At 39.9% G+C, this 124,595-nt stretch overlaps 1 protein-coding gene across 1 annotated transcript; it reads left to right on the top strand.

The window, feature by feature from the left end:
• The first annotated feature begins 51,258 nt into the window (after positions 1-51,258).
• Positions 51,259-120,279, top strand: LOC120515502 (E3 ubiquitin-protein ligase NRDP1-like). The gene is made up of 5 exons (XM_039736562.1): positions 51,259-51,387; positions 64,072-64,286; positions 64,517-64,656; positions 115,655-115,713; positions 120,262-120,279. Exons 2-5 carry the CDS (start codon positions 64,081-64,083, stop codon positions 120,277-120,279), a joined length of 423 nt encoding a protein of 140 aa, XP_039592496.1. The 5' UTR covers positions 51,259-51,387; positions 64,072-64,080.
• Positions 120,280-124,595: the final 4,316 nt, after the last annotated feature.

Below are 124,595 nucleotides of genomic sequence, written 5' to 3'. Positions count from 1 at the left end.
AATCGCCACACAATCAGCTCTGTAATAGATGTTAAGCCATCTGTAAGCTTACAACGACGATTCTTCAAAACTTTTAAGGAACATTGAAATATCCTCATAGTACATGATTAATTATTCTATCCATCTATTCTTCCAGTGTCGCGCCAGCCTCAGCAAATATACAGCGCGAGGCAGGAAAAATATGTGAACTTGCTAGTGCTGCAGCACCGTGTCCTCACATGTTTAATTATTGACAATACAGATTATTTAAATGTTAAAGTTTTATCTGTATAATATAATCAGCATATTTTGCTGCATTTCATCTTAACAATGATATCACCATCATATGTAAATACGCGCTTTATAATGTGGTGCAGGTTGTGCAATATTATAACTGTAGTGCAAGTTTACAGTGGGGTAATTGCACTTATAAGTACAAACAGTTCTACAAGGAGCAATTGATTGAGGGAGTTTATAGTTATTGGGATGAAACTGTTTCTGAACCGTGAGGTCCGTATAGGAAAGGCTTTGAAACGTTTTGCCATGGCTGAGGCAGCGTGTGCTTGATGCTGTATACCGATAATTCTTTCCGATCAGCTGCTGCTGTGATTCCCCACTCAGATACAGTGATATAAATACTCCGAGTGGTGCAGTGAGAGTAATATGGAAAAAGATGATCCGCTGTGGCAACCCTTAACGGGAGCAGCTGAAAGAAGAAAAAGAAGGTGCAGTGAGAGTAACAACACTAAAGCAGTTATGGTATTTGGAATAACATGGCTATTCCCTGGACCATTATATTGTTACAGGTAATCTACAATCAGATGCATTACACTAATAAACAATATGCAGTTAGTTTCAGTGTGTTTATAAAGCTGCATCAGGAATGTGGATCTAAGAAAGAAAGGGTAACCACACAGGAACAGTAGCACTGCTTTGACGCTGGGTGCCGCCAGTCTGCAAAACTGAGTGGAGAACTTGCGTATGACAGGGTCTGAGGTACCGTGGAAATGTGCGAGGCTTTATGCCAAGTTTAGGCTTTATTCATCGTGATTTGAACGTGGAAACGTTCTTAAGCAACATTTCTGTGCGTACGCACCGTTTATACATGAGGCCCCAGGTGTGGGAGAATAAGGAATGCAGCATCCAGAATCCGAGGTACAAGCACAAGCACGTGTCATTGTCCAACAAGGTGTGGGCTCTGTCCCTCCAGAGTAACAACAATATTGAATCTTATTTTTTAATATTTGAACGTATAGCTAACAGGATTACTGGAAGTGTGAGGAATGGGTTAAAATAATATCGCCGTTCCTAAAGAGGGAAGCACGGAAGACTTACTATGACCTCTTGGAGAAGACAGTCGCCAATTTTGATGCTCTGAAGACTGAAGTCCTCAAAAGGTATAACGTTTCCCCAGACCAGCAGGCAAAGATTTGTCAAGAAGGCGATTTGACCCAGAGAAGCCAACATGCTCACAGGACTTTGATTTGTGAAGCAAGGCAGGAAACTGGCTACGGCTAGTCATAAATGACTTGCAAGAAGTCCTTTAGCAAATTTCTTTTGATCTGCTAATAAATGCCCTTCCCGATTAACTTGCCCAGCCGGTCCTGCAGCAGTCTGTTAAAAAATATAGAGGGTTCTATCTTTACCACAGAACATCACTGGGCAGCTATCTGAGAGAGCAGAATGATCTAAATGCCAAACCAGGACAGGACGTGTTCTGAATGAAGAGACCGTGTGGAAGCCGAAGTACAAGCACGCAAACCCCCGTGCTGTTTTAAATGCGGGGACGTTTGGTACACCATACCCCCACTGCCTGGAATGTAGCTGGATAAAGGGAAAAGAGTTTTATGCACTTGCTAACTCTCTTTCTCTTCCATGCACAGGAGTGGTACTAGTTAATGTGCATAAGGTGACAGCTTCAATAGATTCCACCGTTAACATTTCCATTTTCGCTTGCCGTTTTGTGTTACAGCAATAGTGGTTGGATTGTAAGACCAGTCTGACCTGTATCCACCATGAAATCTGATGGTACAGCTTTCATCAAATAAGAGGGCTCACTTAAAACACTCACAGTAGCAGTCCTCTGGAATCCTCCATATCCGGTGACATTGTAGCGAGACTTGTCTGATATTAAAAGTGATTTTACACAACCCACTCCTAAGAAATTTTTGGGCCTAGTAACAAATGGAGTATGTATATTCATTTCATCACAAGCTGCCTCCATGCCATGTTTACAGCCGGCCTTGAGAAGTCATGTGGCCATTCAATGTAATGTGGTAACTCCTGGAACGTTGCAAGACAAGTCACAGGATGAAACCATGTTGTTTGAGATTGACTCTGATCCTCTCACTACATTACAATTTCAAGTCAGGTAAACTCTAGCCTTCTTAAAAGAGGAGCAATGGAATGATGATTCCATTAAGTTTGCGAAAAATGCAGTCGTTCAGGTTAATTTCCAACACACTCAGCATCCTATTCGACAGGGCCCACACTTTGCCCTAAATTACCGTCTTCTCTATTGTGGAGTCAAGTGTGAGAGGGAGGTACGATCATTGTTAGTGGCGCAGTCTTACTGGTGGCAAGTCTGTGAACTAGCACACACTCATCTTCTATGAGCCCATTTGGGAACTGAAAAAACTCTAGTGCACATTAAGCTCTGATTCAGCGATTAATGAGGAAGTTTGATGCTTTTGCACTTCCTGCCTGGACTGTCAATTGAGTCAAATTCCTAAAATGGACTGAGCTGCACTAGACCCCATTCCGCTTATTCATATTCCCTTTGAGTGAATCTGGGTTGACCTTGTAGGACCCCAAAAGCTCTTGGCTTGAAATAAATATATTTTAGTCCTTTTGAAATATTATATGGGTGATAACCTTATGGCATATTGGACATTCTAAAAAAAGGTTTGGAGATGAGCTTGAGGAGACAAGTGAAGGAATGGATCAGCCAGGACCTTACGACACATTATCTACTACAACTGACAGTGAAAGTTGGAGCAAAGAAGGAAATGAGGTGAGCGGTGAAAATTCAATACTCTTAAGTGGTACCTTCCTGAACCAGGAAGTGCCTCATCAACAAAACAGCCTGTCCTGTATGAAAGGTGCCATATGAAAGAAAAAATTCAGAAAGTAAGAGCGAATGAGAGTAATGGGGAATGATGATGACAAACAAAAGGCGGCAAACTTCACATCTTGTCGCTCTCTTGTGGCTGAAATACAAAGATGCAGTTCATAAATACTGTAAGAAGATGTTCCCATGGTGAAAAAGATCTCTCAAATACTCAGCATATCATTGTGTGCTACAACTGCTATACATTAATGTCCACTTTGAAAGGCACTATATGAAAAAGAATGAAAGTAAAAAAGAATGATAGAAAGGTCATTTAGTGCTATATAATAGCATCCAGTATAAAAGATAAAAGAAAGAAATATTAACAGTTATTAGGAGGTATATGATAGTGTCCAATATAAAAATGAGATAATAAATAACAAAAGGTAAAGGTGACGTCTTGTCGCCCTCTTCTGGTAGCCGTAGAAATTTCCAGTACATAAAAATTATTTTTAGAAGATGTGCTTTTGGTAAAAAAAAAAATGTCTCTTTCTAACTAAGAATAACTGCAAGTGATACAAGTGCCATACATTAGTGTCCACACTAACAGGTAATATTCTGAAAAGAAGAAACTAATGAAGAATGTTGGAACAGTCATTAAGCGCTATATATTGGTACGCAGTGCGAAAGAAACTATATGAACAAATTAAATATTGAAGGTTTTTAGAGCGCAATAAAAGTGTCCAATATGAAAGACGCTATATGAAAGAAAAAGAAGAAAGAACGACTAGACCTTCATTAAGTAGTATGCAATATTGTCATCTATGAAAGGTGTTATATGAAATAAAAAAGACAAAACTATGAAAGAAACAAGAGTACTGGTACATGATGATAAATGACAAAAGTCAAAATTGTCATCTTGCTGCCCAATTGTGGCAGATATACAGTACAACATAGCAGTACATAAAAACTGTTTTTCCTTGTGTTTGTTTTTGAAGATGCACCTGTGGTCAAAGCCTACTGTACGTCTCTCTCATTGACTTGGCGTACCTGTAAGAGATGTTCACTATTTTATGTACATGGAATGGTCGTATAAATGCAATGTATAAAACTGTAATCTTTATTTCTGCTATTATTGTTATTAACACAGTTCAAGTAGGGACTTCAACGGTGTTTAAAAAAAAAAAAGAGGAATAAGATATCCATGAAAAAATACACTTTGAAAGTTTCAGAATGGATAGATTAAGTACAGTCTATATCGGGAGATATCAAAAATAAATCTAAAATAAGAGTTTATGTGTGGGGTGATCTTACTGCTTCCAAAGGATAGCTCAAAAAAAGTCTGGCTGGCTACATCCTTACTGGTGTCTCCAGCCATAACATCTTTGCCAGTTCAAAGTACTGCGATAAAAGACATATAGAGAAGGTGGGAACCTAAGAGAAAAACAGGGACCATCAATCCATCGTCTACACCTGCTTTATCCTGGCCAGAGGAGCTGGTGCCGATTGCAGCAAGCACAGGGAACAGAACCATCACAGGGTAGGAAGGGGGAGCTAAAAGGAAATTTTTTTAAATCTGTGAAACTACCCCATTCGGATGTAGGTCCCGCTTTACATCACGTGATACACTCACCCTCGTCATTAAATTGAAAAGAAATCACCCATCCAAGATCTCATGAAAAAATAATAAATCAACAATAACAACTCACTCACGCTTTTGTCGAAACCCTGAACGGGCCTGTTAAAAGACGGTCCTGGGAGGTCCACGTGAAGTGACACCTCCTGCCAGCTGGCCCAGACAGCATCATCTATAAGGACATCCAAATTCAGCCAACCATGAGCCACGTGAAGTCTTTAAGCGGGTTTAGCTCGGGTATGCTGGCGTAGGGGTTAAGGCTTAACAGAACGACCCCCGATAATGCGCTGGACCTGCAATGGAGCTCGAGTCGAAGGGGGTCCAGAAGAATGGTGGTAAGCATTGTTCTGTGTGGCAGCTCCAGTGTAACAGGGGTCCAAGGAGCAGCTCTGCACCAGACCACCATCCAGGAAGCGGTGGGCTCAAATTTCTCCTCTTACCCTCATCAAAAGAAAAACTGCTTTGCGTCCTTTATTGGAAGAAAGAGCAGACACCAATTGCTTACTTTTAATAATAATAATAATGATAATAAAGAAAACTGACTATTTTGCATTGCTAAAGGGAAGCAAATGCTAAAAATTACACAAATGTAATAATAATTATAATAATAATAATACACTTTATTTATATAGTGCCTTTCCTATGCTCAGAGTGCTTAACAAAATAAACAACAGGAAATATGTAAAATGGGAAACAAAAAAACATCTACATAAAACACTAAATTAACATAAATATAAGAAACACAAAGATGAACAATGGATTAAAAACAGGAGCGCCAGGTTACTGTTCTTTAATCAGCTCATTCTTATTGACTTCATTATTAAAGTCGGCGAGCTAAATTATTAATATTTACTGAACTCTTCACACAAGGCGAGACACAATTGGCTCCTTAGTTGCAGCACAGGCAGTTGAATTCACTCTCTGGAGGTCCCACCGTATTAGTGGGGGGATTTGCGCTCACACAACCACAGGGATGGATGGAATATCAAACTGGGATTCTGTAAGCACAACACCACAATGGCGTATTATTACTTATTATTTGACTGGCCCCTTTAAAGGCGACTTTTACAGTCCCCTTTAAAAAGCAAAACACTAGGATATGAAAAATGTTTACCTCGGTCTGCTGTTGCTATTCGGTTTACATTAACAGATAGTAACGAGCGGATTTTGTCCCCGTGTCCTGAACTGAGCACCCTTTGAGTCGTCCGGTGCTGCACATCACTTGGGAGACATTGAGGTTACCAAAGGCTGGATGGATAGTTCAGGAGGTTAAGCGCTCTTCCCAAAAAGAAAGCCCCAGGTTCAAACTCCCATACCCATCATGTAGGATTTACTTCAAATTATTTCTTAATTGCCAGGTTACATGCAGTGCACTCCAACTTTCAACAATATTAAACACTTTGCAGCAGAGACTGAGCTCCCCCTGATAAACGGGCTAAATCAACCCAACCGCTACAATACCGGCCAGTCCGTGTGCATGTAGTAAAGGACCCCTTTATTTAAGGGGTCTGCTGACCTGTCTGTGGTATAAAGCACAGCATGGTGAGTCAGTTGCCATAGCTCAACTGGGAAGATCACTGATGTAACCCACCTGTGCACAAGTTGTGTGAGTTTGAATCCCAACCTGCATAAAGGGGTATTAATATAGAAAATGGTCTCTTTATTAGAAGGGGTTTGCAATAAAAAATACTTTAGAGTGTATGCCACTAAAGGCAGTGTGACATTGTGAAAACAGAGTGACCTGAACTCAAAAAGACTGAAGAAGGCCCAGAGCTCAAGCCCAGCCTCCTACCCCATAGAATTCACCTGATAAAACATGTAAACTGTCCATTTATTTGCAGCACACTCCATTATGTCAATGATAAAAGAGATTTCTGTTTACTTCCAAACAGAGTATTAGCTCACTGAGATAAATGAGCCGATTGAAAAGCGGAGGTGCAGGGTTCGAGCTCCATCCTCTCCCGCTGTGATATGGGGCCAAGCCATTTATTCAAACGGTCCGTAGACCTGTCGCAAACATTAAATACGTCTGGTCAGAGTACTATCCAGTCAGACTTTGTAGCTCAACTTGTTAGACCACTCATGCAAGGTGGATGAGTGCAGGTTCGAGTCTACCCCCAAATCATAGCAGCATCTAAAATACCCCCCCCTTTATTTGCTGTGGCCACCGATGAGTTAACGGTATAAATAATTTCTATGTCAGTTTTGTAAAGCTGACCCTGTGGTGGTATAGTGAAACAAACAGGCAACGCCATCAGCAAAGATCAAGTTGGCCTCGCGATCGAGATGGCCGAGCAGCAGCTGCATAACTTGAAGTGCTAACGGGGGGATCAGCTGCCGAAAGTGTGAAGTGTTCGTTTATTTGTGGCGCCCTCTATTCTGTCAGTGATATAGAAGATTTCTTGAAGGGTTCAACAAGAGGATTAGCTCACCAAGCTAGACCTGCTGATTCAGTTCACCTGGTAAAAAGAAAAGGCTCAGGGTTCGAGCGCTGTCCTCTCCAGCAGGAATAAGGGGCCAAGCCATTCATTTAAGGGGTCCGCAGACCTGTTGCTAACATTAAATGCATCTGGTCGGCATGCTAGCCAGTCAGACTCGGTAGCTCAACCAGTTGGACCACTCATGCAAGGTAGAAATGTGTGGGGTCGAGTCTGCCCCCAAATCATAGCAGCAACTAAAATAGAAAACAGTGTCTTTATTTGCTGTGGCCACTGAAGAATTAACAGTATAAATGATTTCTATATCCTTTTTCTAAAGGGGAACCCGTGGTGGCATAGCAAAATAAGCATATGAGCAAAGACCAAGTTGGCCCCAGAACAGAGAGTGACCAAAAGGACACCCCAAGACAAGAAGGACCCATAAGAATGAAAGAAAGACTCTCTCTTTTATTTGACATGTGGACAGAGTGATGAGTTGCTAAACATGCTGAAACTCCAAAACACAAAAGGCCCAAAGAGTAGCTCTTTAGGATAAACACCTTCACAGCCACCACCCAAGATAAAACAGGCAGTGAGTTTAAATCCCCCTCCTACCATCATCAGAAGAAAAAATATGACCTACAAAAGAAGGAAAACAGAAACCAAAATTCACTTTTAATAGTCAGTCATAATAAGAAAACTGAACATTAGGCATTTGTAAAGTGAGGCAAATAAAAACTACAAAAATATAATAATTATAATAGTACATTTTAATTATATACCGCCTTTACCATGTTCAAAGAGCGTTTACAGGAATTTAGAAAAAGCATCACAGAATATACAATTTTAGATACAAAATTATATTCACATAAAACACATACGCTTGTCGTTTGTCAAATTTCTTGTTCTCTTCAATATGATTAATTATGATTAATTAGCAAAACAGAACATCCAGCTCACTACTTCTCAATCAGCTCCTCCTTGTATACTTACTTACTTATTATAATATGGTTTTGTAAAACGAATATCAACAGCAGCCCGATTCAAACATTTCTTCAAATCCTAGCGTGTCGCTCTTTTCCGCCTTTTTTATTCCCTCGCTTAAGAGCATGTGGGAGGTGGCATAGTCAGAGTTTTACTGACAGCCAAAAGAGGTGGACAGAAACACCCATTAGTCCAATATCCAATAGAATTTAAAGGCAGACAGAAAGAACCGCCTGTTACTCGAATCTCCAATAGGCTTCGCAGATGGACACGCAGAAAAGCCCTTTTCTGCGCCAATATCCAATTAAACTTTGACATAGAAACGCCCCTCTGTTGAACTAACACTTAGAAGGGGAACAACTGAAGCTGAAGTCAAAGACGAGCTTAGTGCATCAGTGTACCATAATGTTACATTTTCCGGGCCAGTGTCACGCACATACGAGACAGTGTCATGGGACAGTAGCCCGCTCACAGCCCAGTGTCTCAGCTCTACGGTTCAATCCCTCGCCTTGCATTAACAGCTTACTGAGTTCCTTCACTCTGTTGGCACTCCGTAGCACGCCGGGCTGAGGTCCAGTATAGACCCCTAATGGTACAGAACACTCATTAGGCCTACAAGAGATAGGAGCCATTACGTAGGTACAGTTGCCGTTTTAACAATTTTTTTCTTCTGAATTTAAACAGCATCACACCACAATATGTGTTTTGTTTGCAATGTTTGAATAATAAGCAATGCTGAGTGCTGTGTGTTAGTTCTGTATGGCAGGTAATTCAATTGTAATTTTTACCATAAAGCTTTCTTTTTTCCCCAAAGGGGGCACTTTTGCAATAATTTCTCCCTCTTTAAAAGTGTTTTTTGAGCACTGAGCATGCAGTACTGTACTGTTACATTTGACTCTCATGGGACAGTGCCCTTAATATAAAAATAATAGCATATACAAAGTTCATATTGCAGTTTGATAATTTCTTAATATTCTGGTGTCAAGTCTTTTTAACACTAGAATTACCAGAGCCTACGAAAAAACTCGTAATTCTGTCCCACCTTAAATTGCTTCTTAAATCCCTTCACACCTCTCCGCCAGCATCCTTTGTCTTCTAAATGTGCTGATAAAGAGAAGCTAGGAGCAGCCGGCTATTCCATCCCCCCACCGACTTAGAACGTGCACGAACTTCTCTCAGCTCATGCCTTGATTGAGCATCTGGGAGTGAAGTGGAGTTTTAGAGTGGAAATAATAGATCGTTATTTGGAACACACGCATTTCATGTCTGTACCATTCTCTCCTCTGCATGTCCTGGAGTACAAAAGAAACAGCATACAGCAACATGCGGGGACTGGCAGGAACACTCAATAAAACTGAATAAAAAGAAAATCAAGTGACGGTGAGATACGAAGAAGGCAGCTTCGCCCGCGTTTGTGTGTCAGAACCCGGTTGGGTGGGGGGGTGCGTTAGTATGCATCGTGGTGCAACGCAGAGCTATAGCGCGTCTTTAGTGAAAACAGCCGTGTCAGATGGGGTTGTATGGATTGATTCTGAACGCGACTGAGAAAATGAAAAGTGAATTAAAAAAAAAAAAAAGCTAACCTTTACAAGGATCATAAATTGCACTGGCTGTTACAGACTGAAATCAAATGTATGCGTTTATTCTAAAATAGTAAGACTAAGAGCAGTTTACTTCTCAAAAAGGAGTAGTGCAGGATCGAACTCGCAACCTTTTGATTCCCAGGCAAGAACTGATTCTATTACACTACGGAGGCAGTTACAATAAAACAGTGTCAATGTCGCTTGTTAAGGCAGCTTTTTGTTTTTGCAGTTATATTTTTGAATAAAAGTGCAATTGTTGTGTTATATTTGAACCTTTTATGAAAATGTTTCTTTGCTATTTGGACTTAAGGCTTCATACATTATATAGTTTATGCCTACATTTTGTCATCTACTACTAGAATATAAAAAAACGTTTCTGTTTTAACAATGTGTTGACACATTGTGTTGATTACTGTAGAAACGGAACAGACATGAAATGCGTGTGTTCCAAATAATGATCTATTATTTCCACTCTAAAACGCCACTTCACTCCCAGATACTCAATCAAGGCATGAGCTTGGAGAAGTTCGTGCACGTTCTAAGTCGGTGGGGGATGGAATAGCCGGCTGCTCCTAGCTTCTCTTTATCAGCACATTTAGAGGACAAAGGACGCTGGCGGAGAGGTGTGAAGGGATTTAAGAAGAAATTTAAGGTGGGACGGAATTACGAGTTTTTTTGTAGGCTCTGGTAATTCTAGTGTTAATAGGCCAAACAATGTTTTTACGTGAACAAATGAAGATGCTTGAGTTCCCTTTGCAAATGCTTATATTGAGGCCATACAGTATGTGTTGTTAGAAGGGCTCATTTCTAGGCCCAGAAGAAATGAGTGCATTGAGTTAAATAATGCAGCATCCAGGGAAGGAGTAGGTACAGTGTACCCTGTTTAATATGAGAGGTACAGCTATTTGGGGACATATGTTTACTCTCAGTATTTACAGGGAAAAAAGGAAGCCTGGAGTTATTTGATGCGGATGACAGTCACATTTGACATGAAGACAGGGAAGTGGTGGCGTCTTTGTAAATGTTCAAAACAGCTGCATCGCTGCCCTCCCATTTATTTGTCAGTGTGATGGCTTTCCCTGGCCATTAATCCTTGACTACCCTACGCTTATCCTTGATACCCCTTCTGTACAAATGTAAGCCATGACAGCGGGACTGGTGCCGTCTTTTCCAGAAAGAGTCCCAATGTCCCATAAACCTACACTTGTCTATCCTACTCCAAGGTTTTATCTGGATGACTGGGAGGCACAGGAAGACCTTCAGAGAAGTCCACCTTGTCAATTCTACATTTGAATGCAGAACAGATAAACTACCTTCATTCATGTCATTTGTTCCAACATGGACAATGACATCTAGATCTATCCTCACTCTGGCCAAGAGCCTATCCACACTTTAGGGGCATTTCTCCGCCTGTGGACACAGAAGACAATAAACGGTACTACAGTGTCTGCTCCCGGAGGAAACCTTGAAAACGGTTTGACATCTCAAATTCTGGGGCATACAAATTTGTATTTAATTAAAACATAAATCTTGATTTAAATTAAGTATTGCCATTACTTAACACCGGCAATATGATAGATAGATAGATAGATAGATAGATAGATAGATAGATAGATAGATAGATAGATAGATAGATAGATAGATAGATAGATAGATAGATAGATAGATAGATAGATAGATAGATAGATAGAATCTCTGTATTGTACTTTATTTAAAAAAGGATTTCTATGGAGAAGGACTGTTTTCTCTTAGTCCTCTGTGACTCTGCACTCCCCTTTTGTATTTTTTGTTGCTTAGACTTTATCAGAAGGCCTCAAACTCCACAGACTTCCACTGTTTATCAGGTATTGCACTTTAGCATTTCTCCCCTTCCCTTGCCTTTCTGTCCATCCTGAAAAGAGCTGACCAGAAACAATAACTTGACCAAAGACATTTGTGTGTTGCCTGAAACTACACATTTCACATTTATTTATCAGGTCGTATGGTTATGGTTTGCCAACATTCATTTTATACTTTGCTTCCATATTATTTTTATGAATATCTTCTTATATAATCACATGTAGCTCATAAACAGTTTGAACTATTGACCTGAAATGTGGTACACATATACTACATGATGTCTACTATCCGCTTTCGGGGTGATGACTAACCTCAAAGGTTATTCCAATTTTTATTTTTATTTTATTTTATTGCAGAATCAACTCTCGGCAGCGGACAGCAGGGTGGCTGTGCGGTGCATGTGTATGGGCGCCGTTCTCATCCCTACCTCCTTTGCCGTCACTTCCTCTATCTCTTCATATCTTAAATCATTCTTGAGGCAGATTGAAGACTTAAGTGCCAGCTTAAGTGAAAACTTAGTAATTGCAGCAAAAACACTGACTTCAATTTAAACGCGAAAAGATGCTGACAAAGGAAGAAAGAAGTGGGACGCTAGGGTGGAGAAAAGAAGAGCTGCTCAGAAAATAGCAAGTACATCAACCTCTGAGCAAATGAATGCTAAATGTACAGAGAAAGAGGATGAAAACTAGGGATGCTCAAGTCAAGTGTATTCACTGCACATTATCGTGCAGTGCGACGTTACTGGTTATAAATAATACATTATTAAATGTGTAATTTGACTCTTGCTTGTTCTTTTATTGTGTGGAATTGCCTGAGGTTACAAACGTACAAGTAAAGCAAGACGTGCTAAAATACAATACCTGATAAAAGTACTAAAGTGTGTGGAATTTGAGGTCCTCTAATAAAGTCTACACAATAAACATTTTGGGAATGCGTCAAATTAACATCATTGTGGACCAAAACTCTGTGAATGTTTACCAGACAGCACTGGGGGTTCAGTCCTTCCTAACCCATCATCAGCTGTATTTGGAGGACTCAAAGGTGGGCTTACAGAGGAGGGGACCAATGGATCATACCACCCTATACCACACTACTAGCATGTACAATTATCTTGCTTAACTGGAAGACTCCCAACCCACCTTGTATAACTGAGAAACTAATGCTGTATATTATTGGAAATTGGAAAAAATTCTAATTCTTGCCTAGACGGTCTGTCCAAAACAATACAATACAGTTTATTTTTGTATAGCCGAAAATCACACAAGGAGTGCTGCAATGGGCTTTAACAGGCCCTGCCTCTTGACAGCCCCCAGCCTTGACTCTCTGAGAAGACAAGGAACAACTCCCAAAAAAAAAACCCAGTAGGGAAAAAATGGAAGAAACCTCAGGAAAGACCCTTTTCCAGGTAGGTTGGGCATGCAGTGGGTGTCAAAAAGAAGGGGTTCAATACAATACAGTACAATACACAGAACAGATAAAATCTTCAATACAGTATAAAAATAAAAAATTTAGAAGTACGTAGCACAATTTAACAACGGATGACATCACATAATATGATTTGAATTTGTTCATAGTCCTGGAGACCTCATCCATCAAGCTGCTCCCCCATTTGGCCATTCCACAGCTGAAACAGTGCTGGGCCAGACAATCCGATGAAAGGACCTCTCTTTCCCATGATTCCAGCGATCCTCCATTGCAGCAATTCATTTAAATATTGTGTATGGGAACGTATAGGGGGGCTTTCCTCTCCTTCTCTTGGGTGGGAGATGAATTTTTGTTCAACTTTTGTTAGGTTTTGTTTCATTTCTGTCCTTTTTTATAATTAAAATTTTCTGCTTGTTCAGAATTAATTTTGAAATTATTTGGTGTACAAATTGTGCCTGTTTTATTGTACAGTGTTACTTTTTGAAATAAAATCAATTAACAAAAGATATTTAAAAATCTATTCTGTCACGGGGGGATGATATCTAACACTGCAAAGACAATTACACAGTTTTTAACTGACCACAACCTATCAGACCCCTGGAGGTTTCTAAACCCAAACTCAAGAACATATTCCTTCTACTCACCAGTGCATCATTGCTACTCAAGAATTGATTATTTCTTTATAGAGAATAATTTCTTGCTTACAATTAAATCTTGCAAGTACGACGCTATTGTTATTTCCAACCATGCCCCTCTGATCTTGCAGCTAAAATCATTATGCCCCACACACTCATCTCGCAGATGGCCTCTAAACCCACTTCTATTAGCAGAAGAGAACTGTACAGAATTCATATCCAAACAAATCAGTTTCTTCCTAGAGACTAATACATCCTTAGCGGTCTCTACAGGAATACTCTGGGAAACTCTAAAGGCCTTCTTAAGAGGACAAAATATTCCATATCTTTCCCACAGAAATAAATTACAAACTAAGAAGGTATCAGAGCTAACCAGCGAATTTGCTAGAATAGATGAAGAACATGCCAGGTGTCCAAGTGAGGCTATTCATAGGAAAAGGCAGGCTCTACATTCAGAGCTCAACCTCTTAACTACCAAAGAAACTGAACAACTCATTTTTATATCAATACATCATTACTATGAACATGGAGAGAAAGCTAATAAGCTCTTAACTCAACAAATCCACAAGCAATAAGTTTGCAATGCAATTCCAGCAATCACTAACATGAACACAGATAAAATCATTGACCATATAATGCACACATTTAGAGACTACTATAAATCCTTATATTTTACTGAGTTTAAAGAAGAAAACACACAATCTAATGCATTACAGATAACACAAATAGATACTCTTAGTGCAAAGGAATTGGATAAACCTCTGGCACTATCAGAATTACTAGATGCTATAAAGTAATTTCAAAGCAGGAAAGCAGCAGGCCCTGATGGCTACCCTGTAAAAGTTTATAAGAAATTCTCCACTCAGCTAGCTCCCCTCTTATTAGCAACTTTTACAGAAGCTAGAGACAATCAAATTCTACCTCAAACTTTTAGCCAAGCATTAATCACCATCTTTTCTAAACAAAATAAGGACATATTACAATGTGCATCATACAGACCACTTTCACTTCTGAATAATGATGTTAAGATACTCTCCAAAGTCCTAGCTAAAGTAGAAGGATGGAGAAAGTGTTGCCTTTGGTAATATTACAACATCAAACTTGTTTTATTAAAGGCCGACACTTAGCTTCCAATCTTTGAAACCTGTTTAATATAATATATCCATCCATCCATCCATCCATTTTCTAACCCGCTGAATCCGAATACAGGGTCACGGGGGTTTGCTGGAGCCAATCCCAGCCAACACAGGGCACAAGGCGGGCACCAATCCTGGGCAGGGTGCCAACCCACCACAGGACACACACAAACACTCCCACACACCAAGCACACACTAGGGCCAATTAAGAATCGCCAATCCACCTAACCTGCATGTCTTTGGATAGTGGGAGGAAACCGGAGCTCCCGGAGGAAACCCACGCAGACACGGGGAGAACATACAAACTCCACACAGGGAGGACCTGGGAAGCGAACCCGGGTCTCCTAACTGCGAGGCAGCAGCACTACCACTGCGCCACCGTGCCGCCCTAATATAATATATTCACCAGCAAAATCAAATACCCCAGAGATATTATTATCATTGGAGGCAGAAAAAGCATTCGACATGATTGAATGGAATTACCTTTTCACTACATTAGAGAAATTTGGGTTTGGCCCGAACATTTGTGCATGGATCAAACTACTGTATACCGATCCAGAAGCTTCAGTTTGTATTAACATTTGTTCAGACTGCTTTAAACTAGAATGTGGTACCAGAGAAGGATGCCCCTTGTCACCACTGCTATTTGCAATCGCCATTGAACCACTGGCAGTTAACTGTCAAAATGCTTATCAGATAAAGGGGATTATCAGAGAAGGACTTGAACAGAAAATTTCTCTATATGCAGATAATATGGTACTGTATATATCAGACCCACAAAATACTGTGCCTGCAGTCTTAACAGCACTCACAAAATTTAAGAATCTCTGTTCTCAGAATTAATTTGAATAAAAATGTGCTCTTTCCAGTGAATTCTCAAGTATACAGTACAATATCAGATTGGACACCTTCCCTTTGATCATTGCAGATCAGTTTAAATACCTAGGGGTAAATATCACAAGTAAACATAAAGCTCTTTATCAACAGAATATTGACGTCTGTATGGAAAAAATTAAGCAAGGCTTACATAGATGGCCAACCCTTCTTCTCACTCTAGCTGGAAGAATTAACGTTGTTAAGATGAATATCCTTCCTAAGCTTCTCTTTTTATTTCAAAACATTCCAATATACATCAATAAATAATTTTTTAAGCAATTAGATTCAACCATAACCTCATTTATTTGGAACTCAAAACATCCACGTATCCAAAGAGCGACCCTACAAAGACCTTAGGCAGAAAGTGGCATGGCTCTACCTAACTTTCAGTTTTATTACTGGGCAGCAAACATACAAGCTATAAAAGCCTGGACACAAATAGATGAACATACACAGGCTTGGTCAGTAATAGAGATAAAATCCTGCAGTACTTCTTTATATTCCCTGCTTTGTGCCCCAATAAATGCAAGTTATCGCCAATATACTAATAACCCAATTGAGCTTCACTCACTCAGAATATGGAACCAATGTAGAAAAAATTTTAAGATGGAGAATCTTTAATCTGTGGCATCTCTGCATGAAAGCCACCTTTTTCAACCCTTGCAAACATATGAAGTTTTTACTATCTGGAAAACATGTGGGATTAAATTGCTTAGAGATCTTTATATAGACAACATCTTTGCATCATATGGACAATTACATTCCAAATTTAACTTTCCAGCAACACATTTCTTTCACTATCTTCAAATCAGAAACTTTGTTAAACAGAACCTGCCTGATTTCCCTCATCTCGCACCTTCCTCTATGCTGGAAAGAATATTGCTCAGTCTCGAGGACTCAGACAGCATTTCTGCAATATATAAAATTATTTTACAGTCCCTCCCTTTCAAAGATCCAAGAGGACAATGGGAAAAAGACCTATCACTCAACATATCAGAAAAGGAGTGGAAGGTAGCAATGCAGAGAATTCACTTGAGCTCCATATGCGCAAAGCATACAATTATTCAACTAAAAATTATATATCGAACACATCTGTCTCATTTGAAACTGTCCGAAATGTTTCCAGGGCAAGATCCAACCTGCGAATGCTGCAATCAAGTCCCAGCCTCACTGAGTCACATATTTTGGGCCTGCACCAAATTAACATCATCCTGGACAAAAAATTTTAAGTGCCTTTCAGACAGCCTTGGTGTCACAATCCCTCCTAACCCATTAACAGCTGTGTTTGGTGTTCTTCCAGATGGGCTTAAAGTGGAGAAGAACAAACAAACTGTGATTGCCTTCACTATACTATTGGCACTGTGGATGTGGCCCGGACACAGACAGGCGGACATGTTGTTTCACCCACAAACACGTTTATTTACAAATATTTACAAGTCTTCTGTGCACACACAAAACCCCCCAAAGTCCTGGCCAAACAACACATTTCTTCATCTGTATGACAATAAAATCAATGAAATAAAAAAAATCTATTATTTGTACACCCTAATTCTTCCTCTATAACAAAACATGCGTCTTCTTATTAGTCCTTAGCTAAATGGTTATTTTCTTGCTGTCCTGAAGTCTCTTACCGCTTTCGCCCTTCCGCGCCCCAAACATGCTGCAAAATTTGAACCCAATTACCTTTTCATGATACAGGCATAAAAAATAAATAGCAGCAAAAACTTTTTAGATGAACATTGGTCTGGGAAAGGAAACGGTACGGTGGGCTTCTGTAACCCTCTTTATTTTTTTGCTTTTGTCTTAGGTCCGGTTTAATTGCAAACGTTACATATTGTTGTGTAATGCTGTTTACGTTCAGAAGAAAAACAAGAAAAAAGGTTATGTGTTAACAACAGCAACTGCACTGGCGCATTAATACCCCCTGGGTACTGTAATGAGCGGCCGTTGCCATTAGGGGGTCTCTACTGCACCTCAGCCCGGAGTGCTATGGAGTGCGAGAAAGCACCTGGGTGACCGGTAATACAAGGCGAGGCATTGGCTCACAGAACCGACACACCGACGTGTTAGCGCGCGAGACACTGGCCGGGAAAACCTAACCTAACAGCACAAAATCTATACACAAAAAGCAGCTGCAAAATCAGGTAAGTCATATTTAATACACTCTGGTACAGGACAACAAAAGCACTAGAGCATGAAAGGGGCTATAAAATTGTTATTTATGTCAATAATGGTTGATCACGAAGTTGCAGCATTATAAACATTGTTTCCCATCCATGAGACCTATTCAAATAAAATAGTCACATAAACATATTAATATTCTAAGCAGTCGCCCATTATTTAAGGCTCCTAACGCGGCAAAACAACTTGAACAGAAACAAGTCCAGGGCATCTCGAAGGAGGCAGAGCTCATGGGGTCTTGACTCGAACACTCCGTGTGATCCGAGTGCTGTCCGTATGTTCATCCGTAACTTGGTGATGTGCTTCACAATTCTAAAGACGAGTGGTGTGCTCAATTAAGGTGTCCCAGTTCGTGGTCACTGGCCTCCCCTTCGGTGTGGGGCCTCAAAACGGGAGATGTCGCATGTCGATTGAATTATTACCTTGTAACAATACTGTAAATGAACTACAGTTTTTCAGTCAGTAAGTGACCTCGGCCTCTGCCCTCGTATGCCAAATTGGGAACTGTGGGTAGAAACCCAACTTAAGTGTCTAGTACGGCAGAGCAGGGTTACTGAAATCTTGAAAAATCACTTCAAAAACACAACTCGAGATCTAACAGCTCGACCTGTCCACTGACACACCCCTGTCTTCTGGACAGCGCCATCACTTATTATAACTCAAAGTGTATGACTGCTACCACGGCTTAGTTACCAAAAAGAAGCCTTCCTTACTAACATAATGGGTACGCAGATACCTCACTTCAAAACTAAATGGCATGCCTGGCATGCATATCACACACGTCCAATTAACTGAAACAATGCGTGCCAGTCAGAAGACTCGACATTTGTCCACTTGTCCCAATTTTACGTATTTATGCTCAGTTGCAGCTCTGCATGGGCTGTCACCTGTCACCTGATCTTCCGTGCTGACGGCTCATTTGGATGAGCGCCTCCTGTTAGCTTCAACCACCACAGCAGCGTAGGCGATGATGCAGAATTCCATCTGACTCACTTACTGTAATAATACAAAAATACACATAATAATAATAACAACAATGGCCTGTTTCGCGTTGATGACGTGACCCGAATTCTTCTTGCTTCTGGCTTAGGTTTAAAAATTAGGAAAGTAAAGTGGTCCCGGCCCCCTCACCTCAACTAAACTTTAATAATTTTGTAAAACAAGTAAAGTTCATAGCAAAAACATTAAAGTACTCCTAGCGTTACCTAAGACCGGTCATCTTGAAAGGCCAAAGGCGACGCCCACCAATTTTCCACATAGTCTGACTGCACACAATGGGCGAAGAGGGGGCGGGACTATACCGCCCAGTACTAGAACCCGATAGGCTGCTGAACCCGAGAGGCTGCTAAGACTATCCAATAGGATTTAGAGGAGGTGGCGAATGGGATTCGCAGATGGGAAGCCTTTTCAGAGTTGAATCACCTTTCTTGATATCAAAATTCAAATTTCTGATATTGTATGTCTTTGAAATTTGATGATGACAAGTTTTCGGCGTATTAAAAATTGATATTTAGTTACATAATTCTGATATCAGCATTTTAAAATGTGACATCCAGGCTGACAAGACAGCAAGCACACTGGCACAGTGGTTTCACTGCTGCCTCACACTAAGGAATTTGTCTGTTCTTCCCGTGTTTGAGATAGATAGATAGATAGATAGATAGATAGATAGATAGATAGATAGATAGATAGATAGATAGATAGATAGATAGATAGATAGATAGATAGATAGATAGATAGATAGATAGATAGATAGATAGATACTTTATTAATCCCATGGGGAAATTCACATAATCCAGCAACAGTATACTGATACAAAAAACAGTATTAAATTAAATAGTAATAAAAATGCATGTAAAAGCAGACAATAACTTTGAGTAATGTTAGCATTTACTCCCCCGGGTGGAATTGAAGAGTCGCATAGTGTGGGGGAGGAACGATCTCCTCAGTCTGTCAGTGGAGCAGGACAGTGACAAAAGTCAGTCACTGAAGCTACTCCTCTGCCTGGAAATGACACTGTTCAGTGGATGCAGTGGATTCTTCATGATTGACAGGAGTTTGCTTAATGCCCGTCACTCTGCCACAGATGTTAAACTGTCCAACTTTACTCCTACAATAGAGCCTGCCTTCTTAACAAGTTTGTCCAGGCGTGAGGTGTCTTTCATCTTTATGCTGCCTCCCCAGCACACCACCGCATAGAAGAGGGCACTCGCCACAACCGTCTGGTAGAACATCTGCAGCATCTTACTGCAGATGTTGAAGGATGCCAACCTTCTCAGAAAGTATAGTCTGCTCTGACCTTTCTTACATAGAGCATCAGTATTGGCAGTCCAGTCCAATTTGTCATCCAGCTGCACTCCCAGATATTTATAGGTCTGCACCCTCTGCACACAGTCACCTCTGATGATCACAGGGTCCATGAGGGGCCTGGGCCTCCTAAAATCCACCACCAGCTCCTTGGTCTTGCTGGTGTTAAGGTGTAAGTGGTTTGAGTCGCACCATTTAACAAAGTCTTTGATTAGCTTCCTGTACTCCTCCTCCTGCCCACTCCTGATGCAGCCCACAATAGCAGTGTCATCAGCAAACTTTTGCATGTGGCAGGACTCCGAGTCATATTGGAAGTCTGATGTATATAGATTGAACAGGACCGAGAAAGTACAGTCCCCTGGCGCCCTGTATTGCTGACACAATGTCAGACCTGCAGTTCCCAAGACGCATATTGAGGTCTGTCTGTAAGATAGTCCACGATCCATGCCACCAGGTGTGAGTCTACTCCCATCTCAGTCAGCTTGTCTCTAAGGAGCAGAGGTTGGATGGTGTTGAAGGCGCTAGAGAAGTCCAAAAACATAATTCTTACAGCACCACTGCCTCTGTCCAGGTGGGAGAGGGATCGTGTAGCATATAGATGATGGCATCCTCCGCTCCCACCTTCTCCTGGTATGCGAACTGCAGAGGGTCGAGGCCGTGGCGGACCTGTGGCCTCAGGTGGTGAAGCAGCAGCCGCTCCATGGTCTTCATCAGATGTGACGTCAGAGCAACAGGCGGAAGTCATTCAGCTCACTAGGACGTGATACCTTTGGGACAGGGGTGATACAAGATGTTTTCCAAAGCCTTGGGACTCTCCCTGTTCCAGGCTCAGGTTGAAGATGCTGTAGAGGACTCCCCAGTTCCAACGCACAGGCCTTCAGCAGTCGTGGCGATACACCATCTGGACCGCTGCTTTGCTGGCACAAAGTCTTTCAGCTCTCTGCTCACATGGGCTGCTGTAATTGTGGGTGGGGATGTCTCACCTATGCTGGTATCAGCAGAAGGATGGTTGGAGGATGCAGTACTCGAGGTGAGAGTGGGTTAGTGATCAAACCTATTAAAGAAGTTGTTCATTTGGTTTGCTCTCTCCACGTCTGTCTCGATGGTGCACCCGCTTGAGCTGCAGCCAGTGATAATCTTCATCCCATCCCACACTTCCTTCATGCTGTTGTTCTGCAACTTCTGCTCCAGCTTTCTCCTGTACTGCTCTTTCGCCCCCTGAGCTGGACTCGGAGTTCCTTCTGCACGCTTGAGCTCATGCTGATCACCACCTTTAAAAGCCCTTTTCTTCTGGTTCAAAAGGCCCTTGATGTCACTTGTAATCCATGGCTTGTTGTTAGCATAGCAGCGTACTGTTCTTACTGGAACTACAATGTCCATACAGAAGTTGATGTAATCAGTTGTGCATTCAACAGCCTCTTCAATGTTCTCACTATGTGACCCAGCAGTATATCCCAGTCTCTGTAGTTCCAAAGCAGTCTCTCAGAGCCTGCTCTGCCTCAGGGACCACTTCCTGAATGAGCGTGTGTTGTAGGTAGCGCCTCACTCTTGGTTTGTAGTGAGGCTGAAGCAGAACCAGGTTATGATCTGCTTTCCCAAGCGCAGGCAGCGGGGTGGCGCTGTATGCGTTTAACGCTTGCATACATACAGTAGGTCGATAGTCCTGTTTCCCGGTGTTACAATCCACATACTGGGAGAAGGCAGGTAATGTTTTGTCCAGCGTTACATGGTTAAAGTCTCCAGAGATTAGCACAAGTGCCTCAGGTAACTCAAGTAACTTAGCAACTGTGGAATGGATGAGGTCACTCGCTATCTCCGTGTTTGTTTGAGGGGGGATGTAAACAATAACAACAATCACGTGTCCAAACTCTCTGGGCAAGTAATAGGGCGCAGACTTACGGCCAACAGTTCGATGTCTCTGCAGCAAGTGGAGATTTTAACGTTTACATGTCCTGAGTTGCACCACTTTGTATTGACTTATAGAGCGAGTCCTCCTCCTTTCTTCTTCCCAGGTACTTGCGTCTCTGTCCGCTCTAACTGTGCTAAACCCGGGTAGCTCCACGTTAGCATCTGGGATGGTAGTTGTTAGCCACGTTTCACTAAAACACAGCAAGCTGCATTCTCTGTAGGTTCTGACATTTTTCACCAGCACAGCCAGTTCGTCGATCTTATTTGGTAGTGAGTTCACATTTCCCAGGATAACAGAAGGCACCGACGGTTTATAACACCATTTTCTCTCAAGTTGCCTGGCTTTTATCTTATTTTTTATCTTTGCGCCGGCTCGGCTGCCCGATATCGTCTTCTTACCTCGTCAGGTAAATAAGGAACCACACCGGCATGAGCATTTCTTCTCAGTGCTTTAAGTTGACTACTTGAATAGGCGAGTCTCAGAGTGTAAAAATCCATGTCAAGTAGTAAAAATAGTAAAAAGTGTCCAGGGAGCGATTCCACAATGAAAGTGGTAGAAGTGATCAGTGAAAGAGAAAAAAAAAAAAAATAGAAAAAAAGGTAAAAAGATAAAAGTCATACACAGAGCTGCTGGAAAGGCTGCCACTCGGATGCGGCACCGGAAGATCAGCTCCGGGTGCTCCGGTTTCCACCCAATGTCAAAAGACATACAGGTTAGGTGAACTGTCGACTCTGCGTTATCCCCAGTGTGTGTTTGAGGTGTGTGTGTTTGTTAGCCATCAGAGCACAGCAATCCATGTCGTATGTCTGTGGTTACTACACTACTTAGTCTACATCTGATCACTGAAAAAATCCTTAACTTTTTCCGTGATTAAATTATCCACACCCTCTTTGATTTTCTGCAGCAAATCTAGTCTGGGTCATTGGGGCAGCAGACTAAGCAATGACACTAAGAATTCTCTTTTCCTGTCACCTGCTCTAATTTCCCCAGGGAGAAAACTGACTCATTCCCACCCAGCCTTTGTCTTCTACGAGGTTCCCTCCCGGTTGGACATGGCTGAAACATATCCCCAGGCTGGCGTCCTGTAGGCATCCTATCAGAAACATCGTGTCTGCGCTCCTCACCCCATCTCGAAGGCTGAACCCAGACACCCTGAAACTCATTTCCGCCCCTCGTACGTGCGATCTAGTGCTTCGGTCAATACTCACAGTTCATGGCCATAGTTGACGGCTTAGCACATTCTAATAAATAAACTGTTTTTGAATTGTACAAATTGCTCATATTGGGATAATATTTGGAAGTTTTTTTTTTCAGAATTGTGATATATGTAAAAATGAAATGAACATGCCCTCAGTCCGCTATAACCAATTGATATTACATACTAAATTGATCTCCAAGTTAATAAAAAGTAATACATTATAATGAAATCCCATAATAATACATATGTCTTCTTGTTAAACTTTGGGTATACCTTCCTGAAAATAACTAACAGAACATGGACTCCTCTGTAGTGCTGTGCATAAAATCAGCAAAAGGAAATGCAAACAGCAGAGGCTACGATTGGCCTGAAATTAGTTGTGCCAAGAGTTCAACACAATCTTAATGTTTAAAAAGACTGGAAAAGAATTAAAAAAAACATAAGAAAGGTTTTTATTTAAATTGCCTATGAGATCACAAGAGGGCAGCATTTACACATATCCAGTGATGGAGGTTTTTTATTTGCACATTGACTTTTCTTTTTCTTAAGCCAATTCCAGCCAACACAGGGCACAAGGCAGGAACCAATCCCGGGCCGGGTGCCAACCCAACGCAGGACATACACAAACACACCCACACACCAAGCACACACTAGGGCCAATTTAGAGTTGCCAATCCACCTAGCCTGCATGTCTTTGGACTGTGGGAGGAAACCGGAGCGCCCGGGGGAAACCCATGCAGACACGGGGAGAACATGCATACTCCACGCAGGGAGGACCCGGGAAGCGAACTTGCACTGACAGCCCCTTCTAACTGTGCCATATCGTGCGCCTCAGTGGAAGGGTTGATTTCACGTGCGAGTGAACAGCTATAGTTACCGCCCCGGATTAGAGACTGGGGGCTGGTTGGCTGCAAGTTATTGGCGAAAAAGCTTCTCTGGATACCACTTCCAGGCTTGCCATAGGGATAGCAAGAAGGAAGGGCTGAACGGGGACAGGTGGTGTGAGTGTGCCAGTGTTAGGAATAGATAAGGGAATACAATAATTTATTTATTATATGTTAAGACAAGCATGTAAGTGCATTAGTGAATGAGAACACGTCAGTGCGAGTATGTGTGAAGCGCAATCAGAGACACAGTGAGTGAAGCACAAAGGTGCAAAAATTAGTATAGAGCGAGCACGAAGGTGCAAAAAAGTGTCAATGACTATGAATGTGGACTGAGAGTTTTGAGACATAAAATATATATATACCAGTAACGGCGTACTGCACGATAACGTGCAGTGAATACACTTGACGAGCATTCCTAGTTTTCATCCTTTTTCTCTGTCTCTGTTTAGCATTCGTTTGCTCAGAGGTTGATGCGCTTGTTGCTTCCTGAGCAGCTGTTCTTTTCTCCACCCTAGCGGCCCGCTGCTTCTCTTCTTTCATCGGCATCTTTTCGTGTTAAAACTGATTTAGTTTTTGTGTTGCAATTTCTTTAATTTTTTACAAGCAGTTCATTTCAATCTGCCTCAAGAATGATTAGTGAAGTGTGGTAGGGAATGAGAACGGCGCCCACACGCATGCGCCGCACTACCGCCCTGCTGCGCACTGCATAGAGTTGATTCTACAATAAAATAAAATAAAAATAAAAAGAGTAATACAAATCATCACCCCGAAAGCAGATAGTAGGCGTCACGTAGTATATGTGTACCGAATTTCAAGTCAATAGGTGAAACGGTTTGCGAGCTACAGGTGATTTAAAATCCTGGACAAACGAACAGCCACTGTACTTTACTGTATAAAAAAAGAAAGATAAAAATTGTGTATAGCTATTGTATATAAAAATAAAGGGCTGTATTGATATTAAAAGTACAAAGTGACAAGAAGAGAAACATGTGCGCCTAAAAGTTAAAGTGAGTACATTTAACCCTGTAGGAGGAGAAATAGTGCAAAAGTTTTCATTGGGCTCATATAAACGAGGATTGTTGTTTAGATCCATAATTTTTGTCCTGTACACAGTCCGGAGACGCGTGTGGAAAAAATATTGTTACGGAGGATATCGGTTGTGGGGCAGAAAGGATAGAATAGGCTTAAACGTTTTTACAACTAGCATTCGGAGGAGAGTAAAAATAGGGGAAGTGTGGTTGTGGGAAGCAGGCTTTGGTCCAGTCACCCATAAATACACATTGAGTGGGGTGAATTGGAGCTTGCATGTCAGGAAGAGCAAGAAGAGGAATAAAAAGGACAGTGCTGAAAGTGATCAGATATTTGCATGAGAGCGGAATAGAAATAAGAAAATTGCAGATTGTCGAGATCAGCATACAGGAATAGTCCTGTGTGAATACTGGAAGGTTGAGAATCAGGAAAGAAATATAGTGCAGGTTTATTATTGTGGACATAAATTGTGGGAAAGTTAAGCAGAAATATTTAGGGCACAAGAGTACAACGCTGAAAGGACAAATAAGTCATGGTGTGCATATACACTATTGGAAAGAGGATTTTTACATCAATGCACCAGGTCAGCCATGTGAACTAACGAAGGGTGCTAAAGACTCTTTACTTAGAGCTACGTATTACAGAAATACCGAATTTGGGTGAAGTTCGGGAAGAGTGGCCCTATATAGACTGGGAAATTGTGATTGGGAGAAATTGGACGGTGAGAAAGTTGGGAGCTACATTAGAGGAGTTGGTGGAGTCTAACAGACTTCACTTCATTGTAATTCCTTTGAAGGACTTTTAGAGCCATATTTGCAGGAGGGAATAAATTGCGGCTTTGAAAGAGGACAAGGAGTAATCCTGGCATTGAACTCATATAATAGTGAGACGTGTAAACTTGTGTCCGAGAATCGCTGTAGGGAGATACGTGCTGCCAGCGGTCACAGTGAGAAAAGTTCCATGCAAGATTAAACCAAATTTAAGTAGAGATCCCAATTTAAGGTTGGCAGTAGGAAGCCTGAGACTGCAGGGAGTTGAGATGGACGAAAAAGAGTTGCCTGTGGACATATTGGGGTGTAAAGTTTCCCTTCATAAGGAACTCATTGAAAAATTGTCACAAAAATGGCATTAAAGAACAAAGGGTTGTAGGACCTGCTGGCCAAAAACAGGCTCGTTCAATCTGGGACTGTGTGAGGAAATGATAAAACACATAAACAATTATAAGGAAAAAGGTGTCAGTGAAAACAGAGAAATCAAGAGAAAGGCAGAACTGGACATAATGCAGATGTTTGTGGGTGAAGCAGTAAAGAGAGGGACAGCATTAGAGAAAACAAGCCAGTGCTTTAACAATGAGGAGGCAGAAAGAAAAATCCAGAGGATCCCATCGACACCGCCGTTGGAGGTGTCATATGAATTCCCAGTAATAGAAGGAAAAGTGGAGTTTAAAGGACAGTTAGAGTTACGAGATGAGGAGGAAGAATCAGAAGAAGAAGATAGGTAGGAGCCAGGACAGGATGAGCTGGAAGGGAGAGAATGGAGATCGGCTCACGAACTGCGCCAGGCACAAAGTAATAACACAAATGAGAATCTAATGTGCTGGGAGTAAACAGGTGCAGCTTCTCAGAAGAATCGGCAAACTGAGGGTAGAAAGACCACAGGCTATAACAATTTGAGAATGATCCTGCAAGAATATCAGAATACAGGTAAAATACTGAAAGACTATGGACAGACTTATTATAGGACTGTAATGAGGGAACTTGAGAACCCAGGATTAGAACTTGCAGAGGAATGGGACAGAGAGAGAGAGATGCTGCAAAAAGCTAGCGAAAGTGGAAATAAGACACGTGAAGTCAGTTTTTCAACACACCGAGGTCCAGGAACTGACACACGTACTCCTGCTAATATAGCAGGTTCCATTGAAAGATTATGCAGTGATATGACAGCCGTAGGGGGTGAGGCTGAAAGTAAAAATTGCAGTGATTGGAAACAAATGTATAGCAAATTGAGAAATGAGTCTGAAGATGATGAGGATTGGGATGAGGGCATGTCAGATAAAACTGTAAAGAACGAGAAAGGGCGAACTATAAAGGGCGCATGGAGACGGAAGCAGGCCTCAATGGGGAACCTGTCACTGTGGGAAACCCCAAGAGAAAAAGAGCTAAATAACAATGTAAGCCTGGAAAAGTTAGATCAAGTGCTTAGCATCGAGAAGGAAGAATATACAAATAAACTGAGAAACAGGAAAACACTGAAACCGCCTGCTAGACTAGGAGAAGGACAATACCCCATGTTGAGAGAGACAGAGCGTAGTATACGCAATGGATGACACAGGATTTGGAAAGCCTGGTGGAAGCACTTCCCAGCATTTATGAAGGAGGAGGCAAATGAATCAGAGCATATGAGGAAAGAATGACAGGGAAATTGCTGGCTGTGGGGGACATTAAAGCATTACTAGCAAGAATAGGGGCACTGGTACAATGTCAAATTTGCTTCAGCGAGCCAATTTATCAGATGCACTGGGCACTGCTGTGTATGATGCAAATCTCTTTGAACCATAAAGGGCAGTATTGTGGAGGGTCCTGCGAGAAGAGTACACAGCTAAATTGGATCCAAAAATGTTGAAGGGGGACCCCATTGGTAACTCGGAAAATCCTGTTGCTTTTGTGGATAGACAGTTGAGAAAGTGGAGGTTTGAGATGGAGAAGGATATGCTAACGACTGTACTGTTCCGAAGGGCAGTGATTGAGGCCTTGCCTAGGCCGATGAGAGATAGGCTGGAGGACACAATAGGCCTGGAAACAAAGTTATATAGAGAGTTCTGTGATCATGTCTTCTATGCGGTGGGAAAAAATGTGAGCAGGAAAGAAGGCTGAGCGAGCAAGAAAGGGAGATGTTGAGAAAGCTAGCTCAGCTTCAATTGGGAGAACTGACGCAGATAAATAAAAAGATGGTCCAGGCAGTGATCCACACCTCGGAATCGGCTCCAGCCCAGGACGATAAGGTAATGGCACCAGTGGTGTCCCAGCAGACTGCCCCTGTCCAGCCACAAGCAGGACAACCAGTAGTAATGCCAGCTCCTGTACAGGTGTCCCAGCAGCCTGCCTATATCCAGCCACAGGCAGGACAACCCCTCGGAATTCCGCCCCGTGTATATGTATCTCCCTCCATACCAGCAGCCAGGTGGTGGAAGGGGACGACAGAGAACTACCAGGGGTGGAAATTTTAGGGCACCAGTAGGACCCCCTGGAATGTGCTGAGGATGCGGCCAACCAGGTCATATCAAAAGAACCGGCCGAGCTAGACCATGACTACAGGGTGGCAGCCAGCCAGCCCAGAATAATCCAAATTTCCAGTTTAATATGCCCCAGGCTCAAAACCAGCCAAATTACAATGCTCCCCAGCCACAGAGCCAGATGAACTATAATGGACCCCAAGCTCAGAGCCAGTGAAATTAGGGTCAGCAGCAGGCTGTGTCAGTATCCACCAATCCTTGGATGGGATTCGTTCAAGACTTTTAGGGAGGCCCAGAGGATACTACTCGGCAAGGAAAGAACCCAATGCTATCTGGGGGTGCTGACGGTGAAGAAGACACTAATGTAGAAATAGAAGGGAAACACATTTCAGTAATGATAGACACTGGAGCCACATACACCTGTGTTCAAAAGAAAGATGCAACACACCTTCCCATGTCTGGAAAGCATGTTAAGATGGTAGGATTCTTGGGACAAGCTCAGTTTATTCTGCTAACAGTTCCTGTACAGCTTTGTTTACTGGGCAAAGTAGCAAAAATTCCAATACTAGTCTCAGACCAATTGTAAATAAATCTTTTGGGAAGGGATGCACTGTGTAAAATTAATGTTACAATTTTGTGCAACCTGGCTGGAGTGTACCTGAATACAGGTTGCATTTTAACCCAGATGACTGTTCAAATGCTGGTAGCTACTGTCTGTTTACTAGGAGATATGCCCTCAGACTCATTGAATCACCCAGCTATGGGAAAAGTGGGGACAATTTGTGTTTTCTCGACTGCTACGAGCCAGAAAACCCAGGCTAGAATATCACTGCACTATGATTTATGATACTGAAAATGATGAGGAACTTGAGAAAAAATGGCTCTCTGAGACTGGCTTTGAGCCTGTCTTGCTTTACTCTCGATACATTATAATTGGCAAGCAGGGCGCAGCCATGCGAATAGAACACAATCTGCTCACAAACAAATGATTTCAGGTTCCCGACTCTGTTCCACATGTGACGTTACTTGTAGCAGCAGGTTTTGAGAGTAAATATTTGTGTCCCATGGTAAAAAGAGCAGAAAAGGTAGACTAGGAGGAAGTGGCTAATCCATCGCTCCAACGTTCTGCAGACAACTATTTAAAAATCTCACACCTGGCTTGTGTAAAAGGGATTCCTAAAGTAGTGGTGCTGACTGCCTGCATACAGGCAATGAAACTTGACACCACACAAGCTGCATTAAGGCAAGAAATGGAATGCAGTCCCAGCCGAGCTGTGGTCGGCCCATGACATTGATGTAGGATTAGTTAAAACAGCAAATCTGGTGGAATTGATAGTTAAACCTGGACATCACCCACCATGGAGACTACGGTATCCACTCAAGCCAGAAGCAGAGAAGGGCATTCAGGGCTCAATTGCTGGATTACTGGCAGCAGGCGTGTTAGAAGAGATGAGGAGTGTTTGTAACACCCCTCTCTTACTGGTCTTAAAAGCAGATAAATCGAAGTGGAGGCTACTGCACGACTTAAGGGCAGCAAATGCCATAATTGAGGATTGGCCCGCTGAGGTCCCCAATCCACATACACTCTTGACTAACATGCCAGAAGAAGCAGAATATTTCACTGTCACTGATTTGTGTTCAGCCTTTTTCAGTATTCCACTGGCAGGAGCTTGTCAGCCTCTGTTTGCTTTTACATATAAAGGGAAGCAGTGCACCTATACCAGAATGCCACAAGGGTTCAAGCACTCACCTCATGTGTTTAATCAGGCTTTGAGGACAGCTTTAGAAGACTTACTGTTAGAAAGTGTGCTGATGTAATACGTTGACGATATTCTGCTTTGTTCTGTCACCCAAGAACAATGCTATGAGGATTCAATAAAGTTGATGCAGAAGTTAGCACAGGGAGAACATAAAGTCTCAAAAAATAAATTGCAATACTGTCAACCAAGTGTGGAGTATTTGGGTCGAATCATTTCTTGAGGTTGGTGAGCCATCGCCCCCTCACAATTAGAAGGAGTCAGCAAGGATGCTAAACCAATCACCGTAGGACAAATGATGACCTTTTTAGGTATGACTAGATTCAGTTCTGAGTAGATTCCTGACTACATGTTAAAGACATGTTAAAGATCCTCTGAGGGATCTTATGAAATCTGCAGGACTGCAGAACCTGAAAAATCAACTAGACTGGGCAATAGATGCAAATGCTGCTTTTAATGCTATTAAGCAAGAACATCAGTCCGTGTTGGCACTTGCCTTACCAATTTATAACAAACCCTTCCTGCTTTATGTGGGAAATGCATGTTTAGGATTTGCAACTGCTGTCCTCGTGCAGGACACCTGCACTGGAAGGAGACAACAACCTATTGCCTATTATAGCACCAAACTGGACACTGTGGCTCAGTTTGTGTAAGAGAAATCATCTGATATTACAACGGGCTACCCAGTGACTATACTGGCACCCCATAAGATAGTTAAACTTATTATTCAAGAAAGGTTTGTAATGACACTTGCCAGACTGATTGCTGCATCTTTGTTGCTGACATATCCAGATGTCACCATTCAGAGGTGTGACACATTGAACATTGCTGAGTTTGTTCCAGTAGAAGAAAAGCCACATGATTGCGTTGCAGACTCAATAATTTTCATAAAACTGTGACCTGATTTGGATTCTGTTCCTTTCTATGATCCCGACCATGTGTTTTTTGTTGATGGTTCTTGTTTTAAGGACAATTTAGGTCTTCATGAAGGATTTGGGATTGTGGAGTATGTTGGAGGACAATTCAGAACACTGGTTTCCCAAAAATGCTATCAGCCGTGCTCAGCACAATTGACTGAGCTCAAAGCCCTCACCGAAGCATTCAGGTTTGGGGAACAGAAAAGTGTCACTGTCTTCACAGACTCAGCTTATGCACATGGAGTCTGCCATTTCTTTGGAGCTATATGGAAACAAAGAGGGTTTAAAAAGAGTGATGGATCACCCACCCAACACTGTGATCAGATTATGCAATTAATAATAATAATAATTCTTTGCATTTATAAATAGCAGCAATGTTAATGCAGAAAAAACTTACTATTGTCAAATGCCAAGCCCACAAGAAAGGGAACTACTACTGTATGTGACAAAAGGTAACACCCTTGCAGATTCTGTGGCCCGTCAGGCTGCCAACTCTGCGGTGGCTGTGCTAGCACCACTGCTCATTATTGAGACAAATACCATGGAAAAAGACATAATTGATATGCAAGACAGAGCAGGAAAAGCAGTGAAAATACTTTGGAACCTCTAAGGAGCACACAGATCAGCTCCAGGACTATGGCGTACCCCAGATGGTTTGCTTGAGGCCCCTGCCTCACTCTTACAAATGCTAATCAGGGATGTGCATGGTTCTGACCATTGTGCTTTGGGGAGTGCTGAATAAGATTAAAAGTTATGGGTTTTGGTCACCTTATTTACAAGTGGCAGTGGGAAAATACTTGTCAGACTGTAAGATTTGTGCAAAAAACAATGTCAGAAATGGAATCACTGCCTCCATAGGGCACATTCCAGTACCTGAAGGTCCACTCAAACACCTTTTGATGGATTACGGAGACATGAATGTTAAAATATCTGGAAAAATGACCTGGTAGTGATAATAGACAGATTCAGCAGATGGACAGAAGCAATCCCCTCACCTAATCAAAGTGCCAAAACAGTGATCCAGTTTTTGACAAGGGAAGTCATTCCGAGGTTTGGCATCCCGTCAATGATCAGCTCAGATAATGGGTCAGCCTTTATTGAAAAGACAAAGGTACTGCAAGCACTGAGAATAAAACAGAGACTTGGCTGTGTGTACCATCCCCAATCACAGGGAATGGTGGAAAGAGCAAATGGGATCCTAAAGAATAAAATAGCTAAGATCTGCACAGACACTGGTCTTAATTGGGTAAATGCTTTGCCAATTGCTTTAATGTTTTATCATTTGCAGACTAACAGAGTGACTCATCTAACACCGCATGCTTACTGGCCGGCCAATGCCTACACCTGTTTGGAGGGAACCCCATAAGGGTTCCCCATTAGAGCAGCTAGAGCTTGAAATGCAGCGCTATGTAAGGAAGCTAATTACTATCCACAAAGTTATATATTCACAGGAAAAGAAAAGACTGCCTGTTCCAGAAGAACCCAAACATCCCATCAGGCCTGGGGACCAGGTTTACCTGAGGGTTTTCCGAAGAAGGCGGGACCAAGCCAGATGAGAAGGGCCTTTTGAGGTGACGCGAGCTACAGCCACAGCAGTCCAAGTAAAGGGAAGCACAACTTGGTATCACCTGAATCACTGCACCAGATTCCCAAGGGCACCTCATGGACCACAAAGAGATGACGAGTCTGCTTCTGACGGAGGAGGAGAAGCCACATCTGGAGACACCTTAGATGTCTTGCCAGAGGCCACCCCAGGTGATGCCCAAAATGGAAGATGAAGCCCAGGAGACTAGCCAGGCAATTGAGATGTCAGTTCTCGGGGTACATCCAACCAAAAGACAACGATAATGGAGGATTGGCTGAGGAGTTCTCTGATCCAGATGACACCAGCTAGACGTGTGAAGATCTGCTTGCTATTGACACTTCTAGTATTGCTGGGCCTGAGGAAACAGATGCTAGTAGGCATATCGAAATCCAAACCAGCTCAGGGGAAGGTCTGTCTGACCTCCTCCCCACAATTGAATACTCAGATATTGCCTGGACCCCACAATGACACTGACTTTTATTTGGACAATGGAGCACAGATATTTGAGACAGATGATGATTATCCTCAAAGGACTAAAAGAAGTATAGAGATTGAATGAGACTGTAAAAATGACAGTGATAATTTGGAGTTATGGGAGGAAGCCCAGAATAATGACTGGTACCGATGGGCAGTGTATACAGCCAAAGAACTAGCAAAGAAGGAATATTGCTTTTATGCTAAAGCAAAGCCAGCAGTAATTGTAGTGCCATCTCTGTATCCCTCAGAATCATGCAAACAGTACATTAAGGAGAGTGATGGATTCTATCCATAATGGTGCATATTATTGCAGGGCTCGTCACAATTTATTAATGAGGGGCTCGAGTAATTGAACTGTAAGCATTCAGGGATTTGGCCCACCACAAGACAGACGCCACCTAAATATACTAAGGTGACCTCCTCAGAATATGAATGCTGTTCGAGAAAAGGGACAGTGCCAGTTGGGAGGTTTGAAGGTAACTGTGTTAAGACATGGAATCTAGAGCACTCTTCAGTAGTAACAAGTGCAGTAAACTTACAGGATAGACCCTTGGCAGATATGGTGGTTGTGTGGCACAAGATTCAGACTCCTTGACACCCTGCCAGCAAACTGGTCAGGAAAATGTCCTATGGTGATAGCAGTCCAAGAGGTTACAATTGGATATTTCATTAAAGAGGGAAAGGCTAAGAGAACATATGCACATGACCCTAAAGTGTATATAGAGACGATAGGACAACCAAGAGGGATCCCTGAGGAATACAAGGCATGAAATCAGATCAAAGCAGGGTTTCACTCTATATTTGGCTGGATTACACAGAATAAGAACGTGGAATGGACAAATTATTTTTATTATAATCAGCAAAGATTCATTAATTATACTGATAATGCTTTGACCGCTTTAGGTGAGCAGGTAGATGCCACTAACCGAAAGGCCTGGAAGAATAGACAAGCTTTAGATTGGCTATTAGCAGAAAGAGGTGGAGTATGTCAGATGTTCAGGGATGAGTGCTGCACATTTATTCCAAACAACACAGCCCCTGAGGGATCCTTTACACAGGCAATGACTAAGCTTAAGGCACTTAGGCAGGAGGTTTATTAAAGGGACAAAAATTTCTGGGATATATTTACCTATGGGTTATAGTTCTGGAAGTATTTACTTATTAAGGCAGGAATTCTCTTATTGGCTGTTTTAAAATTGCTCCGCTGTGCCCTGCCCGTGGCCAGATCTTTCATCAATAGGATTGCTGTAAAAGAAATGAAGGTGCAGATTTGTGAACCACATCCCACACCAATGCTGGGCATCACTTTTGTTTTGGATGATATTTTACAAAATGAAGCCCAAAAGAAGAGGCTCTCTGGGTGAAGTGCTGGTAACCGCTCTCCAGGGAGGTGACCCTCAACAGTGTGCAAAGTACCTGAGTTGAAGAAAAATGTAATTTCTGTGGAAAAATACTTTCTCCAAATGAAGGGAAATGACTTATTGTGGACTATTACTTTATTATTCTTTATAAGCCTCATGTATGCATTATTCTCTTGTAACCTTCATGTATTATGTTATATTCCCATGTTATTCAATTTTAAATGCACTCATGATTAATTATGCACATTTTTGACTGTTAGGATAGGGCCAGGAAGTCTTTTACTCCTCTCTGTTGATTGATGGGGGGAGATGTTTGGCTCCTGTGCCACCAGAGGAGGGGTATGGGTGTTGGATGGTTAAGAAGAAATGTAAGAGGCCTGTATTAGGCTCAGAAGAAGATTTAAGCCGACGTCCCCTAAATTTCTTTTGGAATTTCAGGTTAAGTGGTGAGGCTCGATTAAGCCTGAAACGGTAGATTTATGATGTAGATAGTAGATATGAAAATTTATAAGCATTAAACTTAGTGTAAGTGTTAACACAAATCAAGTATGCCAAGCAAATAGTGAAATAAAGGCACATAACACATTTCTTTTTTAATTAAAGCTTTGCTGAAACCACCAATATCTTATCAATCAGCAGGACAGAGATGGGGGAGAATGATAGATAGAGGCAGCCCGAGGGGGGATCACCTGAGAGCTGAATGGTGGCTAGAAAATAAGTGGAGCAAAAGGTGAAGATGAACAGAAAAACACGAGAAATATTGGTGGTTTCCATAGGAACTTGAAAGGGACCAGCTGGAGAAAGGAGACAAAATAAGCAGCAAATGAGCTGTCTTTAGCGAGGTTAGGATGAGAAGAAATGATTATATTAACTACAACTTTTAAATTGTTCTCAGCACAACTCGGTTTGGCTTAATTGAGTTGAGTCTGCGTTATTGTTTATTGCAGTAAAGCTAATTACTCTGTTTGCCTATCCTAAACTCCTAGAACCTTCTTTTGAAATGATAAACTCTTGTGCATTTTCTGCCCCGAAAAATTCTAACTGTGAAGTTGATTACATTAGCAGAACCTTCCTAGAAGTGTTTAAGTGATAAGTGCTGTGAGACTTGAAAAGTGAGTGTAAATTGCTCTTTCACGGATACTAGAATGGCCCACAAAACACTGGGGAAGACGCGTTTGGTTTTATTTTGAAGCCAGTCATGCCTGCTTTAAATGGAACCCAAAGATAGGTTTCTGGCTGTTTCGGTTCACCAGCAGGATGAGACTATATAGGGTTATTTTGTTTTAAACTCCCCTCACATTCCATCCTGTTTTAAGCATTAATGTCCGCGTTTTCTCTGAACAGCCAGAACCCAGAGCTAAACGAACACATTCCTGCTGTTGAGCTACACGTCTACTCTCAATTGAAGTTTACTGTATGTCAGTATTTAATATTTGTCTTTGAATCATTTTTTACCCCTTGTATTATGGCCTTCTAAATCAGATGAATAGCCATGACTGTGGAATTTTCATGTTGATGGTATGACCATTTCATATTGTAACTAACTTTTTTTTGTCTGTATTTAATGTTGTGTCCAGGTTTCCAAATGACCATTTTGTGGTTTCTCTGTATTTCGTCCTTGAGACCCCCTTAAATTGTAATGAGGTGTGTCTCAACTTTAGTCATCTCTTCTTTCATTGTAGTATTTGTAGAGGGAGGATTATATCTGGTTGTTGGTTCCCATTTTTGTCACCTTCTACGATTTGTGTTGGATATTTGTTTAATGTTTAGTTTATTTTATTATATTTGTATTTTTTTAATTGTAGTATACTCTCCCTAGTGGTTTTGATGTTCCCCAAATGCTTACCTTTTAAAAGCCCCTGGTAGGGCCACCCAAGGCAAACTGGTCCTAGGTGAGGGATGAGACAAAGAGCGGTTCAATAAAAACTCCTATGATGAATAAAAAATTTGGACAGTGTTTTCCCTCGCCCGGACGTGGGTCACCGGGACCCCCCTCTGGAGCCAGGCCTGGAGGTGGGGCTAGGCCAGGCACAGCCTGAAGAGGAAACGTGGGTCCCCCCTCCCATAGGCGGTGAGCAAGGAGGTCAGGTGCAATGTGATTTGGATAGTAGCTGAAGGTGGGGACCTTGGTGGTCCAATCCTCGGCTACAGAAGCTAGCTCTTCTGTGAAGGGAAAGGAGCCTGAGGTAGTGCACGACGTTGAGAGGTTCCGGGTAGATATAGTCGGACTCACTATGACGCGCATCTTGGACTCTGGAGCCAATCTCCTTGAGAGGGGCTAGACTCTCTACCACTCTAGAGTTGCCCACGGTGAGAGGCGCTGAGCGGGTGTGGGCATACTTATTGCCCCCCAACTTAGAGCCTGTTCATTGGGGTTTACCCCGGTGGACAAGAGGGTAGCCTCCCTCCACCTTCGGGTGGGGGGACGGGTCCTAACTGTTGTTTGTGCGTGTGCGCTGAACAGCAGTTTGGAGTCCCCACCCTTTTTGGAGTCCCTGGAGGAGGTGCTACAGGGCATACTGTACCTTCTTGGGACTCCCTTGTACTGCTGGGAGACTTCAATGCTTACGTGGGCAATGACAGTGAGACCTGGAAGGGCGTGATTGGGAGGAATGGCCCCCCCGATCTGAACCCGAACTGTATTTTGTTATTGGACCTTTGTGCTCATCACCGATTGTCCATAACGAACACCATGTTCAAGCATAGGGGTGTTCATATGTGCACTTGGTACCAGGACACCCTAGGCCTCAGTTCAATGATCGACTTTGTGGTCGTGTCGTCGGACTTGTGGCCACATATCTTGGACACTCGGGTGAAGAGAGGGGCGGAGCTGTCAACTGATCACCACCTGGTGTGGAGTTGGTTTCGATGGTGGGGGAGGATGCCGGTCAGGCCTGGTAGGCCCAAATGTGTTGTGAGGATCTGCTGGGAACGTCTGGCAGAGTCCCCTATCAGAAGTAGCTTCAGCTCCCACCTCCAGCAGAACTTCTACCATGTCCCGAAGGACGTGGGAAACATTGAGTCCGAATGGGCCATGTTCCATGCCTCTATTGTTGAGGCGGCTGACCGGAGCTGTGGCCGTAAGGTGGTCGGTGCCTGTTGTGGCGGCAATCCCTGAACCCGTTGGTGGACACAGGTGGTGAGGGATGCCATTGAGCTGAAGAAGGAATCCTATGGAACCTTTTTGTCCTGTGGGACTCTGGAGGCAAAAACTCAGGCGTGGGAGAAGTTTGGAGAGGCCATGGAGAACAACTTTCGGACAGTTTTGAGGAGATTCTGGTCCACCATCCAACAGCTCAGGAGTGGGAAGCAGTGCAGTGTCAACACTGTATATGATTGGGGTGGTGCGCTGCTGTCCTCGACTCGGGATGTTGTGGGTCGGTGGGGGGAGTACTTCAAAGACCTCTTCAATCCCACTAACATGCCTTCCAATGAGGAAGCAGTGCCTGGGAACTTGGAGGTGGGCTCCCCCATCTCTGGGACTGAGGTCACCGGGGTGGTCAAAAATCTCCTTGGTGGTAGGGCCTCAGGGGTGGATGAGATATGCCCGGAGTTCCTCAAGGCTCTGAATGTTTTAGGATTGTCTTGGTTGACACATCTCTGCAACGTTGCATGGACATCGGGGACAGTACCTCTGGATTGGCAGACCGGGGTGGTGGTCCCCCTCTTTAAAAAGGGGGACCGGAGGGTGTGTTCCAACTACAGAGGGATCACACTCCCGAGCCTCCCTGGAAAAGTCTATTCGGGGGTTCTGGAGAGGAGGGTCCGTCAGATAGTCGAACCTCAGATTCAGGAGGAACAGTGTGGTTTTTGTCCTGGTCGCGGAACCGTGGACCAGCACTGCACCCTTAGCAGGGTTCTGCACAGTGCATGGCAGTTTTCCCAACCAGTCTACATGTGTTTTGTGGACTTAGAAAAGGCGTTCGACCGTGTCGTTCGGAGAATCCTGTGTGGGGGTGTGCTCAGGCAGTATGGTGTACCGGACCACCTGATAAGGGCTGTTCGGTCCCTAAACAACCGGTGTCAGAGCGTGGTCCGCATTGCCGGAAGTAAGTAGAACCCATTTCCAGTGAGAGTTGGACTCCACCAGGGCTGCCCTTTGTCATCAATTCTGTTCATAACTTTTATGGACAGAATTTCTAGGCGCAACCAGGGTGTTGAGGGGGTCCGGTTTGGTGGGCTCAGGATTGGGTCACTGCTTTTTGCAGATGATGTTGTCCTGTTAGCTTCATCAGGCCGTGATCTTCAGCTCTCTCTGGATCAGTTCCCAGCTGAGTGAGAAGCGGCTGCAATGGGAATAAGCACCTCCAAATCCGAGACCATGGTCCTCAGCCGGAAAAAGGTGGTGTGCCCTCTTAGGGTTGGGAGCGAGATCCTGCTCCAAGTGGAGGAGTTCAAGTATCTCGGGGTCTTGTTCACGAGTGAGGGAAGAATGGAGCGTGAGAGCGACAAGGCGGATCAGTGCGGCGTCTGCAGTAATGCCGGCTCTGCATCGGTCTGTCGTGGTGAAAAAGGAGCTGAGCCGTAAGGCAAAGCTCTCAATTTACCAGTCGATCCTATGTTCCTGCCCTCACCTATGGTCATGAGCTGTGGGTAGTGACCAAAAGAACAAGATCGCGAATACAAGCGGCAGATATTTTAAATGTATATTTATAATGGTTTGCATAAATATTTTTATAACATTAAACTCCTTTTAACACTTCACTCTGCTCAGTCCTCTTTAGAATGACATGCCGGCTTTAAGGAAGCTCTGCTGTAGAATGTCGCTTGAGAACTCCAGCCCCAAGAGGTAAATGAAATTTAAATTTCCTTTAATAACTTTCATTCAGTTATGCAGTAATATGGCAAATATACTTAGCCATATTGTAAATCTAAGACAAATAGTCAAAATGTTTCCCATTATAAACTTAGGGCTTTTTTTTTAAATCACTGAAGTAACTGCTCACATTAGACTGAGCGAGCAAACACCCTTCTAAATGAAGGCCAAAAACCAAACCAAAAAATTAGAAGGTACAGAAATAATGGCCAGCCAGGACAGGGTCATTTTTGTGCTTATTCTTTTGGTTCTTTTTTAACATTTCCTTGGGTAAATATTATTTTTTCTGTTTTCAGGTTTAGACTTTATTGAGCCATTAATGAGAAGACAGAGTAAAGACTTGCACTATATCTGAAATGAAAAAAAAAAGTCTTGCTATTCTGTTCCATAGCACTGTGTTCATGCAGGTTTCAGATCTTTACTTTTAGAAGAAACATCAGCTTCCCTTCTCCAACATCCAGCACAGAGCACTGATGAGCAGGTACAGACACATCATTCTATAAACTTCCATAAGAAAGATGAATTACATTTTGTTGATGCTGGCTTACAATGCCTATGGTATAGTAAATAAAATGTATAAAAAGACTTTTAATGCTTGTCTCAGATGCATACTGTTAGTCGTTAAGCAGTAGGAGTCAAAGCCTGTTCTACATCTTCTGACAAACTGTAGTGCTAGTACAACTCTTAAAGGCCTTAAAACTTTTGAAATGCATTGTGTACTTTGTTAATAATAGTGCATGCTAAGAAACATTGAAGACTTTTAGAATCTGTGATCGAAAGCAGTAATGTTAATAATGTATAACAAATTCAGAATATACAGTACATTTTTTTTCTTTCCTTTTCTTACATTCCTTGTAAATGTGGAGGAAAAGGCTATAAGCTTTATAATGACCATTTAAAGAATTTTCTTTTTTTTTTTAATAAAACATACTACAGCAACATGGAATCCTTCAGCATCTTTCCTAGGCAAAGAAGTGGTGTGCTGATAATAAACCTGTGTTCAGGGGGCACATCTCACTCCCTGAATTACTGTCAATGGACAAAGATGACATTGAGGAGGCCCTTCAGAAATTTGATTTGCTATCTGAATTTCCAGAAGAAGAGGAGACGGAATATGTCTTTAGACCCTTCATCATGCTTTTTATCACATATGGAAGACATGCATCTGTTTTTAGATAACGTGTGAGGAAACAGGAAAATGACTGTTTTGTGAGAAAATGTAACAAACATACATGTCCCTCATTGTTCAGTTACAACCTACAATTCTTGTTCTATATTATATATATTCTTTAACTTTTTTGTAATAAATGTTGCACACCAACTTCATCTTTACAGTCCATTGTCTCAGATCTGCACTTCTTAGTATTATGTATTAAAATAATGTTTTATAAAGCAGGGCAAGGAAATTTTTATTTTTAAAGCACATTTACAACAGCCAGAACTGAACCAAAGTGCTATACAAGAAAGGTCAAAAGAAGCAGCTCAAATTTACGGTATGCACACATCACAAACTGCAAGCATAACCAACCATTACATAAAAGATAATCTCAAAATACCCATACATACATAATTTATAATCATGAATGTACATAAGTTATACAAACAATGTCAACCTCTTGCAGGGTCAAATGGCAGCAAGAAGAAATAAGACTGTAATGGTGACTTAAAAATGGTCGGTGTTGGAGCAGACCTAATATAATAAGGTGAGCCATTCCAGATAAAAGGAGCAGCCACAGCAAACGCCTGATTCCTCCTTTGCTTCAGCCTCAACCTCGGTACACCTAAGAGCATCTAGCTAGTAGACCTCAGGGCTCTTGTTGGCACATACAAGTGAAGAGGTTCTGAGAGGCAAGATGCGGCTGATTCATTCAAACATTTGAAAACAAAAACAGAATTTTAAAATCAATTCTGAAACGGACCAGAAGCTAAAGAATGAAGCAAGGTCAGTATTGGTAAAATATGGCCACACTTACCAGAGCCATTCAATAAGAACAGCAAAGTTGTGGAATAGTTGTAGGTGTCGTAACAGGGCCCGACCAACACCTACATACAAAGAACTGCAATAGTCCAAATGAGATGTTGCAAAAGCTTAGATGTCCTTTTCAACATCACTGAAAGAAGGAAAAGCCTTAATTTTAAAAAGTCTCAGCTGGAAAACGCTTCATTTAACCTCACAGTTTATCTGTTTGTTGAGTTTGAATGAGCTGTCAAAGATCACACCTGGGCTCCTAACTGAAGCTTTATGATACGTATATGGCAAGGGGTCCAAGAGCAACATCAGACCTTCTGAACTTTTGGACACCACAATCACATTTTTATTATCATTTAGTTTAAGAAAATTAATTGCCATCCAGAGTTTAATATGATTCAAGCACACGTGCAGGGTCTGTATTTTCTCGCTTTGATTTTAGTGGCAAATAGATTTGAGTATCATCAGCACAGAAGTGAAAGGAGAAGCCATACTTGTTAACAATGGAGCCTAAAGGTGACATGCATATCAAAAAGAGAACTGGTCCAAGGATGGAACCCTGTGGAACCCCACAAGTAAGAGGAGCTACAGAGGATGAGAACTCACCCAAATTAAGAGAAAAGCTCCTATTGCTTAGATAAGATTTAAACCATTTAAAGCATTACACCTTGGATGCCTACTACTGTTCAAGGTGGGATATAAGAATCATAAGATCCACGACATCAAAAGCAGAGGTAAGATCTAGCATTACAAGAATGGCAGAATCTCTAGCATTAGTAGTTGGGAAGAGGTCATCCTAAACTTTTAACAAGGATGTTTCACTGCTGTAAGAACATCTGTATCTGGATTGGAAGTTTTCCAGAATGCTGTTTTCATCCAGAAATGTTTGAGTTGGGACAACATTTTCTAAGATTTTAGAATAAAAAAGGCATTTTAGAAATTTGCCTGAAATTTGACACATTAGAGGGTCGTTATTTTGGTTTTTTAATAGGTTTCTGCACCACAGCGTCTTTCAAGGCAGCAGGAACACAAACAGATCAAGCTAGCATTTATTAAGGTAACAATACTTGGTCTGACATAATAAAAAAAAACCCTTAACTAATAGAAGGGGACACTGTCCAGGGGGCAATTTGTAGGATTCAGGCGTTGCACGAAATCAGACAACAGAGACGATGATACAGGTTCAGAGTGGCCAAAGACAGCTGAACACACTATGGGCAGAGATGAATCCTTAGCAAGCAGTGAGACAGATGACCTAATAACGGTAATCTTATTTACAAAAAAATTATATCTCCGTTTGGAGAGTAAGTTGGGGTATGCGAGAAATGACAACTTCCTAATACAAGAAATTGTATATGGCAATTAAAGGATTTAAAATCACTAAAACACTGGTTTGTAATTATTGCATCTACCCAAACAAAACATTTTTAAACTTAAGTTTAAAATCTGTAAGTTCAGTTCCAAAATAAATAAAAAAGACGTGCAACTTTCAATAAGGCAAATTTTTACATTTCTTTAGAAAAACAAACGATATAATATCTATTAAGCTATTTAAGAGATTTGCTTCACTTTTTTCATAAGTACATACTTATAAGTTAGGGTCCCAGAGAGAACAATTATGCATTAAAATTTAAAACCAGGAAAACGTTTGACAGTTTAATAACTCCACTTGAAATTTACCAACATTACAGCAGAAGCGTAGAACAAAATTAAGAAAACACAATTCAAGACAGACAATGGAAATGAAGGTACCCATGAACTGTATAGTAAGCTGGATCATTTAAAATATAATAAACAATATAAATAATTTTAAAAGTTTGTTTGACTGAGAACTCCAAAGTTTACACCTTCATTTTCATGCCTGTTGATTGTGTGACAGATTGGGGGCGCTGTCGATCACTTGAACCCTCAGACTAGACGCCAGACACCAGGTAAAAGTCCAATTATTATTTATTTGAACTAAACGGTAATGCACATGCACCCCCCACTCCACAATACTCATATATCACAATCAATAATCAATACAGTAAACAATCCTCCACTCCCAGATGCGTTGCCACCTTGCCACCCAGCTCAGCTCACTCATCTGGGATCTCTCCCAGTCTTTTATAATCTGTGACCCGGAAGTGCTCCTGAACCCGCAGTCCATGTTACTTCCTAGCACTTCCAGATCAGATCAAAAGTCCTCTTCTTCATCCCGGAAGTACGTCATTTCCCTTGTTGCTGTGACTAAGACGTACTTCCAGGTTATAGGGCATGTAACAGTCCTTGGGCCTCCCTGCAGCATCCTCTAGGTGCCCCTGTGGTATCCAGCAGGTCTGTGGATGAAAACTCCAATGTCCATAATTTCCCTGCTGGCATTCGGGGCACCTCCATGCTGCAGGGAGGGCTCCACCTGGCGGCCTGGGGGTACTGGCCGGGATGACTGGCCGGCCATAGTCCACAATTGTTATGTTGTGTTATTGATTTCCGGCACTGCATCTGAGTGGCAGCCTTTCCATCAGCTCCATGTATGACTTTATCTTTTTACCTTTTTTTCTATTTTTTTCTCTATTTTTTCTCTATTCACTGATCACTTCTACCACTTTTTTGTGGAATCGCTCCCTGGACACTTTTTACTACTTTTACTACTTGACATGGATTTTTACACGCCGAGAATCGCCTATTCAAGTAGTCAGCTTAAAGCACTGAGAAGAAATGCTTATGCGGTGTGGTTCCTTATTTACCTGACGAGGTAAGAAGACGATATCGGGCAGCCGAGCCGCAAAAGATAAAAGATAAGATAAAAGCCAGACAACTTGAGAGAAAATGGCGTTATAAACCGTCGGTGCCTTCTGTGATCCTGGGAAATGTGAACTCACTACCAAATAAGATCGACGAACTGGCTGTGCTGGTGAAAAATGTCAGAACCTACAGAGAATGCAGCTTGCTGTGTTTTAGTGAAATGTGGCTAACAACTACCATCCCAGATGCTAACGTGGAGCTACCGGGTTTAGCACAGTTAGAGCGACAGAGACGCAAGTACCTGTGGAAGAAGAAAGGAGGAGGACTCGCTCTCTATGTCAATACAAAGTGGTGCAACTCAGGACATGTAAACGTTAAAATCTCCACTTGCTGCAGGGACATCGAACTGTTGGCCGTAAGTCTGCGTCCCTATTACTTGCCCAGAGAGTTTGGACACGTGATTGTTGTTATTGTTTACATCCCCTCAAGCTTAACGCTAGATAGCGAGTGACATCATCCATTCCACAGTTGCTAAGTTACAAACGCAGCACCCTGAGGCACTTGTGCTAATCTCTGGAGACTTTAACCATGTAACGCTGGACAAAACATTATCTGCCTTCTCCCAGTATGTGGATTGTAACACCCGGGGAAACAGGACTATCGACCTACTGTATGCAAACGTTAAAGACGCATACAGTGCCACCCCGCTGCCTGCGCTTGGGAAAGCAGATCATAACCTGGTTCTGCTTCAGCCTCACTACAAACCAAGAGTGAGGGCTACCTACAACCACATCATTCAGGAAGTGGTCCCTGAGGCAGAGCAGGCTCTGAGAGACTGCTTTGGAACTACAGACTGGGATATATTGCTGGGTCACATAGTGAGAACATTGAAGAGGCTGTTGAATGCACAACTGATTACATCAACTTCTGTATGGACATTGTAGTTCCAGTAAGAACAGTACGCTGCTATGCTAACAACAAGCCATGGATTACAAGTGACATCAAGGGCCTTTTGAACCAGAAGAAAAGGGCTTTTAAAGGTGGTGATCAGCATGAGCTCAAACGCGTGCAGAAGGAACTCCGAGTCCAGCTCAGGGCCGTGAAGGAGCAGTACAGGAGAAAGCTGGAGCAGAAGTTGCAGAACAACAGCATGAAGGAAGTGTGGGATGGGATGAAGATTATCACTGGCTGCAGCTCGAAGCGGGTGCCACCATTGAGACAGACGTGGAGAGAGCAAACCAAATGAACAACTTCTTTAATAGGTTTGATCACCTAACCCACTCTCACCTCGAGTACTGCATCCTCCACCCATCCTTCTGCTGATACCAGCATAGGTGAGACATCCCCACCCACAATTACAGCAGCGCAGGTGAGCAGAGAGCTGAAAGACTTTGTGCCAGCAAAGCAGCGGGTCCAGATGGTGTATCGCCACGACTGCTGAAGGCCTGTGTTGGAACTGGGGAGTCCTCTACAGCGCATCTTCAACCTGAGCCTGGAACAGGGAGAGTCCCAAGGCTTTGGAAAACATCTTGTATCACCCCAGTCCCAAAGGTATCACGTCCTAGTGAGCTGAATGACTTCCGCCTGTTGCTCTGACGTCACATCTGATGAAGACCATGGAGCGGCTGCTGCTTCACCACTTGAGGCCACATGCTCTCGACCCTCTGCAGTTCGCATACCAGGAGAAGGTGGGAGCGGAGGATGCCATCATCTATATGCTACACGATCCCTCTCCCACCTGGACAGAGGCAGTGGTGCTGTAAGAATTATGTTTTGGACTTCTCTAGTGCCTTCAACACCATCCAACCTCTGCTCCTTAGAGACAAGCTGACTGAGATGGGAGTAGACTCACACCTGGTGGCATGGATTGTGGACTATCTTACAGACAGACCTCAATATGTGCGTCTTGGGAACTGCAGGTCTGACATTGTGTCAGCAATACAGGAGCGCCGCAGGGGACTGTACTTTCTCCGGTCCTGTTCAATCTATATACATCAGACTTCCAATATGACTCGAGTCCTGCCACGTGCAAAAGTTCGCTGATGACACTGCTATTGTGGGCTGCATCAGGAGTGGGCAGGAGGAGGAGTACAGGAAGCTAATCAAAGACTTTGTTAAATGGTGTGACTCAAACCACTTACACCTTAACACCAGCAAGACCAAGGAGCTGGTGGTGGATTTTAGGAGGCCCAGGCCCCTCATGGACCCTGTGATCATCAGAGGTGACTGTGTGCAGAGGGTGCAGACCTATAAATATCTGGGAGTGCAGCTGGATGACAAATTGGACTGGACTGCCAATACTGATGCTCTATGTAAGAAAGGTCAGAGCAGACTATACTTTCTTAGAAGGTTGGCATCCTTCAACATCTGCAGTAAGATGCTGCAGATGTTCTACCAGACGGTTGTGGCGAGTGCCCTCTTCTACGCGTGGTGTGCTGGGGAGGCAGCATAAAGATGAAAGACGCCTCACGCCTGGACAAACTTGTTAAGAAGGCAGGCTCTATTGTAGGAGTAAAGTTGGACAGTTTAACATCTGTGGCAGAGCGATGGGCATTAAGCAAACTCCTGTCAATCATGAAGAATCCACTGCATCCACTGAACAGTGTCATCTCCAGGCAGAGGAGTAGCTTCAGTGACAGACTTTTGTCACTGTCCTGCTCCACTGACAGACTGAGGAGATCGTTCCTCCCCCACACTATGCGACTCTTCAATTCCACCCGGGGGAGTAAATGCTAACATTACTCAAAGTTATTGTCTGCTTTTACATGCATTTTTATTACTATTTAATTTAATATTGTTTTTTGTATCAGTATACTGCTGCTGGATTATGTGAATTTCCCTTGGGATTAATAAAGTATCTATCTATCTATCTACAGTAATCTATCTATCTATCTATCTATCTATCTATCTATCTATCTATCTATCTATCTATCTGATCATCATTTATTTTGTAACAAAAAATCAATGTCATTAAAGGAATTTTCCTTTATTGAACGAGGTTCCAGAAATAATGTCAATGTCAGTACCATAAAAATAATTTGAAATATTTTGAATGATTGAATTCATTATAACAGCAGTTAGAACAACCACATTCATATTTAGTATGGTGTTTCCTTAACTAAAAATATGTTGTCCTCTTTCTTTTACCTAGCGAATCCTGAATCATAAATTATAAAACTGTTTTTTTGTTTCTAAAAGTAAATACGACAGTAATACCATAAAGAGAAACTCGGATTCTTTCCTCGTGATTGGAGGAAGTCATATTAATATCATCTTTTAGGGTTACAAGGTAAATCTATGTTACTAGTTTTTCAACAAAAGCAATGTGACAGAGGACGGACGTGAATGCTGGGGGCGTGGTGTGGAAGGCCAAGTCTGCGACCGTTATAATTGGCCCTTGAGTTCCTGTTTCTTGCCCCTCCCATTTCTGCTGAAGATTAAGTGAACAACCAATATAGTTCGCATGCAGAACTGATAGGGTGCGCAGGCATTACCACTTTGTTTCGTATGAGAAACCGACATGGTACAGACATACAACCAATAGAGTTCAAGCGCAAAACCGACATGTTACCCACATGAAACCAGTATAAGACGTGCATGAAACCAATACAGTGCATACACAAATCCATTGTTAGACCGGCACAGAACACAAAACAATATTGTCCATACGCAAACCGATAACATGCGAGACTAAACCGATGTAGTTCACTTAACCGATGTAGTTCACTCACAAACCAATAACAAACATACTGGAACCAGTGATATACATATGCGAATCACTCTTTTTCAGATGTAGCCAACATGGTGCCCGCAGGGACAAATGTGAGATGCCTGTAGGGCATGTTCTAAAAATAGCACTAGACACTATGGAGCTCCGTCTAAAAATAATATTTAATTGTGTTGCTGTTCTTTTTGAATCAATAACACTTGCATTGGGTGGGCTGGTAGCCAGCGATCAAAGTTCAATATCGTGCACAAGACAAACCTCCATCTCACTCTTCGCTGAGATAATCAAACGGGTGCAGCTATGATGGCAAGCTACACTTGGTTTTTACCTCCAAAAAATAATGGCAAACATGGCAGAAAAGCGAAAGAAAACTTACCATTTTTAGGGCCCTATGATTTCCGTGATCCAGAAAACACGGACGGAATCACGGAATTAACGCATAAAAACTAGATTTTAAATTTAAAAACGGAAATTGAATTTAGAGACTGACTGTTATAAAACTTCCCAATAAATTAAACGATTGAATGATCTGTGGTTCTATCATTCAGATACTATTTTCTAGTTTGTTGTTTTTCAAGTGAGCGCAATTCTTCGTTGAAATCCAGTCGTGCCTCTACATGTTGGTGCACGTGTTTCCATTATATTTTCTTGTTAATGCGAATTAGCTAGCAGCATGAGACAGAAATGTCGAAGCGAGCAGGATCAGATACCCTAACTGCGTAGAAAAAAACTGCAAAATTGATGGCACAACAATATCTCGGCAACTTTTACGAATCTGGACAACAACTTTTCTGCAAGTTTTGCCAGCATATATATAGACTGGAAATGAAAAGATACTTGCAATGACCCCGTCAAATATAAAACCCATCTAAAGAACTATAAGAAATTAAAATCAAAAAGTGTTCCCCTTCAGGTAACAATAGAGAAAATAACAAAATCGTCAGACGCCAGTGAGTCAGACATAACACTTAAAAAATGACAAAGATGCTTCTTTTCTTTATTAAGCATTGAAAACAAGGAGGCGCGCTGCCCGAAAATAAGAGCACTCTTCGTCAAACTCATTTGCTCCTCGTCTTTAAACAACATATGGACGCCGTTCTTCGAAAGATTCGTGGCAAGAAAATTTATGTTGTAGTTGATGAAACCACAGATAGCAGAGACCAAAAATATTTATGATAGGTGAGTAAACATTTGGGTGTATGATAATTCTTTTATGTAGGCAGTTCTAAATATACATGAAATTATATTTCACTGGTAACAATAGTTATTCCCGTACAACATCGTTTCTCAATCTTTAAGTATTTGCAACCCGAGTTTTCATAACAGTTTTAATCGCGCCCCCCTTAATTTTTTTGAAAGGAGCCCAATAATACCAATTTGTTCTTTTTTAATTAATGATATATCACAGATGCATGTTTTATTATACCTACTTAACTTTAATCGACATTTATCTAACTTTGTATTTATTTTTCTAGTATCAGAATGTACTTTAAGTTAATTTGTTTTGGTTTCAATAGATGTATTTTTCATATTTTTGATTCTTGTTTTCTTTTTTCACATCTTTTCGCCATTCCAACCCCTTCTTTGGTTACTTCGCCCCACAGTTTGAGAACCACTGCCGTACAGAAATGTTATTAGTGAACGGCACTGGGTAATAACGGGTTCCATTTTAAAACTTTAACAACCATGTTTCTGGATTTAATAAATGTTTCGCCTCGCGGTGACGAGGTCCACATTTGACACTTCCGTTACAAACTCGGCTTCTACAAACCTGGGCAGAAGAACAGTGCAATGTTCAACTTGGATGCTGGACAGGTGGAGATTGAAAACCTAACGTTGCAACATGATGTCCTCAAAGCCCATCAGGGTGCACCAAGCCTTTGGTGTCTTGTGGACACAGAAAAGTACAAAGGTGTATGCACAGCAGCTATGAAAGTTGCCTGCGTTTTTGGTTCAAGATATTTCTGTGATTCAGCCTTTTGGATAAGAACTTCATCAAAAACAAAACACAGAACACGCCTTACTGATGTACATCTACAAGACCCACTCAGAGATGCAGTATCAAATTATACCCCATATTACAGGACACTGGTGAACAGCTTGCAATACCAGGCTTCCCACTAACAGATATTTACAGGCAAAGAAAGAGATAACATGTTTTCACTGAAACACCATGGCAACGTTAAACTCAAATATTGTACAAAAATGTGAAAAATAATTCGTTCAAAAAGCGTAACAGATAAGATTTGTTTAAAATACTACAGATTTGGTGATTAGTACAAATGTGATAGGATTCATTTGAAAATGTGAAAGAATTGATGTTTTTAAAATTTACATAACAGATTATTTGTACAAACATGGGATAGAATTCATGATTTGTTTATAAATGCCACAAAGGTAGCGTTAGTACAAACGGGGCATGATATATGAATATTCATTGTTATTGTTGTTATTATTATTATCTTTAAAGGTGGCCCGTGCAACTTTGTGTTATTCAGGAGTTTTGTGTAAAACAACTAGCCCTTCGCATTACTCCGTACTCTTGAAGTAGCTCTCAGCTTTGAAACGGTTGGTTGCCCCTGCTCTAGTTCATATGCAAACCAGTGCTATGCATATAAAAATGGACACAGTTGACGCACAAACCGATAATATACGGACACGAACCAATATAGTTCATATGAATGAAACCAATATTGTTCACACGCAAAATAATATATGCACGCAAACCGATAGTAATTATTCATAGACCAATACTGTTCGCACGTAAACCAATAGTTTTCGTACAAAAATATTTGATTTATGGTAGGAGAGGGATCTGCGTTTAAACTGCGTAGTATTTTTTTCCGCACAGTACATTTGCGAACGGACTTGGTAATTATTACTATTTAACAGAGTCTACCCTTGTAATGAACACAAGGCTGAAGTTAGGTACGTATTCGGCCGTCTTTTTATTTGCTCCCAGCTAAATGCTTGCTTGCAACCCGCGAATGTACGTTTTCACAGTTTTTGCAAACTAGTTACTTATTCAAAAGGCAAAATATTTCACATTTACGACTGATGCCCTTCTCCAACATAACATTTGGTTACTACTGGTTACATTTCTTATACCCGGCGATCCCTCACCGTGCCGCCCAGACAGGTGAAGTGTCTTGCTCATGGTCACGCAGTGTCAGTATCTGGACTTGAACCCACAAACGCAGGGTTTAAAAGTGCAAAGTCTTAACCGCAATGTCCCAATGTCATATTTGAGAGCACTTTACACCAGTCTAGTTTCAGACCTATATTCCTAATTCTATTCCTAATCGGACACCTAGATTACACTATTTTGCTTAATTTAAGGACAAACGTTGTGGACAAATGTTAAAAAAAAACACCAGCAAATGCTAAATATGGTGTTACGAAAACAATGCATTTATGCTTAGCATTGGTGTCAAGCGCCAGGACTGACGGGTTCTCTGCACTTTACATGGCTCGTTATCTTTAATTTCTGTACTAGTTGGAAAAAGAACGTGCGGTGCGGCTGTGCTGAGATGCTGTTTTCAGGCGCATCTGCTATTAATAACGTAATGCCAGCTCATTCTTTAGGTGATTCATCCCTGGCTGATGTAACATGTCCAGCGGCGTTATGAGCGTATGAGAAGAGGCACATCGGATGGTGACACGTGTTATAAAATAAGAAGTGTGGATCGGACAATATCGTAACAGTTGCTGTCGTGCGCAGGCAGAAGTGACAGGTGGAGTCGTTTTTGCGGGTGAGTGTTTTTCAAGAAAATTAGAAATAAATTTGAGAGCGCATATGTAATCCGTAGCATCAACGAAGATACACTATCTATTTTATCACAATCATACAATTAATTTGGAAGTTTGGAGTAATGGTTTACCACTCACAACTTATTAACGGACTTGTGTCAAATTTAGTCTAAGGTTATCTTTGAAAGTTAAATGAAATTAAAGAAATGCAGTCAAATATGCGACACTGCGTGTCCAGAGTGCTTTAACTGAGATCATTTCGAGGGTTTTTTGGTTAAGGATGACAGTGTGTTACTACTTTTACATTTTTATAAAACGTTTGCTACGATTGAAAACCGGTTTATTTTTAAGGTATTGCTTTTTTGGTTTTGGCCCATTCTTTATATAGTGGCTGCAATCGTTTAATTAAACTCTGTAATGAAACATCATCAAGATTTGATATTAAAAGAGATATTAGGCAAGGCTGTCCACTTTGCCAACTCTGGTTTTTACTGGTAATGCAAACAATGGCCCTTCATATTAATATCATTTTCAAAGTATCAATCTGTTTGGGAGAGAAGTTAAAATTTGTCAGCGGATGACACCACATTTTTTTTAAGAAATGAACAGGAGGTTGTAAAAGCAATTTAGAGAATGAAAATCTTCTCATCTGTGTCAGGAATCACCTTTAATATTGTAAAATGTGAAATTTTGCCATTAAAGAATTGTAAAATTGAATTTACTTGTACTGACATTTCAGTAAAACAAAAAGCGAAATATTTAGGAACTGATATATGTACAGATCAGTTAGAAAGAGCAAAGTTAAATTTTACTCCCATTATGGAAAATATTAAAAAAAAAAGGTTGAGCAGAGACCTGTCTTTAAGGGTTGTGTGTTTCTTTTAAAAGTGGAGGGCCAGTTGCTCCAAATGGTCAGTTTATACAACAATATTGTTAGAGACACACCAATCTGTAATAAATAATCTGGTTAAACTTCTTTATACTAATTTTATCCAGAAAAAGAAATATCATTATCTGAAAAAAATTCTTGCTAATACAACAGGGCCAAAGTGGAGCTAAATATAAAATTAACAGAATTATAATTTTAAAGCTAACCTTTTAGTCCAAGCACTTCCAATTGTGTGCTTTTTACAACCGCTTGACACAGTGGCATAAAGTGTTTTGCTTTCTTTGTGAGCTTTTTAATTATTTGTATATTTATTTATACATGTTATATATGCAAAATAGTTTAACACATTCAGTGGATTCAAAAAGTAATAGACGCTTTCACTTTTTTCATAGTTTTCTATGTAGCACCATTGTGTAAAAATAATTTACATTCATTCTTTCCCCACATTAAGCAACAGTAAGAATGACAAAAGGATCGGAGACATTTTTGCAAACTTATTAGAGAAAAGGCATTGAAATATCTCGTTGCCATGAGTATTCAGGCCCTTTTATTGTGCCACTTGAAATTTGTCTGAGGTGCTTCTCATTTTATTGATCATCATTGAGGTATTGCTCACATTTTTTTCCAGCTATGGTAAATTCAGGCTGGATTAGGGAACAGCACACACCTGTCTATATAAGGTCCCACAGCTGATAATGTGTTGCTTAGCAACAACCAAGTCACGAGGTCAGAGGAATTGCCTGCTGGGCTTACAGACAGGATTCAGTCAAAGAACAAATCTGGGGAAGGCCACAAAAATGTTTGCAGTATTTTTTAAGGTTCACAGTAACACAGCTGGTTTCATTATTCTTAAAAGGAAGATGTTTGGAACAACCACAACTCTTTCTAGAGCTGGCAACCCAGCAAAAATGAGAAAAAAAGCCCATGGCAAGAGAGTTGACCAAGAACCCAATGGTCATTCTGGTTGAACTCCAGAGAACCTGTGTGGAGATGGGAGAAACTTCTAGAAGTACAACTGTTACTGCAACATTCCTTGAGTGTGGGCTTTATTTGAGAGTGACCAGGCAGAAGCCTGTCCTCAGTGAAAAATGCAGGAAGTTTGTTTGGAGTTTGCAAAAGGGCACCTTAAAGGCTCTCAGACTGTGAAAAGCAAGATTCTCTGATCTGATTAAACCAAGATTAGTGTTGTGTCTGAAGGAAACCAGGAACCGCTCATTACATGTGCAATACCATTCCAACGGAGAAGCATGGTGGTGGCAGCATGGGTTGAGGGAGAGCTGAACAAAGTACAGAGATAGATAGCATTAATGAAACTTTCAGACTGGGCTGAAGGGTCAACTTCCAAAAGGACGATGACCCTAAGCACAAAGCAAAGACAACAGTTAGCAAAATGTGAAAAAGTGAAGGGGTCTGAATTCATTCTGAATTCACTGTATCAGATTAACAAAGGTTTTTAAATAGGTCAATAATAACAATAATAATAATAATTCTAAACAGGTTTGGCACAATTGTGTAAATGTCAATGAGTTCTGAATATATTTTTGCAAAAACAGTTTCAAATACTAGAAATAGTTCTTTTCTAGTCATACATAACTTGCACAATTCCTCACATAAAGACAAGCTACATGGCTAACTGTGCTATATTGCATTATATAGTACATTTAAGGCTTGTGAATACAAGTTTGGTACAACTGAAAATAACTTTGTGGCCTGTAAATGTATTAATGCTGAAACACATTTTAACACTACTGTAGAAAAAATACTTTCCTACTAGGAAATCTCTACTTGGAACAATTCCTTACTGGTAGACCAGCTACATTACTAAAGGTACTGCATTACACTCTGCAGTGTTTTTAAGGCATATAAACACTGGTTTGATGTAATTGAGTACACAGTTGAAGTCAGAAGTTTACATACACTTGAGCTGAATTCTTTAAAACTCAATAACACCTCCACAGATTTTATATTAAACTATAAATCTGGTATATCATTTAAGACAGTGGTGGCGAACCTATGGCACGCGTGCCAAAGGGGGCACGCAGAGCCCTCTCAGTGGGCATGCGTGCCGTCGCCCGAGCACAGAGTTCGTTACTATAATGCCAGAGGAATGCGGGGCCGGGCTGCTCCCCTCACCTCTCCCCCTCTTCACGCGCTCCGGAGGACTTTTCTCACATCACCCGCCCCTCTGCCCAGCAGCCCAATGGGAGCGCTTCCTTCCTGTCCTGTCTGGGGTAAGGCGGGTGGCACACATTCTGCTTGAGGGTGCGGCACGGACTGCAGCCTTTTGAGTCTGTGATTCCCGTGGTGGGGTTGGAGGGGATGTGGTATAGCGGGTCCACAGCTCAAAATTGAAAAGGCCAGTTTTAACAGATAATTGCCGCACTTTCGCGCTTAAAGAAGGTTATGGTAGAGTGGCGGGCGTTTCCGGGAGCTTTGTGATGCGGGCAGTCCTCGCTTAAGCGCACAGGTGAGGAGTCGTCCGCATCTGTAATTATTGCTGGGAGTTGCTAATCGCCACACCTGATCCACGACCCCGTAATATATAATGGAAGCTTTGGGGGCGGAGCTTAATAGGGAAGACCTGCGTGAAACACTTGAGAGGATCAAAGGGATGACAAAGGACAGCACAGTTAGTTATGAAAATGAAATCCTTAAAGTGTGGAATTCTCTGCCAAATAATCTTAAGTCAATGAAGGCACTTGAGATTGCTTTCCTCACTTTGTTTTGAACATCTTATGCTTGTGCGCAGCTGTTTTCAGCTTTGAATTAAATCAAATCTGACACCAGAAACAGACTAACAGATGACCTGAGTGCTGCATGTGTTGCTCTCAAACTTACAAAGTATGAGCCAAGGTTAGACAAATTATCAGCATGCATACAACAGCAAAAAGCACATTAATTGTTCAAAAGCATACCGAATGCAAACTTTTACCTTTCAACAAAAAGTTGTTTGTATCATTGAAAGCTCCGTTATTATGTTTTTCTTTTAAGACAAAATATGTTAATGTATGAGTGGCTTTTCTAAACTAAAAGCTCAGTAGATAGACAGACAGACAGAGCATCAGTATTGGCAGTCCAGTCCAATTTACCATCCAGCTCCACTCCCAGGTATTTATAGGTCTGTACCCTCTGCACACACTCACCTCTGATGATCACGGGGTCCATGAGGGGCCTGGGCCTCCTAAAAGCCACCACCAGCTCTTTGGTTATGCTGGTGTTCAGTTTTAGGTGGTATTCAGGTTAAATTGCCATGTTGGCACTTTGCGATAAATAAGTGGGTTTTGGATTGCAGTTTGGGCACTTCTAAATGGTTTCTAAATGGTTCGCCATCACTGATTTAAGACATCTACTTTGTGCAGGGTAAAATTATTTTTTTCCAGTAATGTTCACAGATGATCGCTTCACTTTTTATTTTATACAAATGCTTTGTAAACGTAAAAAATTAAGGTCAAAAGAAGCCTCTGTTGAGGTCTTACTAAAGGACAGTAATTTAGTTATAGTAATTCTTTTAAAAAGCCTATTGGAACTGGGTCAAAGTTGAGTGATTATTGAATGAAGCTGAATCGTAAAGTGTTTTAGTAAAATGGTTTAACTCACTACTGAAGTTCAACAAGGTATGCATTTTAGGGATATATTGTATTTCATGTAAAATTGTTTATTGTATCATTAAAAATGTGGGAAATGCTTCAATTTTATGCTCTGAAGCTTTATGTATCCAGTTCATTAATGGAGGTGAATTTAATAGATGATCAGTAGATGCAAATAATACTCCAGGGTTTCCTGCATTTTCATTTATAATTTTAGAAAAGTAGGACCTTCTTTCAAGTTGAACTTTTGTGTTACATTTACTGTACTTATGTGAGTCTTTAGCACTTCATAATGGACTATCAATTTAGTTTCTGTTCGTTTTTGGTCAGCATTCCTACTGTCTGTTTTAAGTACATTAATTGATTGAGTTTTCCATGGTATTTTAATAATTGACCATTTCGTAACAGTTTTTAAGGGATAATACACTGTTAGTGTCAGCCCTCAGCTTAGTGTTCCGATTTTCCATCTTAATGTTTACATTGCTGGCTGTATTAGGATAAACATTCAATTTAGACTGACTGTACAAAATATTTGCAAACCTACAATCAGATGCATCATCACAATAATAATGTGCTGCTTTTTCGTTCTGGCCACAGATACTTTTATGTTAAGTAAAATGCAGAAGTGGTCAGATATGTCAATTGTCAAAAATCTGCATCACTTCAGTTTTAAATCCTTTTGAAAGAACTATATTCAGGATATGTCCTCTTGAGTGTGTGGGCTGGGTAACATGACTGAGATCAAAAGAATGCAGCAAATTAATAAACTCTCTTACATTTGGATGACATTGTTTATCTATGTAAAAATTTAAATTGTCTACTATTAGGAACCTATCAGAATTAGTTATTTTAATAGATAATAAATTTATAATAGTTTACTGTATATGTTTTGAAGGATGATAAACAGTCATTAAGAGAGAATGCAGTCCACCTTGAACTATAGCAAGATACTCAGCTTAAACGATTTGAGAAAATACTTGCTAAACACCAACTCGTGTCCTTAATTAATAGAGTAAACAAATTTATAATTCAGAGGGGCTGCTTCAATTAGCCACATTTCACATATAGCATGGAAAAGGCGCTATATAAATAAAATGTATTATTATCATTATTATTATTATTATTATTAAAATATAAAGTCTTTTTTCCTATCACTGATAAAATCATTTAGTAAAGCATCTTGCTAGTTAAAGCTTTGATATTACAAAATTTAAAGCCAAAAAAGAGTCTCAAAGGAACACAGCTGCTTCTAGGTTTTAGGACAACTTAAAGTGTCAGGTTATTCATGTTTAAACTGCTATGTCTATGAATTTTCCTTCTATATAAAAACGGTCGGGATTGTCCTTCCGTCCCGTGAGTGCTACGCAAGCGTGGAGTTTCACACATGCCCCGTCCATTTTGCAATGCACGATGGGATTTGTAGTTTCATTTTTCCAGGTAAAAGATGATTTTCTACTCCAGACTGCGTGATATCTTCTTCTTCTTTCTTACTATATAAAAGCGGTCGGGATTGTCCTTCCGTCCCGTGAGTGGAAAGCGTGGCGGTATTCCGCTTATCACAGACTTACTACTTGCAGCTTGCGGTACGAAGCGACATGATGTGAGCAGAGTTCTGGTGCTCCCATCGTTCCCTTGCTTTTGTGTGTGATGCGCTGGAAAAATAGACAAAATTATGTCTGTAGAAATAATTAATGTTGATGGAGTACAAATGCCTCACCACATAGTAAATATCAGGGGGGTTCAAAAGGGTGACCTCAATATAGAAAAAAAGTTTAAATTTCATCACAAAAATAACAGAAACTACGAGTATTAAAGTAATACCGCTCAAATGCAATAGAACCAAATTAATGAGTTTGTATAAAATATCAAATTGATCTACATATTGAATTGCCTTAAGAAGTGGTCAACTTAAAAGTCGGTCGCCTTAAAAGGCATGTCAGCCTAGTATTAAATAATCAATAGTGTTTCTCTTTAGGTAAACCGACTGCAGATTTCTCATATTTCAAAAGGTTAGTAGTCATTAACGCTGTATTACCTTTGAGATATTTTCTGACTCTCACACAAAATGTCCTGGGGCCTCATGTATAAACAGTGCGTACACACAAAAATGTCGTGTAAGAACGTTTCCATGTTCAAATCGTGATGTATAAAACCTAAGTGGCGTAAAGCCATGCACATTTCCACGGTAGCTCATACTCTGTCGTACGCAATTTCTGCGCGCAGTTTTGCAGACCGGCAGCACCCAGCGTCAAAGCAGTGCTACTGTTTCTGTGTGATTACCATTTCTTTTTTAGATCTACATCCCTGACGTGGCCTTATAAATATACTGAAATTAACCGCATATTGTTTATTAGTTTAATGCATCTGATTGTAATTAACCTGTAACAAAATAATGGTCCACAGAATGGTCAAACTATAACAAATACCATAACTGCTTTAGCATTGTTACTCTCACTTCATCTTCTTCTCCTTCTTTCAGCTGCTCCCGTTAGGGGTTGCCACATTGGATCATCTTTTTCCAAATTACTCTCACTGCACCACTCAAGAGTATTTATATCACTGTATCTGAGTGTGAGTCACAGCTATACAGCAGCTGATTGGAAAGAAAATTTATCAGTATAAAGAAAATTTATCAGTATACAGCATCAAGCACACGCTGCCTCAGCCATGTTGTCTATTGAACTGCTCTCGTATGGCAAATGCTTCAGAGCCTTTCCTCGCGGTTCAGAAACAGTTTCATCCCAAGAACTCTAAACGCACTCAATCAGTCCATCAAGTGCTCCTTGTAGAACTGTTTGTACTTATAAGTATAATTACCTCACTGTAAACTTGCGATAATGTAATAATATTACACAACCTGAGCCACTTTATAAGTGCATATTTACATATGATGACGATATTTTTTAGATGAAATGCAGCAAAATATTTATTAAATATATAATAAATACATATTAATAAATAATAAAATTTATTTATACAGATAAAACTTTAACTTCATTTAAATAATCTACTGTATATTGTTAATAATTAAACATGTGAGGACACAGTGCCGGAACGCTAGCGAGCCACTGGCGCTCTGTTCACGGATTGTTCCTGCCTTGCGCTGTATTCTTGCAGGTGCTGACGCGACACTGTAAGGATAGATGGATAGAATAATTAAACACATACTATGAAGATATTTCAATGTTCCTTAAAAGTTTTGAAGAATCGGCATTCTAAGCTTACATATGGCTTAACGTCTATTACAGAGCTGATTGTATGGCAATTGGGTATTTGGAGAAAGAAAAGTAAGGACAGGAATTGGAGGTTAGTACTTTTGAAAGAGACAGTACTGCTACAATAAAGTATTTCATCGAAGGTCACGCATGGTGCAGCAAGCATCTTGCGTGCAACATGAACAATCACTGCACCACCATGTTCCCATGTTTAATAATGTGCTTTAACTCCTATCATCATGAAAATGATATCATGTATACATCTCAGTATTTTAATTATTCAGAGAGCTGTAATATCACAAATGTAATAGATTCTGTGTCCTGTCGGAGGAAGAGAAAGCCCGGAAGCACATAGTGATTCACACACGTAGAGCACATAGTACAAAACAAATCATTTAACGTGCTACTTTAGTTACGATGGGATTTGAGAAACTAGTAAATTAAACAATTTTAAGATGAAGTTTATGATGTTCTACTTTAATGACAAAATAAACTACGTGATTAAAGTGGAAATTTCGAGATTAAAGTTTCCCCACTGTGTGCCTTTTTTTTTCTCTGTAAATAAGCTTTCATATGACACTCTGACGGTGGACTACAACTCGCCTTTTCACGGCGACTTTGATATCTGACAACTTTTTTTTTATTTGGGGCACTGTGCGACTTTGTGAATTTGAGCTTTCGTGTTTCTCCGACACGCTATATCACTTGATCAACTTCCCTTTGTTGTTTACAGTATACCACTGTTTAAATCAACAAATAGTAAGTTTTTCCTTGCCTCCACTTGGTATTCGCTGAAATTCTATTTTCCCTCGTGCTTTTGCCATTGCCTTTTCACAGAACGCTGAACTTAAGGGCTGTTTATATTGATTTGCATATTCAAAGAGGCGTAATTCTGGGAGGAGTTGGGGTGGGGCAGCAGGCACGTGCACGTGCATTAATTTTCACAGTGACTGGGATTTATGTAGCGGAAGAACGTGGAAACTGGCATTCATACAGATTTATGCATCTGGATTTTTTTGGGCGTAAGCACATTACTGCCTTTGTGCTTACGTCATTTTATAGTGCAAATTCTACACACGGCGTTATGCATGAGGCCTCTGGTCTTCCATGAAGACAAAGTCTTGCCTCTTGCAGAGGGCTCCCGTAGGTGTTCAGGTCCAGCAATAAGCTATAGGCTTTGTCCGATCTTCTCAGCATGGAAAATGATAATTCTTGCATTCTTCATGATTTTTCAAAGATATAATTATGTGCTTTTATGGTGGTGAAATACGTTTGAGTTTGTTTTTTTCAGTTAAGGTGAAAACAGTTCTATTTTTATATCTGCTGAAAAAGCAAATATTATTACAAAACCATCATTTTTCAAGATGCGATTAATAATATGCCATTAGCATCATTGTTAATGCTGTGTTTTAGTGTTGCTTCTGTATAAAAAATAATTCATAAATTGATGTCTGGACTGAAGTTGTTCATATTTTTGATATGGTGTGTGTTTGTTATTTCAGGTTGGAAAACTGTACTAACTTGAATTTCAGTAGCTTCGGTTTATTATGTTCCATTCAGTGTGAGGTGAATTGGTTGATTAAGAAATAAAAATAATGTTTTGCATGTATTCATTTTTATTATCCAAGGTTTATGTTTTGTTGATTTGGAAGTAATATGCATGTTGATTGTTACTGAATACCTCCATTGGCTTACTGTCTCATATGTACTGAGGTAGTGGAGGTGAACCAGTGATACATAATATGCCACTGAAATGTCAACAGTGATGTGTTGTAAGCTTGGTAATTAAATAAAACAGCGCAGTTAAACGTATGCTTGCATCTTGTAATTGATTAGGATGGAAGGTTTTTATTGAGTTTTTATTTATAATTGATATGTTTATGTAAATAATATCTTGTAAAATACATTTTAATAAGGTATCTTTTTAATACTTTCTGTACCTATTCCGTCAACAGTAGATAGTCTTGTTGACCACTATAACTCAGCCCTTCATTCAGCATTAGATAAAACAGCTCCTTTAAAACATAACGAGGTTTCCTTTAAACATTCAGCTCCTTGGTATAACTCAGAATTGTGATCTATGAAAGCAGCTGGTCGACGCCTTGAGAGAATGTCACGTAAGACTGGCCTCACCGTGCACATCCAGGCTTTCTCTGACCACCAAAGAGCTTACAGAGAAGCACTAACTGCTGGTAAGAACACCCACTATGGCAGAATAATAGAAAGTGGACACAATAACCCAAGGGTTTTGTTTTCTGTAGTTAATAAACTACTCGAACCTGCATCTGGCCTTACTACCTCTTCTACTGAAGTCAGTGAGGATTTCCTCCACTTTTTCCGTAACAAAATTAAAGATCTAAATAATTCAACTAACATAAATACCTCATCTGTTTATATCTCTCCCTGTTTTCCCAATCCATCCAGCTCCTTCTCTAAATTCTCACCAGTCACATCTGCTTTTGTTTATGACCTGTTTTGTAAAATGAGACCGACTACTTGTGTACTGGACCCCATCCCCAGCACACTACTTAAATCCTGCCTTCATGCCATAATCCCGACTGTTACAACAATAATAAACTCATCCCTTGACACTGGCTCTGTGCCGCTCACTTTTAAAATCGCTTCTGTAACCCCAATGTTAAAAAAGTCTGGTCTTGATGCTGACAATCTTAACAATTTCCAGCCTATTTCCCACTTACCTTTCCTGTCAAAAGCTCTTGAGCGTGTTGTAGCTTCCCAGCTCACCAATTACTTAACGTCTAATAATTTGATGGAACCCTTTCAGTCTGGTTTCAGGGTGCAGCACAGCTGTGAAACTGCTCTGCTATGGGTAACCAATGATTTGCTTATGGCAGCAGACTCTGGACAAACCAGCATATTAATTATATTAGACCTCAGTGCAGCATTTGACACTGTCAGACATGACATTCTACTGTCCAGAATGGAGAACATGCTGGGTATCTCTGGCACTGCCCTACAGTGGTTCAAGTCCTATCTGACTGATAGGCAAGAGTTTGTTAGTCTTGGCAACAGCAGGTCCAGCTCAGCTCCAGTCACACGAGTTCCTCAGGGCTCTGTCCTCAGCCCTCTTCTCTTCTGTATTTATATGCTTCCCCTTGGCCATATTATTTGTAGCTATGGACTGGGCTATCATTTTTATGCAGACGATACTCAACTCTACTTCAATGTTAAAAGTGGAACTTCATCAGAGCTTTCTCAGCTCACAACCTGCCTTAGTGAAATTAAAACCTGGATGGAGCAGAACTCTTTAAAATTAAACTGCAACAAAACTGAACTCCTGCAAATTGGGACTAAAATGCAACTTAATAAAATGAGCTCCTTCCCAGTCAATCTTGGCGGTGATCTCATCAGACATGCCTCTACTGCAAAGAATCTTGGTGTCATTTTTGATTCCTCCCTTTCTTACTCCGCCCACATAAATCACATTAAGAAACTTTCTTACTTTCACCTCCGTAACATATCCCATGTTCGCTCCTTCCTCTCCTTTTCTAATGCTGAGAAACTTGTCCATGCTTTTATCACATCCTGCATAGATTATTGTAACTCGTTGTTGGCAGGTGCCCCTTCTAATCTTATATCACAGCTCCAGCTTATTCAAAATTCGGCTGCAAGAGTCCTTACTCGAACCTGCAGCAGCGAGCACATCACACCCATCCTGCTCTGTCTTCACTGGCTCCTGTGTCTTACAGAATCAAATATAAAATCCTACTAATAACCTACAAAGCCTTAAATAACTTCGCGCCAAACTACATCAGTGACCTTCTCCATCACTATGCGCCTGTCCGCCCACTAAGGTCCTCTGATTCTGGCAATCTTGTTGTGCCCCACACTAATCTACACTCCATGGGTGACAGGGCCTTCAACTGTATAGCGCCCAGACTCTGGAATGACCTACCAAAATTAATCAGGTCAGCTGACTCCATGAATTCTTTTAAAAAATAACTCAAAACTCATCTGTTCAGGAAGGCTTTTAGCTCTACTTCACTTTATTACCCTTCTCTCAGTTTACCCTTTCTGTCAAGATGCTCATGTAACCTGTATGTGTGTGTGCTAGACCATCAATTCTGCTGTCTGTTAGGCTTTCTCTGAATTTATCGTCTTAATCGTCTTTATTTATTTATTTGCTTTGTACTATGCTATATACTGTATACCCTGCCGTTCTTTCTTATATTCTGTAAGTGCCTTGAGCATGGGGAAGGCGCTATATAAATGTATTATTATTATTATTTAATGTGCTTTCAAGTACACATCCACAAACAGTATATGTTTTAGGAAAACGTATGTTATTTTACTTTTAGTACTTTAGTTTGTATTAATTTGCAGTTACTTAAAAATTCTTTAAAGAAAGTAAGATGGAAAACAATCATAACTCATAAGAATCAATCAAAATAATTAACTACCATATATTTTTGTGTGTAATAATTACATAATTAAATGGAAGCTTCATTTACCAAAATATAGATCTATTTAATTCTAGTTTCTTGTTGTTTTCTGTGACAATGAAATGGGACACCAAAAAAGTAAACTTTGAACATTTTACATTAGGTAAGGAAAAAAAATCTTTTTAATACTTAAATTATGCAAAAGAAAATGGGTGTTTTGATGAATATATGTTTTCTTTCCAAATGTGTCCCAATTTAAAAATTTTAAGATGAATTGTAATCCTGTGTAAACTATAAAAAAATATTAAAATCACAGTGGACATTGCGAGATATTGTATATTCTTTCAGCATGTTTTTATGTATGTATTGATTATTGGTGGTCCATTGCACTGTGAGCTCAAAAATGTTAAAATGCAAAATCTGGTATGTCAAAATATATTAGTAAAAATCACAAAGTCATAAGGATTTCAGTTGTGAATTTAAATAAAGGTTGGTAAAAGCTACAGTTCAAATATGTTTTTACAACTATTTAGAAGTCTTTTAGTAATTAATTTTATTTATGTTCTGCTGTATATGCTGCTTTTCTCATTAGGCAAGCAACATGGGCTATGATATAGAGCGCTTTGTTGGCTATGTGAATGAGGGACTTCTGTGCTGCATTTGTCAAGATGTGCTGGAAAACCCAGTTCAGGCACCTTGTGAACATGCCTTCTGCAGCACCTGCATCCACGGCTGGTTGGTGCATCACCATAACTGTCCTGAAGACAGACAATCACTTGATGTTTCAGCATTGCAGCCTTTATTCAGGTAGCTAAAACAACAAGACATAGTCTTTTTATCTCAGCAAGTTGAATTTTCAATTTAATACTCATTTTTCAGCCCAGTATTTCACTGTGTATATATGCAAAGCTAAAAACTCCCTGAGGACATAGCTTTCCTTCTGCGTAAACTTTTCTTCATCATTGTCTTCAACATAGTTTTTTATTAATTCAGCACACTTTTACCTTTGTTTTTTTTGAAAATGCTGTTTTAAATAGGTATATGAAGAATGACTTGAATCAACTGCAGATCCGATGCAGAAACAGAGAACATGGCTGTAATATGGCTTGTTCACTTGACTCTATAGATCTGCATGAGCGGGAGTGTGAATATAGATGGATTCCATGCATCAATGCCCGTACGTATCAATAGGACATTTTCAATTACGGTCTGTACAGTATACAAATTGAGTGTCTATAACAAATAAAAATTAATGTCATTTTATAAAGACTTTAATAGTTGTAAGCAATTAAGTACCAAAGTATAAATATCCAGATTACAGTAGTTAATACTCCTAAATATTGCACTTAGTTTTTAATTACAACAAATGTTGATATAAGCCAAAGCTACTGAAAGTCGGTCTCTGGTAATATCTAAGTAATTGTGTTTTCCTTTTAAAGGTAACAGCTCAAATTATAATGCATCTGTTTTAGATTTTCCTTTTAACAAATTCTGACTTCACAAATTTATTTTAAAAATTTTATGAAATGTTAGATTTTCCATATCACATTCTGTTTTTTTCTAGATGTAAATTTGAGTACTAACTGTCACTGACAGACTGAGGAGATTGTTCCTCCCCTACACTATGCCACTCTTCAGTTCCAACCAGGGGCGTAAACGTTAACATTATACAGAGTTATAGTCTGTCTGTTATACCTGCATTGTTATCACTCTTTAATTTAATATTGTTCTTTATCAGTATGCTGCTGCTGGAGTATGTGAATTTCCCCTTGGGATTCCTAAAGTATCTATCTATCTATCTATCTATCTATCTATCTATCTATCTATCTATCTATCTATCTATCTATCTATCTATTTCATACAATGAATAGATTTTTCTCGTCCTATACTATTAATCTAATAATTATACTATAATATAACCCTTGTAACAGAGTTAGGAACACTCCAAGATATTTGTATTTTAACATATTAAGTTCTTAAAGTTGGGGAGATTGAAAATATGCAGTAAAAGCTAACAATGCAAATTAACTTAATGTCATTTGTTAAAGTTGTTATTAATATTTTACACATAATGATTAATAGGCTTTTTTTTTCAATACATACCATATAAATAAGGACAAACCAGCAAAAACATAAAATTAACAGAAAAACAAAAATAAAAAATAAAGAGCTTACTTGGTAGCCACAGGTTTGCAGTTAAAATGTTATTTTCCACGTTTGGCCAACAACACCATGCCTTTAATAAAAAATACAGAATAGGATATTCAGGGAGAACAACGCATATTTTAAATAAGTAACAAAATTATGATTTTTGCCAGCAAATCCATTCTGTGTTATATTTCAAGAGTGTAGTTTTCCAGTGTTATGTATGCTTACTGTATATTCCAAATAGTTACAGAGTTCGGGAGGTAAATTTAAAAATAAGACATTAAAAACGATTATGTTTGTCTAATCAACAGTTATATTGCAAACAACTGAAATGAGTTTTCAGTATTTTTGCAGTTATGTGAGCATTTGGCAACAACATTTCCCAAAAAGTTTTTGTATAGCATGAGATCTGAAACCACTTGGATTGATTTTTCCATATCTAAACATGGAATATCTTAATTTTTACCTGATTTGTATTACATGTATAGATTCAAAAAAACAGTAATTAAAGTGTCAGAGGTATTTTAAAGTTTTGATATTTTCTGATTCACACACTTCTTAATGTCTTTTATGAATTATGCTTACCAGATGGAGTATTCAAAAGCTACCTGTGTGCTGTGTATATTATGCTTATGTGTGGGTATTTCAGTTCTCTTAAATGACGAAAATTTAAATTCACATTAGAAATAAGTTGTATGTTACTCCTTCCTCTGAAATTTGTTGTAAGCACATGTCTAAATTACATGGAATATTGAGGCACCCCGGTGGGTTGGCAGCCTGCCCGGGATTGGTTCCTGCCTTGTGCTCTGTGTTGGCTGGGATTGGCTCCAGCAGACCCCCGTGACCCTGTGTTTCGATTCAATGGGTTGGAAAATTGATGGATGGATTACTGAGGCAACTTACAGAGTAATGGATTTTACAGATGTTGTAGCTCTTAGTGCATGTTAGTCAGACATGTAACTAAGGTTTTCAGTGTTTTCTGTACAAGTGACAGAACTACAACTACTGCTGCTACTACTACATACTGATGGTTAGATATCTATTTTTTATGTACAGCAGATATTCACATGCTACATAGTAAAATTAGGAACTATGATTAACCTTAAAAATATCCTGCTGTGAGCCACTTATACTTTGAGTGTAATTTGAAACTGCCCCTAAAAAGTTATTATTGAAAACAAATGTTAGCTAACATGGCCTCTGGCAGCTGTATTGGCAACTTATATGTTTTATATTCTAATGTTCTTATTAACTAGAGAGCTCCACATAAATGTCTCAGAATGAAATAAAGTATAAACAGTGTAACAAATGAGATGTGATAGGAGATGGAAAATAACTAATATGTATTTAAATGAGCAATTACCAATTTGTTTTATACACATGTAAGTATCCATAAGCCACAATCAGTTAAAACTGACTTACTCTCATAATTAAGTTATCTTAAAGATGGACAAGCCTAGGCATACAATAACATTTCATTAAGAACTAAAATGAATAAAGTGAATGTTATAGATAGATAGATAGATAGATAGATAGATAGATAGATAGATAGATAGATAGATAGATAGATAGATAGATAGATACTTTATTAATCCCAAGGGGAAATTCACAACTACTGGATTGTAAGGGTCTGAAAATATAATATTTAAATATTATACTGTTTCATCCCTTGCAGTCTATATGAAAATGTCTTCTTTATAAGCTGGAAAACTTGATAGAATAGAATAGAATAGAATAAATCTCACATCACAACACTCCACCCTGATGAATGTTTTGTACAATGTCTTTATAAACAGTCTTAATTGTTTAAAGAGTCTGTTGAATATCTTGTGCTTTGATTTGCAGTATTTGCTCTCCCAGTGTTAAAAGTTATCCGTGACCATTTGTTCATTACATATCTTCTTTATTTCAAAGACAATCAGAAGAACATGGATCTGCTCCTGATGACTTGTATCTGCTCCGGCTTGCTTCAACTGTTTCTTTAGCTTTCTGCAGTCTTCATATGTCATCAGATCTGTTGGTTCAAAATGAGACAAGTCCACACCTTCCACTAAACTAACCCAATGAAATTTAAGTCTATTGTGTGAATTCTTAATCTGTACTTGTTCTCTGTCTAACTGCTAATTAGACCCCTGTCCCAAACTATCTGTTTAAGCATATGCAGCTGCACAATTAACATCAAAATTTGAAAGGTAACATACCACAGGTGCCAGTACAACCACTTCTGCCCAAGTGAGAGCACACATACCACTGCATAAACTGTTCACAAACCAACATTTGTGGCCACTCTTCACATATTTGGGGTTGACTTAGTTGCATCTTGTGCTTTTCTACCATGGTCTAACCTTTGACTGTCATCAGCCTTTACCAGTATAAGCTGGCATCACCACCATGAGACATCACAGCTAAGCAACTCTCATCATTCCCCCTGTAGGCCACTCCAAGAGTTGTTTGCTCACCATATGCATACTCGATGTGCTAAACACCTCAGTTCAGAATTGGCCCACTGGTCCTGTGCCTGTACCACAGCTGACAACCTCAGCAGGGCTTCCGTATTTTCCCAATAAAACTATACCTAAACTTCGGAGCCTATATGACCTTCAAATGTACCAGCTGCACCTGCTTCACCAATTTCCTTAATAGTATAACTTTCTTTAACAATAGTATTAATTATATTACTTATCATGGGCGGCACGGTGGCGCAGTGGGTAATGCTGCTGCCTCGCAGTTACCCTGTGTTCGCTTCCCGGGTTCACCCTACATGGAGTTTGCATGTTCTCCCCTTGTGTGCGTGGGTTTCCTCCGGGTACTCTGGTTTCCTCCCACAGTCCAAAGACATGCAGGTTAGGTGCATTGGTGAACCTAAATTGTCCCTTGTGTGTGTGTGCGCCCTGCGGTGGGCTGGCACCCTACCCGGGGTTTGTTTCCTGCCTTGCGCCCTGTGTTGGCTGGGATTGGCTCCAGCAGACCCCCATGACCCTGTAATTAGGATATAGCGGGTTGGATAATGGATGGATGGATATTAATTATCCCACTTAATTAATTAAAACCCAGAATCTATACTATATGAACCCAAAATTAACCCCCTTATTTTGGTACTCCTAACTGGTTTGTTCAGTTTCCACCCCTTGGAATATAAATTTGCTGCTGTAATGAACAAACCTTTACTTTTAAACTGTAGCTATTGTGACTAGTCCTATTATTGCATGACTTGTGGACTTGTTGCTCACTTAAACCCCAATAACTGTCTTTTTCTTGCTGTCTCTTAAGTTCTTCATGTCTTTGTCTTTAGTCTTTGCTTGTCGTCTTTGTCGTCTGTTCATAGCTTCTTTATGCGTTCCGCTATGTAGGCAGGTCTGCAAAATGGAAGGTGACAAAGCAGTTTCTGTCCATCTCACCTTCTTCTTATTGGTTGTTAGCCTGGTGCCAACACTCAAACTTTGCTTCCAGGCATTCATTGGAACAGCTTGGCCATACTGCCACTCTGCTCTAATGTGCTAATGGTAACCCAGTCTTCTGCATGGATTTTACTCTGATAATTGCCTTCACTATTTATTACCTGCACAAACCCAAAGTCCATAAAAACCTTACAATAGAAGTAGCACTATTGCAAAAGGCCAGAAAATTGAAACAGAAATAACTGTTTTCCCTTTCCTGTCTTCCTGTGCTACCCTTCTATTTTTTTCATTGCCTGTGTGTACTTTTTTATTTTATGGTAACTGCTACCTGAAAGTGTGGGCTAAAACCTCTCCAGAATCCAAGTGCCAGATCCAGCATCTCTCCTAAAACTGACCTGTGCTCTTTACTAAAGACCAGCTCACTTTTCTCCATTTTATTGTATGGAGATTCATTCATTCTTTTTAAACAGCTGGTCAGTCAGATTTCGAATCACTGAACCTAAGTGTGTGTGCTTTTTAATTACTGCTGGCCCCAGCACGGCTGTTAGGACCCTCACACTCCTGTGCATTCCTGGCTTGCTGGCTGAGCTTGTAAACCTTCGTGCTGCACCATCCCCCATCCGTTGTTCTTTGGGTTGTCCTGGTTCATTCAAACCAAATCCTAAACTGGTGCACTTTCTTTCCAACTCAGCCATCCTTGCATTAGCACTTTCAGACCTTTCACACACAAACACTTGAATTCCATTAATTTCCATTGTTCTTTGTTTTAATCATTATCCATTTCATGCCCTTTAGTCAACAATTGCCATTCACACTCACCAGCTTCTCTGCCTTTTATCTGATCTCTTTGTCCTAAATCAAATTTCAGTTCAGCACTTTTTACCTTTCCTAACAGTGGTGAAATATCTATCGGTGTAGCATGTTCTTTAAATACTGGACAGACCTCAGAATTACCTGGAGATTGTGGTGCAGTGGAGAATAATGGAAGAAACATCCTTGCTGTTTACCCTTCCTTTCATCCCTCTCCTTTCCTCACATTCACATTCCCACTCTTTATCTGAGCACTTATCTGTCTCATGTAAGTCACCCACCCATGTTTTAGGGTTCCAGTCCAATCTGGTTACTATTGCCCTAAGTTTCACCATGGGTGGTTTACATTTCTTTTTTCCATTGCTTTCACTGCTTTCCACTTCAGCAGTGGGTGTTCTACCTGGTAACAGTTCACAATTATCACACCAACCGTTACATCTTTCAAAACTCTCACACATCATTCCATTTTCACTTTCATTCACTTTGCTGTTTTCTTCCTCATCATGATCTTCCTTATTACCAATAATACAAGCTAGTAAGCCTCTTATAACAGCAGCTGTCTTCTTTAAACCTGATCTGTTTTCTTGCTTTTAATCCTTCCAGCCCCCTTCCATTTTGTGGCACACTCAGCTCAACTTCTGCTTTCTCAACCTGCACTACAGGTTTCATACCTTTAGCCTGCTTGCCTCTGCCACTCCACTGGAAGATGGCTGACTTTAATATAAATTTAAGCATTTCTGAGTCCACAATGCTACTCTAATAGAATTTGCCAAATTCGTTATGGGTTGGCCTGATTTTGCCCCTGTAAGCAAACATACACATACATACACAAAGATCCTAAACAAATAAGTACCGTATGAATGACGAATTCATGTCCCTTCACTCCCTAGCACTTTAACCACTTAAATGCCGTATGAATGATGCACTCCCTAGCACATTAATTAGAGACTCACTACCACCAGTACTAACAAACATGTGGGTGTCCTCGTGACACACATGAAGTCTCTACACTTTGTTGGTTATATTCCATTCAGCAGCCAAACAATGTTTTACTTCCACTGCATTTGTACACTGGGTGCCCTAAAATTCACATACATCAAAACAGTATTTGCAAACAGGGTGCAAAACCTGGTTACCCCCAAATCCTTCCAGACTATGCCAATTGTTTTATCTCGGTAGAGTAATATATTGCTCTACTTCCCCCTATTGTATTATTAATACAGTATGTAGCCTTTGTCAGAATGCCTAATCTCACAGACTTACCACTGTTTATAAGGTATTATTGCACATAACTTATCCCCACCTTCCCTTCTATATCTATAACCTCAGGCAATTGGATATAGTAAAAGACAAGCAGGAGTTAAGTTACACATAAAATAATGTATTACTGATAATATTCATAAATAATAACACTATGCAAAGTACATTTGAATATAAGCAACCATACAACCTGCTTAAATGGTGATGTGTAGTTTCAGGCGGCACACAGACTTGTAGTTACTTAAACACTAAATTATATTGCTTTGCCTAAATTACAAATAAAGACATACAAAATATTTATTAAGTTATATGCAAAATCTCACATCACAACAAGCTCTTACCCCAATCTTGAAACTTTTCTTTGTGTACAGGAAAAAAATATTTTTCAGTTTAGGTTAGAATGCTAGTGGCAATGCAAAACAGTTTATTGACTAGGCTATGTAAATTTCAAAAACGTCTAATGACTTCTAATTTAGAGGTCCACATACATTCTTGTTTAATGAAAAATACTTTTCATTAAAATTGCAATTGATTTCATTCAGGCTATCAGTTTCACATGACTAAAATAAAATTTATAAAGATAATTTTTTTCACAGATGACACCTGGCATTCCTAAGTGTTTAATGAGTGGAACAAAGTTTCAAATAGAAGCAGCACTTTTGAGTTTGGAAGAAATGCACAAGAAGAGACAATGAAGAGATGTCATCGAAAAGTGTGTTTAAAGCAAACACATTATGTAATAACATTACAGAAGGGAGCAGAACTATGAACTTATAGTGATCGATATGCATTAGAAAAGTGTTGTTGGGCATTTAATGTGGGAATCTAAGAGGTGCATCTCTGCTGTTGCTGTTCACAGATTATTCTATCTTCCTGGCCTATCTGACTGATTTCCAGTGTGCTGTAGAACAGACAACAGCTGAGTATGATGTGGTTACGATGAGAATTAGAACATACAAATCTTAAGTTATGGCCCTATTTAGAAATACTGCAAGCTCCATTGCAGGCAAGGGGTGTGCATCTGACCGAAGGAGAAGACTGACTAACAACTCCATACAGCGCCAGCAGTTTTACAAATACTGTATTGGGTTATGGTGGCTGTCAATATGATGTTCAGTCTGTAGCAATGCCCTTGTCTATAGTCAAAGGCTTGGTGTAGTGACTGAAAGAATGAGATTTGGGAATACAAGCAGTTGTGTTGAGGTTCCTTTGTGGAGATTCTGGCTAACACTCTATGATAGTATTAGAAGCATGGCAATACCACGACTTGTCCAAGTTGAGATTAGCCAGCTGCAGTGCTTTGTGCCTGCACATTTGTTAGATGTCCCTTGGGTGTCTGCAATAAGAGGTGCACCAAGGTACAGCGATGACTAAAGACTTTCAGGAGGAAATATTTTTCGCAACTGTCCTGACGGTTTATGACTTTATCCCAAGAACAGCTTGAGAAGGTTGCTGAGAATAGGGAGTTTTCAACACATACATATATACACACACATATACATACATATATACACACATACATATATATATGTATATATATATATATATATATGCCCCTTCACCACATCTGCCAGGGGGACAAGGGTGGGAAGCCCAGTATCTCACCCTGAACGCTAGATGGCAGCCTCCCAGTGTTGCAGCGGTGCCTCGGACTCCCCCAGCCAGGGCTTCATGGGGGTTCCGCAGGCGCCACCAGGGGGTGGCAAACAGGAGTGCCTGGCTCCTTTTGGGCACTGGTTTTGCCTTACCCGGAAGTGCAGCCGGATGTTGGCAATCAACCACCTGCAGCACAGTTTACATAGTGGAATCTTGGTCACGACCGTAATTCATTCCAAAACTCTGGTCGCAACCCAATTTGGTTGTGACCCAAAGTAATTTCCCCCATAGGATTGTATGTAAATACAATTAATCCATTCCGGACCATACGAGCTGTATGTAAATATATTTTTTTAAAGATTTTTAAGCACAAAAATAGGTAATTATACCATAGATTGCACAATGTAATAGTAAATTAAATGTAAAAAATTGAATAACACTGAGAAAACCTTGAACAGAGAAAACTAACCTTGCAGTCTCTTTAAAAACAAGCCCTGTGCATTCTTTAACTGCCTTCTTACGCTCTCTCTTTTACTCTCTCTCTCTTTCGCTCGCTCGCTCCTATGGCAAGCCGTTTTAACATTTAATCCGTTTAATTTGATTTGTGCTTTTAAAACTTTGATATCATTAGTTTCAAATTTGATATCAGCACTTTGAAATTTGATATCGAGCTTTTGAAATTTGATATCAAACTTTTGAAATTTTGCAATTATTACATGCGTAGATATGAGGATTGAATAAATGATTTATTACAGAAAAAAGTTGTTTGGAATTTCCAGGGCTATTGTTGATTAAATTTGAATAATATTGAGATCTGGCAGTGATCAATGCTCTGGAGTAGTTTTTTTGATGTATATATATATATATATATATATATATATACACACACATATATACTGCTCAAAAGAATTAAAGGAACACTTTTTAATCAGAGTATAGCATAAAGTCAGTGAAACTTATGGGATATTAATCTGGTCAGTTAAGTAGCAGAGGGGGTTGTTAATCAGTTTCAGCTGCTGTGGTGTTAATGAAATTAACAACAGATGCACTAGAGGGCAACAACGAGATGACCCCCAAAACAGGAATGGTTTAACAGGTGGAGGCCACTGACATTTTCCCTCCTCATCTTTTCTGACTGTTTCTTCACTAGTTTTGCATTTGGCTACAGTCAGTGTCACTACTGGTAGCATGAGGCGATACCTGGGCCCTACAGAGGTTGCACAGGTAGTCCAACTTCTCCAGGATGGCACATCAATACGTGTCATTGCCAGAAGGTTTGCTGTGTCTCCTGCACAGTCTCAAGGGCATGGAGGAGATTCTAGGAGACAAGCAGTTACTCTAGGAGAGCTGGAGAGGGCCATAGAAGGTCCATAACCCATCAGCAGGACCAGTATCTGCTCCTTTGGGCAGGAGGAACAGGATGAGCACTGCCAGAGCCCTACAAAATGACCTCCAGCAGGCCACTGGTGTGAATGTCTCTGACCAAACAACCAGAAAGACTTCATGAGGGTGACCCAAGGGCCCCATGTCCTCTAATGGGCCCTGAGCTCACTGCCCAGCAGCATGCAGCTCGATTGGCATTTGCCATAGAATACCAGAATTGGCAGATGCACCACTGGTGCCCTGTGCTTTTTACAGATGAGAGCAGGTTCACCCTGAGCACGTGACAGAAGTGAAAGGGTCTGGAGAAGCCATGGAGAACATTATGCTGCCTGTAACATCATTCAGCATGAGCAGTTTGGTGGTGGGTTAATGATTGTCTGGGGAGGCATATCCATGGAGAGTCACACAGACCGCTACAGGCTTGACAAAGGCACCTTGGCTGCCATTAGGTATCAGGATGAAATCCTTGGACCCATTGTCAGACCCTATGCTGGTACAGTGGCTCCTGGTGCACGACAATTCCTGGCCTCATGTGGTGAGAGTATGCAGGCAGTTCCTGGAGGATGAAGGAATTGATACCATTGACTCGCCACCACACTTTCCTGACCTAAATCCAATAGAACACCTCTGGGACATTATGGTTTGGTCCATCCAATGCCACCAGGTTGCACCTCAGACTGTCCAGGAGCTCAGTGATGCCCTGGTCCAGATCTGGGAGGAGATCCCCACAACACCATCTGTCATCTCATTAGAAGCATGCACCAATGTTGTCAGGCATGTATACAAGAACACAGGGGCCATACAAAGTGCTGCGTACAATTTTGAGTTGCTGCAATTAAATTTTGGCAAAATGGACTAGCCTGCCACATAATTTTTCACTCTGATTTTTGGGGTGTCTTTGAATTCAGGGCTGTGTAGGTTGATCATTTTTATTTCCATCAAACGATGTGGCATCCTTTTGTTCCTAATACATTACCCAGTCTATATCAGTATAGATATCCAGGAGGATTTCTTTTTCCCATTGAGATCTGATGTGTTTTCAAAGTGTTCCTTTAATTTTTTTGAGCAGTTTATATATATATACATGCATATATACATACACATATATATATATATATATATATATATATATATATATATATATATATATATATATATATATATATATATATATATATACACATATACACTCACCTAAAGTTATTAGGAACACCATACTAATATGGTGTTTGACCCCTTTGCCTTCAGAACTGCTTTAATTCTACGTGGCATTGATTCAGCAAGGTGCTGAAAGCATTCTTTAGAAATGTTGGCCCATATTGATAGGATAGCATCTTGCAGTTGATGGAGATTTGTGGGATGCACATCCAGGGCACGAAGCTCCCATTCCACCACATCCCAAAGATGCTCTATTGGGTTGAGATCTGGTGACTGTGGGGGCCATTTTAGTACAGTGAACTCATTGTCATGTTCAAGAAACCAATTTGAAATGATTCGAGCTTTGTGACATGGTGCATTATCCTGCTGGAAGTAGCCATCAGAGGATGGGTACATGGTGGTCATGAAGGGATGGACATCGTCAGAAACAATGCTCAGGTAGCCCGTGGCATTTAAACGATGCCCAATTGGCACTAAGGGGCCTAAAGTGTGCCAAGAAAAAATCCCTCACACCATTACACCACCACCACCAGCCCGCACAGTGGTAACAAGGCATGATGGATCCATGTTCTCATTCTGTTTACACCAAATTCTGACTACCATTTGAATGTCTCAACAGAAATTGAGACTCATCAGACCAGGCAACATTTTTCCATTCTTCAACTGTCCAATTTTGGTGAGCTTGTGCAAATTGTAGCCTCTTTTTCCTATTTGTAGTGGAGATGAGTGGTACCCGGTGTGGTCTTCTGCTGTTGTAGTCCATCCGCCTCAAGGTTGTGCGTGTTGTGGCTTCACAAATGCTTTGCTGCATACCTTGGTTGTAACGAGTGGTTATTTCAAAGTTGCTCTTCTATCAGCTTGAATCAGTCGGCCCATTCTCCTCTGACCTCTAGCATCAACAAGGCATTTTCGCCCACAGGACTGCCGCATACTGGATGTTTTTCCGTTTTCACACCATTCTTTGTAAACCCAAGAAATGGTTGTGTGTGAAAATCCCAGTAACTGAGCAGATTGTGAAATACTCAGACCGGCCCGTCTGGCACCAACAACCATGCCACGCTCAAAATTGCTTAAATCACCTTTCTTTGCCATTCTGACATTCTGTTTGGAGTTCAGGAGATTGTCTTGACCAGGACCACACCCCTAAATGCATTGAAGCAACTGCCATGTGATTGGTTGATTAGATAATTGCATTAATGAGAAATTGAACAGGTGTTCCTAATAATCCTTTGTGAGTGTATATGTATATATATGTACAGTATATGTATATATATGTATGTGTGTATATATATATATATGTGTATATATATATTTGTATATATGTATATATATGTCTATATTTGTATATGTGTATATATGTATATATGTATATGCTTATATGTGTGTGTGTATATATATATATATATATATATATATGCCAGCAACACTCATGACAATGACAACACAATTACATTGTCAATCATGTTACGTTATTATTAAAATGTTTCCTTTTCTTTTTCATTACTTCTTTAACACACTACTTCTCCGCTGCGAAGTGCGGGTATTTTGCTAGTACATATATATATATATATATACATATGTGTATAAAAATATAATTTTTTTGTAGCTTGTGAGTCGTCTTGCGCCCCCAAAGACAAGGCTGAGTCTCTTTACTGTAGCAAAACCAGCTTTATTCAACTTGAAAAAGGAACAGCATGCTTATTTATCATAGCGGGATCTACCACTCTCTTATACACAGACACAGCAAGCAGGCAGGGTCGGGGCCAGGTCAGTGGTCAAGTTATACCATTCCCTGCATTTATAATGTTCCTTGTATCAACCATCAGCGGCAGATGTTTATAGCACGACCTCATTCTACTCTTAGTTGCTTCCACAGCGAGAAGCTGAAGCGCTACAAATCTTTTGTTGCCCCGGCAATGGACATGCTGACCTCAATGGATGTATTATTCGCGCTTTGGGGTGTCGTCCTGAAAGAGTTCAGAAGCCTCACACCGCCCCCCCTTCACTTTGTCCACACCAATGTGGGCAAGGTGACAGCCTAAGCCGGGCGCAACCAGGCAGAAGAGAGTGTCACCATTGGTGTGTACTGCTACAGGGCGGTAACGAACATCAAAAGCAAAAGCCTGTAAACTAATAGACCACCGAGTGAGACCAATAATATTCACTTGCAGAGCCACAGCACCATACGTCACCGCAGTTGTAGACCCGCAGTTATAATGAAATCTCTGTAATTTCAGGACTGACTTTGTAAAATTACTTTTGGAAGGTTTCGCCTGGTCTTGGCAAAGCCCGGAAAGTAACGTCGGGTCAAGGACCCGTTCAGAAATTAAACGATAAAAGTGAGAAGGAAAAAAAGTACATCAAACCAAATAATGTGCATCTTTGTGAAGTTCAGAGGGTTTCTGCCATCAACCACATCGTGTCATAAATCAAACTAAACAATACGGATTGTTTCTGTGTAATACACTATTAACATTTAAGTTGTGTTCAGGCCTGTGGGAACCATTGATAATTGAAAATAGTTTTTGTTTACATTCATTAAAATGAAATATACAATACTGTATAATTACAATGTTTGCACCACATTAGAGTTTAGTAAAACGTTAATAATAAAAAGTAATTAAGTTTTTTAAAACGTACTATGCACGTGTGCAATATTGTTCTAAACCAATTTAGAATAAACATTTAAGCCAATCTAATATTTTTAAACATGTATGTGAAGAAAACGGCAATACAAAGTCTACACTGAATTATGCTATATATTAATTGCCTTATATAGAACTACTCTAGTTTTTGTAACTTATTATTATAAACGATAGGCCATCTAAAGAAAAAAAAATACTAATAAGAACACAATTTATTTATATTGCACCCTGCCCAAAATTCAGAAAGAACAGCAGGACCTATATATCATTGGCCACAAATAATATCTTCACCAAATAAAGATAAATACAGGATATACATCCATCCATCCATCCATCCTCTTCCGCTTATCTGAGGTCGGGTCGCGGGGGCAGCAGCTTGAGCAGGGATGCCCAGACTTCCCTCTCCTTGGCCACTTCTTCTAGCTCTTCCAGGGGAATCCTGAGATGTTCCCAGGCCAGCCGGGAGACACAGTCCCTCCAGCGTGTCCTGGGTCTTTCCCGGGGCCTCCTCCCGGTTGGACGTGCCCGGAACAACTCACCAGGGAGGCGTCCAGGAGGCATCCTGATCAGATGCCCGAGCCACCTCATCTGACTCCTCTCAATGCGGAGGAGCAGCGGCTCTACTCTGAGCCCCTCCCGGATGACTGAGCTTCTCACCCTATCTTTATGGGAAAGCCCAGACACCCTGCGGCGGAAACTCATTTCAGCCGCTTGTATTCGATCTCGTTCTTTCGGTCACTACCCATAGTTCATGACCATAGGTGAGCGTAGGAACGTAGATCGACTGGTAAATTGAGAGCTTTGCCTTACGGCTCAACTCCTTTTTCACCACGACAGACTGATGCAGAGCCCGCATCACTGTGGGCGCCGCACTGATCCGCCTGTCGATCTCACGCTCCATTCTACCCTCACTCATGAACAAGACCCCGAGATACTTGAACTCCTCCACTTGGCGCAGGATCTCTATCCCAACACTGAGAGGGCACTCCACCCTTTGCCAGCTGAGGACTAGGGTCTCGGATTTGGGGGTGCTGATTACCATCCCAGCCGCTTCACACTCAGCTGCGAACCGATTCAGAGAGAGCTGAAGATCATGGCCTGATGAAGCAAACAGGACAACATCATCTGCAAAAAGCAGTGACCCAATCCTAAGTCCACCAGACCGGACCAATGCGGACCAAGCTCTGACACCGGTTGTACAGGGACCGGACAACCCTTATCAGGTGCTCCGATACCCCATACTTCCGGAGCACCCCACACAGGATTCCCCGAGGGACATGGTCGAATGCCTTTTCCAAGTCCACAAAACACATGTAGAAAAACTCCCATGCACCCTCCAGGACACTGCTAAGGGTGTATAGCTGATCCACTGTTCCGCGGTCAGGACGAAAACCACACTGTTCCTCCTGACTCCAAGGTTCGACTATCCGACGGACCCTCCTCTCCAGAACCCCCGAATAGACTTTTCCAGGGAGGCTGAGGAGTGTGATCCCTCTGTTGTTGGAACACACCCTCTGGAGCCTTGAGGAATTCCAGGCGTATCTCATCCACCCCCGGGGCCCTGCCACCAAGGAGCTTTTTGACCACCTCGGTGACCTCAGTCCCAGAGATGGGGGAGCCCACCTTGAGTCCCCAGGCTCTGCTTCCTCATTGGAAGTCATGTTCGTGGGATTGAGGAGGTCTTCAGAGTACCCCCCCCCCACCGACCCACAACATTCCGAGTCAAGGTCAGCAGCGCACCATCCCCACCATATACAGTGTTGACACTACATTGCTTCCCCCTCCTGAGACACCAGACGGTGGACCCGAATCTCCTCGAAGCCGTCCGAAAGTCGTTCTCCATGGCCTTCCCAAACTCCTCCCACACCCGTGTTTTTGCCTCAGCAACCACTGAAGCCGCATTCCACTTGGCCTGCCGGTACCTATTAGCTGCCTCTAGAGTCCCACAGGACAAAAGGGACCGGTAGGATTCCTTCTTCAGCTTGGCGGCATCCCTCACCACTGGTGTCCACCAACGGGTTCAGGGAGTGCCGCCACGACAGGCACCGACCACCTTACGGCCACAGCTCTGGTCAGCCGCCTCAACAATAGGGGCACGGAATATGGCCCATTCGGATTCGATGTTCCCTACCTCCCTGCCGGAGGTGTGAGTTGAAGCTACTTCTGACAGGTGACTCTGCCAGACGTTCCAAGTGTCCAAGACATGTGGCTGCAAGTCCGACGACACGACCACAAAGTCGATCATCGAACTGAGGCTTAAGCATTGAAGTCTCCCAGCAGTACGAGGGAGTCCCCAGAAGGTACAGTATGCCCTCTAGCACCCCCTCCAGGGACTCCAAAAAGGGTGGGTACTCCAAACTGCTGTTCAGCGCATACACACAAACAGTTAGGACCCGTCCCCCCACCTGAAGTTGGAGGGAGGCTACCCTCTTGTCCACCGGGGTAAACCCCAATGAACAGGCTCCAAGTCGGAGGGCAATAAGTATGCCCACACCCACTCGGCGCCTCTCACCAGGGGCAACTCCAGAATGGTAGAGAGTCCAGCCTCTCTCAAGGAGATTGGTTCCAGAGTGCACACTGTGCGTCGAGGTGAGCCTGACTATATCTAGCCAGAACCTCTCGACCTCGCGCACTAGTTCAGGCTCCTTCTCCTTCAGAGAGGTGACATTCCACGTCCCAAGAGCCAGCTTCTGTAGCCGAGGATCGGACCGCCAAGGTCCCTGCCTTCGGCCACCACCCAACTCACACTGCACCCGACCTCCTTGGCCCCTCCTACAGGTGGTGAGCCCATGGGAAGGGGGACCCAAGTTGCCTCTTTGGGCTGTGCTGGACCGAGCCCCATGGGTACAGGCCACCAGGTGCTCGCCATCAAGCCGCAACTCCAGGCCTGGCTCCAGATGGGGGCCCCGGTGACCCGCGTCCAGGCAAGGGAAAACGTCGTCCAAGGTTTTTGTTCTTCATTGGAGGTTTGGTTGAACCGATCTTTGTCTCATCCCTCACCTAGGACCAGTTTGCCTTGGGTGGCCCTACCAGGGGCATAAAGCCCCGGACAACAGAGCTCCTAGGATCATTGAGACACACAAACCCCTCCATCACGATAAGGTGGCAGTTGAAGGAGGAGTACAGGATATACAAAACATTCAAATAGAATAAAAGACAATATTGCAGACTAAAATACAACATATAATACTACAAAAAAATCTTGAATAAATAACATAACTTGTGATAAAAATGCAAACTCTGAGTACCTGGACAGATAGAGGGGGTAAACTGAAAGAAGGGTCAGAATGTCAGGTCTGTTTAATGTCTTCCTAAACAAATGAGTTAAAAAAAATGAATGGAGTCAGCTGATCTCATTAATTTTGGGAGGTCATTCCACAGTCTGGGCGCTATATCAAATAAAATCAAAATCTTTATTGTCATTGTAGCAATGAGACATTGTACAACAAAATTTTTAGGTGCAATTTTCTAGTGCAGAACAATAAAATCAAAACAAAACACAATTACTCAAGTTAAAACTAAAATAAAAAGGGAAAAAAATAAGTACCAAAATTGTCCATAACAGCAGAACAATGTTTTCCACTCATACATCATATTGCAATTGTCCCTTATCCAATGTTAACTTAGAGCTGTATTGTAAACATGAGAGTGTATTATATAGTAAACATGAAGGTGCACCAGGTCAGATTGACCACTTAACAGCATTCAGCATGGCGATGGCTGAAGGACAGAAACTGTTTCTCAGTCTATTTGTCTTAGTCTTTATGGATCTGAAACGTCTGCTTGAAGGCAGGCGTTCAAACAATGCATGTCCTGGGTATGATGGGTCCTGAAGAATTTTCTTGATGTTTCTGAGACAACAGGAACTATGTAGTTCTTCTAGTGAGGGGAGAGGACAGCCGACTATCCGCTGGGCGACCTTAATGACCCTTGGAGCTCTTTCCTCTGTGCTACTGTGCAGCTGGAGAACCACGCACAGAGACCGTAGGCCAGGATACTCTCTACTATGCAGCGGTAAAAGGACACCAGCAGTTTCTCAGGGATGTTGTTCTTCCTAAGCCCCCTCAGGAAGTAGAGTCTCTTTTGGGCCTTCTTCACTACCTCAGCAGTGTGTGTTCCCCAGGTCAAGCCCTCCCTAATGGTGACTCCCAAGAAGCGGAAGTCTAAAAATTAAAGGAACACTTTTGAATCCAAATATAGCATCAAGACAATGAAACTTGTGGGCTATTGAACTGTTCAGTTAAGTAGCAGAGCGTAGCAGGCTTGTTTATCAGTTTCAGCTGCTTTGGAGCACTAGGGGGGCAACAATGAGACAACCCCAAAAACAGGAATGAATGGTTTAACAGGTGGAGGGAGGCCACTGACATTTTTCTCTCCACATCTTTTCTGATTGTTTTCTCACTAGATTGTTTTCTCACTAGTTTTGGATTTGGCTACGGTCAATGTCACTACTGGTAGCATGAGGCCATACCGGGCCACTACAGAGGTTACACAGGTAGTCCAGCTTCACTAGGATGGCAGGCACATCAATACGTGCCATTGCCAGAAGGTTTGCTGTGTCTCCCAGTGCAGTCTCAAGGGCATTGAGGAGATTCCAGGAGACAGGCAGTTACTCTAGGAGAGCTGGACAGGGCCCCTCATAGAAGGTCAACCCATCAGCAGGACTAGAGGAACAGGTTGAGCACTGCCAGAGCCTACAAAATGACCTCCAGCAGGCAGGCCACTGGTGTGAATGTCTCTGACCTCTGACAAAAAGAAACACACTTCATGAGGGTGGCCTGAGGGCCCAACATCCTCTAGTGGGCCCCATGGAGCTCGATTGGCATTTGCCATAGAATACCAGAATTGGCGGGTCCACCACTGGCAGGTTCCCTGTGCTTTTCACAGATGAGAGCAGGTTCACTCTGAGCACATGTGACAGACATGAAAGGGTCTGGAGAAACCATGGAGAACGTTATGCTGCCTGTAACATCGTTCAGCATGAGCGGCTTGGTGGTGGGTCAGTGATGGTCAGTCTGGGGAGGCATATCCTTGGAGGGACACACAGACCTCTACAGGCTAGACAACGACACATAGACTGCCATTAGGGATTGGGATGAAATCCTTGGATCCACTGCCAGACACTATGTAGCTTATGTCATGTCCAGGGCAAACCTCATGCCTTAATTTATAATATAATAATTAAGTTATCTTAATTTTATAATAATATAATCTTATATCACAGCTCCAGCTGATTCAAAACTCAACTGCAAGAATCCTGACACAAACCAACAACAGCGAGCACATCACAGCCATCCTGCTGCACCTTCACTGCTCCCTGTGTCTTACAGGATTGAATATCAAATTCTGTTACTGACCTGCCCACTAAGGTTCTCTCATTCTGTCCCCCACACTAACTTGCCCTCTGTGGGTGACAACAGGGCCTTCAGCTGTATATAGCTCCCTGTCTCTGGAATGACCTCCCAAAATTAATGACATTAGGTGACTCCATTCATTTGTTTTAACTCATTTGTTTAGGAAGACAGACAGACCTGACATTTTGCCCCTTCTTTCAGTTTACCCACTCTTATCTGTCCAGGTACTCAGGGCTTGAATTTTTATCACAATTTATGTTATTTATTCAAGATTTTTTTGTAGTATTATATGTTTTATTTTAGTCTGAATTATTTTCTTGTATTCTGTTTGAATTTTTTGTATATCCTGTATTTATCTTTAGATAGATAGATAGATTAGTGAAGATATTATTTGTAGCCAATGTTATATAGGTCCTGTTGTTCTTTCTGACTTTTGGGCAGGGTGCTATATAAATAAATTGTGTTCTTATTAGTATTTTACTTTTTTTTCTTTTGATGGCCCATAGTTTATAATAATAAGTGACAAAAACTAGAGTAGATCTACAGTATATAAGGCAATTAATATATAGTATAATTCAGTAGAATATGTATTGCCATTTTCTTCACATACTGTACATGTTTAAAAATACTAGATTGGCTTAAATGTTTATTCTAAATTGGTTTAGAACAATATTGCACACATGCCTAGTACCTTTTAAAAAACGTAATTACTTTTATTATTAAGGTTTTACTAAACCCTAGCGTAGCGCAAACATTGTAATTATATTGTATATTTCATTTCATGAATGTAAACAAAAAGCAATTTTCAACTAACACAGATCTTGATGATTTTAATTTTGTTGACATGTTATATGGCTCCCACAGACCCGAACACAACGTAAATGGTAATAGTGTATTACACAGAAACGATCCGTATTGTTTAGTTTGATGTATGACACAACGTGATGGCAGAAACCCTCTAAACTTCACAATAATAAGTATTATTTGGTTTCAGAACAGGACGCATTTTACTTTCCGGGCTTTGCCGAGACCTGCCGAAACCTTACAAAATATTTTTATGAAGTCAGTCCTGAAACGGAGACGTATGGTGCTGCAAGTGGATGCTACTCAGTGAGCCGAGTGTTTGTATCTTTTTGTTTGTACAGCCACTGTAGCAGGGTGTGGTCCATCACCAGGGTGATCCACCATCCACAGAGGTAGTAACGGTGGGTCTTCAACGCCCACTTAATTGCTTAACATTCCTTTTCAATTGTTGAATAATTACCCTCCCTGAGCAGCAGTTTTCTGCTGAGAAATGTGATGGGGTATTCACCCCTCAAAGCATTGTGAGAGCACCGCTCCTAAACCAAAAGCGCTGGCATCGGTTTGTAGAATAAATTCTCTCGAAAAGACCGAACTGTGCAGAACCAGGAACAAGGATAAAGCAAGGATTTTAGGTCTGAGAAAGGGCTTTGTCACAGGCAGCAGTCCAAACAACATTATAGTTCTTTCTGCCCTTTGTCAAGTCAGTGAGGGGACAGCCCGATGCACAAGATCCTCCTCCATATAGCTATGAGCCCAGTGGTCAAGGGGCGCCAGTTTTGTCTGTGGCACATTGACCCGGACTGCCCTATAGAAGAACAGATCCAGGACTTAGTGGACCTGATTTAAAGCTGGATCTGTGGGAGCACTTTCAAGCACATTGTGGAGAAGTTCACTATTGATGCAGTCCTGTTGGGTATAGACAAGGACCTTTGTGATGAGATGCTCTGGAATGACGTCCACTCACTGTTAGACCTGATCTGTAGACTGGAGGGCACCCAAGCCACCTGGAAATAAAGTGATTACCCAGGCTTTGTCCAGACTTCAACTCAAACAGTACAGGCCCTAAGGGATGCTGGCGCCATGGGTGGAAGATGCCATCATAGGAACTCCATAGTGAGGACTACACACAGCTGCTTTCGCTGTGATCAGCCAGGACATCTGGCTCAGAAGTGCCGCCTCCCATATGCACAAACCATGGCCATCAGTCTGGTCCAGGTATGCAGCCCGCAAGTTTCCCTCACGATGTGGAGGAAAATGTTATGGTCTCATTACATTGGCCAGATGTGAATTCCCGGCACTGTTGGACTGTAGTCCGCCGTAAATTGCTCTGGCAGACTCCTTATAGGACCACAGACTGGGTGAATATTTGCTGTGTCCATGAGGACATTTAAACATATGAGACTATTTTACTCCCTCTTAAAATTAAAGAAAAGAACTTTAAGGTTTGGATTTCCATACCAGACACTTCACCCTGGCCTCTATTAATAGGGAAGAGGAATGCCCTGTTCCCACGGGTCTTGGCCACCTGCAGAGCATCTCCCTTTATAGTGGTTGACAAAGTCAGTTAAGGAGCTGAGTTTGAAATTGAACCTGAGATGTCTAGTGAGGTTGGGAACAAGTCCTCAAGTGAGGACCCAGGACAGCTGGTGGACTTAACCATGGCATCGCTAACACAAGCAACCTACCCATACCGGACAACCTCTACGGACCATGACAAAATCGCAGCAGGGGTTGAACATGAAGCTGTGTCTGGTGCAGAGGAAGCAGAGACTGCCACTCAGAGTTTGCTCACCTGCAACGAGCCGATTTTGCATTGAAACAAGCTCATGTCACAAATGACTCTTACTATCTGGAGAGAGATGATCCAAATTTTAAAGTACCACTTTTTAATTAAAGATGGTTTCTTGTATTGGGTGATTTCTGATTGCATGGGCAACAGGCAGATCAAGCAGTTGGTGGTGCCAAGTGGGAATAGGGAGATAGTTTTAAGAATTGCTTAAAGTCATGTTTTGTGGGGTCATCTCAGCACGGAGAACACAAGGAAACGCTTATCAAAACGCTTTTATTGGCTAAATATGGGCTGCAATGTGGAGCAGCTTTGCAGAGCATGTAATGACTGTCAGATTGTTTCTACTCATAGACCCATTAGGGCCACCCTCTTACCGATGCCTATTTTGTATGTTCCCTTTAGGAGGGTTGGGCTAGATATTGTGGGCCAACTTCCCAAGAGTAAAAATGGCTGCTTGTGTTGGTTGGCTATGCGTACAGATACCCAGAGGTGGGTGCTCTATGGAGGGAGAATTCATAGACTGTCACTAAAGCTCTTTTGGAAATGTTCACACATTGGCATCCCACACAAAATTTTAACTGACCAAGGTATGCCGCTCATCTCTTGCATCAGGAAGCAGCTGTGTGAGAGTCTGGCAAAAAAGCGATTGAGTACTACTGCTTATTATCCGCAGACAAATGGCCTGAATGAACAATTTAATAAAAAGCTGAAACAGATGATACAGTGGGTGATCCATGATGACTTGACCCCCTGGGATACTATGTTGTCTTTTCTCCTGTTTGCTGTTTGGGAGACCCATAAGCATCCACTGGGTTGATTCTTTTTGAACTGCTGTTCAGAAGTCAACCAAGCAGGGTGTTAGACATTTTTCAAGAAAAATGGATGGTGGTTTGGAGGCACCTCGCGGGGAAGATTTGTCAATCAAAGTAGGAGCAAAAACGTAATTAAGACAAGAAAAGCAAGCTCCGCGAGTTTAATATGGGGGATCAGGTGTTGGTGTTGATCCCATCGGACCCTCATAAATTTCAGGCGACATGGCTTGGCCCAGCAGTAGTAGAGGAGTGTATTAGTCCAGTGAATTACAAAGTCAGAATTGATACAAAAGTGATACATGAGGAGATGCAAAAAATGTTCAAAATGGGCGTTATCTGAGAGAGCAGAAGTGAGTGGTGGAGCCCAATTATTTCCGGCACTTGAACAAGATTTCGAAGTTTGATGCATACTCAAAGTCATGTATAGATGACTTGTTGGAGAAACTCATGCAAGCCTTGTATATCTCCATCCTGGATCTCACGAAAGGGTACTGGCAGGTGCCCCTTGAGGAATCCAGTTGCAAGAAAACTGCATTCACCACCCCAGATAGGCTATTTGAGTTCGCCATAAGGCTATTTGAGTTCACCATACTCCCTTTTGGTCTCCATGGTGCCCTGTTGACTTGGACTAGATCCTGCATCCCCATTCCAAGTATGTTGGAATGTATCTTGATGATGTGGTCATTTTCAGTAACATCTCATCTTGTCCGCCTGCAGGCAATGCTTGACAGTTTGAGGATAGAGGGGTTGACAGCTAACCCTAAGAAGTGCAGAGTGAGTATGCCAGAAACCCATTATTTGGGATATTCCATGGGGAAGGATCTTTTCAGGACAAGGTGGGGGGAGGTGCTTGCTTATTTATATCTCGAAACACAGAGGCAGGTTTGTGCCTTCCTCAGGCTTGTGGGGTACTACAGGTGGTTCATTCCCAATTTTGTGCACCAGGCCCACCCCCCTTACTGACTTGACAAAGGGCAGAACGAACCATAGTGTTGTCTGGACTGATGCCTGTGACAGAGCCTTCTCAGACTTTATCCTCATTCCCTGTTCTGCAAAATCTGGACTTTTCAAAGGAATTTATTCTGCAGACTGATGCAAGTGTTTTCGGTTTAGGAGTGGTGCTGTCACAATGTTCTGAGGGGGTAGAACACCCCATCACATTTCTCAGTAGGAAACTGCTTCCCAGGGAGCAATTACTCAACCATTGTGAATAATTCTTTAGCGATTAAGTGGGCATTGGAGGACCTCTGGCACTACTTGTAGGGGAGGCTGGGACTACTTCAGTGGCTCTACAAACAGAAGGATATGAATGTCCGGCTCACTCAGTGGTTTATTAGTTTACAGCCATTTGCTGTTGATGTTTGCCACTGTCCCGTGGCTGAGCATGTTAAGGCTGACAGTCTCTTGTGCCTGGCTGAGCCGGTTGGTTTGCCCATACTGGTGTGGCCAAAGCTGAGAAGGGATGTGAGATTTCTGAACTCATTTGAGACTCTCCCCAGTGGGGCGACACGGCGAAATGTAATTGACGTGTCTGTTCAGGGTTGTTTGTCCTTTGCCAGGTTAACCACAGGTTCACCGTGGCACAGAGACAACTGCAAGAAAACAACATGCCTGTCAACCGACAGGTGATGCAGGGTACAGTATAACTTGGACACTGACCTGGCCCCGACCCTGCCCATTTGCTGTGTCTGTATGTAGTAGAGTGGTAGCTCCCACTACAATAAATAACCTTGGTGTTCTTCTTTTGAGTTGAATAAAGCTGGTTTTCTTAAAGTACTTAGACTCAGTCTCATCTTTGGGGTGCAAGACAGCGACTCACATATCACAATATACATATACACACACGCAATCATGGGACATATCCAGTCCTCCAGGATGTTAAATGAATGACATGTACAGTAAACGCAACACAGACATTTTCTTTGCAGTCATTATTATGCTGGCACAAACTGAGGCCAAGAAAAAGCTGCATACAATGTTTTTTTTGATGCCATCCGAACACACATCCAACCGAACGCAAAAAAGCCTGTGTAAATAGTCTGATTTGCTGCAATGAATAGAAAAAAATGGCATTCAATCTGCACTCACCTGACACTACAGACAGCAGATAAATGCTCAGTTCAGACGTCCGTATGGACATGGCCTAAGTCGGGGGTTCTCAACGTTGGTCCTGGGGACCCCCTGTGGCTGTAGGTTTTTATTCCAACAAGATTCCTAATCAGTGACAACGCCTTATAGCACTGATCTCATTTAATTAGCTGGTATATTTTTTTCTTTTATTCGACATTCTGAAAAGCATAGCAGCATGATTTTTACATTTATAAGACATTTATAATTCTGCTTTTGCTATAGATTTAAATGCTTAACTCTCTTTTGTTGATTTCATTATACTTTGCCCTTTCTCTGTTCAGTTTTTTCCCCTTCATTGTATCTTAATAATGACAACTTAAAATGAGCAGAGCAGACACCCAGGCAAACAACACTGAATAATCAAAGGCTGCAGCTACTTTAGAGTCAGACCCACTAATTAGTAAATAATGTATTAATTAAACAATTAGAACACCTAGAAAAGCAGAATGAAAATAAAGATGAAAATACTGTTAAAAAGAAAAAAAATACATTATTCCTATATAACTGCTTGGTACATTTTAATATTTTTTTTTTTTAGCAAACTTAGTTTTCTAATTAATATATTGTTCCTTAAAAACAGAACTTGGGAAATATCAGTTCATTTAATTAGCCCAGGAGTTCAATTAAAAACAGAAGCTGGTTGGAACAAAAACCTGCAGCGACAGGGGGTCCCCAGGACCGACGTTGAGAACCCCTGGTCTAAGTGCTTTTGGTACAATAAGTTTAAAGTCAGTACTCGCACACACTTGCATATTATGTGAGTGTGACCATGTATTTCAATTTTAACAAGGTTTAGGGCAGTGAAGCTTACTCATGGCTTGGCAATGATTTTGTAAAGGCTTTTTAGCATGTGTTTCCTCTTCATTTTCGTGCCAGTATTTTCCCCATTACTCAATTCCATCTGCCAGTCAGTTACTGTATTCTAATCTATTGCTATGTCTTTAGATTTTGTCAGATATACTAATGTACTAATACTGTTCTCCTTAACAATGCAGGGAGTGAGGGAACTTCTTTATCTTACAGGTTACTTTTATACTGTATTGTACAGTAGTTTGTGCAGTTTTTACTGTCTGCCTGGTTTCTATAATGTAATCCAGATTTGTGATAAGAATATTAGTAGTTGTCAAGTTTATTGTTGTGTACAGTACTGTACATAGTACAATGAAATTCTTCCACAAGTCATCAGAACAGTATACTGTATATGCAATTGTATTGCATTGCAAATATATACTGTATATATATTATGTTAAAATATTTGTTCTTGTTATTGACTGTCCATGAATCTATTGATGGAAGTATCACTGGTCATGTACCATTACAAATGTGTTTATACAGGATATTTCAGGTCTTGAATTATACTGTGTATAAATGTTATATACAGTCAGGGTATTTTGTGGGTCACTCATTCCATGAAAATTAATGATTTGTTTTGCAGCCTTAGCCAATTACCTAAACCAGGGCTCTCAATGTCAAACCACAACATTCATGCAGAGCATTAGAGCCAATACAGCCATTTTACTAATCACCACTAATATAACAGAAAAACAGAATGTTATCAATAAAAAACATTTTTACCCTCCTCTTTCCCATTCTAAGTAATTTTCATGCATTATATGGCACTATTATTCTGGAGTATGTGAATTTCCCCTTGGGATTAATAAAGTATCTATCTATCTGTTAGTAATAATACTATTGTTTCCATAGACAATGAAAATCCTATGCAAATAGTTAATTGTTAGTATTTCCAGATAGTTGCCTATGCATCTGCTCAGTCACATTGGTAATATTTGGTTGGAAGGCTGAAGTAGTATTCACCAGGGGCCTCATGTATAACACCGTGCGTAGAACTCGCACTATAACATGGCGTAAGTACAAAAGCCGAAATGTGCTTACGCACATAAAAATCCAGATGCAGGAATCTGTGCGTACTCCAACTTCCACGTTCTTCCGCTACATAAATCCTGATCATCGTGAAAAGTAATGCTCGTGCACGAGCTTCATGTAACGCCCCAACTCCTCCCAAAATTACGCCTCTTTGAATATGCAAATGAATATAAATCGCCCTTAAGCTTAGCCTTCTGTGAAAATTCAATGGGAAAAGCATGGGGGAAAATATAAGAATTTCAGCGAATACCAAGTGGAGGCAAAGGAAAAACATACTATTTGTTCAAATAAACCGTGGTATAATCAACAAAATGAAGTTGATCGAGTGACATAGCGTGTTGGAGAAACTTGAAAGCTCACGTTCACAAAATCGCACAGTGCCGGTGTTCTGATGAAACATCCTACCCATCGAAATTATCTACTCACTGATAGATACTACGCATGCGCAGACCAAAATTTTTACAGTTTTCTGCATAGGTATTTACTGTCAACATTTTATAAGTTGTATATTTTGCATGTGTGACTTTTAATCTTGTACAGGCCATTGTATCCATGCACGGCTGTGTCTCTTTCGGGCATTAAATGATGCATATAGAATAAATTGAGAAATGTTAGCATTTTCATAAATTTGATAGACGAGTTCTAAATACAACATGTTAAATGATGATATGGTATAACGTTATAAGTTTAATGTTACGACTTACACTAAACGGATGGGTGTAACATATACGGTGTACTGTATATACTGTATCTGCCATTTAAATAAACTACGGTAGGGTACTTCGACAAAGTAGGACAAATCGTCAGAACACCGGAAATAAAAAAGAAGTCACATATCAAAGTCGCCGTGAAAAGGTGAGTTGTAGCCCACTGTCTTGAGTGTCATATGAAAGCTTATTAGGGTACAGAGAAAAAAAGGCACACAGTGGGGGAAAAAGCATGGAATGTTAACTTCAATCTCGACATTTCCACTTTAATCACGTAGTTTATTTTGTCATTAAAGTAGAACAACATAAACTTCATCTTAAAATCATTTAATTAACCAGTTTCTCAAATCACATCGTAATTAAAGTAGCACGTTAAATGCTTTGTTTTGTATTTGATCTCCTATGTGCTCTATGTGTGTGAATCACTACTTGCTTCTGCCTCCAGCTGGACACAGAATCCATTACATTCGTGATATTACAGCTCTCTGAATAACTAAAATACTGAGATGTATACGTGATATCATTTTTATGATGATAGGAGTTAAAGCACGTTATTAAACATGAGTTTCAAGCGCAGTGATTGTGTGCGACCTTCGATGAAATAATTTATTGCAGCAGTACTCAGGGGCGGCTCTAGGCTTGTAGTGGCACTGGGCAGAGGAAGAATCGGTGGCTCCTTCACACGCCAATGTCAGTAAGGTAGCTTATGCACGGTGGATGGCCACGTTCGTTGCAGACACTGCATAGCCTCCTCGTGCTCATGACACAAGCATTTAACTTTTGCCGAAATTTGTCGCTGCGTTTTTAGCTGTGTTGTTATTTTTTCTTTCTGTTTTATATTCAATATATATTGGCGTAGCCGCCACTGCAGTCCTTGCTTTTCTTTCCCCAAATATCCAATCACCACACAATCAGCTCTATAATAGAAGTTAAGCCATCTGTAAGCTTAGAGCACCGGTTCTTCAAAACGTTTAAGGAACATAGAAATATCTTCGTAGTATATGTTTAATTATTCAATCCTTCACGACACTCCCAGTGAAGAATATAGATTATTTAAATGAAGTTAAAGTTTTGTCTGTATAATATAATAAACATATTTTGCTGCATTTTACCTTAAAAATGATATCGTCGTCATATAAAATACGCGCTTTATAAAGTGGCTCAGGTTGTGCGATATTATAACTGTAGTGTAAGTTTACAGTGAGGTAAATATACTTATAAGTACAAACAGTTCTACAAGGAGCAATTGATTAAGTGCATTTAAAGTTCTTGGGATAAAACTGTTTCTGAACCGAGAGGTCCACAGAAAAGGCTTTGAAACATTTTGCCGTGGCTGAGGCAGCATGTCCTTGAAGCTGTATACCGATAATTCTCTTTCCGATCAGCTGCTGCTGTGATTCACACTCAGATACAGTACTATAAATACGAGTGGTGCAGTGAGAGTAATATGGAAAAAGATGATCTGCTGTGGAACTCCTAACGGGAGGAGCTGAAAGAAGAAGAAGAAGAAGGTGCAGTGAGAGTAACAACGCTAAAGCAGTTATGGTATTTGTAATACTATAGCTATTCCCTGGACCATTATATTGTTACAAGTTAATTACAATCAGATGCGTTACACCAATAAACAATATGTGGTTAGTTTCAGTGTATTTATAAAGCCGCGTCAGGAAAATAAGGTGTAACCACACAGGAACAGTAGCACTGCTTTGACACTGGGAGCCGCCAGTCTGCAAAACCGAGCGGAGAACTTGCGTATGACAAGCTATGAGGTACCGTGGGAAAGTGCGTGGCTTTACGCCAAGTGAAAGTTTTATACATCGCGATTTGAACGTGGAAAAGTTCTTACGCAACATTTCTGTGCGTACGCACTGTTTATACATGAGGCCCCAGGACGTGCATGGTGAGCATCCTTTAGATTAGATCTGTGCTTAAATTTGTTAATTTTCATAGTGGAAGACAATATCTTGCACACGTGTGCTGTTCAAAAGACATATCAACTTCCTGAATACTTTAGATATCTCTGAAAATTAGTTCCTGTGTTATGTACACAAGGAAGTAGAAATACATCAGCCAGCAGTTATCTACAAGTTGTGAAACATCTTTTCTTCCCTCTTTGATAAACAGTTAACTTTTCAACACATTTTCTCTGTTTAGCCAGTTTTTTTTTCTAATGTAACTTTCATACATCCTGCCATCTAAAAGTGATTACAAAGCACTTAAGAAAAATAATGAAAAGCAACAAGACTACCAAAGCTGTACTGCTGCAAAGAAATGCCTTTTAGACAGATATAAACCCTCTTCACACTTTGAAGCTAAGTATTGATATTGTTAATAAGTACTATGTGCAAAATTTAATATTTGGTGGTAATATAGCTACAGTGTGTTGTTCTTTAGATATACAGTACAGTTAGTAACAGTGTTTTCCAAATTCCACTATTACAGTCCTCAGTCTAAACATTCCACTTTACGGCACGGCTTGCGCATGATGATTCACAAATTAGACTACTGTATTGTCATTTCAGTTTCATGTTAGTTGATCTTCATAAGAATATTATGGAAATACTTTGTTGTTCTGCAGAGATTCATTGAGGGTTGAGTCTTCAGGACTGGTTTAAGCACGTCATTCTTCCAATTTTTATTACACAATGAAGTTTACATATGAGAAAGGATGGAAAAAAACAAAATAGGGATTATAATTTTTAATATTGTAGTCTTTTTATTTTTCCAGTCAGGTAATGAATTATATAATGCCCCCTTTCCATTTTGAACTATTATTGCAAGTTCCCTCTCTGGACAAATTGTGTTTGTTTTTAAAAATAGCTTTAGATATTAATGTCACATTACACTGGTACAGTAAATGCCAGTGACAGCTAGTAGATCATAGCCGGATGGCGCTTAAGATGCCCCAAAGCAGAGATTAGCACAAAGTACTTAGAAACCAAAATCATAGATGTGTATTGTAAGAAGTGTCTTCATCGTATTTGCTGGTGAGAAATATAACAAAAAAATCAGCAAGAAAAAGATATCATGAATATCTTTTATATATATATATATATATAAATCTATATATATATATACTGTATATCTATATATATATATATCTATATATATATATATATATCTAATATATATACAATTATTTTACAGTCCCTCACTTTCAAAGATCCAAGAGGACACAGTGAAAACGATCTCTTAATTTATATATTAGAAAAGGAGTGGAAAAAAGCAATGCAGAGAATTCAATCGAGCTTCATATGTGCAAAGCATACAATTATTCAACTCAAAATTATATATCGAGCACATGTGTCTCACCTAAAACTCTCCAAATTGTTTCCAGGGCATGATCCAACCTGCGAACGCTGCAATCAAGTCCCAGCCTCACTAGGTCATGTGTTTTGGGCCTGCACCAAATTAACATCATTCTGGACCAAAATTTTTAATTACCTTTCAGACAGCCTTGGTGTCACAATCGCTCCTAATCCACTAACAGCTGTGTTTGGTGTTCTTCCAGATGGGTTTAAAGTGGAGAAAGACAAACAAACTGTGATTGCATTCACTACACTTTTGGCACGCAGACTTATTTTCCTAAACTGGAAGAATCCTAACTCTCCTCTTTTAAGTCAATGGGAAACCAATGTTTTATACTATTTGAAATTTGAAAAAATCAAATACTCAGAGGATCTGCACAGATTTTTTTCAAAACCTGTCAGGATCTAATCAGTAATATTTTAGAATAAGCTCTTAAAGCACAGAGGAAGCAATTATTTCTATATTTCTTTCTCTTCTCCATTCATCTCTATTGGCTTATCAAACTCATCAATTTAGGTGTGTTTACAAGCCTTAAGTTTTACTCCGTTGGCCATGCTCTCTCTCTCAGGGGTGGGGGTCGACTTGTTCTCAATCCTACTTTTTGTAAAAATTGATTTATTTGTATGGAATGATTACAATAAAATTAATAAAATTTCAAAACAAAAAAGAAAAAGATATCATAAAAAGGTGACAATCCATAGAAATAATATGTAACAATCAATCAAAAACAAAATAATAGTATCCAAAAAAAGGAGAAATTTGACAAATAACTATAAGTTTCATACACTGTAGTTAGGCGAGGGCTCTCAAAATGGAAATAGTCCAACGCTGCCAAATAAAAAGAATAATAGATTACTCTGTAGCAACCAAAAATCTCTCTTATCCGACTGCTGAAGCACTCCCCAAATCTGGGAGGCACACTGGCTTAACAAGGTTAAAACTTAAACAGCCAACAGCAGAAAAAACTTTACACACAATAGCAACACTTATCCTCACTACTGACTCCAGGGTTGCCAGGAAGTACAGTCCAAATCCCCCCCATCAGCAAGAAAATTTCCCCCAATTCCAAAAACTATTTTACATGTTTAATAAATACTGTTTCTAAAACCTGGGCACTGTTCAGAAGTAAAGAAAAGGTTTGTCACTTCTTTCAGACTTTCAATATCCATGCCTGATTTTGCTCTACATGGAGGTTATTCACTAATGATGGGAACTTTTTGGTATTCAAATCAGGTTAAAGTATTTACTTGATAAACAATCATGCTAATGACAGAAAAGCAGTGAAATTATTCTTTAATAATATTAAAAGTTTACTGAACATACTGCACACAATTCCTTCATCTTTTTTTTACTTGCACTACTTTTTATCACTATTTAATTAATATTGTTTTCATCAGTATGCTGCTGTTGGAGTATGTGAATTTCCCCTTGAGGATTAATAAAGTATCTATCTATCTATCTATCTATCTATCTATCTATCTATCTATCTATCTATCTATCTATCTATCTATCTATCTATCTATCTATCTATCTATTTAATATATCTATCATAAGAAACCTCATTTTAAGCATGTACTGTAAAGCAATGTTTTGTGCTCTGAAATGAACAAATGCATTTTAAAATGGCATAAATGAAGACAGTGTTCAGACTAAAATCTAATAATATAACACAATACACTTTCTTGGTTTAACTTAGAAGTTGGAGTTTGAAACACTTTTAAGAGGTAAACATTAATACCATGATAAAAGTTTTAAGATAACTATCCATCCATCCATCCATTATCCAACCCGCTATATCCTAGCTACAGGGTCACGGGGGTCTGCTGCAGCCAATCCCAGAATTTCCAGAAGAATCATGGTCCTTATATATTTTAAACCAGAAACATTCATCATTTGTTTGTTTAATCTATGTCCTTGCATATCGTGTTGAACTCTTTTGCCGGACATGTAATTGGTGTCTTTATCTGTGAAAGAGCCTCTTTTGGATGAAGTACAGTATATCAAGCTTCTCCAGCATTGTTAGATTTTCTGGCAAGCGACTCTGTACCTAATTTCCCAATATAGCTTTGCACCTTTCTTTCACTGTCTCAACAGCAGACTTATTGGGAATAGAGTCAGCACAGCAGGAAAACTCATAACCCAAATAATAGATAGCTGCTGCGGGAATAAGATAGTTTTCCAAATTGAAAGTAACTAGTGTGGAGCCGACCTGGACACAGACAGGCGGACATGTTCTTAATCACCACCACACGTTTATTTACAAACTATTTACAACAATGAAGTCACACAGACTCAGTCCATTTAGTGCACAATTACCCCAACAATCACAGTCCTGGCCACAAATGCCTTCTTCTCGGGCCGCCTACACTCTTTTCCTGCCTTGTCTAGCCTCGAATGAATGGAGACGGCCCCTTTTATACAGTCCCCGGATGAGCACCAGGTGTTCCCGCCATTCCTCGCTTGGCCATGCCCCAGCGTGGCGGAAGTGCCGGCTGTCCTCCCGGCAGCTCCCCGGGTGTCTCCCAAAGTCTTCCCCCCAGCACTTACTGGTGTGGCGAAAGTGCTGGGGCAACAGGTCCCCAAGGCATTGGGGCGCCTCCTGCCGGTGACCACGGGCCCCTACAGGGTAGGGCTTCCATGCCCTCAACCCGTGGCCCCCAGAGGAACCAGGAAGGCGGCCCCCACATGATCCAGGGTGGGCTTTGACCCTCTTCCGGTCCCTCACGGCGTCCCAGCCGGGTCGTTGCCCCTGGCATCCCTGACACTAGATCTGAATTGGAAAGGTTTTCTAGATAATTTGGATTAACTATTAGTTTCAGCACAGAACGACAGTACATGCTCAAGTGCAGGAAGAGATTAGATGGTCTGGCTGTGACTGCTGGAAATGGCTGATATGTTTCGTTTAGCCCACTGAGGGTCGATTTTACAAATATCAAGTAGAGCTTATTATATGGATGAATCATCAAATCACTTAGAAGACTTGCTGTGTAACACTTCTGTGTGTCCTTTGCTATACTTAAATGAAGTTTTAAGACATCACACAGTGTAAAATCTTTTGCCCCCACCCCATTTCCCTCCAATGACTCAGATTCTTCCTGACCTGGCAACCCTGAATCTGACTACCGAACTAATGATAGTTTTTAAACCATTTTCGCCACAATCGTCTAAAGCCATTGGACTCATACCATTCTGAGAAAAAGGGGGAATCCTCCCATTATGACCATTTTAAGGTTAAACATAAACCAAATTGCATATATAGGACACATCCACGTGGATTATTTGTACATATTTTAAACAACAGAACAACACAAAATCCACGAATGACTAAAGTAAAACTTCCCCCACTAACGCACTGCCGCTGCTTTCCCCGTTTTCAGTTTGGCCGCTCTTGCCTGCTTTTTACCTTAATAGGGAAGTAAGTAGACGCTCGCGCGTAGAAACAAAAAAAAAACAAAACTGCCCGCCAACTACAAAAGGAGAAGACTCCGCCAAGCTGATAAGTAAAGCCATTTTATGATATTTAAAAAGCTGATTATTGTTAGAAGTATACATTAACAATAAGCGTCTCGTAAGAGCTTTTAAAGTTATTGTTTTTTCAGTACTATATTTGCTAAGTCCACACTATACTGCAGGGCTTTTCGATTACAAAATCTGTTGGACCAGATTTTCAAATCAAGACATTTAGCTGGACCAAACATTTTCAGCGGCTGGTAAGCAGCAGTTAATAAGAAAATTTAAACCAAAACATTGGATTAAATTCATTTTTTTCCTTAGAATTCTACACACAACACCCCATAATGACAACGTCAAAAAAGTTTAGTTGAGGTTTTTGCAAATTTATTTAAAATAAAAAAACTGAGAAATCACATGTACATAAGTATTCACAGCCTTTGCTCAATACTTTGCCGATGCACCTTTGGCAGCAATTACAGCCTCAAGTCTTTTTGAATATGATGCCCCAAGCTTGGCACACCTATCCTTGGCCAGTTTCACCCATTCCTCTTTGCAGCACCTCTCAAGCTCCATCAGGTTGGATGGGAAGCGTCGGTGGACAGCCATTTTAAGATCTCTCCAGAGATGTTCAATCGGATTCAAGTCTGGGCTCTGGCTGGGCCACTCAAGGGCATTCACAGAGTTGTCCTGAAGCCACTCCTTTGATATCTTGGCTGTGTGCTTAGAGTCGTTGTCCTGCTGAAAGATGAACCGTCACCCCAATCTGAGGTCAAGAGCGCTCTGGAGCAGGTTTTCATCCAGGATGTCTCTGTACATTGCTGCAGTCATCTTTCCCTTTATCCTGACTAGTCTCCCAGTTCCTCTACCATACAAGCCTGATTAGTGGATTGCTGCAGAGATGATTGTCCTACTGGAAGGTTCTCCTCTCTCCACAGAGGACCTCTGGAGCTCTGACAGAATGACCATCGGGCTCTTGGTCACCTCCTTGACTAAGGCCCTTCTCCCCAGAATGCTCAGTTTAGATGGCCGGCCAGCTCTAGGAAGAGTCTTGGTGGTTTCGAACTTCTTCCACTTACGGATGATGGAGGCCACTGTGCTCATTGGGACCTTCAAAGCAGCAGACATTTTTCCCTAACCTTCTCCAGATTTGTGCCTCGAGACAATTCTGTCTCTGCGGTCTACAGACAATTCCTTTGACTTCATGCTTGGTTTGTGCTCTGACATGAACTGTCAGCTGTTGGACCTTATATAGACAGGTGTGTGCCTTTCCAAATCATGTCCTATCAACTGAATTTACCACAGGTGGTAATTAAGCTGCAGAAACATCTCAAGGATGATCAGGGGAAACAGGATGCACCTGAGCTCAATGTTGAGCTTCATGGCAAAGGCTGTGAATACTTATGTACATGTGTTCTCTCAATTTTTTTATTTTTAATACATTTGGAAAAACCTCAAGTAAACTTTGTTCACGTTGTCATTAATGGGGTGTTGTGTGTAGAATTCTGAGGAAAAAAATGAATTTAATCCATTTTGGAATAAGGCTGTAACATAACAAAATGTGGAAAAAGTGATGTGCTGTTAATACTTTCCAGATGCGCACTGTACCCTGCTCCAATGACAATGTGCTTATAATGGATGCCTTCGATATTGCATTGAAAAATCTCAAATACTGGGCTTTGTTATTTTCTACCAGCCATATTGATCTCTGATTCTATCTCAGGCAAAACCATTTATAGACAGAATTTTGCCACCTGCAGGCCTGAAAAGATATCAAAAATCCAAAAATAGATTCTACTGTGTTCTGACAGATGTGACCATGAAAATCACAGGGGCTTAGAAAGAACAAGGCTCTTATGCGTGAATCAATGTGCAGACCCCACCTAGCTGTATTGAGTGAAACAAAGATAAACAAGCATGTAGTGTCAAGGTTAGGGGCAGTGAGACTTGAATAGCCACATGCATAAGAACAGTAAACCCATAATGAGCAGAGCAAGAGCAGGTAATAAGAGTATGTACAGGCACAAAATGACAGAGACAGCATCTAAAATTAAGAACAATATATACAATATCTAAACCAGTTAATCCAGAGCAGAAACCTGGAGCCTACCCCAGCAGGTTTGGATGCAAGGCAGGAAAAGTCCCTGGTATGCAATATGTATGATATGGCTGATGTTAAGAACAAAAAGAATATGATATTTCAAAAATCTATTTTGAAAGAGAGAGAAACATTGAAAATGGGGATAGATGGGGACAGATATTTTAAAACATACTTCTGCTACTGGATTATTTTCACAATATCAGGTATTTTGAGCTGTGAGTATTAACTAAAAAAGAAATTAATATAGCATAAATACAAAAACACATTAGTATGCTTAGCAGTTTACTATTATGTCAGGGTGCTTCTGTCAAAATGTCAATCAAAATGATTGATACTTGATGACCCCACCCATTTCCTCTGATTGGTGGGTTTAATTGATGTGCCCCGCTCCCGGTCAGTTGATTGGTGAATTACAACCTATCCCCTCCCTCCTGCCTTAATCCCACCTGCACCCTCCTGATTGGTCAGGGTTTGTGTCAAGAGCAGTTTGATGGATGCTACCTCTGCATTACCCCACCCAGTCTGTCAATACTTTTTAGGGACAATTTAGAATCACCTAACCTGCATGTCTTTGGACCGTGGGAGGAAACCACACAGACACGGGGAGAACATGCAAACGCCACATAGTGAGGACCCGGGAAGCAAACCCGGGTCACCTAACTGCGAGGCAGCAGCACTACCGACTGCGCCACTGTGCCACCCTGTTTTAGTGAATAGTTACATAATATCTATTATATGTGTTATCACTATGCTTAAAATGTAACTAAAAACTGTGTGGGTTATTCTTTCTTTTAGGTAGTCCATGCTACATATGGCAATTATTATTAAAAACTGCTTTACCCTTGTTTGTGAAAAATCACCCTTTGTTTTAGTAGCATTCAGTGTAAAGGGGATTTAAGTTTGAACTGTGATTCCAAGAATCAAGAAGTGTCTGCATTCTTCTTGAATACAAGTCAAAGGACCAGGGTTTGTGCAGTGATCATTGTCAAGGTCAGAGTTAAGCGAAACATTATTGTTCCAAAAATGAAGCATTTACTTGCCCATATCCATATCAGGAAAGTATCACAAATATAAAACAGTAAAAAACTAAATCACAGAGGAAATTCAAAAACATATTAAGACCAGATCAACAAGGGATCACCCCAAGCTCAGAGCACACTGCAACTGAACCTACGTGTTCTGCAGTATATTATTAGCTAAACTGTCATCTATTTAGCCAGTTCCATGGGGTTGCAAAGAGTTGTGAAAAATATTATTTAACATCTGCTAGTATTATGCTAATTAACATTAGCTTGCTATTGTTATGACCTTGTCTGGCACTAAAAGTTGTTTTTGTGTTCCTCCTGATTCAGGAAGAACATTAAATATTGGAGTTAGGAATATTAACTAGACTGATAGTCTTGATTGTAATGGAATTTGGCATTTGTGCCAAAATGAAAAAAATAAATAAATAAATCAATAAAGGTAATTATGAGGTTAATAATTACACGAAAAAGGAGTTATAAAGGAGTTATTACAATTTGAAAAACGGCAATGATATATAAAAAAGATTGATAGGTGACAAAACCAGCATGAAAAGAAACCTTTTGAAATAAATAATGAGCTTTTTTTACACGTGCAATCTGGAATAGACTGAATAAGAAATATGTCTTAAAGAGTTAATTTTTAAATAAAACTTGCAAAAGTCAAATTAAAAATATTAAATATTAAAACTGAATACAACACAGAAGTAACATTTAATGATATTATTAGTGTTAAGTATTATCAAACACTGTGTTCTGTTTTATAAGGTTTATTTATTTAATTTAGTTATAAACAAAATTATTGGCTGCATTTTGCTTTGAAAATTAACAATAGTTTGATACAGCTTTAAGAATTAGAATGCAAGACAAACTTATACACTTAATAACAAATGTTGCTGTTTCAGTAGGGCTATCTTGTATATCTGTTTATTTTAACCTTTTGACAAGAAACCCTTAGGCCAGGGAAATATACAACATATATTGAAAATGAACAGTGCCAACATGCTAACTAAAAAAGACGACCCATCTGGATATGATATTTTAGAATATGTACCTGTTCGCTAACCACATGAGTCTGACAAACTAAATGGTCTCCACTTAATTGTCAAACTTCCTACAGAGTACTACAGATATTGTAATGGAGAGTGCAAAAGATTCCATAACATTTATTCTTTAAAGGTCAATAGGACAGAGATATAGTGCATGTGTCTGCAGTGTTAACCAGTCACAGTACATTACTGTATGTTCAAAATTCACCTACTGTTTTTCAGAAGAGACAGGACAAGTGCTGCCTGTGTTCTGTTTTCTCTTTTCTGTATTAACTATTAACAACTACCATACTCCTGATACATTAGGCTTTTTTATGCAGAAGTACATTTCACAGACCTGAATAAGATACATTTTTCCACTTGACAGCTACAACCTTTAGCTTTTGGGCTGTTTGTTTTTCATTCCAAGCTTAATAGCTAGCATGAACACCTGGTAGGTTCTGAATCTGAAAATTGTAGGAATCTCTTCTTGTTACAGACTTTCACTGAACTGATGTCTTTACATTTAGCTTGCATTTTTGCATGATAACTTACCACTTCAGTTCCCCGCTCTGCTGCAGAATAAATTCAGAGGCATGTAAGTATTTTTAAAATTGGAAAACTTTCGGTTCAGTTTAGATTATACTGTAAATGTTTTAAAACAGTACAGAGTAACTGACAATATATTCATGCAGTATAAAAATATCAAAACTTAAGAATTTAAAAAGAAGTGCAACGCAATATGAAGGAGAAAATAATTTCAGAAAGCATTAAATCATTGCTTTTATCCTGAGAATCAGTCATTTTAAATGCATGTTGATTTTCAAAGGCTGAACTCCACAATTATGGTTATGTCACTTACTGTATGTTGGATTTATTTTTTACATCATAAATATTTAAAATGTGGCTCAGTACCTAAGAATTTTCCCATCCAACTCTTTCAATCTAAGTAACAAAGGTAATGCTTTAGAAAGGTTGATATTCTTGTGTGCCTGCCCCTTCAGTCCTTAACCTTGGTGAATCAAGGGCCTAAGTAAGTAAGTAAATAAGTACTCCTACAACACTACAGTCAGAACCATAACTAACTGAAAGTGCCCATCGATGAAAAGAACTTTACTCAGAAAATGAGGGCCAACCCCTTCATGCCAAATGTACAGAAACATCTTAGTTCCAGTACCCCTGCTCTTTCAAATGACCATAATGCTGTATTGCTTCCTATGTGCAGTAAGTAAAATGAAATGGTCACATCTGGGATAAAATGATTAAAACAAAAACAACAGTTTATACATTGAATTGAGTCCGCATGGAACGTCTACAGTTACTCTGATATTTTCCACAAAAAATAGTCTGGTATGGGCTGTCATTGTTTGTTTAGCTCATCTTGATGGAACTACTGAGAGAACAGGGAATAAAGGGGTTTAAGAGTTTTGAATCCCTTAGGAAAGCAGCAGAGTATATGACACACATTCTTAGGTACTGGCCCCCATTTTAAATATTTATGATGTAAAAAATAAATCCAACATAAAGTGACATAACCATAATTGTGGAGTAGAGCCATGAAAATCAACATGCATTTAAAATTACTGATTCTCAAGACAGGACAAAAGCAATGATTTAATGCTTTTCTGAAATTATTGTCTCCTTCATATTACGTTGCACTTCTTTTTAAATTCTCAAGTTTTTATATTTTTATACTGCATGAATATATTGTCAGTTACTCTATACTGTTTTAAAACATTTACAGTATAATCTAAACTGAACCGAAAGTTTTCCAAGTTTAAAAATACTTAACATGCCTCTGAATTTATTCTGCGACAGAGCGGGGAACTGAAGTGGTAAGTTATCATGCAAAAATGCAAGCTAAATGTAAAGACATCAGTTCAGTGAAAGTCTGTAACAAGAAGAGATCCCTACAATTTTCAGATTCAGAACCTACCAGGTGTTCATGCTAGCTATTAAGCTTGGAATGAAAAACAAACAGCCCAAAAGCTAAAGGTTGTACCTGTCAAGTGGGAAAATGTATCTTATTTAGGTCTGTGAAATGTACTTCTGCATAAAAAAGCCTAATGTATCAGGAGTATGGTAGTTGTTAATAGTTAATACAGAAAAGAGAAAACAGAACACAGGCAGCACTTGTCCTGTCTCTTCTGAAAAACAATAGGTGAATTTTGAACATACAGTAATGTACTGTGACTGGTTAACACTGTGGACACATACACTATATCTCTGTCCTATTGACCTTTAAAGAATAAATATTATAGAATCCTGCGGTGGGTTGGCACCCTGCCCAGGATTGGTTCCTGCCTTGTGCCCTGTGTTGGCTGGGATTGGCTCCAGCAGACCCCCGTGACCCTATTCGGATTCAGCGGGTTAGACAATGGATGGATATCCATAGTACCCTGTAGGAAGTTTGACAATTAAGTGGAGACCATTTAGCTTGTCAGACTCACGTGGTTAGCGAACAGGTACATATTCTAAAATAATCCAGATGGGTCGTCTTTTTTAGTTAGCATGTTGGCATTGTTCATTTTCAATATATGTTGTATATTTCCCTGGCCTAAGGGTTACTTGTCAAAAGGTTAAAATAAACAGAGATACAAGATAACCCTACTGAAACAGCAACATTTGTTATTAAGTGTATAGGTTTGTCTTGCATTCTAATTCTTAAAGCTGTATCAAACTATTGTTAATTTCAAAGCAAAATTGAGCCAATAATTTTATTTATAACTATATTAAATAAATAAATAATCCTTATAAAACAGAACACAGTTTTGATAATACTTAACACTAATTGATATCATTAAATGTTACTTCTGTGTTTTATTCAGTTTTAATATTAATATTTTTAAGATATTTTTAAAAATTAACTCTTTAAGTCATATTTCCTATTTAGACTATTCCAGATTGTATGTGTCAAAAAAGCTTATTATTTATTTCAAAAGGTTTCTTTTTCACACTGGTTTTGTCACCTATCAATCTTTTTTATACATCATTGTTTCTTTTAGAAGCAAAAGCTCCCTAATTGGAATACGTTCTTTTAAATTGCGGCATTTTAAGTAACCGAAAATATAGAGATATGATATTAAAAGGCAATATCCCTCCCATAGTGATTATGGCGGTACAAAAATCACATAAGAGAATTATACTTAGCTTTCTTTAATGACGCTTTACGCGGCTTTATAAACGGAGGAAGCTATAGCTATAGAAGACAATACACAATGTCGGATCTTGATGTATACAGTCTGCCATTTTTTGTTGCTGCGCTGAAAGGATTTTTCGGGACGAATAAAGATAACATCATTCGGCCGTCAACTTCAAAGAGTTTGGCTGTAGTCCAAGCCTTTTTATACTGGCTGCTCCATGTTCTGGTCCTGTCTGGTCTCCAAACAAGGACAGTAAAAGGACTCAACCCCACCTCCAAAAAATACAAGAAGAGCACAATGCCTACACTGCAGTTGTTCATTCTTCAAACTGCTAAAGTAATGGTTTTCTAAATGCAGCCAGACTAGCCCCTGTGTGCCAAACGTAGCCTGCACATGTGAATGAATCCTTTAAAAGTGTTTTACAGAGACAATGACATTAATAGGGCCCACAATTTACCACGGCCAGCGGAATTTAATGCCACGCCTCAGAATTTAGGGTTTTACAGCGGTATAACGCCACGCCGCGGAATTATCCTAACTGCCGTGGAAAATACCAAATCTAAATGAAATCTCTTCATTTGAGGAATATTGATATTAGTATGATTAGTTTTGATTACTTCTTTAAGTTCTTTCATTAGCCTATTGCATCATCTCATTAATATCTCATTTGTTGCTACTGAAATCGAACACAGTGGAGCTACAGTTCAGTTAAAGAATCTGTTGGCATTGCTGCAAAGTACTGATAAACTTAACAAGCTGAGAGCTAAACTTGAATTTGTATCTGTTCTCTGATAGCCAATTATAAACACCCTGACTTCTTTTGAAGCACAGTCATTCATGTCTGTCGATGTCTACAACAAAGTGTCTTGAGTTACTATCTTGCCTGAAATCGTCCGGATTTCCAATTGTAACTAGCAGCTGTGAAGATGCAAAGCACAATGCTGCTGCTAAACTTGGAAGAATATTTTGTGGGAACCAAACAGCCGGCAATAGACCTATTCAGATCTGTGAGAATATTTGATCCACGACAGCTACCACTCTTTTGTTGATCATGCACAATCAGTGCCAACAATGATGGCTGCAGCAGATGAATGGCAAGCTTATCTGGACATAGCATCTTGTGAAGTAATTCCAGTTGATATCACTGCTTTTTAGCGTGCCATAGAGGACAGACTGCCTTGCTTAGCAGCTCTTGCTAAAGTTTACATTGCGTTGCCGATCTCTTCTGTTGACATTCATTCTCAAAATATGGATCGGTGTTGTCACACTGCGATATTCTCTGTCACAAGAAAACCTACGAGCTTACAGTGCCGTTTTCTTCAACAATAAATAAACAATAACTTTAGAAACATTAGTCGATAGTTTGTTGAGAATAATATTATGCCTACATATTTTTCAGCATCGTTTGCCTAAAGCAAATCTGTGGATTAAAATGTGCAGATGTGAAAGCTTTGATATACTTATTTGATTAGTAATAAGAATTATGATTGATTATTATTAAGGATTAGGAATAAGAAAAATTGCATTTATTTTGCTTGGGTTACGAATTAAGTCTTATGGAGTTCTGGTACTGCATTTGCTGCGCCGCGGTACGCCGTGGAATTTTAAAAAACATGCCGCGGAATTTACCATTTCTTACCACGGTAAATCGTGGGCCCTAGACATTAACCTTAATATTATAGCAAACATATTATAACAATCATTGCCGTTTTTCAAATTGTAATAACTCCTTTATAACTCCACCTTTTCATGTGATTATTAACCTCATAATTACCTTTATTGATTGATTTATTTATTTTTTTCATTTTGGCACAAATGCCAAATTCCATTACAATCAAGACTATCAGTCTAGTTGATATTCCTAACTCCAATATTTAATGTTCTTCCTGAATCAGGAGGAACACAAAAACAACTTTTAGTGCCAGACAAGGTCATAACAATAGCAAGCTAATGTTAATTAGCATAATACTAGCAGATGTTAAATAATGTTTTTCCCAACTCTTTGCAACCCCATGGAACTGGCTAAATAGAGGACAGTTTAGCTAATAATATACTGAAGAACACGTAGGTTCAGTTGCAGTGTGCTCTGAGCTTGGGGTGATCCCTTGTTGATCTGGTCTTAATATGTTTTTTAATTTCCTCTGTGATTTAGTTTTTTACTGTCTTATATTTGTGATCCTTTCCTGATATGTATATGGGCAAGTAAATGTTTCATTTTGGAATAACAATGTTTAGCTTAACTCTGACCTTGACAATGATCACTGCACAAACCCTGGTCCTCTGACTTGTATTCAAGAAGAATGCAGACACTTCTTGATTCTTGGAATCACAGTTCAAACTTATATCCCTTTCACCCTAAATGCTACTAAAACAGAGCGTGATTTTTCAAAAACAAGGGCAAAGTAGTTTTCAATGATAGTTGCCATATGTAGCATGGACTACCTAAAAGAAAGAATAACCCACACAGTTTTTAGTTACATTTTAATCACAGTGCTAACACGTATAATAGAAATTATGTAACTATTCACTAAAACAAGGTGGCACGGTGGCACAGTGGGTAGTGCTGCTGCCTCGCAGTTGGGTGACCTTGGTTCGCTTCCTGGGTCCTCCCTGTGTGGAGTTTGCATGTTCTCCCCGTGTCTGCGTGGGTTCCTCCCAAAGACATGCAGGTTAGGTACATTGGCGATTCTAAATTGTCCCTAGTGTGTGTGTGTGCCCTGCCTGGGGTTTGTTTTCTGGGATTGGCTCCAACAGACCCCTGTGACCCTGTAGTTAGGATGTAGCAGGTTGGATAATGGGTGGATGGATTCACTAAAACATTTTCCTTTCTGATTTGCCTAACGTGTCCAAAATAAGCCTATTTATCAGACCTGTAGTGTATATGCTCATATAACTTACTATAACCATTCTTATTTTTCAGGCTGTCATAACTGATGTTTGATGGGTGTTGGCCCCAACCATACCCCACCTTAATCCCACTCCACCCACCTGATTGGTCAGGGTTTGTGTCAGGTTCAGTTTGATGGGTGTTGATCCCACCTTAATTCACCCCCACCCGTCTGATTGGTTCATGGTTTGTGTCAAGAGCAGTTTGATGGATGCTGATTCTGCATTGGCCCCCACACCTCCTCCCGGTCTCTCAACACCTGTTTGTTAGTTGGCACCACTTCCCCTCCTTACCCCGTCTCCCGAGGCTCTTTATATCAAAAGAATGACCTTGCCATGAACCCAAGGCCTGATCGATATGTTCAGACATGCTCCTGCTCATACCCAGCCGACCAGGTCTCCCTGATAGATATGGATCATGCCCCTGCATCTATTTATTATTTTAATATTATCACGAGATTAAAATATCTATCTATCTAACCTTTGCTTTACAATATGCAAATTCTATTTTTTAAATCTAAACCACATAGAGGTACTGCAGTAAAACATCCTTTCCCATTTCACAGAAAGTCCTCTCGCAGAATGGCAAGCTCCCAGCATCAGCAATGTATCTGTGTGCCTTTCTGTGAAATCAAAAACCTGATTCACATCAGCTGCTGGAAGCTGACAGGCTCTACGCGTGCCCACCCCCCACCACTACTGTGTGAGGTCGAGCATGCGCAGCACCTCCTTCTATGAGACGCACGTTTTGTGTTTTTTAACTTTTGAAGGTAAAGGATTTTAGGTATTGTGTGTAAAGCACAAGATAACTAGTTTGATATAAGCCTTTTAAAAATCACAGAGAGGTAAATACTATACAGCAAATATATCCTTCCAAAACAGGTTTTTCACTTCGGACACGAGAGGGCAGAAGGGGCATCCCCCACTTCAGCAGCATTCAGCTGTGGGTCCTGCTCAAACATTTTGCAGATACGCATAATTGGGCAGCTGACACAAGAAACAGGTTCACACATACAGGCCTTTAACATAAGGTCATACCTTCCTGTTGTCAATGTAAAGCGGTCTTGAAACGGGTCAAAGGGGCTCACATTTGCTAAAAGAAATCACTCTCCTTATTATAAAGTCTGCTTTTTAAAAATGCCATTCTTTTCGGTATATATAAGTAAGTGTTCCGGCCAGTCCATTAAACAGCTTGCCGTTAATACTGAAATAGAACTCCAAATCTCATCGAAAGACAAAACGGTGTGTCTTCAATATCTTATTAGAACAATGTTTATTGTTGAAAAACTGGGTAAATGATTATTATATGATGTCCCTGTATTTATGAGATTATATCTTAATACACAGGGAACCTGAGACCAGGCTGTCTGTTTTTATTTACGTCTTCAGATTTTAAAAAGTTTTTTTTTTTTTTATTAATTTTATTGCACTCCATACAAAGCAATCAAGTTTTTACAAAAAGAAAAATAGAGTTAAGAACAGATCGATCCCCACCCTTGAGAGAGAGAGCAAGCCAAACGGCATAAAAATTTTACAGCTTTTAAACATACCTAAATTAATAAATTCTCTATGCTTCATGAACTTATTTTAAAATATTACTGATTAGATCCTGCCATGTTTTGAAAAACGTCTGTACGGATCCTCTGAGTATTTGATTTTTTCCAATTTCAAATAATATAACACATCAGTTTCCCACTGACTTAAAAGAGGAGAGTTTGGGTTCTTCCAGTTTATCAGAATAAGTCTGCATGCCAAGAGTGTAGTGAATGCAATCACAATTTGTTTGTCCTTCTCCACTTTAAGCCCCTCTGGAAGAACCCCAAACACAGCTGTTAATGGGTTAGGAGGGATTGTGAATCCAAGGCTAAAAAGTTTTTATCCATACATTTTTCTGATTGTACTCGGAGAAGAAAAGCGGATTCCGTGTCACTGTGGTACCGGTTTCTTCATCCGCTTTTTTCACAAAGGTAATGTATCTTTGCAAGATGGTCGTATAAAGTTTTACTTTTGCATCGGTGCACCACTGCAATTGGGCCTTACTCTTTGAAGATTTATGTTGTAGAGGTTTATTTGCAAATCACTTTGTGGCATTTCAAGTTAAATTAGATTTCCTTGGTTATTCAGCTGTCCATCGGTGTTCCATTTTGTTATAAATTGCATTTAGTCTCTCTTTATTTAATAAACATTTTATATGTTGAATAGAAAACAGTTATCTTATTCAGGCTTAAATTTAAAACAGCATTTTCATCAACATGCTATAACCACTTTGGTACTCGGGGGGCTTTGTATAATACAAAGTTTTACAAATTCTGTTAATGCTTGGTAATAGCATTAACAGGTAATAGGGGTGGGATTAAGGTGGGGTCTGGGCGGGGCTAGTGAGGGGACAGGTTGTAATTCACCAATCACCCGACAGAGGTCGGGGTGAATCAATTAAATTCACTAATCAGAGGAAAGGGGAGGGACCATCAAGTCATCAATCATTTTTGACTGACATTTTGACAGATGCACCCTGACATAGTACTACTTTTAGCATTTCATCAATTGGCAGACTGTCTTCTCCTGCCTACCTGTAGTTCAGTAGAGACATTGCCAACTTGGGAATTTTACAAGGTTTGTATCGCTTTGTTGTTAAACAACATGTTTAAAGCAAAAGTGACAGGTCAGCAACAATATGCTGATCTTGTATGATGACCTTGTTAGTTTCTCGATCAGTGCCATTTCATTTTCAAAAATTGGGAGAGTTCTTCCCTAGATTTTCTCGTGTACTCAGATACGGGGATGGATATTTGAGGAGTAAACCGCAAGACAATGATTATATCATGTACATTAAAGAACCATCAACAACAAATCAAATCAAATGAATAATATATTGAGCAATGAGCAATTATTATAAAAGTAAAGTTAAATAAATCAGACTCTGCAGCTGCATGAATAAAAAAAAAAAAATTGAGTATGTGTTCAGGTAAAGTACCACTTCTGGTTGATGGATTAGGCCCAAAAATTAATATAAATCGATGATTTTGGTGTAACAAGCACATGCCAAATTTAATCCATCTATCTAGTTGTGTTTTTCAGTTATCGTGTTTACACACACACATATACTTAATTCCAAAAAACTGTATTTTCGGACTCGGGGAGTTCTAAAACGTCAAGATTCATCAAAATTTCGGTCAAATTTTTTTCATGATTACTATACTTTCTCTATATTTCATATACTTAGTGTGCAAAGTGGCAGTTGAATTACTGTCAAAAAAAAGCAGACACCTGAGAAGTAAACTGAAACGTTGGTCACGTATTATTTGGAACCAGCAATTGCGTACTGCACGATAATGTGCAGTGAATACACTTGACTTGAGCATTCCTAGTTTTCATCCTCTTTCTCTGTCTCTGTTTAGCATTCGTTTGCTCAGAGGTTGATGCACTTACTGCTCCCTGAGCAGCTCTTCTTTTCTCCACCCTAGCGGCCTGCTGCTTCTCATCTTTTGTCTGCATCTTTTCACGATAAAACTGATTAAGTTAGTTTTTGTGTTGCAATTACGTTTTCTTTAATTTTTCTCTTAAGCTGGCACTTAAGTCTTCAATCTGCCTCAAGAATGATTAGCGAAGGTGATAGGGGATGAGAACGGCGCCCATATGCATGCTCCGCATGGCCGCCCAGCTGCACACTGCCAAGAGTTGATTCTACAATAAGATAAAATAAAAATAAAAAGAGTAATAAAAATCATTACCCGGAAAGTGGATAGTAGACATCATGTAGTATATGTATACCAAATTTCAAGTCAATAGGTGAAACGGTTTGCGAGCTATAGGTGATTTAAAATCCTGGACAGATAAACGAACAGCCACTGTAGTGTATTATATAAGAAGATGTGGCCAGTTGTTGTGATTGTCTGCACTAGTTGCATTGCTACCGTTAAAAGAAAATAATCATGCTTTTGTTAATAACGTAGTGTGTTTATTTGCCATTATATTTTGAGAGTGGTTTTAGGAATAATCCTTAAAAATCTTTTATTCTCACAATAGTCATAACTCATGTATGACTAATTGGTTGTCTAGAGCAATTAAACTTTAACAGATCCAAACTAAAAGAAAAATAAAAAACTTGGTTAAACACGTTTTGCTTAGGCAGTTGATATGAAATATTTTTGATAAAGGCCTAACATAAAAATAACACAATTTCAAAATTTTCTTTGATTGTATTGATTTCTTCAGGTTTTCCTATAAATAAATTCTATTAAAAAAAAAAAAACTTGTGCACAGTATACACTACTTTCCCTTTAATGTAAACTTATGTAAATCTCAAGGATTCTTACCCTTTAAAGTAAACTTGTGTAACTGCCATGATCCTCCTAAAGCAGCAATTTAATTATCCCAAAGCTTTCTTTACCAGTCAAGCTTACTCAGGCAGTCTAAATGTTTTATCATTATTTGATAGTGAGCCTGAAAAGCTGTACAATATCCAAGTAAAATATGGTATGACAATACCTTGTTCTAGTATAGAGCTGCAGGGAGAATCATGCTTACACTGCATTGATAAAAGGGGTGAAATTTGCCCTGAATGAAGCAGTCTGTCATAGGCCATATCTGTGCTCATTTTAAGTATTCTATATAGCAGTTAGTAAATATCCAGAAATAAATGCTTGAGATCCAGGAAGAGTGGACATACAGAAAGCAAAATGATTATCCACATGTACAGTATGCAGGAGTGTACTGATGCAACATTAGCACATCAAAAAGCCATTAAGAAAATCCAGATCTAGCAGAGCCTATATGCATGAAAGGAAAAGTGTGCTTTAAAACATCATTTCAACATTGTATTTCAATTCCACTTTTTGTAAAGTGGAGAGTTCCACAGAAACTGAGATGCAAAGGTAGCTTTTCTCTAGCAGACGAAAAAGTGAGAAACCCAGCATTGGAAGATTTTATTTGCCTAGCAAGTTTATTCTTGATAAGCATACAGGTGTTAAACTTTTGGGATGGACATAACTCTTATTTTTAATGGCAAAAGTAAAGCTCTGCAGTACCTGATATATCAGGTGGTATAAGAATTATTCTATGGCCTGTTTATACAATTGTATTGAAGTAGTTTATGGGATCCAAAATTCATCCCAGGGAGTTCTAAAACGTCAAGATTCATCAAAATGTCGAGGTTGAATTTTCTTTATGATTACTATACTTTCTCTAAACTGTATTTCATATACTTAGTGTGCAAAGTAACAGGTGAATTACTGTCAACAAAAAGTAGCCATCTGAGAAAGAAACTGAAACGTTACTCACTTGTGTTTTTTCTGTCCATAGGATAAAGTTTTTCTTGACCAGCACATTCTGATTTCTGGCATTTGAATTACATCTTGATAAACAAGTGCAAAGAAAGGCGACACATACATCGTTTTCTATTCCACACACTTTACGCGTGTATTCAGCTTGTTCTGTCACCCCAAATACTGCGTGAACACCCACCTTCCTTCACCAGCCGCCGTTCACTGGATGAATATGTGTGGGTGGCTCGTGGTGGATGACTTTCAGTTTTAGAGTTAAAAGTTATAAGGGTTAAAAACTAACAGTAAGAATTTTGATTCAAGAATGAAAACTAAAATTATTTTTAGTAAATTATTTTATTTCAGCTAGTCATTCCAGCTACTTTAATAGTTTTGTTTAGTTTAAGTTTTTCATTTCAGTTTTGTTAAGTATTTTATTTCAGTTAACGAAAATGTTTTTTTAATAATAGTTTCAGTTTAGATTTTAGTTTTCGTCAACTATAATAACCTTAGTGTGGACCACCAATGCGGGCACCGACAAGCGCGGACACAAGTTCAAGGCGCACAAAAAGTTTTGTTATTTTTCCTCGTGGGAAACACCTTCCCCATTTCTCACAAGCACAGCACAGTCCAACATGAACACAAGCAAGACAAAAGTCTTCTTCTTTCCTCTTCCACTCCTCCATGCAAGTTTCGTCTCGCTCCTCCCGACTCTGGCTCCCGGAGTAGTTTCTGCTGGCCCCTTTTATAACACACCCAGAAGTGTTCGTTGATGCATTTTCGGCAGCACTTCTGGGTGTGGCAGAAGAGCTGCCCAGAAGGTCTCTGCATCAACTGCAGCACCCCCTGGCAGCACCCATGGATCCCAACAGGGCTGTATGAAACCCCAACTCCCACAGAGAACCTGCAGGAGTCCGAGGCACCACTGTAACCCAGGGGGGCTGTAACCCAATGCTCCCGGGGAGGTAATGCTCTGAATACGCTCCCTTCCCCAGTCCTTCCAGCATGAAGGCGTCCTGGCCAGGCAAGGGCCCCAGCGGCCCGCCACACAAGATATATCAGTATAACTTATTGACTCACTTCCTAAGTCTGTTTAATTTATTCATAGAATGGCAGGGAGGCCACAGTATACGTCAGTATCAATATTAAAGTTTGGTATCACTTAATAATTTTTAGTATTAAATAATCACCACCACTTTTTTATGGGGGTTTTACATGACATGTTTTCCAAAAACTTTGTCTTCTTTTGACTCTTCTTACAGATCTCAGTAAAATTAACTCTGGGCATTACAATTTAATAGCTTTTCTGTAGCAGTCATGTCCTTGTTCAAAACAGAAATAAAGCAGTTTTTGAAATTGTAGGAATGCATGCACATTTAATAAAATCATGTTACCATGCTCACAACTGGGTTCGTTTTCTTGAGTACACACCCAGCTTTATGTCACCAAGTCCTGCGCAGTAATGCAGCTGGGCTTCTTAGGTGATGATTTGACCATGTGATTCATTTATCAAAAAGGATTTACCGTTAACTGCTTTTCAGGAAACCATGTAATGTCTAGAAACACCTTTTATATAAACCATACATTGCTTGATCCCAATTTTCCATTACAGGTTTTCTTGATTCAATATTCCTTTGCCTTTGATCAACTTCTACGTCTGGCTCCAGCTCCAGCTCCAATTTCCTCTACTTATAGTTTCGAAAAATTGATAGGTATGAAGCAGCTACGGCAGACACAGCCTCTGTACTTTAAAGCACAAACAGATAGCAGCAAAGGAAGGGAGCAGGTATGATATTTGCTCTGTGGCTGCTCTTCATACACTGTATTAAGAAGGTATCCTCACTTGCTCATGTTATCATTGCCAGTCTGGTATTAATGTGGACATAAACATGGTGGTGGCAACTGGGTTTCAAAATCCATTGCTAAACCAGGAACAGCAAGAGCAGACTCTTTGTTTTTTTTAATCTTTATTATTATATTTGCAGTATTGTACTTATATAGTTGTAACCAAAGACTAACAACAATATCAGCTATATAGAATTGCCACATCTAAACTGACAACTTGCCTGAGCTGTTGCCTTCGTTTTTTGGATATAGGAGCCACTGCAGTAATGGAGTACGAAGAGGAACAGGAGCAGGAGGTATATAACCCAGAGGTGAGTGCAAAATGTTGGTAGCTGTCTGCAGTCCATTAACGAATCTCGATTTTGGCTTTCAGTGCTGTCACTTTTCTTTACAATGCTGTTATTTAAATACTGAAGACCTTACTCTGGCAGTGTGTTCTTGTAGTGAGTATTCAGGGTATATGGGTTTGATTTACATCTGATTAAGTTTGGCTTGCTGGATTGTTTTATCGTGTTGTATTGTGAAATTATCTTTCGGAAAGTGTCGTATAAGTCCTGTTGTAACCACTAGGGACACCACAGAGCCCCAAATCAGAGACACTGCAATACAGCACATGTTGATGTGATAAAATGAAGAACATTTATTCACATGCACAGTGCTTCTTCACAATCCTTTTCAACAATTATTCCTAATAAATTCAATTAACTAAACAATACTTACTCCTCTCCATCTTCCGCTGAATGTAGCCTGCTGCCTTTGGACTCTGACTCAATGATATGAGGCAGTGGGCTCTGTTTTTTGCCAGACCTGGGGATGCTTCCAGTGCCACACCTTTTCATCCAGGAAACACTTCCAGGCCATAACGGTAATAGGGCGGTCCTCCCCTGACAATGCCCCCTACTCGCATATAGGGACCCCAACAATGCTTTATTTTTGGACTCAATATCCCAAGCACCCCTGTGGGTATCCCGACTAGGCTGAAATGTGAAGACCACTGCCACCTGGTGTATGAGGGATGAAACTGCTCTCTATTCCCAGCTATCGCTGGTCTGTCCATTAATTTATACTGGACAGGTACAAAGTTATTTTCTTATCCAGCTGGCCAGTTCACCTTTCTAGTTTGGCCTCCCATCTGCATAATGAGTGCTCTTCCTTCCCGATCAGGATGCTTGTTCTCCTCTTAAACATTGAAAAGACAATAGAAGTAAACTTAAATAATTATTAATATGGCTTGATTGGCTCTTAGAAGCACAAAATTCAGCAGAATTAAATTTTCAAAGCCACGTTAAAATAGGTCGGCAGTTACTTTAGCATGTGTGCAATAATTTAAAAATCTGAATCTGCACTCATAAGATAGGCAGTGTAATAAAACGTGCCCTATTATTGTAGTGTACAGCAATAATAATAATTTTGTTCCAATGCTGCATTTTACTATGCATATGCTGACCAACAAACTGACTCTGTAAGTCATAACTGGCCTTTCAAATTAAAATCAAGTGGCATACGTTTTGTGCATTGCAAATGAAGGACTAAAGCATTTAATCATTTACAATGTTAAGCGTTTCTTTTAATGTCCTTATCTACTATTGTCACAGTTTGAGAAATGATCTGTAGTCAAAGGAGCACCTTTTGTTGGATTTAATTAGTAGTCTTCTGTAAAGATACTTTTGAAGTGTTTTTATTTATATCGTCTTTTGGTTTTCAATTAATTTGTACAGCATGTTGTCAGTGGGATTATTAACAGGATTGTTACTTGATGGGCTCTTCACTATTGAACTGCTTCTTTTACAGTAGATACTAAAAATGTTTTCCTTTGTACTGCTCTGTTTAGTGAATATATAAGTGGTTGCTCCTTTTTTTCTGTAACTATTCCTTGCTAATACTGTAGTGTGGGAAGGATTTGACTCCCCAGGTTGCTGTGCAGCGCTGCATCTAAAAATCTTTCAGTTTAAAATATTTTTTGGATGTTCAAGTTAAAAATTCTTGTAGTGCTTATTTAATGATTTCTTTTAAAGCTGGGACATTTTGGGGTTTGAATGATGCTGCCATGTGTATGTGCACTGGTACAGGGGTTAAACAGAGATGCTTTATTTGAATATTGCCAGCTGTCGTGATTGTTTGCACTAGCTATATTTATAGTGATACCGTTAGAAGAAAACAAATGCATTTGCTTTTGTTAATATAAGAGTGTATTTATGGTCTAGGAACATTGTCTACCACTTATTTTATGGGCATCCCGCTCAGCTATCATGAATCACCCACAGACACCCAAGTAACAAGTTTGTGGGTTGTCCCCTGGTCTGAGGTGGAACATAGGATTAAGATGTCCAAGATTAACACATTTTTGGTGTTCTACTGAGATCATCTGGCATCTTTGGAACACAGAACACCTCTGAAAGACTTGGATGTTTCACCAATCCTCTTGGTAGCAGTACTGCAGGCAGTGGTCTTGCCTGACCAGACTCTTTGTAAACCCCCGTGGCTAAGACATTCCCTTTGCTGGCAGCAGGATTTTATTAGACCTGAGGTGGTGTTAAAGATGCCTGGACCCCCATGACTGGAGGCTACATGGTGCTGGAAGAATTTGAAATTCCAGCACTGTGCTGCTGAATTACACACTTTTTTGATGATCATTTTAAAACTGCTTGTAGTGCTTGTTTTATGATTTCTGTTAATAAAGGTACTGGCTTTAAGTTGGGGTAGGGTTGGTTTTGCCTACCACTACTGACTGATGTTGCTTGTTATCTGTGTTCTGGTACTGAGGCTTAAGAGGCAATAAGTTTATTATTGTTTTCCCTTTTTACATTAGCTTTTATTTCTATATATTTTCTGACTTTACTTGGAAATTCACTTTAGTTTTAGTTTTCCTTCATTGTGTATTTTTAGTTTTAATTTAGTTTTTATTTTACTAAGAGATTTATAATTTATTTTTATATATATTCGCTTCAGTTTTCATTTTACTAGTTATGGTATGGTTAAAGAGCTGCTATGGTGTTTAGTTTTTGTGTCACAATGAGACAGAACTGTGCACTTAACGGATTTGAGTATGAGTTAAAGTTTAGTGGAAGCTTACTACACTACACAATACAATTTACTATTTGGTTTTGTTTCTGTCTGATAAAAACAAGCATAATCAAAACCAGGTACTGATTATTAACAGTTTTACATAATTTTGTAATATTTTAAATGTTTTCTATGTCATTTGTGCTGAACAAATCTGTACTGACTGTTGACACTTTTTTCTTCTCCTTTTATTGCCCAGAATGGGCCAATTTGTAATGAAATGTAGGTGAATTTTAAGGTATGAGGATTTTTTACTGTAAACATCTACAGCACACAACATATCCTGCTCCAACGACAATGTGCTTATAATGAATGCCTTCAATATTGCATTCAAAAATCTCAAATATTGGGCTTTGTTATTTTCTACCAGCCATATTGATCTCTGATTCTATCTCAGGCACAAACAATTCATAGACAAAATTTTGCCACCTGCAGGCCTGAAAAGATATTAAAAATCCAAAAATAGATTCTACTATGTTCTGACAGGTGTGACCATGAAAATCACAGGGGCTTACGGAAAACAAGGTTCTTATTCTTGAATCAGTGTGCAGACCCCACTTAGCTGTATTGAGGGAAACAAAGAAAAACAAGCTTGTAGTGTCAAGGTTAGGGGGTAGTGAGATTTGAATAGGCCATGCATGAGAACAGTAAACCCATAATGAGCAGAGCTAGAGCAGGTAATAAGAGTATGGACAGGCACAAAATGACAGAGACAGCATCTAAAATTAAGAACAATATATACATTATCTAAACCAGTTAATCCAGAGCAGGATCACAGGAAACCTGGAGCCTACCTCAGTAGGTTTAGATGCAAGACTGGAAAAATGCCTGGTATGCAATATGTATGGTATGGCTGATGTTAAGAACAAAAAGAATATGATATATGATATTTGAACTATCTATTTTGAGACAGAGAAAGACATTGAAAAAATTGTGACATTTTAAAACATAATTCTGCTACTGAATTATTTTCAGAATATCAGGTACTGTATTTTGAGCTGTGAATATTAACTAAAAAAGAAATTAATAAATATAGCATAAATACAAAAACACATTAGTATATTTAGCTTTTCATCACTTGACAGGCTTTCTTCGCCTACCTACCTGTAGTTCAGTAGAGACATTGCCAACTCGGGAATTTTACAAGGTTTGTATCACTTTGTTGTTTAACGACTTTTTTAAAACAAAAGTGATTGGTCTGCAACAATATGCCAATCTTACATGACGACCTTGTCAGTCTCATTCAGTGCTGTTTTATTTTCAAAAATTGGGAGTGGTCTCCCCTAGACTTTCTCGTGTACTCAGATATGGGGATGGATTTTGAGGAGTAAACTGCAAGACAATGATTATATTATTTACATTAAACAACCATCAACAACAAATCAAATCAAATTAATAATATATTGAGCAATTATTATAAAAGTAAAGTTGAATAAATCAGACTCTGCAGCTGCATGAATAAAAAAATATCAAGTATATGTTCAGGTAAAGTACCACTTCCAGTCTATGGGTTTTTTCCCAAAAGTTAATACAGATCTACAATATTGGTGTAACGACCACATGCCAAATGTCATCCATCTATCTAGTTGCATTTTTGAGTTATCTCGTTTACACACACACACACACACATTCTTAATTCCAAAAAACTGTATTTTCGAACTCGGGGAGTGCTAAAACGTCAAGATTCATTAAAGTCTACACTGTAAAAAATCTTATGTGCTATCTACTTAAAAAAAATATGGTAACAATATTGCACATATTATTTTTAAGCAGTTTTTAAGGCTTGATTTTTTTAGGAGAATCTACTTGAATAAATCAAGTAAAACATCCTAAATTATTTAGCCAGAGACATGATGATTTTAACATTATTAGTGGAATAATCGTTTTTAGGTTAAGCAGATGAAACAAAATGTACTCATATGTATTAAGGAAAATTATTTAATATAAAAAACATTTTATAATGAAATGAATACATAATGGATTTTGGTGTTAAACATGCTTTTATTCCATGTTACACTGGTATCAAAATATTAAACACTCATTGAAATCAACTGTTTAGCATCAAACCAGATAACCTGTTGTATAACAAGCTGCAGAACAATCTCAAACCACAACCTGGGCATTTTCACCAAAACTTGGTAACAATGGAATGTGTCTCTCACAATCTAACACACAAGTTTGTTTTTGAGAGATTGTAATTTGTGGGAAAACCTGCAAACATCTAGTTCCAAGAAGAGCTTCTGAAAGGCCTCAAACGTGTTCCTCAGTTGTTTGGGATAGGTGAGGTTTAGTGCATATGTGAATCCAAGAAGAATTGTGCAGGCTCTAGTCAGATTTCCCAAGCCAGTCATGACTTGCACACCCTCCAAGACAATGCTAAAGTCCTCCTGGTCATCCTTCTTGCAGACAGCAATTTTCACTACATGCTGCAGTAGACTTTGCTGCACATCCTCATTGTCACACTGTAAAACAAACATAACATATTTTATTATGAAGATCTGTTATTTATGTAGTTAATTTGTGTAAGATGTTCAAACAAGATTTTCCTCGTAAGAACTTAAAATGCAGATACCTCAAGGAAGTACAGTAAACCATTTCTAGGTTCATATCTTTGTAACATAGTAAAACACTAACTCCCCAAAACTTGTTTCAGTGAACTATGGAGACTGACACTACAACAAACTCAAGTATACTATGGCTAATGGCGGACAGGATGTTTTCAGAAATGTTGACATTGTTTAATTTATTTCATTTATATTGCTGACACTGGTGCAAGAATTTTTTTACATGAGGAACATACTTATGTTTAAGATGTATTTCTGTTTTTGTAAAGGAAAACAAATGCTAAATGCAGTTTTCTGAAAACAATAAATATCTGAAATAGTTTTAGACACTTACATTGTACTCCTGGATGAGGTCTTCCTTCTTTTCACCCAAGTAATTGACCAAGCAATGGAGGACAACATCTCTTGTCTGTTCTATGTTTTGATGTGAGGTCTAAGGCACCAAAAGTGTAGAAATTAGTAATAGTACCCAAAAATAATGAAGCAAATATCAATCAAATAATAATAAAAAATACCAATTAAAATACCTGCTGTATGGGACCCATTTTCTTCTTCAAAATCTGTCCGAGTGCTCCTCCTTTGCAGGAAAATATTGTGAAACGTTTAGGAGTGTAGTAATCCAACATCTTAATAAATGTTGGCTCAAGGTGCAGAGTAGTAATTCTCCTAAACTCTTCATTAATCTAAAAAATGAAACACACAAACACTGATTATAATTATGTTCAGTTGACAACCACATTATTATCTGTGATGGTATTTAATGACAAAATTCAAAATCCCTACCTGGAGAATGTCAAACAGAGCAGGCCAGCAATCTTTAAATTCTGCAACAGTCGGGCACAATTCAACCACCTCATGTCTTCGGAGAGCAAAGTTTTTTGACATTTTTTCTTTTCATGCCATAGCATGATCTCAAGCTATCTTTTCACATTCTTAAATGCAGCATGCTTAAACTGAAAATGTAGCTATAAGATAGTAGAAAAATACCACTTCAGTTGAAAACTCAAATGCTTTTAAAGATGGTGCATCAACGACTCTCACGATGATCTGTAAAAAAAAAAAGTATAATAAAAAACTGAATCAGATTTGTAAAAAATCAGTCTCTTGACAAAACTGCATCAAATAAAATCAGTTGTATAATATAATATTTTAAATTTTTAAGCATAGACACTGACATAATTTAGTTTAAGTAGTTACTTGCACCACAAGCTTCATTGTCATATCAGAAGTTGCTGTTAAAATTATTATTCATAAGGAAAAGTAGTTATAAGGGTTTACATTTAATGTAAGGTTTGTGGAATATTTTTATTACATATTTTTAATCACCAAAATCATGAAATTGGAATGGTTTAAACCTAGAAACCCAATACTGCTAAACAAGTCTAAACACTTTTAAATATCGTTAAAGACTAATTTTAAATAAATTAGCATTATAGTAAATCTCAAATGTGTTCAAATAACTTCACTCAGGTCGAATTTTACATAGATTAATCAAAGAGAAAATGTAAATTGCTATAGATATATCTTACTCTTTGTGGAGACTGATAATGCCTTAATTATTGCAAAGATGTTTGTATTCTTCAACTAGTCAAAAGCATGGTTATGTCCATATCAATTCCTGGAATGTCATCGTGTTGCTTCTATGGTGTCTGTGACTTGTTTTGTTTAAGAGGACTCCCTCTAACGTCGAGGATGAATGAAAAAAATGCATATATTGAGTGAAATAATTAAACACTAATTTAATACATCTTTACAGTTTGAAGCGAATATATAAACACATCAACACTCTTAAAAGTTTTTAAGTATAATCATAGAAACTGACCCATGTATCAAGCTCGATGCATGGCCATAATTATTTTTGCTTTAGCAACCAACATGTCCATTCTAGCCTCAGCACGTGCATGTGAGGAGTTATGACTAATGAGCTCGAGTTCAGATTTCCACATCAAATAACATTGCATAATTGTAAACCTTTATTTTAAAACACCTGGTTCAACATAGTCACTTTCACATGCCAAAATTATCACTGTCGTTCAGATTCAAAAATCAGTGTAAAACAATTCCTGTACTAGCGTGAATAAGCGGTGTCCTGAGGAGCTTATTTAAGAAATCAAAATAAAATGTAAAAATTAGTAAGGGGCTTAACTTACCTCTTAATATTTTCCACTGTTCGTCTGCTCCTTCAAAATACCGTCTGATCACTGCCGTTGAGATTCAAATGAAGGTGATTCAATCAAACCCGGATAATTGGAACAATTCTCTTAAAATAAATATGAAGCCTTTTTTCCTCAAAATTTTAGCCTAAATGGTTCCTCAAATTAAGCCTAAAAATTGCACTAATTTCCTTAAAAAAATAGGTAAAATTTATTTCTTAATTTTATTAGTGAAATGTTCTCAATATATTATAAGAAACACAGAAAACCTATTTTTTTAATGATATATGCACATTATGTTTAATGATTACATCCATTTTTTAATGAAAATTACAAGCCTCATGATTCATTTTTTACAGTGTAGGTTTTCATGATTACTGTACTTTCTTATACTTCGTATACTTAGTATGCAAAGTGGCAGTTGAATTACTGTCAACAAAAAGCAGCCACCTGAGAAGTAAAAAGAAATGTTAGTCACGTATTATTTGCAATGTGGCTAGCTGTGATTGTCTGCACTAGTTGCACTGCTACCGTTAAAAGAAAATAATCATGCTTTTGTTAATAACGTAGTGTGTTTATTTGCCATTATATTTTTAGAGTGGTTTTGGGAATAACCCTTAAAAATCAAATCTTTTATTCTCACAATAGTCATAAAACATGTATGACTAATTGGTTGTCTAGAGCAATTAAAATTTAGCAGATACAAACTCAAAAAAAAATAAAAAACTTGGTTAAACCAGTTTTGCTTAGGCAGTTGATATGAAATATTTTTGATAAAGGCCTAACATAAAAATAACACAATTTCAAAATTTAGTTTAGTTGTATAGATTTCTTCAGGTTTTCCTATAAACTTGTGCACAGTATACACTACTTTCTCTTTAATGTAAACTTACGTAAATCTCAAGGATTCTTACCCTTTAAAGTAAACTTGTGTAACTGCCATGATCCTCCTAAAGCAGCAATTTAATTATCCCAAAGCTTTTTTTACCAGTCAAGCTTACTCAGGCAGTCTAAATGTTTTATCATTATTTGATAGTGAACCTGAAAAGCTGTACAATATCCAAGTAAAATATGGTATGACAATACCTTGTTCTAGTATAGAGCTGCAGGGAGAAGGAGCATGCTTACACTGCATTGATAAAAGGGGTGAAATTAGTCCTGAATGAAGCACTCTGTCACAGGACATATCTGTCCTCATTTTAAGTATCGTATATAGCAGTTAATAAATGTCCAGAAAGAAATGCTTGAGGATCCAGGAACAGTCTGATGATCTTCTGATGGCAGGACATACAGAAAACAAAATGATTATCCACATGTACAGTATGCAGGAGTGTACTGATGCAACAACATTAGCACATCAAAAAGCCATTAAGAAAATCCAGATCTAGCAGAGCTTATATGCATGAAAGGAAA

This window comes from Polypterus senegalus, chromosome 15, assembly GCF_016835505.1.
Source record: "Polypterus senegalus isolate Bchr_013 chromosome 15, ASM1683550v1, whole genome shotgun sequence".
NCBI lineage: Eukaryota > Metazoa > Chordata > Cladistia > Polypteriformes > Polypteridae > Polypterus > Polypterus senegalus.
This window is presented reverse-complemented; position numbering and strand designations above follow the sequence as displayed.

What these genes read in the sequence shown, in the direction of transcription:
- LOC120515502 (XM_039736562.1), top strand. Translation starts at nt 64,081, where the DNA reads ATGGGCTATGATATAGAGCGCTTTGTTGGCTATGTGAATGAGGGACTT. An exon ending in GCATTGCAGCCTTTATTCAG is followed by an intron (nt 64,287 to 64,516) that starts GTAGCTAAAACA and finishes TGTTTTAAATAG; the next exon opens with GTATATGAAGAATGACTTGA. An exon ending in GATTCCATGCATCAATGCCC is followed by an intron (nt 64,657 to 115,654) that starts GTACGTATCAAT and finishes TTTTGGATATAG; the next exon opens with GAGCCACTGCAGTAATGGAG.